General features: G+C 54.7%; 5 protein-coding genes across 7 annotated transcripts; all 5 read left to right on the top strand.

The window, feature by feature from the left end:
- Positions 1 to 14,662: 14,662 nt before the first annotated feature.
- On the top strand, positions 14,663 to 67,335 carry PPARGC1B (PPARG coactivator 1 beta). Of its 2 annotated transcripts, XR_014185248.1 has the most exons (13): positions 14,663 to 14,791; positions 50,488 to 50,661; positions 52,378 to 52,590; positions 54,437 to 54,553; positions 55,293 to 56,469; positions 57,042 to 57,078; positions 57,489 to 57,553; positions 57,982 to 58,744; positions 59,237 to 59,312; positions 60,198 to 60,319; positions 60,583 to 60,737; positions 62,579 to 62,871; positions 64,306 to 67,335. XR_014185248.1 is itself a non-coding variant. In XM_082063736.1 (12 exons), the coding sequence occupies exons 1-12, from the start codon at positions 14,708 to 14,710 to the stop codon at positions 62,680 to 62,682; spliced, it is 3,087 nt and encodes a 1,028-aa protein (XP_081919862.1). In that variant the 5' UTR covers positions 14,663 to 14,707; the 3' UTR covers positions 62,683 to 67,335. The 2 variants fall into 2 exon arrangements, 1 of the variants encoding a protein (XP_081919862.1); XM_082063736.1 differs by having other exon boundaries at positions 62,579 to 67,335.
- A 1,927-nt stretch (positions 67,336 to 69,262) lies between these two features.
- LOC309445346 (E3 ubiquitin/ISG15 ligase TRIM25-like) lies at positions 69,263 to 75,365 on the top strand. The gene is made up of 6 exons (XM_082064028.1): positions 69,263 to 69,916; positions 70,540 to 70,635; positions 71,676 to 71,909; positions 72,004 to 72,026; positions 72,849 to 72,991; positions 74,273 to 75,365. The coding sequence occupies exons 1-6, from the start codon at positions 69,287 to 69,289 to the stop codon at positions 74,773 to 74,775; spliced, it is 1,629 nt and encodes a 542-aa protein (XP_081920154.1). The 5' UTR covers positions 69,263 to 69,286; the 3' UTR covers positions 74,776 to 75,365.
- Positions 75,366 to 76,382: 1,017 nt separating this feature from the next.
- LOC309445097 (E3 ubiquitin/ISG15 ligase TRIM25-like) lies at positions 76,383 to 84,054 on the top strand. The gene is made up of 8 exons (XM_082063556.1): positions 76,383 to 77,061; positions 79,391 to 79,486; positions 80,552 to 80,785; positions 80,909 to 80,931; positions 82,083 to 82,219; positions 82,657 to 82,687; positions 82,903 to 82,952; positions 83,612 to 84,054. Exons 1-8 carry the CDS (start codon positions 76,456 to 76,458, stop codon positions 83,719 to 83,721), a joined length of 1,287 nt encoding a protein of 428 aa, XP_081919682.1. The 5' UTR covers positions 76,383 to 76,455; the 3' UTR covers positions 83,722 to 84,054.
- A 4,360-nt stretch (positions 84,055 to 88,414) lies between these two features.
- On the top strand, positions 88,415 to 102,742 carry SLC26A2 (solute carrier family 26 member 2). Of its 2 annotated transcripts, XM_082063847.1 has the most exons (4): positions 88,415 to 88,456; positions 90,613 to 90,718; positions 93,400 to 94,053; positions 96,244 to 102,742. In XM_082063847.1, exons 3-4 carry the CDS (start codon positions 93,421 to 93,423, stop codon positions 97,747 to 97,749), a joined length of 2,139 nt encoding a protein of 712 aa, XP_081919973.1. In that variant the 5' UTR covers positions 88,415 to 88,456; positions 90,613 to 90,718; positions 93,400 to 93,420; the 3' UTR covers positions 97,750 to 102,742. The 2 variants fall into 2 exon arrangements, with proteins under 2 accessions (XP_081919973.1, XP_081919972.1); XM_082063846.1 differs by lacking the exon at positions 90,613 to 90,718 and having other exon boundaries at positions 88,423 to 88,456.
- A 379-nt stretch (positions 102,743 to 103,121) lies between these two features.
- LOC309445285 (sulfate transporter-like) lies at positions 103,122 to 111,365 on the top strand (the record flags this gene model as incomplete). The annotated part of the gene is made up of 5 exons (XM_082063915.1): positions 103,122 to 103,286; positions 106,954 to 107,030; positions 107,817 to 108,447; positions 109,234 to 110,817; positions 111,270 to 111,365. 5 exons carry the CDS (start codon positions 103,122 to 103,124, stop codon positions 111,273 to 111,275), a joined length of 2,463 nt encoding a protein of 820 aa, XP_081920041.1. The 3' UTR covers positions 111,276 to 111,365.
- Positions 111,366 to 113,404: the final 2,039 nt, after the last annotated feature.

The following is a 113,404-nucleotide window of genomic DNA, read 5'->3' as shown; positions in this document are numbered from 1 at the left end:
GGGTGCATCATGCTGGATGGGGATAAATCTCTGCCACAGGGCTCTGCAGACCTTCTTCCTTCCCAGCATCAGATATCCTGGGGTGCAGCGGTCACCTTGAGTCTGAGTCCTGCCCTGGGGCTGCGCTGCTGCCAAAGCCCTGCCCTTTCCCGGGAAGGGCTGGCAGGGAGGTGCCCATCAGATACAGCCCGCAAGGAGACAGGGCTGCACCAGCAGTGCCAGGAGACACGTCAGACCCTTGCTGGGGCGGCACGGGGCTCCCACCTCGGCAGGGACAGAGGGGCAGCCTGGCCCCCCCTTGCCAGAGGGTGACTAATTGCTCCTGAACCACCTGGATGTGCACAGACACTGTTCTCCAGTCTTAATAACAACAATCAATCATCCAGGTCCTGCTGTGGGCAGGGGGTGTGGAAGGCTTTCCAGGGCTGGGGAGCCAGCAGGGCTGGGGAGGGGGCTGTGGTGCCAGTGGGGGGAACAGTCCTGGAGGGGACATGGAGGTGGCTTTCCTCCCGCGCTGCCCCTGGGAGGGCAATCCATGCCCAGGTGCACCCTGCATGGGGATGTGCCAGCTCCTCCGTGTTACCACCATGCTGGTGTGCCTGGTTCTATGCAAACTGTGATTTTGGGGGGAAGATGGGGCCAGCTGGGAGCCCAGGCTGTGCATGGGGCACAAAGTGCTCCCTGTCCTGGAGGGTCCCACAGATTCCAGTGCTAAAGGGCTGGACACGAGTGCCAGGGAACTGCTGAGTGGCGCCCAGGAAAAAGATGTATGTCTGGGATTTCTGCAGGGATTGAGATACTTTGCCCCAGGGAAATGGTGCCATGTTTTTCCAGCCACCGATAAAGTTAAACCCTTGATCTGGTTAAAGGTTTAGCCCACAAGGCAAGCCTGGGTAGGACAGCAATGCTGTTGGCGCTGCTGACTTGGTGATACTTGCCCAGGCAGAGGGAGTTCAGCTGCCCTCCCGCCTGCGGCTCAGTCCCACTGTCAGAGCGCATCCTGCAGCCAGACCCCGCGTCCCGGGCCGTGTCCAGGTCCTGCGTGGGGCATGGAGCTGGAGCACCCCCAGGCACTGCGCTGGGGCCAGGCAGGCAGATGGCACACACATGGGACGGGACTGTCCCACCAGGAGCTGCTCTTTCTCCGATGTAATCGTATAGCCTGCAACCCCTGCCAACTGCCAAAGGTGCCAAAGGGCACAGCTCTGGCCCATGCCACCAGCCAGGGGGAGGCTTCATGCCGCTGGGAAGCCAGCCTGGCCCTGACGTGACATGAGTCAGCTGGAGTGGCCGGGCAGCACTCCCCACCGTGAACAGCCCAGCCTGCTTGTCAGCCCCTCACCTCATGCCCCTGCCCGCCATGCCCCGGGGGTCCCTGGGCTCAGAGCCCCCAAGCTGGCAGTCCTGAGATGCACCTTCTCCCCTGGGGCTCCCTTGGCCACGTGGGGCTTCATCCACCTGGCAGCAAAAGGCAACTCCTGCAGGTTTGTCCTGTCCCCAAGGTCACTCTGCTGGCTGGAGAGCACCCTGGGGCTTTCCGGAGGAATTAAGGAGGGAGCATGGTGGAGAGGGGGTGCAGAGCACCCTCCTGCCTTCCAGCTGGCTCCTGTGACAGCCATTCTCTCTGCCCAGCCTGGCAAAGGGGACACACACCCGTGGCCACAGCTCTCCTCCTGCGGCCCCATGCCTGCATCCTCGGGGGAGATGCACCCAGTTGTCATGGCAGCACTTGGGACTGCACAGGCTTCCCAAACACATCCTTGCAAAGGCATCCCAACTAAAAACCTTGGACAGACCTCAGGCTGCTGGTCACCCCCAGGCTACAAAGGCAGCACCGCCTTGAGCCCCACAGGGGCTCTGGACTCCAGCTCTGCTCCCCTCAGCATGGGTGACCAGATGGGCACTGCCATTGTCCCCTGCCACGGCCAGAGCTCACAGTACCTCCAGCATCCACCAGCCATCTGCTCACGTTCCCCTTGTGAGCAAGCACAGCCCAAACAAGCTTTACCAAGTGACAAGCAACATCAATGGCAGCAAAGACTTGGACCTGACCTTGCAAAGGGGACAGACTGTAGCTCTGCTGCGAAGTGTGGACACACAACTGGCCCTACTCCTGAGCCAGAATGCTGCAGCCACAGCCCCCTCTCCCTGCAGCTCCGGGCCCTGGTACCCGTTGTTATACAGAGAGGGCTAACGGTGATGTTGGGTCCCAGACAGCCTGGCCTTGTGGTCTGCAAGCACCACGGCTCAGTGTTCTCAGCCGGCTCCTGGCTCAGCTGGCTGCTCTCCACAGGCACAGCCCCACCAGGGCACTGCTCTGGTGCTGTGGAGACCCCCAAGGCAGCTTTTCATTAGAGCAAAGTCAGTCAGTGCAGGTGGGAGGTGGGGATGGAGAAGCTCAGGTGAGCATGGGAGGGAAGTGCCACTGGCTGCAGGCAGGGAGCGGGCAGAGGAGTCTGCCGTGCCACCGGGGCATAGCACATTCCTCTTCTGCCACCAATTCAGCAGCCAACCATTTCAAAGCCATCTCCTCGCATCAGTCATTGGAGGCAGAAAGGCTGCCTAATTCCCACCTCACCTCCCTGCTGCCCGGAGCCATCCCATCTGCTAGAGAAAACCAGGTGCTGGGAGCAGCCGGGCGAGCGGCTCTCTAACCCTGCAGCATTCCCGAGCCCTCCTTCATTAGTATTCCTCCTCTCCCAGCCTGCACAGCCTGTTCCCAACACCCTCAGTGTTAATTGAATTACTTCCCCCAGAACTGCCGCGGCTTCGGGGACTCGAACATCTGCAGACGCCACGGGCAGCCTGTGCCGCGCTGGCTCAGCCGGTCCCCGCGCTCCCCGCGCTCCTCGTGCTCCCTGCGGGATGAGCCAGCGGCGGGGAAGGAAACAGATCTGGCAGTGGCGAGTCCGGGTTGGTGTGAAGGTGCGAATGGCCCCATTGCAAAGACTCACAGAACGAAGGGAACGGAGTCAGAGCATAAATCAGAACCCCGCAGTAAGGTCTGCAAGCGTTCAGAAGGTTGTGCAGGGCTGGGAAATGTCCTGCTGCTGCTAAACCTGCCGTTGGGCAGCAGTCCACAGAGCCGCCAGTCCAAGGCTGTTGCTGCATCTCTACCTGATGAAGGTGATTTGAGAGTCTAAAATTTGCCTCCTTTGGGCTGCACCCAACTATAGCTGCAAGCTGCAGACACGAACCCCCTTTGTGTTCCCAGCCCGCATCCTGGCTGGGATTTACCTAAAAGAGCCCCAGGGAGGAACGGCTGGGTGGGGATGTGGGGGGAGAGGGAGGAAGGCTGCCTGGTGTTTGTTTTTACTAATGAAGCCCCGTAATCAAATAGTTTCAATTTTAATTGTAAAGCTAGCAGGCAGATTTCTGTCTCCAGATGGGACGTGATAGGAATAGTTGAAGGCTGGGCATGTTCTGCCGCGCACCTTAATACCTGGAGCAAGGCCGACAGGAGCAGCGCCAGGGAGGCTCCTGCCCTGCCCTGGGACAGCCGGGTCCCCGTGCGATACAAGGACCACATGAACCCCCTGGCACCATCACAAAAAAAAAAGAAGGAATGAAGACAGGTCAGCCCTAAAGCTTCTCCTTCTTTGACTCAGGAAAGCTAAGCCTGGGGAAGATGTGCTGCCACCAAACCCGGGTCTGAGGGGAGGCAGGAGCCGTTTCCACTGCTTTCATCTCCTGGCTCTGTCAGGATACGTGAAATCTATTTGTGGCTTCCACTTACCATCTCATTTTTTGGGTGCTTGGACTTCGGGAAAAAAGAAAAGACACTGGATCGTTTTCTATTTATTTGGAAGAGCTGAGATGTCAGCCCTCCAGCTGCACAGAGCTCTGCTCATGTGTCTGAGGGGCTCGATGAACTCGGGAGCAAATGATGGGGGAAAAGAGAAAACTCCTTTCCCAAAGAACATGTGCATTCTGCCCAGCTTCTTGTTTAGGCTGGGGGGGAGCTGGGTGCAGTGAAATTGGTATTGCCCTCCTAATCTAAACCAGCTAATTCAGGTTAAACACGTCTGTATGCTTCTTGTGATGGAGAAACGCAGCAGGAGGGGCTGGATTGCGCTGGAACTGATCAAAACCCCAGGCTGGGGACAGGCGGTCAGGTCCCTGCTTCCAGCTGGAGGTGCCGGGGAAGGAAAAGCACTCCTCTCCTCCCCATCCCAGAGGTTTATTTCTCCCAGAGCAGGACAAGGTCGGAGGGCCAGGGTGGTGCAGCGTGATCCGGATAGGTCACGCCAAGTGTAAAATACCTATTGCTCCTGTTAGTGTTATTGCCATAGCCATAATGGGGCAGAGCCCAGCTCTTATCAGGGATGGCTGCTTCTGCTTTCACCTCCCAGAGCTGCTGCCCGCCCCGTGCCCGTGGTCCTGCTCCAGTGCGACGGCATTTCTGGAATCCCATGGAAGGGATCCAGGCTGGGGGACGCCGGGCACTGAGCAGCCACCAGCATCCCTGCAGCTGGGCCTTTCTGCTCTTATCTGCTCTCCCTTTCTATGCTTGAGTCATCAGAGACAAGAGCATCAAACCAGAAATAAAGTTGTTAACTTGCTAAGCAAATAACAGAGGAAAATCCTCACTTTATTTTTTTGGAAATCAGAGCCCTGGCTCCTCAGGGCTTCAGGCAACATCTTCCCTTCTCCAGCCTTCCCGTGGCCAGGTCTGTTCCAGCCCCATGCACATCCTGGGGGCAAGGAGAGGAGGGAGACGGGCATTCGCCCCGAGGGGCTCAGCTTGGCCCACAGCAGCCATGGCACTTGCCATCGATATGGCTCATATCGATAAGACCCCCGAGCCAGGCTGGGGGAGCCCTGTGCCTGGTGCACTCCCTGGCTGATGGTCTTCAGCTCCACAGCGCGGTGGCTTGGGTGTGCTGGGCACATCCAGCGGGGATGACTCGTCCCTCTCCTGCTGTCGTGACACCCATCTCTGCCATCAGTGTGTCACTCTGCCCAGGGCCAAGAGCATCCCTGGCACCTCCTGCCTCCCGCGCAGCTGCAGCACACACATCCCCACCCCAGCCCATCTGTGCCGATCCATGCTCTCCTTCCTCTTTTTTCTTTTTTTTTCCATCGGTTACAAATGGGAATTCAATTGAGGCCACTAAACTCATTCGCGCTCACAGCCGTAATGGGATTGCAGGCAGCATTTCACCACCAGCTCTTCGCAGCAGCTGCCTGTCTCCGGCTGGAAAACCGCAGCGTGCTCGCTTTTGCTGCCGGTGCCCGGCGTGCTGCTGCCGGCTCCTGCCTGCTCCCTGCCTGCTCTTGCCTGCTCCCTGCCCGCTCCTGCCTGCTCCCTGCCTGCTCCTGCCTGCTCCTGCCGGGCCCTTGTGCCGGCAGCCACTGCAGGAAAACAGGGCTGGGTTAACCCAACCAGACCAAAACACATGCGAGCTTCTTCCTCATGTGAACGTGTGAGGGGCTGAAAGGCACCGCTTGACTCCTGCTCGAGGTCCTGCGGCTATGCCTGGCCCAAAGCCCCATTGTCCTGGTGGGCTCAAACGCCCAAGTGAGGAGCAGCCCCAAACTACCGTCCCCCCAGGGCTGGCTGCTTATTTTTATCAGGCGGGAGGAGGGATGTTGGTTGCAGGTGAAATTGCTGGATGACCCAGTCCCCTAGCACTCAGGGAAAAAGCTCCCAGAAGTGCCTATGGACAGCAAAGGAGGGCGGGTGTGAGCGTGCTGGGAGGGAACAGCTGCTGGGAATTTAAATGACGGCCTGTGAATGCTGGTTTTGTTTGGTCCCAGCCACGCTGCACTCTGCTCCGGCCAGGCAGCATTCAAACACAGCCGCTCACAGGGCTCGCGCCTGCAAATAAAGCCAGTCTGGAAAACCCCGGGAGAAACGGAGCTTGAGAGGAGAACTGGCACAGCACCCTGGCCAGCCCTGCCAAAAACCAGCAGAGCCCAGGGCAGGGGTGCAGGAGCCTCTGGTGAAACGTTATTCCCATCTGCCAGATGGAGAGCGATGGAAGGAGCAGCGATGCTCAGGAAGCGAGCGAGGCGCGTTTTGTGCCCGCTGCCTGTTCACCCCGCAACGTGACACTGACATGGGGATGGGGAGCAGAGGCAAACTTCTCCAGGGACAACCTTGGGGTGAAGCTCTTGGCTTGGCCATCAGCCTGGGATGTGAAACGCTGCCCCCGAGCAAATGGAGAAGCTGCTGGTCACCATGGTTTATAGTCCTGGCCACACACCGAATCGATGCACACTGCCAGATTCTTATGGGGAGCAGTTGAGGGATCTGGGGCTGTTCAGCCTGGAGAAAAGGAGACTGAGGGGAGACCTTATCACTGTCTGCAACCACCTGAAAGGAGCTTGGAGCATGGAGGGGGTTGGTCTCTTTTCCCAAGTAGCGAGTGATAAAATGAGGAAATGGCCTCAAGTTGCACCAGGGAGGGTTTAGATTGGATATCAGGAAAAAATTATTCATGGAAAGGGTTGCCAGGCATTGGAACAGGCTGCCCAGGGCAGTGCTGGAGTCACCATCCCTGGAGGGGTTTAAAAGGCGTTTAGACAAGGTTCTTAGGGACAGGGTTTAGTGCTAGTTAGGTTATGGTTGGACTTGATGATCCTGAGGGTCTCTTTCAACTGAAATGATTCTCTGCTTCGCACCCTGAAAGTCTAGTTCTGTATGGATGAACAGCATTTCTTATTACTGTTGCTAATGTGGTATCAGCACTTTGCAACACAGATATTTTAATACACACTGTTCTTTTAATGAAGGGGCTTAACAAACCGATTTACTTCATGACATTTGTATATGTCATATTTGCTCATTCGTTCATGCAATACATGAAATGAAAGTTTCTAAACATTTAGAAAATAACAAGTACATGGAAGAAGCGCGCCTGTGTATTTTTTTTTTTTAATAAAAGAATAAAACAGCAGGCTCTGCTTTTCCTGGCAGAGTCTGTCTGTGGGCACACGGTGCCCAGTGTTTCCTCCTCTGCCCGTGGGGCAACGTGGTCTGGACGGGGGGCACAGCCGGGCCCGTCCCCGCTCCTGGGGGTGCTGACAGTTGTGACAACCGCTGCATTTTTATTTTTATCATCCCCACAATGTCGCTGTTTAGATCAGCTTTTATTAAAAAGAAATAATGCCTTTAAAATGAAGCTGACACCGGGGGCATCAAACTGTGACAAAGGCCAGGATGGTTAATGTGATTTTTCCAGAAAAAAGCTGTAGCGGTTCTCCCATGTCAAGGGCTCTGTTGAGGAGTGTGGGAAGGACAAAGGTGCCCTCTCAGCCCCTTCACAGCTCTGTATCCGTCCCTCCGTCGGCCACTATCCCTCACACCCGCCTCCAGCACAACACCTGCCTGAGCCCAGCTGGGTGATGAACAGGGCTCGGCATTAGGGTATTTAAATGGGACATGGGCAAGTGGTGTATGGGGTCCCTGTGGATTCGGCAATGTCGTACATCCATTGCCTCACCACGCTGCGCAGCCAGAGTGGCCCATGCCAGGCACATCTGTATCACATGTGGAGCCTTCCCCTGTGTCGCAGCCTCCGGGTGAAGCTGAGCCAACCTCCAGTACCCCGGGAAAACCGCTAAAGGCTGTGCAGGGTCAGGCTGACCCCCTGGGCAGATCCAGCCTGCTCGGGCCTCCCGGGAGGGCGCACCCCATCCACCCCAGCACAGACCCCTTTGCTGCACAGAACACTGGTGCAACAGTACAGCTGCCTCCGCTTGTGGCCATAGGGACTGGGCTGCGGCTGCTGCCCTGCTGGAACAACCCCCATTGCAAAACCCCTGTACCAAACAAGGCTGGAGGGCTCGCTTGGAGCTTGTCCAAGAAGCGCTCAAGGCCGAAGCTTTCCCCCGCTTCCTGCTCACAGCGACCAGAGGCAAAAACAACGAGCAAAGTCTCAGGCAAACATTTTGGGAATGAAAAAATCTCACTCTGTGAGTGCGGTATGGTTTAACAGTTTGATGGGGGATGCCACACACTCATTGTACAGATCAGGAAACAGAGACACTGCCCTGCGGAGCTTGCAGTTATCTGCTCCACCAGAGAAGGGCGAAGGCACTGCCGCACATTGCTTTGTTCCTTGTATCCTGGTCCTTTTCCTACCTTTCTAGGATGGCCAATTTTCCAAACTCTGCTTTATCCCATCCCTGCAGCTTCCTTTCTAGTGTTACCAGCATCACTAATAATAATAATAGCTCTGAATTCTCCTCACCTGGAGCTTGTTCGGTGGCAACGGGCGCTGTGCAGCCTCGTCGCATCTTTCTGCGTCTCCATTCAGTTTGCAGCTGTGCATGTGCCCTTAAATACATAAAATGTGTGGGCAATCACACAACACTCCCTCTTCCCCCAGTTGTGCAATTCGGCATGCGATATCCCACCCCCCAGCTCTTTGCTCATGGGAACATCACACTGGTCCCTGAGGGAGGCGGAGTAGCCAGGTGGCTGTATTCCTTACCTCTCCGAGGAGCTGGGAGCGTGGAGAGGGCTGGAAATAGCCCTGGCTGACACAGATACCTGTGCAAAACAGCAGGGGCCTGCACTTGCCTTGGTAATTGCACACTGCACGGCGATGAGTCACCCGCAGCCCCGCTCCGGCAGGCAGCAGCGGCCTCCCTGCCTTCTGCCGCGCCGTGCCCGCAGCCTTCGCCACGCTCAACTCGGTGCCGTGCGCCTGGGAAAGTGCCGCACCCCCACCCTGGGAAGGGGGGGCCCAAAGCACACGGAGTGAGCAGCAAAGATAGCAGGGAAGGGATGGGAATCAGAGCATCTTGCAGCTCTTTAAGCTCTCGAGATGCTTTCAAGTGCCAGGAAGACTGTGTGAGCTGTGATTTTGCTGCATTATTTCTGTTGCTCGCCATCACTGCATGGGGAGCTCCTGTGTGCAGAATAACTGCTTGCAGTAAGCAGGCATTGGTGCACCGCCTGGTCTGGGGGGGGACAGCCCCTGGCTGATATCGCCTGCCTGGGACCACCCTCAGCACTTCCCAGAGCCTCTGAGATGGGCCCCCCTTATCTCGGCCACTGGTACAACTGTAACCGAAGCAGCCAGAGCGGGAAGCCACGTGCTTGTTCACCCCAAGCTCCTCGGCCATGGCAAGAAGCCTCCACCAGCACAGCTCTCCATCCTCACCCTCCTCCCCACGGCAGGGGGCTTGAGAGATGTCTCTCTGCAGCAATTGCACTGTCAGGAGGAGATTAATAAATAATTAGCCAGCAAACTTCCACCAGGGAGCTTTGTTTCTTCTCCTCCGGTGGTGCCGCCTATTCAGAGAGTGAAAACCAGGGGAGAGCGGCTATCTCCGGGGCAGGGGGGCTAGAGGAGGTGACATTTACCCCAGCAGGCTGGCAGCTCCCTGAACTCCTCTGCAGCTGACTTCACATATCAAAGGGATGCAGGAAGGAGGAGGAGGAATGGGTGAAATCAATGAGAACCTATTTGGCGGGATAAAAGAGTGTGGTTTTATTTATAGTGCTGGCTGGAGCTGAAGTGTCTCCTGCCCAGGAACATGGTGCCGAGGTGCTGAGGAAGAGCAGAGCAGGACAGGGAGATCCATCAGTGCCTGCTGCCCCAGCACTCTGGCCCACAGCCCCACGGAGCCCATGGCCCCATCTCCACTGCTCCCCAAAGGGCTGTGCACAGCTCTGCATGTTGGGCTGGCAAAGGGAGCAGGAGGAGATGCCTGCAGAGGGGTTTCTGCTCTAATACCAGTGCAGGAGTTAACTGTGAGCAAGGCAACTCACGTTTGTTCTCCCCCAGGCCCAGCCACCAGCTCTTTGCCCGTCCATCGCAGCAGCTGCGGGGTCTTTGCAGGGCGCTCGCTCCTCTCGCATGGACGGCTGGTTGCCGTGTTGTGCTCAGATGAGAGCTGGTGAGGAGAGCAGGGGTGCTGCGGGATGGGAGCCTGGGGACAGCCCAGGTCAGCCTGGCTGGCGATCACCCTGGGCTGGGAGCCACGAGGTGGGGAGATGCCCACGGACACCCCTGCCAGCAATGGCCACTTGAAGAACAGCAAGTTCTCGCTCGTCAGTGCTGGGGACCCGAAGCAGCTCCTTTTTCTGCTCATCTCCTTGGCCAGCTCTGCTGGTGCTGGGAGATCAGGACCTGCTCGGGTTATCATGGCACATCTCCAGGAGGAGGCAATTAAACAGAAACAGGAAGAGAAAGCAGGGATGCCAGGACCAGACTCTGAGCAGATCCCAGGGAGAGGCAGGAGGAGTCACCCTGCGTGAGGCCAGTGTCACCAAAGGAGGACGAGGTCAGTCTGGGTCTCGGTCAGCCTTCCCCCTGCCCCTCACTCCTCCTGGAGCAGAGCAGAGGAGCGGCTGCCAGCAGGATGATGGGGATGGAGGAGACACCTGGGCTCTGGTGCTGTGCTGCTGGGCAGGGGACGGAGGCCACGAACGGCCACCGGGAGTTTCTTCCCCCACATACAGTGAGGTGTGGGGTGAGCTGAGCACCAGGGGCAGAAGGGGCTGGCTGGCCCCACTGCGGCGGAGCAGCCTGGGGAGGAGGACAGGCTGCTGCAGCTGCTGAGAGTGTGATGCTTCCGCAGACAAATGAGTCACTGAAAACGCCATAAGGAGTCAATGGGCATCGTGGTCTCCTGGCTCAGCCCACACAGCTGGTGGGCAGCAGGAGCCATCGCGCAGGAGCCTCCTCTACCCTCCGCTGCACAGCCTGGCCTCTGCTGCTTGCTCTGGGAAAGTCCTGTTTGTTTTAGTAGCTCATCCACAACCTCCTCTTACTTCTTTACCACCACATTTCTCTCTTCATAGGTTTCCTCTGCGATAACTGCCTGGGTTTAGCTCCACGGCAGGCACAAGGCTGCAGTTTTGGAGAGAAGCAGGCTGCAGAAACAGGCAGGATGGGGCCCTGTCCAACATCACCCTGCTCGTGTGCATCCCCCCAGCCTGTGGCAGAGAGCACATCACACCGAGAGTTGCCACCCAAGCTCATGGGGACCAAGGGCCATATCAGGGGTGCATTTCCAGAGGTTCACGCCTTGCTGACCATTAAACGTCGTGGATCCCTCATGCCATGAACCAAGGAGGAAAAGGTGGGGGCTCCCAGGTGAACACGGCTGATTGGGAACCAGCGGACACAGAAAGCGTGGAGGGAAAGCGATGCTGGGTCCCTGCACATGGTGACTTCAGGTGAAGGACAAGGCTGAGCTGGGTGCTGAGCTTGTGGAAGGGAGCCAAGCAGAGAAACTCAGTGAAACCCAGGGACGCGGCACTGCTAATCACTGCTGCCCTGTGGGGAGCGGGGCCTCACGAATGGAGATTGCCTTAGAGGAGGACACCAGGAGAGCCTCGGAGGCACCTTCCCCTTTGGCTGCCCTCAACCTACCCAAGCGCCAGCTCAGAGCCCCCTTCCCCTGGGTCCCCAGCCGGAGTGGCTGCCACACAAATTCCCCCTGGGACCGCATTTAATTTTGGTGCCCAGGAGAGAGTGCCACAGCACGGGGGGCTGGCGAGGACCCACCAGAAGCTGGGGATGTCGCAACGCGGAGAAGCCTCATTTGCCGCTGTTTCTCGCCGCCCGCGCTTCCCCGTCCTTACAACATTTTCCCATCCACAAACAGGGGCAGCTGCAACATGAAACCTAAGGCGGGAGTTTGCAGAGCGCGGGGTGTCTCCTGCCCAGCTGCCGCTCATTGGCTCCAGCCCCTGTCCCACATATGTCCTTTGGTAGGCTAAGGGTACCTTCAAACCCTGTCCCCTTCTGACTGCTGGCCTAATGACATTACTTGTTCCCTGCTGTTTTGAAAGGGCATTTGCAGATTTTCCTGTTACATTTTACCTCGGTAATCGTATCCCCAGCCCCTCTGGGTTTAGCCCCGCGTTGCTGTGCCCAGCTGCAGTGCCGCAGGGTGCTCTGGCTCAGCTGGGGCCGCAGACCGGGGTGGGCTTGGGGGGCTCGTTTCTGCCCAGCTGCAGCTCAGACCTCTTTGAGTACATACATACAAGGTACGCTCTATCAGCTCTCCTGCTTGCAAAGCTCACGTTCTGGTTGAAGAGGAAAACCGTGAGCACTTCATGAAACTGCACGGTCACTCTGTGCGCAGACAGGGAAGGGTTCACGCACACGAGGAATATAACATCCTGTTCACACCACTGCACTGGGGTACCATGGATCAAATGCCCTCTTCACCCGCTGTGGGTATTTCTGAGGCTGCCATGTGACTGACTCCTGAGAAGGTGGAGACAATACCAGGTGAAACATCTTGTCCTCCTTCGCCTCTCTCCTGGTGCTTTCGAAGCCCTTTCTAGGAGTGTTATTTGAAACAATCCCCCCAGCAGCTCCAGGGCGCAGGGAAGTGGTGTGAACTCTGTTCTGTAGGTGCAAAAACCAAAAGGCATAGAAAAATGCTTGCGCTATGCAGAAGTCCAGAGCAGTCAGCAGCAAAAGTTGGAGCATGTTAACAGCGACTTGTAGCCACATGAGCAACTGTACTTCATCCTCCGGGATCCCACCGAAACCCCGAAGTAGCGACAAGTCCAGCACTCTGAGATGCCCCTGTTCTGCTCCATCTCTGCTGCTGTCTGACCCCCTCTCAGGACAAGGGCAGCCTGACCCCGATGTCCCATCCAGTTTTGCCTGCTTGGCTGAAAGAAGCCCTAACCCGTCTCTGTCCAGAGGAGAAATGGAGCAGCACAGGCTGGGCTCTGCTTTTCTCGTTCTCCTCGGTGCTGCCGAGATCCTGGCCGAGCCCACCATGTGGATCACTGCACCCCACGGCCCATGAGCTGTGCTACTCGAGGACTGTAAAGGGCTTGTCTTCTTGGGTTAGAAAGCAAGGAGAAAGGAACTCTGCTTGCACACACCAGATGGGAAAAGGTATTTCTGAAACACATGGCTATGCACAGCTTGATTTTAGAGTGTTTCACAAGTACTTCCCATGAATAGTTACTTCCTATCTGAGCACAACTGGTTTAAAGGAAATCACGAGATACTCAAACAAGAACCTCGCCTTTTGTGCAGCAAATTCCTCCCAAAGGACTGCTTTGACAGTGAGGCCCTCCAGTCCTGCTTCTTCCTCTGACAGGGCAAACATCCCTCCTGTTCTCAGCGCACCTCCTGTCTCCACAGATAGCAGAGCTTGCATCTTCTGCAAAGTGGAGACTAGGGGGAGAATGCATTCCAGGTCACTGGCCAGCAGGATCAACTGGGGATTCAAGCCTTGGTCTGCAGGAAATTGCACGTGCCCCAGAGCAAGGAAGTTTCCTTGGCCGGGGCCGCGCTGGGCCTGCCGGGAGCCGCATCCCCGCAGCCGCCTTTCTGCGCCCAGAGCTCCCACCCACGGGAACAGAAGTTTCATCGCTGGCAGATCAGCTTGAAAAGCACCTTGGGTGACTGTTTCAGCACTTCATAAGGGTAATTAGTAATAAAGTGCTGCGGCAATGAGGAAGAGTTGGCAGCAGCTTTGTCCCAGCCCAGCTCCCACCAGCCATATGATATTACACACGCTGGGTGCTGACATGTTTTGATGCAAGGCTTGGGATCATCAGGGAAAATCCAGTGTTGCTACATTGCATGGTGTTCATGGCATGTACTGAACCAAAGCGGGACTGGAGGGTATTAAAGAGTGGCTAGAAACAGCTCTCCCTTTGAAACAATAGCAAGGCAAGAACACAGATAGGCAACAAGCCTTTCCTACCAGAGGAAAGAGCACCTTCTATTCACCCATTGGAGCCCAACACCTACATCGCTCCATATTGCTTTGCTTCATCAGCCATTTACACTGATCCACCTGAGGGCATTTGAGAATCTGGAGCCATTAAGCTGCAGGTGTTGCCACTTGGTTGGTTGTGTATCAGCTAATTCAGGCTGCAGTGCCAAACCATGCTCTTTCCCATGTAATTGCTACAGGTAAGTAAACAGCACATTCATGAGATTTTTGGTCCTGTCATTAATTATTTCTGAAATGGCTTTTAGCATACACCTCAAAACCTGAGACAGAAAAATGATGTGCATGACATCAAGATGCTCGCAGCAACAGTGGGATGAGCACTGAGATGCAAACGAGAGAAACCTGCAGGTCTTTTCCTTCTTGTTGCTCTTTGCTCTCAGCCACCTGGCCCCACTCCAGTGCAGACCCACCGAGCCTGGAAGTGACCACACTGCGCTCAGGGTTTGTGTATCTCAGGGTGGGGTGATCTAGGGACTGTTGAGCAGTGCCCGCTGGTGCTGGGTACCCCCACTTGTAAGGGCTGGGCTCTTAAGATGTACACAGCAGTGCTTAAAGTGGGTGCATGTCCTGCAGGAAGGTGCTTGTGCCCCATGTGTGGCTGCAAGCCCCATGGTGCACTCTGCAAGCATGGAAGCGTCCCCGGTCAAGCCTGGATGTGACCCTCTGCTCAACACGAGCCCTCAGGGTTTATGTATCTCAACACGGGGTGATCTGGGGACTGTTGAGCAGTGCACTGTGACGCTGGCAGCACCCCGGGGTGCCCCCACTTCTAAGGGCGGGCACTTCTAAGCTGCGCACAGCAGTGCTTAAAGTGGGTGCGTGTCCCGCGCGTGGCCGCAAGCCCCACGGGGCACTCCCCCCCGCGGCCGCCCCCTCCCGCCCCCGTCCCTCCTCCGCCGCCCTCCCCGGCTCCGCAGCCGGCGGGCGGGGGCTGCGGGCGGCTCCGCCCCGCCGGCCGCCCGGCTCCCCGCCGCCGCCGCGCCTGCTGCATGCTCGGTGCCGCCTCAGCCCCAGCCGGAGGTGGAAGATGGCGGAGCCGGGGCCGGATTGCAGCTCTCTGCTCGATGAGGATCTTTCCTCCTTCGTCTTCAGTTACCTCGCTGACAGCCAGGTAGGGCAGGCGGTGCAGGGGCTCTGCTGTCCGGCTCCGCAGCGCGGTGCAACTTGCCGGGGGGAAGGCGGCAGACTCCCCGCTTCCCGGGCACATGGAGGGGAAAAGCTGGTTCCCGCATCCCCGCTCTGGGGGAAGTGCGGGGGCCGGCTCTTACCCCAGGTGCCCGGAGGATCTGCGGGGGTCCCGTTTGCTCCACGGATGCGCAGAGGGGGAAATAAGGGGCGGGGGGAGGCGCAGAACGCGGCCGCCCCCGCAGCTCCCTCCGTGCCCGTGGCCTCGGGGCGGCCCTGGCGCGGCAGCCGCCCCGCAGCCCCGCCGGCGCTTTCAGCACCATTCGCACGTGGACTCCCGCGTCCCCCCCCCGCGCGGGGAATTTGGGAGGGAGGGGGACAAGTTGATGGGTCGATCGGTTTTGGCACCCCCCCCCCACACCCCTTTGCAACAGCCCCCCCGCTGCAGAGGTGGGGAGGGGGACGCCGCGGTGCGGGGGGGCGCTCCGCAGGGGGCTGCGCGGTAGGGGCTGATAAGAGCCGGGCTGTGGGATGAGTCATGCCGAGCGTCAGTTACACGCATACGGGCTGGGATCTTGGGGGATGGCGGTTTGGGAACGGGGCGGGTGACAGGGAGAGGGGTCTCGGTGCTGCGAGTCAGCGGCTCCAAAATGTGGATGGGCTCGCTTTTGGACTGAGCTGGGTATTAAAATCAGATTAAGGCTCCTTGGCAGCTCCCGCACAATCACGAGAGCGAGCCGTGCTGGCTATAGGGCTTGCATGCTTTTCCATTTTGGGGGGTGGAAGACTGGCGCTATACAATAAGCCGGGCAGTAGCAAGAGCCGTGACTGATCTGGAGCACAACCGCGCATTTTGCAGTTGGATTGATGAGACTGGTGCAAGTGGGAAGAGTTTTCTGTAGTTATATATCATCCCTCCAGCCCTTCACTTTCATAACAACAGATTACAAAATAGCTTCGATTGTGAAGCTAGCACATTCATCCCAACCCTTGCTCTCTCACCTGATTGCAAACAGCGGGACCGTGTGTGTGAGGAACGGGACGGGGACTAATCCTGCTGTTTGGGTTCAAAACAAATAAGATCTCAAGGCTTGGTAAATCAGATTTGCTCCTGGTACATGTGCCAGACAGAACCAGGCAGGTCTTGCCACCAGCTAGATTGATGTGGTCCGGCGCCTCTCCTCTCATGCACCAGCTCCAGAGCCGCCCGCTTGGCACGGGACCCGGAGCTCGCTGGGGGCAGAGCCGGGGGGAGGTGGCGTCTTTGGTTGTTAACGAAGAGCTGCTGACAGGTTGATTACAGCAGAAGGGTCAGGAAGGGTGAGAAGTAGGCCGAGAAGATTTTGTAAGCGGTTTGTGTTTTCTGATTTGGATGGATTTATTAATGCTGAGGGAACCGTCGGCTAGAGAAGAGGCAGCTGGGTGTATGGGATGGCATCCCTGGGAAGTGGCAGAAAGGCTGCGGCTCTCACCAGACCTGCTGCTCCCCGGGCAGGTGAAAGTTCCTGGCTCCTCTTCCTGCAATAACCTGCCTGTTCTCCACATGCTTAACACGAAATGAAGAGCTCATGTGATTGCAGCACACATCGCAAGGCTCCTTTCGTTTTGCTTTTTCTGTCAGCATTTGACATGCCAATTTAGGAATCTTGTTTCAAAAAGGGACTACTTAGGGGGAAAGAAAAACCCTGAGAATTGTCATCCTTCTGTGGTGCAAAACCACCATGTTGTGAATATCCCCTGCAAAATTTGGGACTGCAGAATGGCCTGTGATTAAATGAGACCATTTTTATGGCATCTCTTAAAGTATGGTTTGCTGTGCCTGAGCTCTCTTTTTGTCTCGTTCTCCCCTATGTGCACTATACTGGAGGGAGCGGTATAGGTATGGGCACACAGTGCTAGTTTGACGTCTGCAGGGTGCATAACGTGGAGAGCAGCAAAGGGAGAGGGAGAGCAGCCTGCTGCTGTGCAGCCTGTGTTTGCTCTCCCGCCCGCGCCTGCTTCTGATAATTGCATTTCCTCTCCGTCCCGCGCGCACAGTGGGGTTAAAGGCTGGGGAAAAAAGAAAAGAAGAAAAAAATAAAGGAAAGAAAAAAATCCCCCCCTCCCCAGCTATGATTTGCATGGATTTGCTTAAGAAAAGCCTGAAGTTGTAAGCATGTGTTGTGCTTGTACCTTAACCTCTGATGAAAGTGCAGGGAGGGCTCCAGCCGGGGCTGCTGTCACATGCCTGCGCTGTAACGGAGCGGGGGGCGGGCCCGGGCGGCCGCTGGCGTCCCTCCCCATTACTACTGTACGAGCCTCTGCTTACAACCGGGTTACTGACTCCTCAATGAAGCCCGAACGCTGCTTCCGCAAAGTCCCCAGCGCTCCAGCACAAGATCAGATTATCCTGCGAGGCTACAATGTCAGGAGGCCACGAGATCATGAATATTAGCTGTTTCCTTCGTGGAAATCTTGAGGAACTCTGACTCCCCTCCTCTCTTCCCCACGCTCCTCCCCAGTCCTTGCTTTTGCAGTAGGTTTTGCAGTTGGGTGCGTGCGGGTGCCAGGGGATTCCTTCCTCTGCAGGGGATGAATCCGCAGAAGGGCTCACCGGGAGATGCACGGTGAAGGTTTGACGTGGTATTTGTGTCAGATGGGCTCTCGGGGACATGCATGGTGAAGGTTTGACATGGTATTTGTATCAGTCCCTTAATTATATGGGCTTCTGCTGAAGATGCCTGCTAACCTCTATTTAAATATCGAGGCCAGCGGTGGTTCACGTGGTACCTGCATTGCTACAGAAAGAAAATCAGGGTTTTTCACTTGATGTCTGCCCTTCTCCTGACAACTCCTTTTCCCTTTTTGAAAACAAAAAAGTGATTTGGTTTTGCTGAGATTCAAAACATGTCATTTCTGGGCCCGCTTGATCTGTTTTGTGCCACTTTTTGTCACTCGGAGCCATAAAGCTGTTTGGAGCTGGTTCGTCTGCTGGTAGCAGGCGCTGGGAAGTGCCAGCCCAGCGGCTCTGCCACGAGCACCGCGGAGCGGCCGGCAGCGCTCAGCATCCTCGCAAGAGGCAGAGACAGTTCGATCTTACAGCTTCCATTTGTTTAAGAACTCCAAACAGAGTGCAGCAGGGGAAAAAAAACCCAAACCAACAGGCTGCTTCTCAGAGAGATGCTTAAAGATCACATGAACTGAAATACAATATTCTCTCTTTAACTTCTCAGCTTCCTGCTAACAGCTTAATCCATTGATGAGCGCGGGAGGCACAGTGAAGCCCCGGGTGGAAAAGCAGTCCATCAGGATTGTTACTGCTGATAGTGACGTAGGGATGCATCCCGAATTTCTGACAGTCCTCGCTGAGCAGACTGATATTCTTCTTTTTACGCAGCTTTTCTCTCAAAGATTTTTGGGTGGTCGGGATGACTGAGGCAGCCCAGAGGCCCGTGCACAGTGTGTCTGCAGCCTGGCTGAGTTGCGGCAGCTTGGGTTGAAGGGCCACTGCGTTGCGGGGGCTGGAGACCCCCTCGCTGTCTGCGGGTGGCACTGGGAGGCTGTGGCATGGTGGCATTTAGCAGAGGCCGTGCCGGTGCGTTTGCAAGGCGGGTGGTGGCGGTTGCTGAGGATGCCGGCAGCTGCAGCGGTGGCTGCGGGAGATGGCGAGTGTGGCGCCACTCGGAGCCAGGAGAGCAGCTGCGGGGGAAAGGAGGGCGAGCCTGAAATCCGCCCCCTCGGGGAGCCCCTCCACACTCCTGCCTGCCGGCACCCCCGGCTTTGGAGCAGATCCCCGGGTGCTCCCCACCCTGGCAGGGCTCCAGCGCTGCCCGTGCCGTGGGCTTTCCTCCCCGCACATCCCTGCTCCAGTCTCGTGCCATAATGGAAAGGCACCTCTCCAACAGGTGAATAATTAAGGTCTCAACCTAGTGCCTCCAGCAAAGGGAGCTTTGTGAAGGAGATAGATCTCTCTCCCACATTAACCTTTCCAATGTCAAAAGCCTGTTTGTACTTAGAAACTCCACTTGCTCTGGCATTTCAGTGTTGTCGGTTGTCCAACGAACGATGCCCTGGGGATGCTCTTCCTGCCCCAAACCCCTTCTTGGCTTTGAGGAATGGGTCCTGCAGTGCCTGGCACGGCGCTGGGGCTGGGGCTGCAGCGGCTGGTTCATGGCGGGCGGTTTGCTGTGCTGCCAGTGTGCTGAGCCCGCCAGGCTCAGAGATTCCCCATGGTGGGCTTGGGGTGCAGCTCGTGGCAGAGCACGGGAGCCCTGTGTCCGTGTTGCCAGCAGGCAGAGTGCCAGCAACGGCATGCTCTCCCTTGGCCAGCATGTGCCGGCACCCACGGGGGACGTCACCCATCCAGCCGGTGCGGAGGCTGCGCGGGGACAGCCCGTGCCTTCGCTGCCCAGTGCCTGCAGGGCAAACGCCACCAAAGCCACCGCTTCTGCCTGCCGATGGCCTTGGGGATGGTGTCCCCGGCGTGAGGGGCACCATCCCTGCAGGGCACGCTCAGCACAGGTGCCATGTGGGGCTCTCTGGCACAGGGGGGGCCCTGGCTCTGCTGGGATAGCGCTGTCCCCAGAGACGAGGCTGCTCTGGGACGCGCATGTTGTACTCCTTTGCCATCACCAAGGAGCCGGGGCGAGAAGAGCCAGGGACACGAGGTGCTGGCAGGGCCTCGGTCGGCAAACGCCTTTGCGGGAGGAATCGGCTTTGGGCTCCCGTGGCAGAGCCCTGCTCCATGGCAACCCTGCGCGGGCTTAGATTTCTCGTGACTGCTTGGCAGCCTGAAGCGATTTAGCAGCGGGGGAACTTTGTACATGCCGGAGCCACCGCTGCCAGCGCGGCTGTGCCGGGATGACCGTCATGGTCCCGGCCACGTGGCATTCCTCGTCCTTGGGGGGGCACGGGCTGGGGCAGCCCCCTGCCCGCACCCCAAGAGCAGGCAGTGGGCTCCCCTGCCCACGTGCTGTGCTGGGGAGGGTAAGTTCTCACCACCTGCCCGCTGCCTGGCCAACCACGCTCTGTGAGCACCTGGAAGGGGATGTTTTAAGCGGCCTCTGCTTGTAGGAATGAGCCAGAGACTAAAGGTTGAGGTTAATGGGGCGGGTGGTCAGGTGAGGTACTGACCTACTTCCAGGGGCAGCCGCACCATAGGCACGGGGTGATCGTCCAGCCAATGTGTTTCCCTTCCCTTATCACTTGGCTGTTCTGCTTTTCAGCACTTTTCCTGAGCTCTGGCTATTTATTTATTTATTTATTTACTGCTTTTTTTCATAATGGGAGCTTCCAAGAAACGCTGAAGGACTTTGCACAGATCTGGCTGCGCTTGGGGTCTGATCAGCCCTCTCCTTCCCGTGCTCTGTCTCGCTGCACCTCGCCAGGGTCAAGCTGCTGTGAATTGCTACGTTACATAGGTTCGTTTCATAATTAAGACAGGGAAATAAAAAAGCTGGAGATCTTCTTTGGCCCTGTAAGAGCTGGAAACCTCCTGGGGAGACGTCGCCCATGTGGCAAGTCTGGTATCTGCTGGTTAGGGGTGTGGAGACTGTGGCAGCCCTGGGGGGTAACCTTTGATCCCACTGGGGATTTAGGGAAAATGCTTTGCTTACCTTGCACCCCTGCCGCCCCCAGGCCAAGCTGGCAGCTGCTGGGTGCCTACCAAGTGCCCCCCATACCATCACCTTTGTTGGGGGAGCACGATGAGGGTCCTGCTGGAGTATCACAGGAGCTTTTTATACCTGCCTGTGCGTACCCACCATTCCCATGCACCCTGCTCGCCCAGGCAGCCCAGTGTTTGCGCTCACAGCTGGGAGCAGGAGGCTCTGCCCTTGGCGAGCGGGAGCCGGTGTGATGGGGGCCGAGACAGAGAGACCCTGGTGCGCCAGGGGGGCTGATGTGACACTTTTCCCCTCCCCTGGGACAGAGCGGCACATGCTTTATATGGATGTTTTTGTGCTGAGGTGGCAGAGAATAAAACGAGTGCCTGGAGCTCTTGCTGTGGTTGCAGGGCAGCCTATCTTCACGGAGATGCATTTTCTGAATTCCTCCTCTGCACCGCTCCTGCGCCCTGCGGTCGCTGCCTGCAGCGGCAGGGAGCACGCCGGCCGGAACAGCCCCGTGTTCCTGTTCCAGTTTGCAGAGAGTTCATCGCCACTGTCGCTTCTGCTTCCCCAGCCTTTGTTTGGGGAGGCTGCGGGACCCCATCTGACCCCAGTGTATGGGGCGGCGGGAGAGGGGTGTGGGAGGTGTCATCCTTTCCCCCCGCCAAACGCTGCCTTCCCCACCTAGTCCCTGAGGAGCCCTCATTTCCTAATTTTCATGCGCATCAAGAGCAAGGAAATCCTGTGGTGGGGGGAGCTGAAGGGGAGCGGGCAGAGCATCCTGGCGCAGGCGGGGGTGCTGGGGCTGCGCTGAGCCGGGGCAGCGTGCTGGGCTGCGCCTCGTGCGCGGAAGGAAGCCCAGCTGCCTCTAATCCTGTTTCTTCTCCTCCCTCCTGCCTGCATGAGGGGGAACTGCAGGTTTTGCTGCATGCAAGTGACAGCTGGGGACCTGGTTGTCCTGCCGCGAGGGGACCCGCAGCCCGAGCAGCCACAGCTGTCCCCCAGCCACAGCAGCATTCTGGCTGAGCCCTTTCTTGCTTTCTTTTTAGCCAGAGTGCCTGGGTAGGAGTTACATTATTATTTTTTTTAAATGAAGAAAGTGCAAATGTAGCTGTGGGGTGTTATGGGAAGCGTCCCAGCAGGACACCACCATGACCCTTCGCACGCACACGAGACCGATGGGGCTGAGCTCCAGTCAGCCCCGCAGCAGCCGCGCTGGCTTAGTGGCTGGTTGCCACCGGGGTAGATGGTTGTGCGTGCGCTGGAATAACGGCAAGGAACTGGAGGTTCCCTTGAAGTCTGGAGCAGGGACAGGCTCTGGCGCGTCCGTGCCCAGCCCTGGGTGCGCACCGCGTGCCCGCAGCGGCGGCGCAGCCGCGCTCCCTCGGCTCCACGCGTTTTGCGGGCAGGACGGCGGCTCCGGCTGCTCGTGGTCGGCGCTGGCGGAGGGCAGGGCAGGACACCGGTGCTGCGCCGCGGTTCGTGCCCGGCGAGCACGTCGTCCCCTTTCCTGGCACACAGAGGTTGCTCACCTGGCGCCCAGCACGGTGGGACCGAACTTTGCTCCAGCTCAAGTCCCTCTCTCCTGATTTCCCGGGACTTGCGGTGTGAATGTTTGCACCTTCCATGGCCCTTGGCTTCAAGCTAATTAAACTTTGCATTGCTGTCGGCTCCCTTTAAAGCGCGGCTGCTTAGCTGCTTTCCTTTCCCCCTGCCCCGGGGCCTGTGTGAGGTGTGTGTGGCTCAGAGCCACCTTCCAGCATCTTAATGACAGGAGGATTTTTACACCTCTTAAACAGTAGAAACCCCAGAGCTTTGCATAGCTGGAGATTTAAACCAAGCAGCATCGTGTCTCCTTAAGAGCCAGCTTGCACACGACCTAGCTGTGCTAATACTGAAGAGAAAAAATTGCAGATGTTTTTCTTAAAAAGGAAGTTTCTGCCTCTGTGTGGGCCCCACCAGGAGACTGACACATGTGGGGTTTGGGTGCTGAAACCCATTTCCCAGGTAACAGAGCTCAGACCTATGAGAACTGTGTGGTTTTCCCAGGCTGAAAGGTTGGATGGTATTTGAGCTTTTTTTTTTTTTTCCTTACTTTATATTTTCTTGTTGCCATGTCCTTTTAGGAAGGAGTAACTATGTCTATTTATATATATTTTGAAAACGAAAGCACGTGGTACATGTCCCCAGAAAGCCCCACAGTGCATGTTGTCACCCAGCTCTGGTGGGGACGCTGCTGGTGACCAGTGACCAGCATCCCCAGCACCCTGCACCAAGCTGGGAGCAGGGGCAGCCCCCGCCCCGCAGCCCCCGCCCCGCAGCCCCGGGGTTGTTTGGGACGTGCTCAGGCACTTCTATCTCTGCTTCCTTCTGGCACCAGAGGCTTTGGGATGTGGAAGTGGATGCAGGAGGAAGGAAACCGGCAGCTGAGCAGGGAGGGGTGTCACGGGGACTGTCAGGATGGGGAGGGCTGGAGCTGCTCGGTGTATTTACTTCAGTTGACTCCTGGCTGTGCTATCGGTTGTGCTGCCTGCAGGGATGGATTCTCCATTGCTGTGTTAGTGCATCAGAAGCTCCTGATGCCTTTCTTCCCATTGGTGTCTGAGGGCTTGACTGCTGCCCGGAGGAGCTGGAAGCCCACCACACATGCGGCCGAGTCGAAAATAAAGGCAGATTATCGGGAGGAGACTGTCCTTGTCTCTGCTGCTCACTTATGGCAGCGCAAGGACCTGGAAACACAGCTTTCAAGTTTCTCTCTGTATTTATGTAACCCAAACTAACTATTTTTTGGAAAGAGCCACTCTGTCGCATTTAGATGTCTAAATATAGCAGCTGCTCTGGAGGGAGGATTAGCCTGCGAGTGCCCTGGTGGGTATGGGACCTTTGTGGATGGATGTCAGGGGGAATTTAAACCTCTTTCGGTCAAGCCGGGAGGGTTATTCCCCTGCCATTACAGGGTGGGCTTGCAGCTACCCTGGGGCTGCGGGGAGCTCGTGGCAGTGACTGGTGGGGCAACAGGAACCTGCTGAGATGTGAACTGCAGGGTTTTTTTCTAAATGTCTCTGTGCCTTTTGAGGCCAGAGCCCATCTATGCCCAAACACGCTGTTTGGTAACGTGCCATCGCCTCCCCTTGGAGGAGGGAGCTGTGCTGGAGCACAGGAGCAGAGCTGAGCTACAGAGTGAAACCGCAGGGTCCTGCCCTGCCAAAGGGTCTCGTGGGGATGTGGCACCTCGGGGATCATTCAGGGCTGCTGGAGCAGAGCCAGTGGTGCGACACGGGCTGGGAAAGGCAAGGGATGGCGAAGGTCCTGCTGCTCAAGAGGTGTACACGGCACTGCAGGCGTCAAAGGCCTTTGAGCTCTTTTAGTGAAAGACATGGGAATGACCCTTTGAAATGCTGAGCTGAGGGATGCCCCGCTAGTGCCATTTCCCCCGCCAGGGACACGCACTCTCCTCCCTGGCGGGCACTGGGACCCATGCGCGTGGCTGAGATGTCGGCAGCAGCAGCATCCGGGCATCGTGCGCATCCCGTGGACCCGCTTCTGCACACGCACAAGACCCCTCGTTGCGTTTGGAGTGAGCACGAGAGCCGGGTTTGCTGGCCGGTCTGCGCACCTCGCTAGCTTGCCCACATGGCACGGTGAGGTTCCCTTGTGCCGCCTGGGATCAGCAAGGCTTGCGCGTTGCACCAGATTTTGATGGAAACCAAGTATCTCAGAGGTGCACAGGGTGGCCTTTGCTTTTGTTTCTTGATGTCTCTGACTGCCCTGTAATGAGGATGCTGTGGGTCCCTTCCGAGGAAGCGGGGAGCTGCTGTTTGTGTCTGTCTGTGCCAGTGTCCCGGGGACTCGGGGTGAGGAGCGCACGGTGTGCTGCTCGAGCCTCTGCAGCGCTGCCGTGTGCCCCCTCTGCTCCTCCGCGCTTTGCAGCACTGACAGCGAGAGCCTGACCGCCCAGCGCTGCTGCAGGGGCTCCCTCATCTGTCTGCTGATTCGGGCCCTGATGGAGACATGTGGGAGGATTCCTGCTGTTTGATGTGGGAAAGCAGAGGGTCTCTCAGCTATTTGAGCCTTCATCCCTGTGTTTTTCTTGTTGCTTCCCCTGCACACCATGGCTGGGGGATGCAGGCGTGTGTGACCACCTCCCTGTCTCTCTGCTGCCCATCCCTGTCCCTCGCCATGCTCAGAGCTCTGCAGCCTCCTGCCAGTGCTCAGTTGCTGTGCAGGGTCCTCTGCCACCTCTGCCATCCCACCAGGGCAGGAGCACCCATGGGGAAGCATCAGTGAAGGACCCTGCTGTTTTGGTGATGCCCTCCTGCGGTCTGTGTTATTTGGCTGTAGCAAGGTGGAGGTGAAATAGAGAAGGTAAAAGCTGCGCATTGAAATGGGAGGAGGCGGTGCTGGAGATCTGGAGATGCGGTCAGAGGGCTTGCAGCATCCCCAGGATCCCCGAGCCGCTCCAGCAGATGGCTGCAGCCCTCCTGCCCTGCTCTAAGGAATACAAATGTGCAGTAGATACGGTTACCCAGCCCCGAGAGCAGTGTTAGCTTTCATCTAGATCGATATCCCTGCCTGCCTGCGTCTCAGGAAGCACTCAGCTGGCAACCAAAGCCCAGCTGGGAGGAGACACCCGCCAAGGCTCTGCTGCCTGCTCCAAACCTGCCTGTCTGTCTGTCCATCTGCCTTGGCACAGAGGCAGAGCCAGCACCAACCGCAGCGCCGTCGCTGTGCTGTCGGGCTCCGTCATGCGTGAAATGTAATAAATAGGGCCGTAAGCCTTTTACGAAGTCTATTTCCACTCTTGGATCCGGGATTTAATGCATGGCTGCTTAGAGAGGCTGAGGATTTCAGGGGTCAGCAAGGCTAATTGCACTGCTGGAATAAAAGTGTGCACGGCAGGATCCGGTGGGAGGGGGTGCCGGGGGTCCCAGCCGCGCTGCCGCAGCCCCGCGCTCCGCGCCAGCAGCCTGGAAAGCAGCGGCCACACGCGGTGGCCTGACAAGGGACATGGTCCCTCAGGAGCGCTCCTCGGCGGGGCGCCGGTGCCTTTTGGGGCTGGGGGGATTGTACCAGTGGGGGTCATAAGCTGCAGGTGTTTGGTTCCCTGCTGCTCTGCGCTGTCCCTGGGCATCCGACTGAGCGTGTCTGGCTGGAGCGCTGGATCTTAGGTTACCTGGGAGCCAGGGAAAGCCTCTGTTGGGGCTGAGGGCTGGTGAGGGTAAGGGCTGTCGTGGTGCAGGCTGGTACTGCTGGGCTTGGCTGGCCCCGGTGCCAGCTCATCCCCAGCCTGCAGTGTCTCCTTGGGCTGTAGAGAGGAGCTGAGCACCGCGAGCCGGGGTGTGAATGGATGTGTGCGCTCCGAGGTGGTGCCGCTGGGGAGACAGCCCCACCAGCAGTGGGAAAGCAGCACCAGGGCGAGAGCCGGGGACACAAATGGGGCTGGGTGCTCTGGTGATGGGTGCTCTGGTGATGGGTGCTCTGCTGTTGGGTGCTCTGCTGTTGGGTGCTCTGGTGCTGGGTGCGCACCCAGCCAGCGCGGGGCTGGGGCTGAGACCTGGACTGCGCTTTGTGGAGGTGTCAGAGAGGGACCGATGGGATGGGCAGGCTCCACTTCACAGGGACAACTGGCAGCCAGCACATGCCCCGTAACACAAGGAGGACCCAGATGCCCTGAAGCTCCCCGGGCTTCACCCTGTGCCAGCCGGCTGCGCAGGGCTGTGCCGCCGGCCGCGGCAGACGGAGGATGCCAGCTCCGCTCAGTTACTTTCCTGGCTGAGCCCGTCATCTCCATCTCGCGCCGAGTGCTGAAGTCGTCATGGAAACCAGCGCGGTGGCAGCCTCGCCAGCAGCTCCCACATGGGATGCTCGGTCTGCGCGCCCGGCCGGCACTGGTGTGCTATGGTGGTGGCGGGTGGCCGGCACTGGTGTGCCACGATGGTGGCGGGTGGCCGGCACTGGTGTGCCACGATGGTGGCGGGTGGCCGGCGCTGCTGTGCCACGATGGTGGCGGGTGGCTGGCACTGGTGTGCCGCGGTGGTGGCGGGTGGCCGGCGCTGCTGTGCTATGGTGGTGGCGGGTGGCCGGCGCTGCTGTGCTATGGTGGTGGCGAGTGGCTGTCACTGCTGTGCTATGGTAGTGGCGGGTGGCCAGCACTGCTGTGCCGCGGTGGTGGCGGGTGGCCAGCACTGGTGTGCTATGGTGGTGGCGGGTGGCCGGCTCAGTTGGCCGCTTGTTGCTGGTCTCATTCCTCGAGGGCATCGTTCCGCTGCTGGGCTCCAGCGAGGTGAGTGCGCGGGCGCTTCCCTGGCGTTGTAGCAGGGCCCAATCCATTAGCGTTCACCAATCCCAGAGAGAGCCTTGCAGAAAGCAAAAACGGAAAAGAAAAAGCGCTATAGTATTGCTATTAATAGTACCTGCTCACAAAGTTGTCTTCAGCAGCGCTGCTCCCACCTTTGTCCATAATGGCCGTTGCATGGGCCTGATTCTTCTCCTTGCTGCCCAAGTGGCTTTGAGGTAACCTCAACCTCCCGGGGTGCTGCACTGCTCGCCAACGCTTCATTCGGTGGTGGAAAGAGGAGATCTGCAAACCTTTCTCTGCAGTGGGAAATGGAGTGGGATTCTTTTTCCAGGGTTATTTTTTCTCTGGTGACCATAGCTCTGAACTCTGCTTGCCTCCTGCCTCTCCTCCCACGTCGCTCCCCTCCAGCGGGGCTGTGTCATGCCGGAGGCTTTCTCCCTGGAGCATCGCTGCTGGAAGTCCACGCTGGTGCTGGGATTTTGCTTGATCAGTAGAGGAGGCAGTGCCTGAACTTGACTACCGGGATGGAGTATTTTCCACTTGTATTTTAGTGGGTGTTTTCTTAGGTTTTTCAAGCCATGGTCCTCCCTTCCCAGCATTTTCCATCTTCAGAGCTCATGCAGACTCCTGGGAGGGTGCGGGGCTTTGAAAGGGCTTTGAGGATTCGTGGGTTCAGCCCGCTGCTTTGAGGCAGCACCTCCTACCCTGCCAGGGAAAGGCCTATTTCTCCTCTTCTTGAACTCGGCAGTCACAGAGTTCCTCAGGTTCCTGGGCTAATCTGTTCCTGCCTTTAATGAGCTGCCTCATTAAAGTGTTTTTCCCTAATAACCAACCCTCCAGGCTGGGTGAGAAGTTGGTGATGTTGGACTGTAGACAGCTGGAGACTTGCAGGCTGCAAAGGGCTTTTCCAGCTGCTCGCGGGGGTGCAGGATGAACACCAGCCCTCTCGTCCTGCATGGTGCTGGTGCGGCTGCGGAGGGGGCAGCCACCCAAAACACCCCAAACCATGCCTCACCAGGGCTTCAGCGCCGCATTTACCACACCCCCAAACTGCGGCAGTGCGGCTGAGGGCGGCGGGTTGCACTGGGGAACACATCTGCCCTTGGGGTGCAGCTCACTGGGGATACTGGGACTGAACTGCCCAGTTGCAGGTTCTTCCTGCACAAAGTCCTTACCCAGCGATGTGCTGCCCTGGGGCTGCTCAGTGTCACCCTGCGTGCTGCTGAGCGGGCACACCTGTGCGCCTTGGGCTGCCCACCCAGCCTTAATGACAGGTCCTGAGCTTGTTGCCTGGGTGCACGGGAGCTGGGGCAGCTGGTTTCAATGAAAAGAAATGGAAATCTCCCTCCTGGGGGCCTGCTCTGTATGGAGGAGTACGCACACAGCTTGCAGCCATCGCCTCCTGTGAGCATCCCTTCTGTGGACATCGGTCCCACCTGGTCCCCCCGCAGCCTCCATGGCAGCTGCCCTGGCTGAGCAGGGCATGGGGCTGGGGGCTCTCAGGGGGGATAGCTGAAAATAAGAGAATTCAGCAATGAATCTGGCAACATGGCAGCGTTTCATGTCTACCACAGCCCGAGCTGAGCCAGCCCCCGTCTCCAGGCTGTGGTTTTTAGGGTGGCAATGATGCAAGGCAGGAAGGTGCCTGGTACTGGCGCTGCTGAGGCTGCTCCATTTATATATAGCTGACCCACTTGCTGAGCGGGGGCTGCCGGCCCCTCCTGGTGCTGTGCCTGGGGGTGCGTGCACCGGGGCTGCGAGGGGCTACACGGGCCTGGGACCATGGGGCTGGGGGTGCCGGGGCTGCAGTTGTCTGCAGCCGTCGGGAAGTCACCTGCAGCCTGGTCTATAGAAGGACTGCAGGACTGCAGCCTGCGACCCTGGGAGCGCAACCTGTCTGCTTCACCAGCGCGCTGCCCGCCAGGACATCAGCTTTGCCAGGGAACGAAGGAAGGACGGAAGAGCTGCAGGTGCCCCAGCAGGGGCAGGAGCAGGCAGCGCTGCTGTCGGAGGGGCCAGCCTGCGGCTCGCCCAGCCGTGCCTGAGCTGCGGCAGGATTCCAGGACAGTGCTCAAGCCCCCATCTGAAGAGGCAGCTCAGCATCCCGTGGGCTTATCCTGCCTCCCAGCCATCCCCTCTCCTCCAGCCAGTGCTGGGGGTTTGGGTGCCGGAGCAGCCGCGTTGCTGCTCGCCTCGGGTCCGTGCACGGGGCATGCACGTGCATGCACCGCTCAGGCAGGAGCTGTGGCACCCGTGCCACTCCACGGCAGGACGCCAGCGCTGGCGCAGGGAGGCAGGTGCCATGAGACATGGGGACGTGGCAGAGGGTGGCACAGGAGCCTGGCAGGGTGGCCATGGAGAGACCACGGGACTCAACCCCATTAACCCTGCAGCAAGGTCAGGGCGCCTGGCCAGGGTGCTTTCCTGAAAAGAGCTGCTATCCACACGTGGTTGCCTCTGATGGACTAGAGGGGACATGGTGTTCTTATCCGATGGCCTCCTGGGGTCCCTTTGGCTGGGTGTTTCCAGAGCTGTTGTGGTTGGCGCACCTGGAGAAAGGCAAGTCCCCAAGGTAGGTCACAGCAAAACACTTGCTGCGGAAAGGGAAATTAATTATAGGTGTTTTGCTGCGCTCCAAGCAACTGCAAAGGCTGATGTTTCTCCTGTTGGCTGATAAACTAATTGTAATGACAAAGCCTCAACAAAAGCAACGCAGTTAAATGCTTTCTTAATTAATAATTCTCAATAATTACTTGACGTCAATGAGCAATAAACATTTTGGAGAAAGGAAGTTGCCATTAAGTGGCTGATCCCTTCGCTCCTCCAGTCGCTGCGCGTGGTTCCTGCAGCTCTGATGAATCCCACAGAAAAGTGCAGGGAAGGCCCAGCCCAATGTTTTTAAAGGAAAACAGTAAGCAGGAAAAACGTGATAATCCACGTGTGTGTCCACAGGGAGGAGGGAAGCTGAGCAAACACTCCCTGCCGAGCAGCTAGCGAGGGATGGCGGTGCCGACGGGCAGGCGCCCAGCGGGGAGGCACCCATGGGTGCCCCTTTCCTGCCCCTGCGGTGCTGCTGAGCCGCGGTGGGGTGCTGAGGGGAGACCTTATCACTGTCTGCAACTACCTGAAAGGAGGTTGGAGCATGGAGGGGGTTGGTCTCTTTTCCCAAGTAGCAAGTGATAGGACAACAGGAAATGGCCTCATGTTGTGCCAGGGGAGGTTTAGATTGGATATCAGGAAAAAATTCTTTGCGGAAAGGGCTGTGGGGCATTGGAACAGGCTGCCCAGGGCAGTGCTGGAGTCACCATCCCTGGAGGGGTTTAAAAGGTGTTTAGACGAGGTTCTTAGGGACATGGGTTAGTGCCAGAGTGAGGTTATGGTTGGACTCGATGATCCTGAGGGACGCTTCCAACTGAAATGATTCTGTGATTCTATGTGGGCTGCTGGGGACAGCATGAAGGGCAGGGCACCTTCCTGGGGAGCCCATGGTCAAGGGGTCTCTGAGGGTCCGTTTAGCATCCTGCATCCATGGAGGGTCACCTCCCTCCTGCAGGCACCCACTGTGTGCCTCCTCCTCCTCCTCCTCCTCATTCTCCTCCTTCTCCTCCCCATGGCCGGAGAGCAGCATCTCCTGGTCCCAGGCCTGACAGCATCACCAGCTGCATGTGACCGGGTGGGAGTTGGGGGGACCACGGTCCATCTGCTGTTAAGTGGAGCCTCTGGAAACCTGGCATTAGTCCTCACTGCGGTGCTCCAGGCTGCAGCACAGCGCCGGGAGGGTTAATGTTGTCATCCTCCTCCTCCTCCTCCTCTCAGCTCCACAGCCATCTTAAAACTGATGGAGCCGGAGCTGTGCAGTCCCCGTTCCCATTCCTTTTACAGTATGGGCCGGCGGGCTGGCCAGGGAGCCCAGCCGGCTCCTCATCCGCCCGACTCCTTTCCTTCTTTGGATGTCCTCCGTGCTGGCTGCCCGGGCACTGCCACCCTCCCACGGGACGTGTGCCCCGTGAGGGGCAATGGCCGGGGCGAGGGGCTGCCCGGGGCTGGGGGTGGCAGCCGTGGGGTGCAGTTTTTGCAGATGTTTCTCTGGGACGATGCTGGGTGTCTGCCAGGGTGGATGCCAGACGGCTCCCAGGCACGGTTAGCACTTAGCGAGCCCTTTATAGCTGCAAATCCCTTGGCAGGCGTTAGCAAAATCCTCCTGCGGGGAAAGGTGGGAGCGGGTCACTGTCATTAGCTGGAGGGTGAGGAGGGGAAACTGAGGCACGGCCAGGGGACGCGAGCAGTTTAGGATGAAGGAGCCCGTTGCAGAACATCCCAGCAGGGAAGGGGACAGGGCTTCTTCCTGCTGGACAGCAGCAGAGTCTCACCTGGCACATGTCACCATCCAAAATAAGCTGTGGTCCTGGGGGGTCAAAAGTAGCAATGCCACAGGAGGCCCCACCAGCCTGGAGACCTGCAGGCAGGGAGGGCAGAGCCACGGGCAGGGAGGGCAGAGCCGCGGGCAGACGGGCTCTGCTCCTTTCTGAGCTCTTCCCCCATCTGCCACCACTCACATCTGGACTTGAGAGTCCCGGGAGTGTTTGCTGGCGGCCGTGGGAGAGTTGCTGGAGTATGCGCTGCTGCTGTGCTGATGGACAGACAGACGCAGCCACATCCATCAGTCGGGACGGCAGCAGCGCGTGCTCCTGGCTCTGCATTCCCAGCGCTCTGTGGCCTGTTACCCAAATACCAGCTACTGCACAAGGGTTTATGCCCCTCGCAAGCCTGGGGAAACCAGGGGAAAGGCCTCTGGGGCGGAGGGGGGAGGCAGAAGCAGAGCGTCCGTGTGTCCCCTCTGCTGCTTCAGCAGATGTCAGCACAGGGAGGAGGAGATCGTCCAGAGGTCACCTTTGGGTTTTTTGGGGGTTGCTGTAAGTTTTCGTGCATAGGATGGTCTATGAGCAGAGAACAGAGTGCAAAGGGGGTTGTAGCCCCCAAAGGCACCGGGAGCTTTCTCGTGCTCCCGCCTTGTGAGCCCAGACATTCCCCAAAAGAAGGACTGCTGCTGTCTGTAGGGTCTGGCTGAGGGACTGGCCAGCTCACCTCGAGCATGGAGATGTGGTGAGGACTGGACTGCTTCAGTCTTCCCCAAGCTCCAAAGACACGAAACTCGGTTGGAAGATGTTGAGATTTGAGAGGCAAGGGTCAAAATATGTCCCCCATCTCTGGTCCCAAGTGAGGACTGAATGGGAATTTCAAGACTGGGCACATCCCATTGTATCCAGGGTTGGGCTGGGGGATGTTCTTAGGCGTGGAGCTCCCATGGGCTTGCAGAGCCCCAGCTCCTCCCCGCTATGCTGCTGCAGGTCCCCATGGGCCACTGGCAGCAGGAATCCCCTGCAGCCCCCATAGCAGGGGTGACACTCCATGGGGGCCTGGGATCCATTGGTTGGATGGTGACATTTTCAGCTGCCCTGCACAAGCCCCGTGCCTTGTGCTACCCGGTCCCACGTGGGGACAGCAGCCCAGGGTGTGACTGTGCACTTGTGCCTGGGAGGCTGTGGCTGTTTCTGCAGCCACCCAGCTCAGCTTCCAGCCGGTAGCGGAGATGCTGAGGAACAGGGGGAGTCACCTCTGGCCCTGCCCTGGGGATGCTTGGGGTGCCTGTGTCACACCTTCCCTGTGCCAGCGATGGAAGGGTGTGCGATGGAAGGGTGTGCGATGGGCAGGTGTGCAGTGGGAGGGTGTGCAATGGGTGGGTGTGTGGTGGGAGGGTGTGTGATGGATGGGTGTGCAGTGGGAGGGTGTGCAATGTGTGGCTGTGCAGTGGGAAGGTGTGCAGTGGGAGGGTGTGCAATGTGTGGCTGTGCAGTGGGAGGGTATGCGATGGGTGGGTGTGCGATGGGAAGGTGTGCAGCAGAAGTGCCACCCAACTCCAGCAGCTCCCCAGTGCCCACGTCACTGGTGGCACAGGCACAGCAGCCACCACGCTGCCTTTGCCACCAGCACATGATCCGATTCACGCAGAGTGCGCGCTGCCAGCCCTCAGCAGACCCCCCCACCCCGCGACACCCTTGGGGGGTCTGAGTGCCGGGTGCGTGGGGTGCAGGGCTGGCACTCCCGTGAGTGCCATCCCACTTTTCAGCAAGGTTGATTAATGGATTAACCCCTTCCCTCCCGCTGCTTCCCAGCGTCTCGCTTGTCCTGTGCGGTGCTGTGGGGGAAAGGCCAGGCGGACTGGGGAGCTGGAGGGCTGTTTGCTTTGGCCAATGCTGCGGTCATGGGGCAGGAGCTGTGGCCATGGCTGGTGGTGCTGGCAGCAGGGTGACCTGGCCACCCGGGGAGCAGGTGTCCCAGCGTGAACCCGCCGTCTGGGAGCGCCGGCAGCAGGAGGCAGGATGCTTGGAGTTCCCGTCCTGCTTGGCCCCGTCTCAATGGGACTCGATGCCAAGAGCGGAGGGGATGGGGGGACGGCTGCCGCGAGCAGCCAGCAGCGCCTTGGCCCAGCCTGGCTTCCCAGCTGCGTGGGGGTAGGGGCTGGCTTGCAGCACATCCCCGTTTTATACCCATTGTTCCTAGATGTGGTGATGGAGGCAGCAAGCACACAGCCTGAGGCTGGATGGCACCAAGCGGAGTGCAGCTCCCTGCCCTTCCTTCCTCCTTCATGGGGCCCCTGCGCCGGTGTCACCAGACAGCGGCAGGAAGGGTCCCAGGAGCTTGCTCTGCCCTCCAGCCCTGCACCTCCTGGGACAGCTCTGATGGGGCTGTAGGCTGGAGTCAGTGCTGGGGATTTAGCAGAAGCACCTTTGGGGTCCCGCTGAGCTCCACCCCTCAAATGCTCCCCCGTGGGAGCTCAGGAGAAGGGGTCACACAGCCTGGGAGGCTGCCCGGGCAGCGCGGGGTGGGCTGCCAGCGGGACGGTGCCGTGGGGTGGCAGCTCACAGCCACGGGCGAGTGTGGGCAGCAGCCAGCGGCGTTTTACAGCATCCCGGGCTGCACCCCTCTTGCTCCCACCCGTGCATTGGCCCCGTGGCAGCTGCCTTCACACCACATCCCAGCGCTGAGCCTGGGGGATTTCGTGCCCTTCCAGGCATGTGAGATACAATCTCCATCCTCTCCTGCCTGCCCTGGTCACCAACCCATTCCCCCCCAGTACTGCATTTCCCATTGGTGAACCAGGTGTCTCAGGAAAACCTTGACAGGTGTCGCAGAGGCTTCACACCCCCAGCAAATTTTGGGACGTGTCTCCTTCCCTCTAGGATGTGCAACAGAGGGACAAATCCTGGTGTGACCCAAGTGTTTGGCAAAAACGATCTCTCTCCTGTAGCCCCAGGGAGACAGTAAGTGCAGGCGGGTCGGGCGCTGGCATGCATGGCTGGTTTGGGTGAGGAGCCGTGCCCGCGTTCCGTCGGCAGGGAGGCCACCGGGACGCTGCGCATCCTCCTCCGGGCGGGCTGGGTACCAGCGCTGCTCTCGCCAGGAGCAGGGGGAGTCCCTTCCCACCAGGCAGGACCTGCTCATGCCAGCACATCTCTAAACCCCTCCGGGATGCAGGGTGGGGGATCTGGACCCCACAGCGTTTCACCAGCAAACCAACCCCCTTTCTCAGGAGACGCCCGGGGAGAAGGCTTATGCTTTATTTTATACTTTGCATCCTGTTTAAGCCAATGTGAGCTTCTGCACTGGACGTGTAGAGGCAGTCCCTAGCTGCAGGCAAGCGGGAGCATCAGTGCAGCCCCCCGGCCCCTCTTGCACCAAATGCAGCAGCTGGCAGGGTAATAAATTAGGAGTCTATATTTAGATGCAGCATCTGGGAAAGCATCACGACGTTGCCAGTGGGTTTTACTATTCAGCGCAGGCAGGTTTCCCTGCTCCTCCAGCTTGATGCCACCTTTGCAGAAAAGCTGGTCAAGGACATTCAGCACCAGCTGGAAAAACACCCCAAACAGAAAAACTGACACCTGCAACAAGATCTTGGCACCCGCTGCAGGATGGGTAGAGCAGAGCATCCCAGGGAGCCTTGGAAGGAGCTGGCTTGGGGCCCGTTTAGTTTGGCAAAGGCCTTATTTTGTTGCACAGAAGTTGTAGTAAAGAAACATGTTGCGGGGATGGAGCCATCTCTTGTGCCACCCCAGCCCGTTGCCAGCTCCTCTCCCAGTACTGCTGCTGGTGCAGCTGGGCTGGTGTCACTCTCCTCCATGCCTTGGGCTGGCTGATTCCTCTTCCTTTTCCAATGAGTGGTACAAAGGCTGGATCACAGTCCCAGCCGGGCTCCCTGGGTGGGACGCCGTCCATGGCAGGAGCGCCGCAGCCCTGGTGCAGCGGGCAGCCGGCTGCATCCCGCATCATCCTGCGTTTCAGGACAGCAGCAGCAATCGCCCGCGGAGCTGCTAATCCACACGGTGCCTAAAGCTGCGGCAGCTGCCCGGCTGCACCACTGGAGCTGCTGGGAGCAGCCAGGGGCGTTCGGGAACATTTCCCTGCTGTCTCAATCAGCAACATGAGAAGTTCTCTGTGATCCATGTTGAAATTTAAGGAGAGGCCGAAGTATTGTGCAAAGGGGGAAGAGCCGAGCTGCAGGTTTCCTGCTGGCCCAGGGTGTGAGGTTGGTACCGGCTTGGGAAGGATGAGGTTTGCATGAAGATGCCAGGTCTTTGGATCTGCTTTTTCCCCCATTTTGCAATATATTGGAGGCTGGAAGAGATGCGCTCTGTGTGCTAGCTCCTCTCCCCTCCTAGCTTGGGGACAGTTTCTCCAGGCAAAGCCAAACACTGAGCCATTGCCTTGAGGCATGAGCGTGGCTGAGCCAGCCGGTGACTGAGTGGCCAGCTCTGCCAGAGGGCTTCTTTGTGGCTCACAGCGCCTTGGCTGTTTTTTCCTGCACCCTTCCAAATTTTGATCACAGCAGATCACAGGGAACAGTTCAATTGGCTTCCTGCGTCCCACCAGGGATGCAGGCAGGGTGGGGAATGCCAGCGTGGCCACAGCGCTGGGCAAAACTCACCAGCAATGGGGCAAGCGGCCCCTTCCCCACCTCTGCTGCACCCGGGGCTTGCACAGCGGAGCGCAATGTGTGTCGTGTGGGTGTGAGCTGTGCAGGGACAACCTTTCCCCTGGTTGCCCGTGGTGCGTGCTGTGCATCAGCAGTACCGGGACACTTGAGGACACATCAAGGACTGTGAAACCCGCTGACAGGGCTGGTTCACAGCTGCACTGGAGGATAACAGCATGCCATGCTGGGGGATGGTGAGACCCCACGCCTGCTCCCCCCTCCCAGGGCACCCTGGGCAGGGAGAGCCCCTTGTTCACAGCAGGCACGGCGTGTTCAGCGTGGGGACGGAGGCGCCGGCGGGAGCCTGGGCAGCTGCCTGCGGGGGACTGGCAGCTGTTTTGGGAGGAGGAGGAGGAGGAAGGCACCTGACTGCCAGGCAGCAGTCCAACTAGTTGAAAAAGCTCCCATTGTGGTTTACATAACCAAGCACGGCTCGGCTGGGTCTGGGGACGCGTGGCTCCACCCGGTCGCCCACACTTGGAAACCGCACTGGCAGAGGAGCGCCGGGTGGAGAGGCCAAGGGGTTTGCTTGCCGTGGCACCGGGCAGCCGTGCTGCCGGGGCTCCGAGCTGCACGGGAGGCTCGTTTCCCCCCAGCATGCGAAGCCAGCGGCACCCACGTGCTCAGCCTGCGGCCCCGGGCAGGGTCCCTGCGGGGCTCCCCACTGGTGCCAAGCCCAGCGTGGCCGCGGGCTGTGCTGCCCTCCCTGCTGGACCCATCAAGCTCCCTCCAAGGTGACACTGGCTGCTCTGCCCAAGGACACCTGGCCACAGTCCCACGTGGCAGCCGCTGGCACGGGGAGCGGAGGCGGCCAAGTGGGACGGATGGGCTCCGTGGAGCAGCGAGGTAGACGGGATGAAAGCACGGCACAGGGGCAGCAGGGCTGCTGAGCTGCTGCCAGGTGCTGGGGCCATTCAAAGTGTGTGAAGGTGGAGCACCAAGCAGGCGCCTCAATGCCTGCAGGACCTGCATGGGGATTTCGGCAGCGTGGGAGGCGGCGCTGCCGGGGCAGAGGTGGCTGCCGGCACACCGGAGGGGACCCTCAGTTCTGATGCTCCCCACCCGGAGGCGGTTGCTGGGTCACACCAGTTCCTGGGCTGTTGGATCCAGATTTCAGGTCTGAATTTCAGGCCAGCCTGCCCCAGGGTCTCTGGCTTTAGGTTGATCCCTGGATTAGCTGGGGTCAAAAATAGGGGGGGCACAAGGCTTGGGAGCAGGCAAGCTCAGGGCAGGTCTGTGAGGGAGCTGGTGCAGGACATGCAGTGGGTAGAACGGTCTGATTTAAGCATAGCAAGTCATGTTTGTGGGCTTCACCCTCACTGGTTTAGGAGGAGAGGGGTCCCAGCACCCAGCGGGGAGCAGCCAGACCCCCCTGGCAGGCAGCTCCCACACACCCCACCGGAGCCTGTGGGGCTGGGGTTTTGGGGAGGGGAAAGGTGTGGTCCCTCACGGGGGAGAATTTGGAATAGCGTGAAGCTTTGTGCATGTGGATGGTTGCCCAGGTTTGCATGTGCTCCTGAAGGAGCTTTTTGCCCTCAGAGGGATTTTTCTATCTGGGGATCTTGGAGCAGTTTCTTTCCGGGGTGAGTCAATTGTTTGCAGGGGAGGGAGAGGGGAGCGCCCAGTCCCTGTGCGGACAAAAGCTTGGAGGAGCAGCCGGGTTGGCAGCACCGGCTCCCAGAAATGCTCCCTGCAGAGCCAAGAAGCAGGGACAGAGCCCCAGCCCCGGGTCCCCAGGGGCAGGTGGCGTGGTTGGGACACCCACTGCATCCCAGGACACCGGCAGCGCTGCGGTGCTGACCCAGGCACAGCAAAGCCTTGTGCTGGTTGTTGTAGTGCTGGGAAATCCCCAGGCCAAACTGGTTGTGCTGGTGAAAGTGCAGTGGGCGCCGGGATGGCAGCCTCCGCCATCCACCTTGTGAGCTGTGTACGCAGCCCGTGCTCACAGGACCTGCTGTAGCCTGCTCTCATTTCACCTTCCTGTGCCTCAGTTTCCCCACTGTAATAATCGGAATAGTGTCAGCACTGGTGATGCCCACCTGGAAAACACCCAGCTGTTCATCATCCCCCTTCCCCACCGTGGTTCTAGATGGTTTAAGTCACTGAAGGGGCGATGTGGCCATGCCAGCTCTCTGCAGTTTCGGGGTGCTGGGGCTGGCACAGCCCTGCCTGGGAGAGCCCAGGATGCGGCAGCAGCTGCTGTGTGCCCGGGCTCCCCTGCTCCCCCCGCCGGCTGCCCCGGGGAGCACGGGCAGGGTCGTGCCGGACCAGCGCCAAGTGGTGACCACATCTCCTCCGTCCAGGACACCGCCAGGCGCTGTGCAGAAGATGGGCAGTGATGTAATCAGGGAGATGCAGTGTCTGGCTGATGAGCCCAGCTGCAGGGGGGAGAAGAGGGAGCCCCCGGTTCAGGAGAACAGGTTGGGGGACCCCTCTCCATGTTCTCACAGGGGACCTTGGTGATGGGGAGCAGTGGGGTGGCACGGCCACACCATGGGGTGCCAGGGCCTTGTGCGGGGCAGCAGGCAGGAGCTGACAGGCAGCGCTGCCCGTTCCGCGCAGCGGGGAGCAGCGAGGGGCGGCCGGCAGCACCTGCATGGCAGGGAGGGCTGGGCAGGGCTGGCGCTTCCACCCCCGCTGCGCTGCGGGCCTGGGCACGCACGGACCCGCCTGGCAGGGGGTACAGACACAGCTGAGCCTTTTTGCCCTTTGCACAGTGGTTTTCATCCTTGGAGACCTTGTGCCTCCAGCTGAGAACTCTGTTTTTCACATGGGAGCCCGGCACAGCAGGGGCTCCCCAAGGCGCCCCGGCAGGAGGAAGGGTCCACTGAGCGTGGGTCGGGTTTGGTGACAGCGCCCTGACCCCCTGCAGGGCACGGTGCAGCGCTGGAGTGTGCCTGTGGCAGCAGAGCATCCAGGCTGGACCTGCTGGAGGTCAGGCTAATGCGAGAAGATCCTCCTCGCGCCTTCTTAACCCCAGCTTGAACCCTCCCCGTCTCCCGCCTTGTCCTGATTAGCGCTAAGATGGAGCTCTGCTGTCGGCGGCGCAGGCAGCACCCAGCGGTGCGGGGCACCATGCTGTGTTCCCTGACCAGGGAGGCAGCGGCAGCCTAAATGCCCCTCTGAATTTCGGTATGAAACCTGCAGGCAGGCAGGAGAGATGCTTTCCTCCATCGCCTGCCTGAACAGTCCCTGCTCTGCCAATGGTGAGGTCTGGAAAGGTGCCTGTGGCTGGGGTGGTGACGAGCATCCTGCAGATGACGGCCACAGAGCTGGCAGAGGGATGACACTGGGCTGTGGTGTCCGGCAGTCGCCAGGTTTTCTCCACCTGCCGCTCAGCTGTGTGTGTAAAGGGGCAGGATTCAGGCTGGCCTGAGCCTCAGCTCTCATTTCACGGCTGTGGATCTGCTGAGATGAAGCGCCAGAACGTGCTGGGAATCGCAGCCACACCGCCGAGCGCGGCAAAGCCAGGGCTGTGTGCCGAGACGCTGCCTCCTGCTAGCTGCCACCCAGAAGGCCCTGTGTTTGGTGTCCCGAGCCAGGGGAGCTGGATATTTTAGTACTGACAGTTCACCCTGAGTTGGCCTCCCTTCCCCTCTCATTTCACAGCCTCAAAACAGCAACCCCAGAGCTGACAGCACCACGGGGCGAGAGGCTCCAGTGCAACTGAGAGCCTGCCCTGCCAGCAGGCTCACTCCCCGCCACCTTCCCATGCACCCCTAAGCCTCCCAGCTTCCCCGCGTTGCCTGTGCCAGCCCCCGGGAGCCGGTCAGGAGCTCCTGGACCACGGGCTGCAGCCGTGGCTGCTGGCAAAGCCCAGGGCAGCTTTCCGAGCACAGCGGCGAGGATGGCGCTGGGGCTGCGGCTGCGGGCAGGGAGCGCAGCTGCGGCGGGGCTCACCGGGGCGGCGCTGGAGCGGGAACACAACATGGTGGTGTCCACCTCACTCTGTCAGCTCCGTCAGCCCATGGGCTGGTGACCAAACCTCCCAAGGGGCCGGTAGCCAAAGCAGGGCAAGGGCTGCTCCTCCTCTGGTCCCCGCAGCCACCCTGAGCCCAGGGGAGCAGCCTTGCTGGCGTCCCTCTGCCCACGGCTGTCACACGGCTGCCAGGACACCAGAACAGCAAGGTCTGAAAATAATCACCTGCTCATATCTTCCTTTCAAAAGGAAGAAGTTGCCATTGTGGGGAATTTTTGTGACCAGTGGAGCTGGCTAACAGTCAGCTCCTTGGTGAGTCAGGCGCTTGCCTCCCTGTGCTGCCAGCCCGGCTGGGGCTTGGGAGCACTCCAGCTCCTGGAGCTCCCCAGACTGTTTTGGGGGGCCACAGCATTTCCTGCCACGTCCAGCTGCGGGTCTGCCAGGGGAACAGCCTGTCCTGCTGCACACCCTCTGTGCGGTGCCCCTGGAGGCTGCAGGGCTTGTGCCGCCTCTTGCTCCGTCCTTCTTGCCCTGGGCGGGCTGTGCTGCCTGGCTGGGGAGATGGGACCCTGGCAGGTTACTCCTCACCTGCCAGCCCTGGCACACGTCTTCCCCGTCATGCTGAAACCTCCGTGTGGCTGTTGCTGTCAGGGTTCAGCAGCCAGAGCTGCTCTGCTCCCAGCTGACATTTCAGTTCCCGCTGCACTTTTGTACCCAGCTCAGCACATGCCGGTTGCTGCCTGCTGGTCCTGCCATTGGTTTTGGGGCAGATAAAAAGGAATTTCTTAGAAAACACCACCAGGGTTCAGGACGGTGCCTGTGCCCTGCCTGGCTGATGCCATCGAGCCGTTCCAGCCCAGCAGCAGCACCCATGGGTGCCTGGGGCACCAGCACCTGCGTGTTTGGGGGTGCTGCTCTCTGCTGTGCGGGCGGTGGGCAGCGTTTGTCGGGCTGGCTGCTGGCAGGGCTGGCATGGGGCACTGCTGTTTGGCTGTGGGGACGCAGGATGAAGCCGACACACTTCTCTTGCGATGGGAGTCACTGTTGTCAGCATGCTGTGTGTGCCCGAGCGTGCTGGCACTGCCCGCACAGCCCCCTGGCCAGCAGACCGTGTCCTGGGGACATGGCAGCAGTGGCAGCCGGCATGGCACAGCGCTTGGCAGCAGCGACAGCCGTCAGGTGCTGTTTCCATTAGCCAGCGTTGAGAGAGGAGCGTCCCTCTTCGGGAACGGCGTGTTCCCCACTGTGTCTACCTGCTGCTGCCCCCTCTCCTTGCACAGGGCAAAACAACCACCGGTTCTCCTTTTGTGCCTTTGCCGGGTGCTGCAGGGAGGTGCTTTGTGCTCCGTGCGGGGCGCTGGGGCTGCGGGGTCTCCCTGGCTCTGCCGTGGCGCCAGCGGGTCCTGCAGCCCTGGGCTGGCTGGTCCCGGAGCTCAGCCAGAGATAAAGTAGACTCTGTAATTTGGAGCCCAAATAAACGGCTGACAAGTGTAGTAGGAACATGCAGCTCCGTAACCTGTGATATACTTTGCTGCTGCCCTTCTTTCTAATCCCGACACACCTTTGTTTAAAGTATTCCAGCAGAGTGTTGTTTATTCAGGGCATTATTACCAGTATCTCAGGCTCCTTTCTTCTATCCTGTGACTCAAGGATAGTTTAGTGCAATTTCTTCCATCTTTCCTCAGTATCAAAGATATCCTGGCAAGTTCATGTTTATTGTTTGCAGTTAATGTTTAATATTTCCTATTACTGGCATCTCACGGTTGACCTTAATTATACCCTTCCAATGTAAGACAAAAGTCGGCGAGCAAGCCCATGTTCAGGCTCGGGCTGTGGCTCACAGCCTGGCACGGAGCACCCTGGTCCTGCCGGTGCCGCGGGGCCGGGTGCCGGGTGCTGCCCGCGCCCCCCGTGCCCGCTCCGCACCTCACGGCTGTGCCGGGGGGCAGCTGCTCCGCGGGGGGGTGTGGGTGTCCGGCGTGAGGCCGCCGCAGCTCCCACGTGCCGCGGCGATGCAGACACGCAGTTGTCTCTGAGCAGCTCCAGTGCAAGAAAGGATCAGCCTGCTATTTGTTTTGTCCGGGCTTTAAATGCTAGTGCTCGTTTTTCCTCTTGCTGGCTGGGCTGAGTTGTTAAAACAGATGAATGGAAATTAAAACAGGTTAAACAGAGCGCAGAGGGCGATATACCCTGCTCGCAGCAGGGCAGCGAGGTGTTGCGCACCCCTGTGCAGACCCGCAGCCTGGGAGCTCCCTGTGCTCCTTTTCCCCAGAACTGGGGAGCTGGATGACGGAGCAGCAGCACATCCCTGTCTCTGCTCTCTGTGCCTGGCTCTGCCGTGTCACATCGCCGTGTGTGCGGGCAGGGTCCCCTCCGCCTTCGCTGCCTCCCGAGGAGGGACCGCTCGCCCTCCGCTTTGGGGCTCCTGGGCTGTAAATATCAGGGGGTGGCAAGGGACGGCCGGGCCAAGGCACAACCCGACACCGCCTCTCTCTCATTCACAGTGACATTTTGTCAAATGCCAGTGGGGAGAGGGGTTGCTTATCTGCTGGCACACACTCTAGTGACCTTCACAGCTCTGGCCAGGTGCCTCCTTGCTGTATTTACACTTATTTATAGCTCTCTCCTCCATCCCCACCTCTGCCCTCCTCCCTGGCACTGGCGGGGGGCTGCCCACCCCACACAGGTCCTTTGGGGCTGGGAGGGCTGGGAGGCAGCAGTGTGACCTTGGGGACGACAAGGGGCTGGCAGCGCCCAGCTTCACCCCCCGGGGTGCTGGTGGCCTGACCATGGGGACAGCAAGGTGCTTCTGGGGGGCGGCCGGGGCTGGGCTTGGCCCTGATGTGAGTCACGGTGTCTGCGTGCCCCCCCACCCCTCGGGAGGGTGCTGGGAGTCTGCGGGCACCCACCCCTGCCTGCCCAAGGCGGGTCCCAGCTGCCTGGAGCAGGCAGGGGGGAGCAGCCGTGCCCCTGCCACACCAGCCCACCCGCTGCGCCTGCCCGGGCAGAGCTCATCCCCGTGAAGCACCCGCGCGGTGCCCGTCTCCGTGCGTGGCTGTAATCCCCGTTTCAAGCAGTCTGTAATTACGGATTTCCCCGATAAGCCCGAGCAGCTCTCTCCAAAACCCCTGCCCAAGGATTTTCTTTCCTTTTTAGAGACAAGCTTGGGGTGAGGGCGAGGAGGGGGAAACTCCGCGGGCGCCGGGAGCCGGCGCTGCCCGTGCCACAGAGCGAGCGCTGGCAGAGCCGGCGCTTCGTGTTCTCGGCATTTCTCACCTTCTGCTGGTTTGGGTCCCAGCCTAAATGCTACCGGCTAATTTGGGGCTCTGTCTCCAGCGTGTGTGGATGTATATTTATCCCTTAATGCTTTGGGGAGGCACTCGGCTGTGGGGAGGGAGGAGGCTCCGTGCGGGGCTGAGTCACCACTTGAGCTCCTGGGCGAGATGTGCTCCCTTCTTCTGGCTCGTTCCTTCGGCCCCTCCAAGCAGCTGCCGCTTTCCTTCCTTTTTTCCCTACAGCAAAGTGGCATGTGAGTGACAAGGCAATTGCAAAGCATCCTGGGGCCCTGTACACGAGCAGCAATGCAAATCCATCCTCCCAGGCTCAAACAGGATTAAGTTCCCGCGAAGGCGCCGTGCCCGCCCAGCGGCGCTTTCATGCCGGCAGCCTTCAGAAGCTGAAACTTTTGCAGCCTCGCTAAGCATGAGCACAATGCTTGTGCCATCACCTGGTGCGCTCGGAGCCTCGCGGCAAAACACTTGGCCACAACTTCAAGGGGCTGGAACCAGGGCTATTGCAGATAAGGAAAATTTCTACCTGTGCTGTTGTCGGGGGTGTGTCAGAGGAGAGGACCTGTAGGTCTCTTTGTCACAGTCACTGCTCCATCCCCAGCCCCTCTGAGCCAGTTAAGCACCGCAGGCAACAGCCGGCTGAGCCGCCTTGCTTGCCCTGGTTGAGGTTGCTGTTGCTGCGGTTCCTCCGAGGTGGTGTCTGGAGGTGGCATCGCCCCTTTGCTTCTTTCCCAGGCGTGCCACAGAGAGGGCAAAACCCCAAAGGATTAGCATTTGCCCCAAGGCTGCTGAACTGGGGGTGACAGGTGCCTGTTTGGGGCTGGCAGGCAGGATCCTGCTGGCTGTGTGCCCGTGGGGCTGAGCTCCCCCGGGAGCCAACAGCCTGGCCCAGCCCCACCGACTGGGGTTCAAACTGAGGAGCCCGAGTTGACACTGAAAAAGAGGAAAACATTTCTTGTCACGTTAATCCAGTATTTGAGTTAGAATTGGGCTTGGAGAGGAACCTCGTGTCGCTGCAGAGATCAGACTTCACATGCTTCCACACCAGGAGAAAGACCTGAAAATGAAGTTCTCCAGGGGAAGTGTCCCACTGGCTGTCCCCATGATGTCAGGAGCCAGCATGGAGCTGTGCTCAGTGGAGCATCCTTGGATGTGGCATGTCCTCCCCCAGCTGCAGGTCCAGCCCAGGACGTGCCGGAGCTGCTGGGGACACCAGAGGCGGTTGCCTGCATCAGCCACCCTTGTGATGGGGCAGGGAGATGGAGCTAGGGACTTGAACATAAGACCTGTGGGGAGAGGCTGAGGGAGCTGGGCTTGTTTAGTCTGGAGAAGAGGAGGCTCAGAGGTGACCTCATCACTCTCTATAACTACCTGAAGGGCAGTTCTAGCCAGGTGGGGATTGGTCTCTTCTCCCAGGCATCAGCAATAGGACAAGGGGGCATGGGCTTAAACTCTGCCAGGGGAAATTTAGGCTGGATATTAGAAAGAAATTCTTTACAGAGAGGGTGGTCAGGCATTGGAATGGCTGCCCAGGGAGGTGGTGGACTCGCCGTCCCTGGAGGTTTTTAAACTGAGATTGTACATGGCACTTAGTGCCATGATCTAGTAAACAGACTAGAGTTGGACCAAGGGTTGGACTCGATGATCTCTGAGGTCTTTTCCAACCCAGTCGATTCTATGAATCTACGATTCTATCCCCCACACCAGGTCCTCATCCCGCTCCGCTTTGCCACTGCTCCAGTATGGCAAAGATCGGTGGCTCTGCAAAGGGCCCGGGAGCTGGAGCAGCAGGTGCCCAGGTGGGTGCAGTCGCCAGGGCCCCCGGGAGCTCTTCCATTCACAGCCCCCACACACAGAGGGGTGCTGGCCAAAGGGCCACCAGCAGCTCTCAGAGTGATTTGCTCCCATGGGGCTTCCAGGAGGAGGCATTGCACAGGCTGGGGGGAGCTGCCCCTCATCATGAGGAAGAGGCCCCGCTGGTACTTGTAGAAAAGTTGAGGTGCGGCCGAGGTTCCCCGGGACAGGAGAGTTGGCGAGGTGACCGCTGGATGTCCCTGACTGCCGGTTTGGAGACTGTCCCGGTGCTTTCTCCCCATCGCCAGCTCTGCCATGGTGCGCTGGGCAGTGGGGCTGGCAGCAGCGGCGCGGAGCCCTCCTGCTCTCCGGGCTGCTCCGGCATGCGCGGCACGGCTGTGCCAGAGCCGCCAGCTTCGGCAGGGGCACAACACGAGCACAACCCCTCGGCGTGACGGTCCCTGCCAGCCTCCCGGGGCAACCCCTGCTCCCGCGTTCTAAGTTATAAACCCCTTGCAGCAGGGAAGGGCTCTCTGAGCTCAGTGGTACATTAATAAAAACGGTAATGCCTTTCTGTCCTGCCAACGAGCAAAGCCTCTGCAGAAATGAAGCTCCTTGCAACATGCACGCGAGTGTCAGCTGCCTCTTCATCCTGTAATTGTGATTGCATTTCTGCTAGAGGGGAGGTCAGAGTTGGTTCCTGGTGTAAAGCAAGCTGAGGAGGATGTCTCTGAACGGAGGCCGTTCCCCCAGGTACCCTCCACCTTGTAGCTTTGGCTTTCAGGTGCGGCTGCCTGTGTGGTGCTGCTGCCGGGTGCTCCTGCTGCCCGAGGGGACGGCGACGGCTCCTGCTCCCCCGAAGGATGGATTTATGTGGTACAGGGGCATCCACCGAGCTGCCTGGGCATCCCCCTTCCCTGCAGCAGGGATTCATCAGATGTGTTGCAAAGAGCTGACGGCAGCTTTCTGGTCGTGGCCACGCTGCAGTGCGCACAGGCCAGGTGTCTGGGCTGGAGGATGCCTCCAAATTTTTGAGCATGTCTCCATGGGTGTTTGCTGGCTGCACACCAAGAACCCATGGCTGATCTTCCTACAAACTCCCGAGTAAAATTAGAACAAAAGTTCAGTCCTCTCCCAAGGCAGCAGGAAATGCAAAGGGTGGGAAAAGGGAAAGTCTGAGCAGATGAGGTCCAGTGCCCACAGGCAGCCTGTCCATCGGCACTGCCACCCCGTGCCCGGGGGGGAATGGGTCCCACACACCCCTCCAGCCAGCCCAGAGGGGCTCAGCTTGCAGCGCTCGGTGCCGGGATAGCGGTGCTTGAAGTGATGGATTCCCTCCAGAGATTCGAGTCCTCAGTGACTGGACTTGGTTAAGTGACCCTTTCTTGCAGAGGGGGCTGGATGGAGCCACAGCTTCATGCTGGGATGCGCTGCCGGGTGCCCATGTGGGTGTCCAAATGGAGCAAAGACTCTCCCCACTTTTTCTGAGGAGGAGGGGGACGGATGCAGGCAGAGCTGGGTTTTCAGGCACTCCTGACCTGTGTCAGCCAGGAACCCGGGAGCACTGGCTGCCTCGGGAGGGCTGCGGGCAGCGCGCGCTGCCGGGCACTCCTGCCGCCGCCGTGCCCGCAGGGGGCAGCTCAGCAGCGTTAGGTTGCAGGAGTTTATTTTTACCCAGCCCCGTTGCCAATGGGGACGTGTCACATCTGTGGAGTTGATCAAAAGGCGTCCCAAGCGCTGGTGTCAGCTGCTCCTTGTGATCTCAGCACCAGGATCTTTTCCCTTGTGGCATATCAAAAGGAGCAGGAGAATTTGACTGCTTTGCTATTTTTAATTGAACGCACACAGAGAGACACGCACGTATATATGTATGTATGGCTTTTCTAAAAATAAAAGCCTTTGCCTGTGTTCCCATGGGAAGATGTGGGGAGAAGGGGGAGCCAAAGTTGTTGCAAGACGTTTTCTGGAGCAGGCCTGAGAGCAATGTCGGGAAAGCAGGGACAAGCCACAGCAGGTAAGGGACACATCTGAAAGGCCAAAGGACATCTGACCCCAAAGCAGCCCAGGATGCCCCTTAGCAGAGAGGACAGAAGAGCTGGGGGAAAGGTGACATCTGTGTCCCGTGGAGCCAACAAGGATGAGGATGGGGACCCTTGAACCGTTACATGCACCTGGGGAGCAAAGGTTTTTGCGGGGCAGGCTTGAAGATCCCCAGCCTTGGGGGCCCCATGAGGAGTATCCGGATCCCAGAACCACTCCAGGATTGTACAGATGTTTTTCTGTGCCCGATATACTTGGCGGCACCATGCTCGTGGCTGGCTGCCTGGTACACCTCCCTCCTGGAGGGAGGATGCTGGGGAGAGCATCCCCTGCTGCAGGGGCAGCTCCCCGGTGCCCATGGGGTTTGCTGGCACCGGCAGGTTTGGGGCCGTCCTCCAAACCTCTTGCCCTTTCCTTGCCAGCCCTGGGAGGGAATGGGGCAAAAAGTAGGTGAGAAATGCTAAATGGGAGCGGGAGGGTGTGTGCACACAGGAGCGTTCTGGTGCACAGGCTGCTCGGCCTATGGGAACACAATCAATAACCCCACATTATTCTGATTAAAAAAAAAAAAAGAAGAGAGAAGAGAGAAATAGTGTCTTTTCCATTCCTGCAACTAAGTTTGAAATCTCTTTTCCTTCTTAGAATCATAGAGTTGTGTCAGTTGGAAAAGACCCTCAGGATCATCGAGTCCAACTATAACCTCACTCTGGCACTGAACCATGTCCCTAAGAACCTCGTCTAAACACCTTTTAAACCCCTCCAGGGATGGTGACTCCAGCACTGCCCTGGGCAGCCTGTTCCAATGCCCCACAGCCCTTTCCAGGAAGAATTTTTTCCTAATATCCAATCTAAACCTCCCCTGGTGCAACTTGAGGCTGTTTCCTCTTGTCCTATCACTTGCTACTTGGGAGAAGAGACCTTGTTGAGCATTGGAAAAATCCCTTCCAGGGCACATCAGGAGGGGAGGCCCCCACGTTCTCCTGCCCCTGTGCAGCCTCTCTCGCATGCTCAGATGTTTGCCTGCTCCAAAATGCATTTGCTTTGTAAATAAACTTGCTTCCCTCATCGCCAGGAAACTCCCCCCGGGCAGCCAATACTGGGAAGAGTCGCACCAGACCTTTCCCCTCCACTTTAACCTGGACATCGGTGGCAAAAACAAGTGTGGTGTGAGGGCTCAGTGCAGGCAGCGAATGGTGGTGCAGGCAGCGAATGGTGGTGCAGGCAGCGGTGGTGCAGGCAGCAAATGGCGGTGCAGGCAATGGTGGTGCAGGCAGTAGCGGTGCCGGCAGTGGTGACGCAGGCAGCGGTGGCGCAGGCAGCGGTGGTGCCGGCAGTGGTGGTGCCAGCAGTGGTGATGCAGGCAGTGGTGACGCAGGCAGCGGTGGTGCAGGCAGCGGTGGTGCCAGCAGTGGTGATGCAGGCAGTGGTGGTGCTGGCAGTGGTGACGCAGGCAGTGGTGATGCAGGCAGCGGTGGTGCCGGCAGTGGTGATGCAGGCAGCAAATGGTGGTGCAGGCAGTGGTGGTGCTGGCAGTGGTGATGCAGGCAGCGGTGGTGCAGGCAGTAGTGATGCAGGCAGCGGTGGTGCAGACAGTGGTGGTGCCGGCAGGGCCGTGCCCATGCCAGCCCTCTCTCCCTCTGCTGTGGGATGCAGCTGTGGGGCTTTGTGGCCGGGCAGTGACTGGGAGCCAGGCAGCAATGGGGCAGGTCCTGGCTGCTGTCTGGGGCTAAATGGACATTTTTTAGCACGGTTCCTAGAGCTCACGTCGTCCGGTGTGCACCTGGACATCAATTCTTTTTCATGCATGTACAGTGCAGGGACCAGTGTCTCTATTGCCTTGGTTGCCTTGGGACATGCAGGATGTGCAGCTGCACCAGAGGGACTGTCCCCGAGCAGCTCAGTGCCGTGTGGCAGGGATGGGGACAGGGTGCGGAGCAGCCGTGCTGACCGGGCGTGGGGCCACCCACCGGAGCCTGGCGCGGCGCACTGCTATCTCATGTGTGCCCAAGTCTCTCTTATCACTGATCTCCAGGGCAGCTGGATAACCCTGGATGTCACCCTTAGGGCACCAAAGGCTGGAATGGCCCCATTTTCACACAGTATCACAGTACGTTTGGGTTTGGAAGGGACCTCAAAAGATCATCTAGTCCAATCCCCCCATGGAGCAGGAACGCCCAGGTGAGGTCACACAGGAACATGTCCAGGCGGGTTTTGAATGTCTGCAGAGAAGGAGACTCCACAACCCCCCTGGGCAGCCTGGGCCAGGCTCTGCCACCCTTACTGAGAAGAAGTTTTTTCTCAAATTTAAGTGGAACCTCTTGTGTTCCAGCTTGATCCCATTACCCCTTGTCCTATCATTGTCTGCCACCGAGAAGAGCCTGGCTCCGTCCTCATGGCACTCACCCTTTATATATTTATAAACATTAATAAGGTCACCCCTCAGTCTCCTCTTCCCCAAACTAAAGAGCCCCAGCTCCCTCAGCCTTTCTTCATAAGGGAGGTGCTCCACTCCCTTAATCATCTTCGTTGCCCTACGCTGGACCCTCTCCAGCAGTTCCCTGTCCTGCTGGAACTGAGGGGCCACAACTGGACACAATATTCCAGATGTGGTCTCACCAGGGTGGAGTAGAGGGGAAGGAGAACCTCTCTCGATCTACTGACCACCCCCCTTCTAATACAGCCCAGGATGCCACTGGCCTTCCTGGCCACAAGGGCACAGTGCTGGCTCATGGTCATCCTGTTGTCCACCAGGACCCCCAGGTCCCTTTCCCCTACACTGCTCTCTAATATGTAATTTCCCAACCTATACTGGAACCTGGGGTTGTTCCTGCCCAGATGCAGGACTCTACACTTTCCCTTGTTGAATTTCATTAGGTTATTTTCCCCTAAGAGCACCAGCAGCTGCTTTGCCAAGGTCCAGGCAATGCTGTGGCTTGAGCTCCTGCTCGCCAGAGGAGACGAGGCTCTTTCCACGCAGATGCTGCTGTTTCAACACCTGCCAGGGTGCAAGAGGGAGGGTTGGGTGGACAGTCGCAGAACGGCTGTCAGTGACCAGCAGTGCCAGTGCCAGGCTGTGTAACTGCCTTGCAAGGTGCACCGTGAAGAGGGGCCCCCTGTGTAGCTGCTCCCCCATGAACCACTTGCCGAAGCTTATTCAAAAGAAGGTCTGAGCAATGGGCTGGAGTGGAGGCAACAGGCAACGAACAGCACACGGGGAGAGCAGCTGTCTCTGCAGGGGATGCTGCTGCCTGGTGCTGCCGCCCCTCTGGTGTTGGGGAATGGCTCAAAGATGACGGACATGGATCCATGGAACAGTTGTATGATCAGAGCTTGTTCTGATAAGTTAGCGGCTTGACATGAGTTAGGAGCTAGGCAGAACTAGGCCTCAGCAGAAACTGCTGATCACAAGAGAAATGGCAAGGACACGGTGACCTTGACAAGTATCACAAACAACTTTTGAGGACGTGAAAGCTGTAGAAACATGGAACTTGCATAGCTAGCTAACCGCAAGTAAGAGGATCATGCAAATGTAACCATTAGAACCTAAGCCAATTAGTAGATGACAAGTATACATAATTACTGTAACCTGTATAAATCTGCGTTGTTGAAGGCAATAAAGTGAACAATGCTCCATCGCTCACATTGAGCCGCCTCGGCTTGTTCCTCCGCCGCTCGCGCTCTGGCGTGGCAGCGGGCTCACCCCCTTTCTCCTCTCTCCCCAGTACGAGGTGTCTGGCGAGGAGCACCTCTACTCTGACTTCCCTGAGATCGATTTGTCCCAGCTGGACGCCAGTGACTTGGACTCCGCCGGCTACTTCAACGAGCTGCAGTGGTGCGGGGAGCACTCGGAGACCGACTCCAGCCAGTACAGCACCGACGACTCCGAGCTCTTCCAGGTACCCCCGTCCTCCCGGCACGGGGACCCAAGGGTGCCGGCGGGGGGAGGAAGGAGGGGACACACACTACTATTAATAGCTCCTCCCCAGCTGATAAGCGTTCCATTAATTTGCGTGCAGCTCTAAATGGAGCACAAAGAGTAAAGCTAATGAGGAGGTGGACAAGCAGAGGAGGCTGCTGAGCCAACCCTATTGTCATGTATTATCAGAAGGGAATTACAGCTGGTGCGTGTCCCGTTTGATTCTCAGGCTGGCAGGGTGTGCCGGGGTGGCAGCATGGGGGTCTCAGGGCTGTGGCGTGGGGCAGATACATTCAATTCCCAGGAGCAGAAAGCAGCCCCTTCTCCCAGCTCTCCAGCTCTGGCATCCTCCCCGTGTCTGGGGCTGGGTCCCTCTGGCAGGGGGCAGCTGGTTTCTCTCCTCTCCTTTGCGCTGGGATGTCCCTGTCGCTCTGATGGCACCCGGGACCATGCGGTGCAAAGCAGTGCCAAGGCAGAGGGTGCTCCCAGGCACAGGCAGCGCTGGTCCTTGTCCCTCAGCACAGAGAAGCTGAGCACCCTGCAGAGCTGTGGCCCCAGGGAGCACAGCGCAGGCGGGTTGGAGTTGGGGGGCTGCTGATTCTGCCTGGGGACAGGGCGCACAACAGGCTGGGCAGCCCGCTCGCCTTTCCCAAAGCTCATGCTGCACCCTGGATGTGCCCTGTCCAGGGGGCTGGGGTCTCTGTGCCCTCCCGAGCAGCCCCCAGGCCCTTATCTGCTCGGACAAGGAGGCTGCAACTCACTGGTGCCTGTTAGTTACAACTGTGGGTTACTTTTGGGGAGGGAAGAGGATTTGTATTTAAACAAGGGGGGAAAAAAAAAAGCCCCAATATTTTCTAACCTGGCCATAATAACAACCCTTTGGCTTTTATGCTGTGCTGATGCTGTGCTTGAAAATGGTCCAGTCCAGCTGAGGGACCTTCATCACGAGATGCATATTTTCCGCTGAACTTCCTGGGGAAAAGATAAACAGAACAGAAATGCAAAAGACAGGCCCATTAGGAGCAGCGGAGTATGATGAAATGTATCCCACTGAACTTGTATGCACAGCGGTCTCATGCCAATAACAGGAGGAAAAAGAAACGGAGCCAAAAATGGAGCATCCTGCTGCCTTTCCCTGGAGCCTGCTCTAGTAACTGCGAGCAAGGTTGGGGCATGGAGCAAAAGATGCTTAATTTTCAGACAAGATGAGGGGAGCACTGTGTGCAGTCCCCAGTCCTCCTTGTGAGCCTGAATTTACCCCTGTGCTAATTTTATAGCTGTTGGCACTCTGCTTCTTGTTGGGCATGGTTTACATTAAGAATCAGAGGACCAAAAAGAAGGAACTTCTGGCTTGCTCCGGCCATTTCTGGGCTTCTCCATTTGGGCAAGGAGCATTTTAATCACAGATCCTTTATCTGCTGCCTCATGGCATGGTGGAGGTGACTACGGGGAGAGAGATGTTCTGATTTATTATTTTCCTGCTGGGCGTGCAGGGGGAGAGACTGATGCTCCTTTTCCAGTTGGGTCTCATCCTGATCCCATCCTGGTGCTCCGCCAGGGTGGGCGATCTCCCAGGTCCCCTGCGGGGTCACCGAGAAGTGTGGGTGCTGCTGTGGCACTGCCAGCCCCTGCCCAACATCGCCTGGTCCCTCTGCCCGGCCTAACTCCCCCTCTCTTCTCTGCCCGCTCCTTTCAGATAATAGACAGCGAGAACGAAGCGCTGCTGGCAGCCCTCACCGAGACATTGGATGATATACAGGGAGATGACACGGGCCTGGCTGCCTTCCGAACTATGGAAGAGGGGGACACGCTCAACCATGCCTACACCTCGCCTGCCCCCTCCCCCAAACCCACCGCCCCGGTCACGGGGGGGCCGCCCCCGGCCCCCGAGTTTGATGAGCTGTCTCTAGTAAGAACCCACTTCCTACTGTTTAAGGTGGATTTGGATGAGCCCCTGATAAGCCGGCTGCATGGGTATGATAGGAAGCAAAGGTCTGAATTTTTTCATTCTAGGCTTAAAACTCTATTTAACCGTCAATACCAAAGCATATACTTGTATTGTATACGTATACATGTTCTGCATCATTGCTGTCACCTCCATCACCATCCTCACGGGATCAAGCTGTGTGTAAACAAATATATATATATATATGTATATATATATATATATATGAAGGGGGTGGGGGTGGGTGTCAAAGGGGTGGTGGCTGCTTTGGTGAGACCCACAGCTGCTTTTAATCAGGTCTCCCTGATTTTTAATCAGGGTCTCCCCAGCACACCCCAGCCCCGTGCCCATGGGCCATGGTGGCTGCTCCTGCCGGCTCTGCCGGGGCCGAGCTCCCCGCTGCTCTCGCAGGAGGGACAGAGGGGACTTGGCCAGAGGGTCAGACAGCCCATGCCCTCAGCTTTCAGCAGGAGGGTTTCACCCCAACATGCTTTCCACCACAACCCCCTTAGGGGCTGTGTGGCCTCCAGTCCCTACAGATTTGGTGACTGGAGCATCCCTCTCGGTTCCCTGCACTGTCAGGGCTCCAACCCCTGGCCCCCGGACTGCAAACCACCGCCACCCCCAGGCGGTGTCCTGGGACAGGGACACCCAGCCAGCTCCCTCCAGGGGCTCATGGGCTTCCCCAGGGACCCCCAGCCTGGCCCCCGGGTCTCCCCAAAAGCCGGGGCTGTGGTGGGGAGGAGTGACATCCAGTGGTGAGAACATGCATTTCCACCACCCGCGCCCTGCGCAGGGTGTATATATCACACACAATCTGTATGTGTATATATAGGATGTATACGTTGCACGGGTAGGGGGGAGAGGGTGCTGGTTGCTTCCACCAACAGGAGCTGCACGCCTAAAGCTGTGGGCACCCCGGGTGATGTTTCCCGGCAGCCCCTGACCTGGGCACCCCCTATTTCTATCAGCCCCTGAGACTCCCTGTGCCCTCCCCGGGGCTCTGTGCCTGTCGGCCAGCCCGGGACCCCCAGATCTGTCTCCCCGTGCAGTTCCCTGGCGCCTACGCAGTCGTCTTGCTGTCGAGCTGTGTTGCCTTCGGTTGTTAGCGTGACATGGGTGGAATCTGAAATGCTGTTGCTGGGTGTGGGTTTGCTTTATTTTTCCCCCAACCAAAACCAGTTTTGAGTAGCAGAAAAGTGTTATGCTGACATTGCCATCAGGAGCGGTGGCACTGCGAGTGACCCAGGGAGAACCCCACTCCCACTGCACGTGGGCTCGACAGAGCGTGTTGGGGAAGATCCTCAACAGGTCCCACAGGGGCTTGTATCTGCAAAACGCTTTGCAAGCTCATTAATGAATCGAGGACCTCTCTGGATGCTTTGGCTAAACGAGCCTTGCACGGGGACTGAGTGAGCAGCCCAAAGCTCTTACTCGTGCCCGTGTGAAGTCTCTGTCATCTGAGGTCAGAATTGATGGTGTGAGAAACTGGGATGCCACAACAGCTCCTGTGTGTCTGACGGGAGCGGGGGTGCCCCTGGGAAGTCAATTCCCTCGTGTCCCCACCACCCCGACCTGCTGGGGGGCCCTTGGGGACAGGGGTGAATGGTGTGGAGATGGCCCTGACCCCTTTGGGGGGCCCCCGTAGCCATGGGGAGGTGGGAAACGCCTCCCTGCCTTTTCATTTTTCCTCCCCCATTTTTGGGTGGGCTGCTCAGCAGTGGGTGTGCTGAGGGGCTGTGAACCTGCTGGCACTTTCTCTTGCCCTTGCTGTGATGCCGACTCCTTTTCTCGCCGCTTCTCTTTGCAGCTGAAGAAGTTGCTCCTCTCTCCATCGCATGTGCCCCCGAGCTGCGAGGCTCAGCGGGACGGGAGCGCCCGGCGCCCGGGGACCCCTAAGTCCCGACCCCCACGGCCCTGCACAAAGGTACTTCCTCGGCGGGCAGAGCTCGAGCCCACACTGTGCCCACCTCTCAGGAGCCGTCCTAGAGAACATCACCGAAGGACAGTGTCAGGGAGCGTGGGCAGCCGCCGAGCTGGGCCAGGGGCTGGGGACAAGCAGGGACCGTCACCGCTGGCACAGCAGCCCGGCATTCCCATCCCTGTCTGCACGGTGGGTGCAGTCCAGGGTCAGCAAAACCTTCAGGCTGAAAAACATCTCGATCTCATTTGGACCCAGTGCGGTCAGGCCTGTCCCCGCTTCCCTGAGCGCTGGTTTGTGAAAGCCCCGTGTGCTCCCCGGCCGCCCCCTCCCCGCTGACTCACAGCCCGAGCCGGGAGCCGCCGGCCGGGCAGAGCCGACCCCGGCACTTAAGCTAATCTGAAATCCAGCACAAGTTGCCATCAAAGATATTTCTACTTGGCTAATGGTAATTGTACGGTGCATTAGGCCCAGCAAATTAGATTGCGTGGGAAGAGCAGCAAATTCCTCCTGGGGAAAAGGAGCATCGTTGTGTGCCGGCTGCTGGAGGGGCAGCAGTGGGGCGGCCAGCCCTGGGGTGTGGGGCTGACCCCCGGCAGGGCGGGATGCTGGTGGCACGGGACTAGGGGGTTCGAGGCTGCAGGGTGGCTCTGCCAGCCCAGGGGGGTTCCCCCCCATGCTGGTACCTGCAGCAGATCGTGGCTGCGGAGCTCAGGTCTGACTTTCTCCTCTCTCGTCTCCTAAGGTGGAGGGTCCCCGGGACAGGAGGGCGAGTGTCCCGCAGACTCAGAGCCGCAGCTGCACCGAGCTGCACCGGCACCTCACCTCTGCCGTCCCCTGCGCGCAGACCAAAGCCCCCCAAGACCCCGAGGAGTGCCCCAGCAGCCACCTCCACCCACCCCCGGGTGACTGCGCCTATCACGAGGATGACAGCGACTCCAGTGAGGACTCGCTGAGCCTCGGCGACTCGGTGACCCCCCCCTCCTCGGCAGAGGACGGCTCCGGCAGCCAGTTCTCCTGCGAGGGGGAGATGCACTCGGTGGTGGAGCTCATCCGCTACATGCACACCTACTGCCTGCCGCCGCGGAAGCTGCCCGCCCGCGACGCTGCCAGCGCCAAACCCCAGCCCTGCAGCAGCCCCTTCAAGAGAGCCAAGCCGGACTGCCCCACACAGCCGGGCCCCCCCAGCGGCACCCAGAGCCGGCTGGGCTGTGCCCTGCAAGCGGGTGGGGGCTGCAAGAAACCTGGAGCATCCTTCTCCATCCTGAAGGAGCTGCTGGCGCGGGACCTGCTGTGCGACGTGAGCAAGCCATACCGCCTGGGCAAGCCTGTGTATGCTGCCCTGGCCCGACCACCTGGCTCCTGCTCCCCAGTGCCACCGGCCCAGGATGGGGAGGACGCCAGCGGGACCTGCACATCCAGAGCAAAAGCGGTGCTGGAGGAGGGGGAGCTGCGCCAGAGCCCTGGGGCCGCGGTGGAAGCACCGCGGGAGCTGGGCGGTCTCGAGGACAATGCTGGGAAGCATGTGGGCTCCCCGGGCACAGCCATGGCAAAGATGGCCCGCAAGCAGGAGAACACCATTTACGCTGTCCGCCGGTCCAAGAGACTCAACCCTGAGCTCGGTCACTGGCTCCCCTTCCTTGATGAGCCACCTCCTGAATCCTCCAGCTCCCGGGAGGCAGGGGACAGCCACGGCCCCGGGGACACCCTGTCCTGCCGGGAGCCCACTCCGTGCCCGGCGCTGGAGGGCTTCTCCGCTGAAGACCCTGCAGCTGAAGTGGAGGTGGGGGGCATGGAGGAGGGGGACGGCAGGAGCTCGGCACCACCGGTGGAGCCCCAGCCCCTCTCCCTGGGGTCCCCGGGCGACGGCGAGGTGGGCGATGGGGCTGAGAGCCGGCGCTGTGCCCTCCTGGAGCAAGCAGGTGAGGGGGCCGGGGCTGTCACCCTGCTCGCCCTCCCGGTGCGCCCGTGCTGTCCGTGCTGTCCCTGCCGCGGGTGAGCGCTGCTGGCCAGGTGCCTGGCACCCGGCTGGCAAAGCTGTGAGCAGCCCCAAGAACAGCCGAGCCCTGACTCGTGTTGGCTGGCTGTGGGGTCCCATGCATGGGGAGTCGGGGCTCTGCTCCGGTTTTGGGGTGCTGTTTCAATCCCTGGGGGCCTTCTGCCTCAGTTTCTCCATCCTTATAACAAGATGAAGGAGTCGGTGTAGTACAAACCCAGCAGGGACCAGGCTGTCCCATCCTGCTGATGTCCTCTTCCCCATGGGCTCACGCTGTGCCAGGGCACCGGGGTTCAGCTGCACCGCTGCCCAAAAATCACAGCTATCCGCAAGCACTTTGTGAGCACAAATGGCTCAACCCTGGCAGCACTAGTCCTCCCGCAGGCAGGCAAAGCCCCCGGCCCCGCGCCAGGGTGGGCAGAGGGGCCCCCGCGAGCACCACGGGCGCTGGAGAGGGCAGAGCTCCCTGGTAACCCTGCTTCTCTCCCTGCCTTTCAGAAACACCCAGGTGTCTCACGCTGTCCTTGGCACAAACGTAAGTGCGCACGGGGCCGGATGAACCACGCTGGGGCTGGGCGGGCGCCCCGCTGTGTGTGGCTGGGCAGGCGTCTGCAGCGAGCGCGCAGAGCTGCTGTTGCGGAGCAGCGCGAGCCGGGCGCGGGGCTGCGGGAGCTGAGCCCTCGCTCGGTGCCGGGAACTCGGTGAGCCCTGCGCCAAGGGGAAGGCGCTTCTGCGCGCCAGGGCAACGCGCCCCAGAGCTCCGGCTGGGATGGGGAGGGGACGCTGCTCGCCCCGCTGCCCCTCGCGCCCGGCCGCGGGGTTGCTGTCAGGCACTGGCCGTGGTGGGAGGGCTCACTTGTGGCCAGTGTTTTCTCAGCTCGCTTTTGGTTTTATGGGACTGTGGTTCACCTAAATGCTTTCTCCTTATTTTCTGCTCTTCTCCAGTGACCCAGCCTTTGGGAAGAGAAGCTTTGAGCCAATGCTGACTGTGGAGCTGTGCGGGACGGCAGGTAGGACAGGCTTTTAATTTTTTAATTTTGCAAAAATCCTCCCTGGGAAGGGGAAAATTTCCCCTAAATTCAGCCTGGAGTTGCTGGCTCCAGCCGAGTGGGTATGTTCATCTCCTGGACTGGGAGCCCTGCCTTGCACTGAAAATGCAGGTGACTTCCCGCACACTGCCGCTGCATCCAAGGGCTGCAGAGCGCTTGGGGAGCACATGCTTGGGATGGGAGGGCTGGTCAGAGGGCCCCTGTGTGAGCCAAGAGGGACAGGAGAGTCCTCTGGTCCATTCTGGGATTGGGCGTCCTTCTTTTTCCCCAAGTGCCACTGGATGGGTGAGGCTGCGGGTGCCAGGCAGCCTTCTTTGCAACGCTGGGGTGGGACAGAGCAGGACGGTGTGGGCAGAGCTGACTCCTGCCCTTTGTTTGGGGGGGTTCAGGTCTCACACCGCCCACTACCCCTCCATACAAGCCCACCGAGGAGGACCTGTACAAGCCAGACATCCCCCAGGAGCCGGGGAAGGAGGATGGGACGGCCCCTGGCCCCGGGGGCACAGGCGATGTCGCAGCCTCCCAGAAAGCCCCCAAGAAGCACCCCGAGAGGACAGAGCTCTTCGCCCACCTGAGCCGAGCCGCCGGGCGCCCCGCGCTCCCCGAGCAGCAGGGCCTGCTCAAGCGGCCCTTCTCCCGCTCCTTCGGGGACCACGACTACTGCCAGGTGCTGAAGCCCGAGGTTGCCCTGCAGAGGAAGGTGCTCAAGTCGTGGGAGCCCCCGGGCCAGGTGGAGACAGAGCACAAGAGGAGGGTCCCGGCCGCCCACTACCAGGGGCTGGAGCTCGGCAGCAAGGAGGCGGGCGGCCAGATGCTGTGGAAGGATGGCATCAAGCAGCTGAGAGACCAGGAGATCAGAGCCAGCTTAACGAAGCACTTTGGCTTTCTGGACAGTGCTCTCGATGATGAGGACATGGTCTTCTGCAAGACCCCAGAGTACGACACCGTCTTTGAAGATAGCTGCAGTGAGAGCGGTTCCCCTGAGGAGGAGGAGGAGGATGAGGAGGAAGAGGAGGAGCACGGCGACACCAAGCTGTGCCTGCGGAGAAACCCCCTTTCCAGAACCAGTTTGCATTACTGTTCCTGGAGCAGGTCCAGCTCGGGGTCTTCGTGCTGCCGGTCCCGATCACCTGCAAGCAGACGGACCTTCAGGTACAGGGGGGCGGCCGGGGGGCACTTGGGAACGTTCCTGGCCCCTGCGGTTTTGCCCAGGTGTGTGGCAGCCCAGGCTGTCTCTGCTCTTCTGGCCCAAGTAATAAAGAGGCTGATTAATGGAAGAAAAAGCATTGGTACTATGTGTTTGGTACTACATCAGCAGCTGCTGCAAACATCAGCCATGGCCAGAGAAAGCAGCACTGGGGCGAAGCAGCCAGGGGTTTCCATGGCCCTGGGAGCGATGGGGCATGGGCAGGGGCCGTGCCTGGGAAGGGGGGAGTGTTGGCTGGGACTCCCCTTTTGCATCTCTCAGAAGGGACTTTCCAGTGTCCTTTCCAGTGTTTCCAGACGCCCATCTCGCTGCCGCCGGTGCTCCGCAGTGCCTGCTGGCTGCTGCAGGCGCCACGAGCCTCAGCGTCTCTGACGTTTGAAGCTTTGTCCCCGGATGGCCCCCACCCCACAGCTGATGTCCTCTCCCTCGCTTCCCAGGTGTGAGAACGGCGAGCAGTGTCAGGGCAGGAGCGGGCAGCGGGGCCAGCTGGAGAAGAGACGAGAAAAGGCCATCGTAAGTGAGCAGGGACCCTGCGCTGGGACAGAGCGATCCCCAGCCCTCAGTTCATCTTCCACTCTGGAAAACCAGCAGTGGAGCCTGTTAGCCCTGGCTTTAGCATCCCTTGGTGCAAGGCTGGTGTTAAACAAGGACACGGGGGCGGAGAGTGGAGAAGGGGGAGAGAAAAACCTAAGATGAAGCAGAAGCCACCAGCAATTGGTGATACACACAGTTCTTGGCGCAGAAGCGCCCGGAGCATCCTGTGCCGGTGCTCCCACGCGTGTGGCACTGACAGGGCGGTCTGGGGAATCCCTGAAGCTGCTCAGCCCTGGGGGATGCAGCGTCCTGCACCGGGAGCCCTGCGTGTGCCCACGGGTGGGAGGTGGGGGCGGTGGGCAGGTGGGGAGATAGCTGTTGGTCCTCTCTGTTGTTGCACGCACACACATATGCTTACACACGCCTCTGGCGTCTTTTTTCTGCAGTGCAATTGAATTTTGCCCTCAGCGATTCTTGGGAATATTTCCTGGCATCTTTGCCAGGAGAAGCTGGAAAAGCTGCAGGGATGCAGGAGAAATTCAAATGAGAATGTGACGGGGGTGGCTGCTTCAGCCTGGCTGTAGCCCTGTCCTGAGGGACATGGATGTGGCTGTCCTGCAGCAGCGGTGTCCTGGCGTGACACCCACGAGCTGGCTGGAGCAGAGGCAGCCAGACCCCGGCGATTCTGGGCTGTGCCCGCAGTGGCATCATCCTGCTGCAACCTGATGCCCGGCGCTGGCTCCTTGGGGCTCCTTGGCAGCCCTGCATTTCCAACCCCGCATTTCCAGCCATGCATTTCCAGCGCCCACCAGCAGCACACAGGTCTGGGCTCCCGGAGCCTGAACCCTTTGCTTGCTTTGCCAGGGGGAAGGCCGGGTGGTGTACATCAGAAACCTCTCCAGCAGCATGAGCTCCAGTGAACTGAAGAAACGCTTCGAAGTGTTTGGTGAAATTGTGGAGTGTCAGGTCCTGTCCAGGACTAACAGGTGAGTACAGAGCGAGCTGTGGTCTGGGGGTCCAGCGGCTACAGGTACCCCCTCTGCCATGGCGGTGCTTTGGGCAAGGAGATGCTGTGTGTCCCAAGTCTGAGGACACAGGGAGGGGTGACAGGGTGGAGGGACAGCGGGATGGAGGGACAGCAGGATGGAGGGACAGCAGGGTGGAGGGACAGGGATGCAGTGCTGGGCAGAGCCACATCAGAGGGGCTGCAGGGCCCATCGCATCTTCAATTCTTTCTCTGGTTGCTCAGGGGAGATAAATACGGCTTCATCACCTACCGGTATTCAGAGCATGCCGCCTTATCTCTGAAGAACGGCACCTCGCTAAGGAAGAGGAACGAGCCTTCTTTCCAGCTCAGTTCTGGTGGCCTCGGGCACTTCTTCTGGACCAGATACACTGACTTGGGTAAGAAAGCAGGAGCTGCTTTTTCTGAGGTGTGGTGCATATCAGCACAGACCCATCATGGCACGCTGCACTTCTGAACCCTTGTCATGGAAGGATCATAAATCTCTTTAGAGCCTGCAGGGCAAGACCACCGGCTCTCCTGTAGCTCATGTTGCTCATTTACCTCAGTTGGATGGCTGGGAAAAGCGGGGGGAGGTTTAGATTGGATATTAGGAAAAAATTCTTCCCTGAGAGGGCTGTGGGGCATTGGAACAGGCTGCCCAGGGCAGTGCTGGAGTCACCATCCCTGCAGGGGTTTAAAAGGCGTTTAGACGAGGTTCTTAGGGCCATGGTTTAGTGCCAGAGTGAGGTTATGGTTGGACTCGATGATCCTGAGGGTCTCTTCCAGCTGAAATGATGCTGTGATTCTGTGATTCTATGGTATGAGGACCCCCCGTGTGTTCGCTGCAAAATGTAGCATCACACCCCCGGGATGCTGAATCTCAGCTCACCACAGCCCATCCTCTCTCTGCTGCATTTCTACACAGTGCTGGACAATTTCCAGCAGAAAAGTCCCTTCTTGGTTGTTAGAGAAAGCAGTCAGCAACACCTCATTAGCCCAAGAGGTGATCTGGGTGGTTTGCTTCTCTGCAGGACAGATTCACCACACTGCACAAGCACTTCTGAGCCAAAACGGCAGCACTGAAATGTGCTGCGGTCACATTCACCCTGTCTGTGCCGTATGGGCTTCTGCAGGACCTCCTGCCGCACTCAGCTGAGGGACAGGAGCGAAACCCTGTGCTGGTCCTGCAAGAGAAATGTGCCCCAGGCTTCGCTCCCCCTCGCTGCTGTGATCTTCAGGCGTTCCAAGAGCATTTATTTCCATACCCTCTGTGAGGGGTGAAGTGGCTCTGCTATCTCACTTCACGCATAAGAGACTGAGGCCCAGAAAACAAAGCCTTAAGTCTTGACTTATCTCTAGCTGCCCAGTCTGACACAGGTACTGCCCGATCTTTTGGCACCTTACAATATCTCGTCTGCTCAGAGCAGTAATCTCTCTGACTTTGGTTGTGGGCACAAGTAGCTGTTGTTGATCTAAATAAATCCCAGATCCTCTCATTTTGGGCATGGAGAAGATGGGAAAGAGGTAGCACCGTGTGGTGAAGATGCTGGCCTGAGGCTGTGCAGAGCTGCGGGGGGGGCCAGAGCTGCCCCCTGCACAGGGAGCCCCCTCAGTGCTGCTCACCGGCAGGTTCCCGCAGGCCAGTGGTCACCCCCTTATTGCCCAGCCCGGCTCGTTCCTCAGATCCTGCTCGCCCTGGTACAGGGTGGGATGGGGAGCCCACAGACACAGGTGAAATGCAGCTATGCCGTTTGTGGCTCATTCACAAATACACACCCAAAAGGCTTAAAGCTGCTAAGTTAGGCGGCCTTATTCCTGGCATTTGCTGAATTGCCCAGGCTTTGCGGGGGCACCGTTTGTTGGGGTTCTGATGGAGGGCTGGGGAGCGCTGCAGACGCTCCCCCCTCCCCGACACAGCCCCCATGGGACGGCCCTGTGTCAGTGCCCCCGAATTCGGCTGCATCAGATTTTTGCACATGTGGGAAGGGGGGTCTGTGGTGTGGGACCTGCCGGGCACCGCAACAGCCCCTCTGCCCTACGGCTCCTTTGCAGTGTGGGAGAGGCAGCGCTGTCCCCGCTCCCTTTCGCCATCACCACCTTGTCCAGGCCGGCTTTGCAGTGACGGGATGCAGCCTGCCCATAGCAGGGGAGCGAGCAGAGACCTGTCCGTGCCTCAGTTTCCCTCCCTGCTCCTTCCCCGCTCCCTGACCCGGCTGCCTTGTGTCCCTGCCGTTCCCAGATTGCAGCGCGGAGGAGTCCTCCCCAGCTCCGGTGAAAAGCAAGTACGAGACCATGGATTTCGACAGCTTGCTGCAGGAGGCCCAGCTAAGCCTGCATCGGTAACAGCCTTAACCTTGGAGGAATACCTCAATACCTCAGTCAAGGCACTTCCAATATGTTTACGTTTTCAAAGAAATTATTCAGTCTACGGAAAGCGAGAGAGAGCGAGAGAGCGCGAGAGCACGCACGCACGAGAGAGAGACTGCTGTCCCTTCCGATCGATGTTTACATTGAACAAAGCTGCTTCTGTCTGTGAGTCCCCATGGTCTTGATGTCTCACTGCCACACGTTAGTCCCCCCGCTTCTGACTGGTTGTTTTAGGGTGAGCCTAGAAGCCCCTGGCCCCCTCTCCGCCCTCCCTGCCCGCCCCCCTTGCTCCCGCCATGGAGTTGCAGCTGTGTTCACCATAACATTTTTTTGTCCTTAGTGTGTGACGATGAAATTGTTAATTGTGAATAGAATCAGGATTATAAACTAATTTTTAATAGAAGAGAAAAAAAAAGTATATACTTAAAAAAATGTATTTATGGCTCAGATGTACTGTAATTCAGATTTATTGTACCGCTTCCTTGATTTTGAACTATGCACTGTAATGAGGCACTTGCCACTGAGCAAATGGGGGGTCAGAGCAGAGTCATGGAGCCGCATCCGCCCGTCAGCCGCGGAGGCACCTGCCTCCCCCGCCGCAAACCGAGGTGCTCAGCGGTTGCATCGGGGTCGTCCCCTTTGCTGTCAAAGCCATTCTTCTTGCTCATGTGGCCCGAGCCCCCCGTCCCCCAGCCCAGATGCTGGTTGCTGATGGAGCCAGCGGGCGGTGGGGCACGCCAGCCCCATGCGGTGCTCCCCGCGGGGCCAGGCAGATTCGCAGGCACGAGGGAGGGGGGTGGTGGAAGGACGCACTGCCCGGGGGCTGCGGGACCTGCCAGCCATCGCTGCTCCAGCCCCGTGTCACCTTTGGAGCCAGGAGAGAGGGGCCGCGCTCCTGCCGGCACAGCCTGGGGGCTGATGCCTCTGGGTCTGTTGGAGGGAGGTGGCTCCGCTGTGGCTCCTCGGGTGTCTGGGGGCCCAGCCAGGCTGAGCAGCTTGCTCCCCGCGTGCTTCCACAAAGCAACGGGGTGAGGAGACCCATCTGTGATCCGCGCCTGGCAGCCAGCCCCAAATCCAGAGGGGCGGGAGAGCTGCACCCAGTGCCCCCTCACCAAATCCCCTACCCATGCTCTGCCTGGTACCTGATAAGCCATAGATTTCCCCAGCACCCGTTGACGCCCCGGAGCCGTCCCCTGTGGCACACTCACCCGCTCTCCCAGGGCCCTCGGGGCTGCTCAGCGGTGCTGCATTTAAGGCATGCTCGAGCAGCACCCCTGAGATTTGCTTGCAAACTTGCTCTCCCGCTCCAGGTGAGGTGGGAGGGGAGAGCCCACCGCCCGCTGGAGCACGCCCCGCCGCCCACCGGCCAGCAGCACCGCTTTCCCAGGGAGCGGGAATCTTGCTTCTCCTCAAGCCATTGTCTCCATGCATATGTTTTCAGACCCAGAGACCACTAGGGATTCAGCCATCCTATGTAGATAGAATATTATAGCCTTAACTCTGCCAATAGATAGATTAGAGTCTCCTGGGATCTCCTCTCCACGTGACTTAAGGGTTTTATTCTCATTCCCCTGACAGGGGTACAATTTCATCTTGCAGGGAGTATGACCAAAGCCTCCACAATTGCACGAGATGTGATGCCAAGAGCCTGAGCCCTGACGAGGTGGCCCTTGGCTCCACGTGCGCAGCTGGTCCCTGGTGGGAGCAGGAATTGCCAGCAGTGCCGATGCCAGCACAGTTATTGGTGATTGTTCCCCGCTTTCGGGGAAGCCGTGATTCCGATGACAACCAGCCCGGCAGCACGAGGGCCGGCAGGTCGCTGGGGAGTTTGAGCCGCGGGTCCCCAACCTGCCGCCGGTGACAGTCGCTGTCAGGGAACAGTCCTTGTGCCGTTTCAGTCTCACAGCAAGGCCCAGCGTCTCTCCTGCCACAAAGTCCCCACATCTCATCCCACCTTAGCAAACACGAGTTGCTCTGGCCGAGACTGAGCATCTGCTATTGGCAATTGCCTCATTGTAGCTTTGCCTTTTTCTGTCCTAGTATTTCCTCACAACGATGATGTTTACATGTGATTGCTATAGAGCTTATGTAGAATGTATATAGTGACACATTTAGGGTGGGTAGTACTGTTCTGTGGTGTGCTGATGTTTTTCAGAAAACGATCAATCCAAAAAAGAACAAAAAAAAAAAAAAGAAAAAAAGCAAAGTAAGTGTAATTCTTCCATCTCCCGCTCAGCCGGGGGCACCGAGCCCCGCTGGGGATGCATCAGGCATGGTGGAGGGGAAGGGTGAGCGCAGAGCTGGGGACCCTCTCCTGGGGGATCACTCAGTCGCCTCCCAAGCGTTGCTATCAGTGTACCCAGATATAATCTGCACGTTGTTTTCCTGTGCCCCAGGTCAGCCCGCAGCCCCTGCCCAGCTTCTGGGTATCGCAGGGAGGCCGGTGCTGGGGAAGGGGGGGGCTCGTCCTGCGCGGAGCCCACCAGCACTGCACCCGGAGGGTAGGAAGAGATGCAATAAGTGGTCTTAGTGGTGCCTGAAGCCTATAAGTGGGGTTGGGGTGGGGTTTTTTTTTTGTTTTGGGGATTTTGTGTTTGTTGTGGGTTTTTTTTTCCCCCCATTAAATTGGGATGGTTTGTTTTCCCTGACTCCCCCGAGAAACCCCTCCACAACTTCTGCAGTGTGCGCAGGGGTGTACAACGCACAGAGGTCCAGCGGGGCGGCCCAGAGCTCTGCTGGCTTTAGGATCCCTCACACAGCGTTTGTGGTGAAGAATAAGTTTCCACTTGATTTTTTTTTTTTTGTATTTTAAATCTAAAAGTGTCTTTAGCTCACAGTGCTCAAATCTGCAAGGGGGCGGGAAGGAGAGGGCTCGGGCACAAGGGGCAGGTGAGAGGCCTGTGACTTGGATGCTAACGGGGAACGGGGGCGGCAGCAAAGCAACGCACAGCCCATGGCACTGCAGCGGGTGCAGCTTGGAGCTGGGCACCCCAAAAAGGGAACCATTGCACCCCAGCCCCCGTGGCAGCCCCAGGAACCCGCGAGCGCCAGGGCGGTAGGAGCGCCACTGCAAAGAGACGCTGGGAGCAAAAGGGTATATTGTGGTAGGCAATAAGTAAGGAGGAGATTTATTTTTTTAAAGAAATATATAACTATAGAGTCCCCCCGGTAGTTTCCCGCGGGTACTGTGGGGAAGCGCTGAATGTGAAGAGTTTTGTGATAAAATGCCCCTTCGGGTTTTTTTGCACAGATTTGCCCCAGAAAAGCCGGTTGTTCAGGGTCGGCTCCCGGGTTTCTGGCTGGAATCCAGCAGGTCCCTGGGAAGGAGCGAATGTTTCCGAGTGTCTGGGCCGAATGCAGAGGACAATCCCGAGCTTTAGGTTCGATGATGCCCCAAAGAAAAGGTTCATCCCGATTCCTCCTCGGCGCTGCTGGCTGGGCTGCGCATCCTCTTTGACGCAGCGGCAGCTCAGTCACCGCGCTAACGGTTTTGAGTGTCTGATTTCAGCACTGGTCCATGCAAACGTGCAACTCGCAATTGAAGACCAGCACTATTTCTTTTCATTTTGGTTTGTTTCTTTTCCTCTCTTTTTGGGGGTATGCTGAATACTGATACACCGTTCTTCGCAGCTGAGCCCTCACACCCTTTCCTGTTCTAAGCGTCGCAGGCCACCCCCGACAATCTCAAGCAATACAGAGCCAAACGCAGCCTTCGGGTTTCATTAAATGCAGCCTTCGGGTTTCATTCCTCTTCCCTCGCCCCCCCTGGGGCTGGGGGTGGTGGCGGCAGCCGGGCCCCAGCGCCCGCATTAATCCTGCCCTGGGGAGGGAGAGTGTGTATGCACGTGAGAAAGAGAGCGGAAGATTAAATCGATGCATTTCTTGAGAAAGGTGTAAGAATTTCACCTAAGAAGGGGCACTTCTGCTTTGTTATTTATAACAAATAAAAAAGCTAAATTCTTTTTCTTTTTTTCTTTTTTTTTTTTTTTTTTTTAAGTAAAAGGACACTGCTAATAATTCTTAGGGGCCAATTCTGCCTCCCTTCCTCACGCCGAGTAAGTACTACTTAACTCTGCAATTTTCTACTTGCAGAGTAAGTACAAGTAGCAGAATTGATCCCTCTGTGATTAAGAATCAAGTTTTTAGTCTGTCTGTTCGTTTTGGGTTTTTTTAATTGGTAGCGGTTTTTTATATTTCACTTAATTTTTTCCCCAGTTCCGTTCCGTTGTGTCCTTATTTATGTAATATACTTTAACCTTAAAAGACGGCATGGGTTCTCATGCCTTTCCTTTATTATTATTGTTATTATTTTTAAAGAAGAGATTTATTTCTAGTGTGATTTAACTGTCTACCTTCTAAAACGAGAGAACGTTTTCTTGTATTTTTACATTGTCAGATTATATAGTTTCATAGATAATTTAACCAAATCACTCAATGTATTATCTATATCTATCCGGTGGGTATAAAAGTTCTATTTTAAATTGTGTAAATACTTCAGAACTGGCTTCTTTTTCCAGACTCCTCTACTGCGGAGTTACTTGTTTACATCAAAAAGACTGTAGAATCTCTACGCTCATGTACTGTAAATAGTGAAGTGATCTGCCTATAAATAAACAATAACATATATACTATAAAGTGGAAAGAAAAACAACATGTCTGCGCCGCTAATGCTGTCATTTATTAGTGCAAACCTGCTCCGGGAGGTGTTTTCCTCTGCTGCATCTGCCTGGCCGGCAGCGCGATGCCGGGGGGCAGCAGAGCCCCCAACTCGCTCACACCAACGCTGCCGGGATGCGGCTCCTGCAGGGGAATATCCCTGTGTATCGGGATTTTAAGTTCAGTTTAAGCCGTGCAGGAAGAGCCTGGGTCTGTAGTCTGGACTTTGGGAGTGGTGCTGCAAGACCCATTACAGACGGAACCCCCTGGGCCCGGGTGGGAGGTTAAAAATGAAGCGGGGCAAACACCTCAGATTTGCTTGAGTGGGAGTAAAAGAGCAAAGGGCTGGATTGCAAGCAAAAATGTGGAAAAGACTTCAGACGGTGATGCAGCGACTGTGTGGCTCAGAGGGCACCGGACAGCCCGCGGTTACCAGGAGAGCCGGCACGCGGCTGGGTGGCCGGGCCGCTGCTCCCCAGTGCGGCGTTATCCCTGTGCCAAGCACTCTGTGCCTTGTGGGAGGGGAAAATATGTCAATAATGGGCTTCTGTGAGTCCTGTTGCTGACCTTGGCCAGCTGGCACCTGGCAGCGTGGGAGCAGGCACAGCGGGGGCTGCGGGGGCAGTGTCTGTGTCTGCCAGCTCAGACCACGGCTGCTCACTGGGGTTCCCACGGCCAAAGGGCCACGGAAAAGGGAGGCAGGGGGATGGCAGGACAGTGTCTGCAAATGCCATGCCAGGCTCTTGCTCCTGACCAGCACGTTAACACCTCTTGTCTGGATTTATTTCACCGCCTGGTGAGCTGTCCTGGGCTGCCTTGTAGAGTTTCAGCTCCCACCCGCACCCTGGGCAGTGGCATCCAACACTAAATCCCACATATGCATCTGACCGCTCTCAGCATTTATCAGTCCCAGCTCATTGTCCAGGTCCATCCAGGTGTCTTTGTAGAGATGGACAGGATTTATCTCTTTGCTCCCCACCAGGCACCTCACCTTCCCAGGTTTTGCAGCTCCCCCCTTAATGCACCTGCAGCTCCTGCCCCTGTGCTTGCTGTGCCTCTTTAAACGCCGGCGGGGAAGCTTTCTCCAGGTGCTGCTGCTTTTGGGTCCTGCAGTCTCTCTTCCCTCTTTCTCTCCCCCTCAGTCCTTGGCCAGCTGTGTTCTAATTTTTCACATGCCGCCTCTGCCCCCAAATACCTTTGCAAACTCAGACTCCTTGTGCTTCTCAGCAGCTTCCTGCAGGTAAGAAGGAGGTGTCCTCTCCCCACCAGCTTTTCTAGTATTAACCTCGCTCTCCGAAGTCCCTACCATCCTGCTCAGAGGGAGCATTTCGAGCTCCTGATGTCTGCAGGCTCTTGCAGCCTGTGAATCACGCCGAGTAGACCCCTGGATGGCCAGGGCAACAGCAGCAAATCTGCCCGGCAGTGGCTGCCGTGGGTGAGGTGCTGGGCGGGGGGCAGCCGGCTTTGCTCTTTTCCTCCTGCTTTCTTTGCATTCAAATTATGGGCGAAAGCAAAAACCAGGGCAGTGCAGGAGCGGGGAAAGGGACCGGTGGATGCAGGGACAGGCTTGAAGGATGGCCAGATGTTATCTCGAGAAGCATCCACAAGAGGACTGGGGTGAAGCCCACGTTACCCAGGGCGCAGACAGAACGCAGCAGCTCCGCGCCCCCGTCTCAGCCCGGCTGGGCCGTTCGCCCCTCGCAGCCGAGCTGCCGCTGTGGCCGCGGGTCCGTGCGGCCGGGGCGGGCGGAGGGGAGGGCCGAGCGGCCCGGGCAGGGGGAGGAGGCAGCAGCTCCTGCCCGCCGAGCCGCGCCTTGGCTTTCGGTTTCTATTCCCCGCGGCGCGGCCCCGTTCGCAGCCCGGCCCCGTTCGCAGCCCGGCCCCGTTCGCAGCCCGGCCCCGTTCGCAGCCCGCCCCGGGCGCCATGACCCGCCCGAGCGCTCTGGCCGGGCTGGCGGAGGAGCTGACCTGTGCCATCTGCCTGGCCATTTACAGCACCCCCGTGTCCCTGAGCTGCGGCCACAGCTTCTGCAAGCTGTGCGTCCAGCAGTTCCGCCAGCTCCACCCGCAGCGCCCGTTCCGCTGCCCGCTGTGCCACTCCCCGGCGGACCCCGCCGCGGAGCTGCAGCCCAACGTCCAGCTCCGCAGCATCGTGGAGAAGTTCCTGGATGCTCCCACGCAGGAGAAGGAGGAAAACGGTGAAGTGGAAAGTCAAGATGAGGACGAAAGTTCGGGCCCGGAAGATGGGGTGATTCTTTGCGATTCGTGCCTCCAGGAGCCCCGGCCAGCCGTGAAGACCTGCTTGACCTGCGAGGCTTCCCTGTGCCAAGCCCACCTGAGCAAGCACAGAGCAAAGAGCCACCTGAAAGACCATGTCCTGGTAGAGCCCTGTGACACCCAGGTTTTGGCAGAGAGAAGGTGCCGCCAGCACAGCAAACTGCTGGAGTGCTACTGCAAGACGGACTCGGTCTGCATCTGCGTGATGTGCTGTGTCACCAGCTCCCACAAGAACCACGAGATCATCCCTTTGGAGGAGGCATTTGGCCAAGTGCAGGTAAGAGGCTGCCAGGACAGGGGTCTGGGCACGGGTGGCACTAGGAGAACCACGGGGGTCTGTGACGCAGCTGCCTGCAGCACAGGGGTGAAACATCTCCCAAGCTTCAGACCTGCAGACTCAGGATGGGGCTACATCTTCCTCTTGGGACCTTGGGCTTTTATTACTAGTTTTGCCCCGGATTCCCTCTGGGCTTGCCCCTCATGATGTGAAACAAGATGTTCTAAACACTTTCTTCCCAGACTGGTGGGACTGAGTGCTTGTGGCTAGGCCTTTAGTCCTCAGTCCACTTTTAAGCTGGAGTGTCCGCCTGAGCTGCGTTTCTGCAAAGCCAAGGAATGACAGAGTAACAGAGAGGAAGCTGTCAGCACTGAAAGTAGCTTTATGTGTGGCTATTGCCCAAGGACAGTTTTCAGTTTCAAAATGTCTTTCCTGTGCTTGCAGTTGTGGTATTTGTTCAGGGATCAATCAATCTTTCAGTAAACCTTTGTGTGTTGATTTGTCCTGAGAGCCTGCAGTGAACAAATTTTTGCAGGTCTAGTTTAACCCATTTCCATGAAATTGCTGATCTGATGCACATATGTGGGTCCTATCCTGATACCTCCCTTCGGTTCTTTTGATAGAAAGCTTTTCCTGAAACCCTGAAAGCACTGCAAAAGCGTGAAGCTGAGCTGAATCAAAGCATAACAAACCTGCTGAAGCAAGAGGACGAAGTAGAGGTTTGTTCCAAAGTCCCATATCACGTTGGGGATGGTTGTGTGCTGTTAGCTGATGAGATAAGGTTTTCTTTTGCCCCTCCCCACATTATGGATTCCAAAGCTATTTTAGTTCCTGGGTGGTTTCTCAGATACTTTGTGGTTTCTTCTTTGAGGGTGGATGATGAACAACTTTCTTATCAGGGAAGTACAGTTTTCATTTCCAAAGGAACTTGGAGCTTGAAAGTTGCTGTTGAGTCCATGTGTCCTGATTGGTGCGTGGGGGGTTTTGTTGTGTTTTCCCCCCTCCCCAACCTTTACTCAATTTGCAGACTCTAAAATACTTACGGAAAAGGCGTAGACCATGTTATAGTGATTTTATTTCTTTTGACAACAAGAAATGCCTTCAGATTAGCTTGTGGTTCTAGGAGGTTGGTAGGCATGAGGTTGCCCCGAAGTGTCTGTTTTTCACTCCAAGCATGCAAATGCCCATCTAAAAGCTCTGGGGGGGCAGGGAATTTAACGCAGGTCTCCAAATCCTAGCTCATTCTGCTCGGGCAGAATTGGCACTTGCCTTTGTCCCCCAGTAAAGTGATGGGACTGGAAGTCCTGGCACTGCGCAAAGGAATTTTCCCTTCTGTTCTGAAGACAAAACTGCACCTGTTGGCACCGTCCTGCATCCCAACAGAGAAGCTTGGGGGAGGAAGGAAGCACACAAACTGTTTTTCCTCACCATCCTTAAAAGAAACAAAAGCAATGGGCCTATAGGAAAATACCGGTATAGAATAAGGAAATACATGAATAGCGGAAAGTTTTCAGCAAGCATCCTGCACGAAGCACTGCTTTGTCATCTTGCTCTTGTCGGGTGCCACAGGGAAGGCAGCCTATGTGGCTTGGCCTTTCTGCTGCCCGTGGGACACCTTGGTTTGCTGTCATATGGAGAGGCACAAAGTTAGTAGTTACTTCTTTCAGCCCAGAAGAGACCAGGCTCTTTTCTGAGTGAGAGTTAGCATGGAGAATGTAAGATTCAGTCCCTAACGGTGTTGCAAGTGTTTTCTTAACAGGCTGAGGAGAGCCTGCGGAGGAATCAGCTGGAGAGCCTCTTTGAAGAGATGCAGCTGGAGCTAGACAACACAAAAGCAGAGGTCCTGACCGCTCTCAGGCAAAACGAGGAGCAACAGCTTTCTAAGATTCGGACGCAGATACAAAAACACCAAGAGGAGAAGGATGCAGCCAGCCGTGACATACAGGAGCTGAATGTTCTGAAACATCAGAAAGACATGCTTCTTTTTACCAAGGTACCCACCAGCATCTCCCTTCTGGAGATACTCAGCTCTTGGGCTAGCCTTTCCCCTCACTATGCTAATTCTATGTTCAAAATATCTTTTACAGGCTTTCGAAGCAATTCGCACCAGGTAAGTGCTTCCCGAGGTGGTCGAATCTTGCGTTACACGCTGCTCGGGGTGCCGGAGGGTCCTGCGGTGCAGGGGACCGCACGCTGACCGCACACGGACCGCACGCTGACCCCGCTTCCCGCGCACTGCGAGCAGCCCCGCGCTATTCACAGCGGTCTCGTGTGGCTCTTCATATACCACATGGCTGATTTTTCTATACCCTCCGCACCTGTTCTCAAAACCCATTCTGAGGGCAATTCCTGAATCTTCAGGTCCCTGGTGAGCACACAAAGGATGGCTGAGCTTAGATATCCTGAGTTGTCCCCCAGTTCGCGTTGCCTTCAGCTTGCAAGAAGCAAATGCTGTAGGAGGCGAAACATGCAGTTAAGCCACGAGCCTACAAAGTTCGTGGCTTTTCCCTGGCCCAGCGCTGCGTGCACACAGGCTCCCCCAGCCCCGCGTGTTGGGTGCGGGGGTTGTCCCTTGGCTGTGACAACGCAGCACTTCTCATTTGCTGTCCCAGCATCTGCCCCGACACCTCGTTACCTGCTGCTGCAGGGACGCGAGGACTGCGACAGCAGACGTGACGCTGGGGCCCGTCCTGGCTAACGCTGGGGCTGAGGTGGCTCAGACAAGGTCCTCCGGGCACAGATATTGTCCATGGAGTGAATGTCATCCTAATGATGTTGAAGAGATTTGGGGTTCTGGGAAAAGATGGGTCAGAGGGGGAGTCCCTGGCAAAGCTGCAGAGGGAGGGGTGGGGAGCGCAGGATGCGGTTGTTGGCTCGGTGATGGTTTTCTGGTGACTTGCTGCTCTCCTGATGTCTTTCTGCACATGTTAAGGAAACGCAACGCAGTTCCGACGACAGCTGGTGTAACACTGCCAACGCCACCCATTATTTTGGATGAATTAACAACAGACATTACTCTAAGGCTTTTCCAGCAATTCCTCTCAGACACGAAGGCCTTATTTAAAGAACAACCTGGTAAGTGACCATTTCACTGGGTGACAAGCAAGACAGAGAAACTAATAAAACGTATTTAAGAAAGGACTGTAATAAGACACCAGGTACACCAAATACCTCTAGAAGAAGTGATAACTAGCATTGTACGGTTATTTTCACATATGTGTACATAAAAGGGTGCTTGCCCTGGGCTTCAGTGCTTTGGGACATGCCTTGGATAGACTTTGTTAAAATGGGCCCTGGGTAAAGAGGTGCTCATGTCCCAGGAGTTGTCTGGGAGGATTAAGAGAATAGCAACACCTATCTGTAGGATCACTTTGATTCAAAGCATGGGGAAAGCTGAGAACTCGTCACAGCAGCAGCACATAGAGGTTGTCTGATGATGTAAATAATCTACTCTTCCCATGTAAATAATTCCACTCTTTTGTAGTGTTTTCTAAGATCAACATACAGTCCTGGTGCTGTGTATGGTGGGATGCTTGTCCAACTGAACCAAAAAGATCAGGGTTCCCTTGTTCTTGCACGCTTGATGATGCTCGAGCCCTGGATGGCAAGACGCACCCTGTGCTCGTGGCCACTCGCCAGCTCAGCCCCTGTAAACGTAGTCCAGACCTATTCGGGCTAGAAAGCCCCAGATCCGAGTTCTCCTAATTTTCCATGCCATCCAAGCAATTTTGGTTAGTTGCCCATGTCACTGCTGCTGTTTCAGTTTCTGGAAGGAGCAACTCCAAGAGCAGAAAATGTCACAATATTGAAGTGCATTAAGTGCAAGAGAAGGTCTGAATAAAATCATTCTGCACGTTCCGGAGTGTATAATTATCTGCTTGTGACTGGCCATGCCAGGAACTTTTGAGACTTCTAGAAAATAACCAGATGATCCTGAGGAAATACACCTTTATAAAAAGGCTCTGCTACTGTTCACATGTTTAATCTGGAAGGTTTTTAAAAATGCCTAATGAAGCTCTGCAGGGCAACGACAGAAAACTAAAATCTAAGAGTTGCTGTAGCTGGAAACATAAAGCAAAAAGACTTTAGAATAGTGAAAGAGCAGCATTTCTTAAAATGTGATATCAAGCCCCTTTAGAATTACCTAGGAGGAACCAAGAGAGGTGCAGAAGGTGTTTCACTTAACATGTGCTTGTAATGACTTGGTTGGGTTGGATTTGAGTTGGATGGCTTGGATAGGATGACTGGGATGGCATGGATTGGGAAATCCAGCTTTCAGCAATGGACTTATATGCAAATCTGCACAATTATCTGTTAATCGTAATGTGGTTTTTTTGTGTGTGTGTGTTTCTATAGTTTGTGAACATCTGACTGTTTCAGTAAGACAACTAAACGGATTTAATAGCAATACCACCAGAGTCTGTGCACCCCCACCCCCATGCAGCCCTTTTAGCTCTGCATATGCCTTTCCAAATAACCAGAGGGCCAGCGAACAAGTGAAGAGCAACCAGAGCTTCTCAGGGGGCCGTCACTTCTGGGAGGTGGACACCAGCAATGCAGCTGGCTGGAAGCTTGGAATTGTTCAGCAGTCCGTTGAGTGCTGCCTGCAAACGTTTGGGGATCGCCTCCGTGTGTTCAAAGGCCAAACAATGATTGCAGACAAGGGCTGTCCTGTGGCCCTCAAAGTGGTCAGGGTAGAGCTAGACTGCAGAAGGAATACGCTGTCATTTTACAATGCTTCTGTCAAGGATGGAGATCCTGCTGAGAGCCTCAGGCTTATAGAAACACTAAGCATCCCTTCAAGCTATCCTGCCTATGCTATATTCTCCACATCTGGTGGCTATCTGCAGCTCCTGTAGTGATGTGAGGACAAGGTGCTGGTTTGTAATTCCAGGCCTAGGTACCAGGACTGTGCGGAAGCTGTGCTAAGCTGGCGCATCAGAAATTGGGTTTTGGGCTGCTGTGATGGTTCATCAGTCTGAGGGCAAGGCCTCTGTGGGGCATCTCGCAGCACACTGCTGCTTGCTGCAAGAGCTCCTTCTTTGTTCTGTTAATCACGATAGAAAGACTGTTAAGATGTGCTTTTTTTCATCGACTGTATCAGATGCTGTGCAGGTTATTCAAGTAATTTAGTTTGCAAAACTCAATGGCAATTTAGTTTATAAAAAAGGTGACTATCTTTGCTCTAATGCATAGGCTTTTACCTCTGCTCTCCTCCAGCTGTTACGCACAACCTAAGCCATCCATTGCAGAAGCAAAGCTGGCCTAGGAGGCGAGTAGAGACATGGCAATAATACACCTGGTTTCCCTTGTTCTCTGCTCTGTCCTCTCCTGTGAGCTCTCTGATAGATCACTTACCTACTTCTTCCCTCAATTTTGATTTTCTCCTCACCTATGCAAAAATGTCACAGCAAAAGAAGTAATAAAGAAGAAAACTCCTGTGCCTTTAGTCTGTGCCTGGATTATTTCAGCCTTATGGTTGTCCAAACGCCTTGGAGAGGAAGAGATTAAGTTCCCGCCTGCTGCCTGTGGTTCTTCTGCCTTCAGACAGAGCCAGGGTATTTGTAGAGTCACAGAATCATTTTGGTTGGAAAAGACCCTCGAGATCATTGAGCCTGGCGGTTAGCCTAACACTGTCACTAAACCATGTCCCTAAGAACCTCATCTGTGCATCTTCTAAGCCCCTCCAGGGATGGTGACTCCACCACTGGGCAACTTGTTCCAATGCCTGACAATTGCATGAAGAAATCCAGGGAGGAGTTCTTCACCCCGGCAGGGACAGCGAAGGACTTTGAGGGACACTACAGTTTTGCATATGCTAAAAGAAATCTTTGTTCAGTCTTAGAACTGGCTGTGTCTTGTCTTCTGTATTTTTATTCACCAAAATGATACGGAAAACCACACAGGTAGAGATGGGACTCCCAAACATATCTGCAGCAGCCACTGCTCTGCCTGGTCTGGGGTGCTATGGGGGCAAAGCGAGGTAAGCATGGCTCATGACGTGGTGCGGGGATGGACCTGTCCTAGCATGGCTTTCCAAGAGCCTTTCCCGGTCCCCGCTTCCCTGTCAGCTGCCCGCAGGTAGGACACCAGCCTCCACAAGCCCCACTAGAACCTTTTCCTAGGTTCTCCCTATTTTACCTATAATTGTTGTGGAGAAGAACCAGACAAAGCAGCAGAACTCCTGGCTTACCCTTGCCAGGTCCACGCTCTTCTCACCCAGGGTTTACCTTTCCTTCGCAGCCCCTGGCGTGGGACGGAGGGTTCCCTGGGGGGGCAGGGGCTGCGGCAGCGTCGGCCGCCCCGTGCCCTGCGCTGCGGGCTCGCAGGGCTGTGCTGGAGGCTGAGGGCAGATGTGCACAGCAGCACTGCAGCCCTGAAGAGCTGTTTGTGGGTGGAGCCCGGGACGGGGAGCGTGTCACGGGGCAGAGAGGAAGGACTTGCAGCCTTTGGGCTGGGTTTACAACCCAGGCACAACGCCAAGGGTGTCTTTTCGGTTTCGTTCCTCGCTGACTGACTAAGACGCCGTTTTTGCAGCCATGGCAGAAGAATTCGGAGGGGGTGCCAGCCTGGAGGCTGAACTCAGCTGTCCCATCTGCCTGTCGCTGTACAGGAACCCAGTGTCGCTGAGATGCGGTCACAGCTTCTGCGAGGAATGCATCCAGAAGACACTTAGTGCCCAGCAGCAATTCAAGGCCCCTTACTCCTGCCCCATGTGCAAGGTCCAGCTGGATCCCACCCTGGAGCTGCAGAAGAATTTCCAGCTGTGCAACATTGTGAAGATATTTCTGCCCACCGCTTCCGAAGGCCAACAGAATGAGGGCTCTGCAGAGGGGAAGAAGGACGTGGTTCCCTGTGACTACTGCCTGGATCAGCCCCAGCCGGCGGTGAAAACCTGCCTGAGCTGCGATGTGTCTTTGTGCCAGGCCCATCTGAACAAACACAACGCCAAGGCTTCCCATCAGGACCACGTCCTGGTGGAGGCGGGCGGCGGGGCGGCCGAGAGGAGGTGCCCGGAGCACGGGAGGCTGCTGGAGTGCTTCTGCCAGGCCGAGGGGCAGCTCATCTGCGTGCTCTGCTCCATCGCCGGCCGCCACAAGGGCCACAGCATCGTCACCCTGAAGGAGGCACACAGCAAACAGCTGGTAAGGGGCTCTGTCTCCCCACAGCCCTTGCAGGGTTTGCTCCAAGCTCCTGACCCGGAGGAGGCTGCAGGAGGGGTGGTGCGGCTTTTGGGAGGAATGGGGCTGGGGGGTGAGGGCAGGCGGGCAGCAGCTCCGGGGGTTTCATGTCCGCCCCAGCAAGGACTGGAGCTTTGTGCTGGAATTTGCTTTTCATTTGCCCCTTTGTGTTGTGGAATCAGCCAGGCAGGCTAAGCAGAGGGAGAAGAGCAGAGAAGGGTGTTTGGGGTGACCGAGACGAGGGCGGGTAAACCCGCAGCGGGTGCTGAGCTGCAGGGCCCCCTGCCCACGCCACCAAGGACGTGCCCATCCCGCGCAGCCCCGGGCACTGCAAACTGCTGCTGACAAGTGTTTAAGAAATATTCCCGCAGGGGTTAAGAAGTCTCGTCCTCCTGTAGGAAACAATTATTTTGCGAATATAATAGGCCCAGGCAGGATCTCTTGGCAAAGCATATTTTAATAACGATTTTGCAAGACCGGGTGTTCTACCTAAAGGCAGGCACACCTAATATGGCAAAAAGCCCCTGCTTATATCTCCCCAAAATCCTGGCCGCAATTTCCCTCCCCTGTTCGCCATTGGTTGGGTACTGCAGGGTTTACAGACCATCCTGATCGACAATACCCTTCCCCTATCAATCTATTTAAGATGTGGATTCCTGGTACTTTGGCTACACTTCCCCCTAAATTAACTTATCAATACAGTTATCAGTATGTATACAGGTGTCAGTACATATTCCGGGAAGAGACTGTGTATTACATTAAGAATTCATAGTCCGATGTCTCTCGGTCCTTCCCCCCTGCTGGGGTCAGGTGCTGGGTCCTCAGTTATGTAAAACCAACAGTTCTTTGTTAAATGTTCCTTACACTCCACAGAGCCCCGGGGCCCCCACCACTGCTCAGCTTTGGGTTGGGAAACAGGTTTCCCCACTCAAGACCATTCCCTCTGGCTCCCTCTGCACTCGGCCCTAAATTTTGCTGAGCCAGCATCCCAGCAGGCACAGAGGTGTGGGGCCTTTAAATCCCCTGCTGTCCCTGAAATGCTCCAGAATCAGCTGAGATGGAGAGGATAAAATGCATTTGCTATGCTCACTCACTGCCTTGCGTTTGGAATTTCTGGGGTCAGTTTAGAGCCCAAGCAAAACCCCCCGGTGCACCGGTAGGAAACACCTGGCTCGCCCTGGGCCTCGGGACAGGTCACAACCTCCTCGGGAATCAGCATCCTTTGCAGTTATATGTATGGCAAACGAACTTCCTCCCCCGAGTTACACAGAACAAATTCAGCGATGCCAAAGAGAAGGGAGTTGTGTAGGACAGCAGCCATTTCTTTCATCCCTGGAGCGGGTAGAGCAGCAACGCTGCCCTGTCTGTGGAGCAGTGTCTCCATGGGTAAGCTGAGATCGCAGCTGTGTATTCCTCTTGTGGTTTGGGTCGTTTTTAACTCCCCAGGATAGCCAAGGAAATCAGAAATGCAGCTGTTTAGGAGGAATGATAAAAAGGGTTTGATGCAAAGAACCTCAGCCAAACTTGATTATTCGTTTTTTAATTTTTCAAAAATTAAAACTTTTCAGCTGTGACAACCATCTCATGGAAAACATAAGCTTTCTGGCTTCATTTTTATTAAAGAAATGGGAATCTGGCGGCTGTGTCTGCTGTGGCCATTCAGGGCTGCTCAAGGTGTGAAAACGCTGCTGGAAGCAGCCAGGAGCAACCAGAACCTTGCAGAGACTGTCCAATGTCTGCGGTTTAATGTCCCCTCTGAAATGCGCTATTGTGCAGTGTAGCAGCACTTAATGAGCAAGGCATCTGTCAAAATAAACAGCTCGGTGAGTAAGTACCGCTGCTTCACCGATCTTCAGAAACGATGGCTGCTTCTTACCTAATCCCAGATCCCACAGTTGCTGACAGATGTGAAAACGTAAGGATTTGGATCACATTAGGCGCATGTGAATATTCTGGCAGGAACAGAGCTTTAATGGATAAAGTGAGATTTTTTTACTTAAAGTGACATTTACTTATTCAAAGGGTAAGTTGTTTATTAACTTACCACATACGAAGTTACACATAAATAAAAATTACACATCAGCTTGAAAGATTTGAGATGCTGTCAGTGCTGCCGTTATGCCCTGTCTGTATGAGGAGGCGAGGGACTGCGGTTTATCATGGGGCTCGCTGGTGGAAGCGGACGGGTAGAAGGTGCCTGTGCCATGTCACCAGCTCCACAAGCCGATAGTCTGGTTTAAAGCTACCCGTGCTGCTTCCCTGCTACGAACTTCAGCCCTGTCTTTCCTTCTAGGATGAACTCTCGGCCACCATGACACAGCTGCAGGAAGATAAAAATGATTTAACTGCTGCCCTGAAAGAGCTTCAGAAAAGTGAGAATCAGGTCAAGGTTGGTACCCAGTTCGTCACTAATTCAGAGCATCTTTCCTCCACAGTTTCCCAGAAATAAGTGACAGCAACCTAAGGGTTAGGCTTAGGTTAGGATTAGGGTGAGGTTTAGGGTTATGGTTAAACTTAAGTTAGGGTTAGGGTCAGGGTTATGGTAAGGGTCAGGGTTAGGTTAGGGTTAGGGTTAGGATTCGGGTTATTTGGGGGTTAGAGTTAGCGTTAGGGTTAGGGTTAGGCTTAGGTTAGGGCTAGGGTGAGGTTTAGGGTTATGGTTAAACTTAAGTTAGGGTTAGGGTTAGGGTTAGGACTAGGATTCGGGTTGTTTTAGGGTTAGACCTAGCGTTAGGGTTAGGCTTGGGTTAGGGTGAGGTTTAGGGTTATGGTTAAACTTAAGTTAGGGTTAGGGTCAGGGTTATGGTCAGGGTCAGGTGTAGGTTAGGGTTAGGATTAGGGTTGTTTTAGGGTTAGAGTTAGGGTTAGTGTTAGGCTTAGGTTAGGGTAAGGGTGAGGTTTAGGGTTATGGTTAAACTTAGGTTATGGTCAGGGTTAGGTTAGGGTTAGGGTTGGTGTAGGGTTAGAGTTAGGTTTGTGTTAGAAGCAAATGAATAGTGATACAGTCCAAAGTAGGGAAAACAGTGGTGTCAGAAACCAGAGCGTCCCAGCGCAGCTCCAGGGGAAGAACCAGCTGCGAGACTCCCCCATTTATTGTGGCTGCACAGACCAGGTTGCAGGACTGGCGGACCACAGATTGTACATGGCATTACCTATTTTTAAAGCTTTTTATCTGTTAAATGAAAGAAAAACAATTTGAGTCTACAAGTGGGATTTTCAGTGTGTACTGATACAGTTCTCACATTGCCAGCTGGTATTTCTCTGATTTTGTTACTATATTGGGATTAATTTTCATAACACTGTTTAAACAGATATTCGAAGCACATGTTTATTGTCCGTTTCCTTTGGAGGCCAGTGCGAAGGATAGATACAATCCTAATTAACAAACAAGAGACACTAAGCTGAAGTGTTGAGTTCCTGAGCCAGTGCAGCATTTTCTTATCTGTTCATTTAGACCAATACAAGAACAGTGACTTCTCAGCTGCAAAAGCTGTTTGAAGAGATGAAGACAGCGATGATTCAGAAAGAGAAGAATATCCTGAGTGACATTCAATCCATTGAGAAAAAACAACTGGCAGACATTACCGAATTGAAGAAGAAAATGGAAGAGAGGAGTGATGAGGCTGTGAAGCATCTTTGGTCTTTGCAGAAGATGAGAGCGGAACCAGATATTTTCCTCTTCTTCAAAGTAAGCAGCGGTATTCCGCTTTTCTTCATGAATATGGCCCATTTCTCAGCCAGCCAGCTGCTCTTTCTGGAAATCACACTAACAATTTTTTCCCTTTTTTTGTTTTTTTAATCCTGGTTGTAGGAATTTAAAGTGGCCAAGGACAGGTATGTTCCACCTGAAAACACCTGTTTCCTTCTTTGAAAGAATATGGTGTTCGTAGCTGGGATCAAACCCCACTGCCCGTGCCCCTGGGAGCCGGCACCCTACACCGCAAAGCTGCTCCCGTCCCAGCCGAGCCCATCACACAGTTAACAACGGAGAGACCTCTGCCTGCTGTTCCAGTGGTCCCTTTAGGATTCAGTTTCCTTGGCAGCTCCACGGTTGCCGGATTCTGATGAAAACCACTGGCTTTTATTACCAGAGAAATATTTTTAGAGATGGAGCCCACGGGGGTTCGTTTTACAGCAACGCTCTTGGGTGCGTATTGGTGACCCTCAGGCAGGTAAGTCCCAGTGAGCAGCCTTTGCCTGCAGAGGTAGCTGGCTCATTTCCCACCCGATTTTGCTGCTTCTTGCGGACAAGCTTAATAGCTAGACAGATTTATTATCCCTTCTCTTGCAGCTGATACATTTACTGTATAACTTACAACGTATTAATTGACGTCTGGGCATCAGCAGTAATGCAGTGGTGCAAAACCACTGCAATAGTAAGTTGCAGATCCGCAGGAGAATTTGCTGCAGCACTAAAATTGTCAGGTGCATGAAGGAGCAGCTCAAACATGGACCTGTCGTCTCTGTAACTTGTGCAAATCAAAGCTGACTTTGAACTTGGGTTGTAAGGATAACTTTGAATCACTGTGTACCTGGGGTTACACTGGCAGCAGAACAGTCCATTATTCACAGCCATGCCACAAGTCAAATCCAGCCTGTAGGATCCAAGTCGTTTTCCAGAAGCCTGGACACTATTTAATATGTTTGGCATTTTCTTTTGATCATGACAGCAGTTGTGCTGGAACAGCAACAGCCCGCCTGCAGTAGGACAAAGCACTGTTTGCACAAGGGTACTACCAAAATGCCTCCTCCTTTCTCATTTTCAGCATTTTAAAGTGCCCATCCAGGTTTGGTAAGCAAGAGGCATTGCCAAGTAAACAACAATAGATAACAGTTGCAACTCAGCCTTTTTAGAGAGCTGTTTACCTGATGCTTCACATTGCCAAAGCACACTCCTCTTCGTCGAGTCCTCCCTTAGTGAAGGAGTTTGTTAACTTTCTAACGACAAACGGTTTTCCTTGGTGAAATGATTCCCTGCACCCTAGGGTTGCGAGTCGGGATTTCAGCGTCGACAGGATGAATGTGGTGGCGGTGCAGCTGTACGACACCTGGATCAACAAGTACCGACAGCAGATGCAGAACTTTATGAGTGAGCTGGACGAGCAGCTGCAAAGCATTAAGTGTGAGTGACCTGTCCCCAGCGGCAAACAGCGAGCCCTGCGGCTCAGCGAGCCGCGCTGCTGGCCACCGAGCGCTGGCTCCTTCGTACGGGGCGAGTGCGAGGCCGCGAGGGGCTGATGGGGGTCTGGATGGGATCTTGGGGCTGTTGGGGAGGGGAGGGTGGAGGGGGCAGAAAGACCATATCTGGGGATAACAAGGAAAAGGTCTGTTCCCAGGCGGCTAACGCCAGCGTCTCCTCTCTCTGGTGGGGTTTCCTCCTCCCACCCACCTCCTGAGTCTTTGGGTGCTCAGTTACACTTTTGAGAAACATCCTTTTCACTTGCCCACCCCAATCCCCACCTAGTTCATCCCTGACCGTGAGATCCAGGGCCACAGTACCAAGTCCCAGGCTTGAACGTATTGCCACCTTTGTAAAACAATCTTCTCCATCTTTCTTAGATGAGCTCACCAACCAAATACGGAGGAGCAGGTAAGTCCTTTTCTTCGTGTACAAGTGTTCCCTGCAAATTTCTCCAACTGTTGTTCATTTAAGGACTGTGTGTCCTGTCCTCCTCTGCTTCAGTCTCAAACCCATTCTTCATCTCAAAAGAGGGGGTCAGAGCTATTCATGTCTCTTACTTTGTTATTAACACGATGTGACTTGTGTTTTACGAGGAACTAACACTCAGCATTGTTTCTTTACAGTGGGGCTTCACATACTGGTACCTCTTCAAACACTGGTACCCCTTCAAACTGTAAGTGTTCCATGATCCTAGTTACTCCTCGGGACTCTGGCTGTGAGTCTTGCAGTTTGCAAACATGTTTTTCTTAACTCATAAATTGCAAATTAAACCCTGCTTTCTTCACCACTTTTTAATTTTGGGAGGGGAAAAGATATTCTCTTCTGACAAGTGTTTCGCAGGGACAGGTTAACGGTACCAGTTTGCTTTGGAAGGGATGTGTTTGAGAACAGCTGGTCACTGAGGGGGTTGAGGACAATGGAGCCTTGCCCTAAATACAACCATATTTGTTTTACCAGACATATTCGAAAAAACAGCAAAAAATGTTTTCTTTTTTCATTAATTCATGGTTGGAGAGCACAAGAGGCGTTCAGTGCAAGTAAACAATTAAACGAAGTTTTAATTACACAGCACAACTTAACAATACAGTTGCTTTCACTTAATTCAAGCCTCGAATCTAGAGGTATGTTTTTAAATCAGTGTACATGGCCATTTATTTGTCTTGTGAACGCAGTCCCCTACAGACATATTAACATCGATGTTCTGTACAGAACCTGTTACTCAAAACAGGGGAAGGCGGAGAAATACTTTTTCTGATGCGATGCAAAGCTCTACTTGGAAACAGGTTGTCAAATGTCATTAGCAGAGCAATCAAATATTATTTCTCATTACAGCAAGTGGAGTGTTTACAGGAGCGTTTACATATGGATCCGTGGCAGAGCCCCTGTCAGGCACAGCGTACTTCGGATTTGGTGCAAGTAAATCAACCTTCTGGTTCCCATAGGTGCAGGAGTAAGGGAACGATGAAAACAAGAAGTCAGAACTGAGATGGAAAGAATAAGTTGAATATTGACAAAAATGTCCTCTAATACTGGGGACCTGCCACGTTTCTGGACTTCCGCTGTATTCCTGCTATTAAAAGCAATTCTGTAGCATATGAAAGCTTAAAAAAAGAAGTTCTGAGAATTAACACGAGCATAAGAAAACTTCCAACTGCTGCTTGCTTCCAAACTGCGGCGTATGTAATCTCACGGTACTAATGATACTTGTGCACTATTAATTCTGGTGACTGTGTTGTCACTATGTGGCTGGGTAACCAAATAAATGGCTATAGACAGAGATAAGCAAGGCTGTCTGATTTTGTACCGTCCCCAGGAATTCGTTGTCGAGGGCACCGTGGGTGGCTGCAGCACAGAGCTCTTCAGGACCATGCCACACATTTGGATTATCACATTTAACACAAGTAGTCCTTGTAGCAAAGAATTAATTATCTTCGTGTGAAATGAGCTCAGTCAGCCTCCAGGCCACGTTTAAACAGCTCTCCTATGGAGCACTCATAGAGCCATGCGAAATACTGCGGTCCACAGTGTCCAAAGACACTTCACTGGCCACATCTCCACCTGTACAGATGTTCTTTGGCCACCAGGCACATGCTGTGCATCCCAGATGTGGCTGTTACGGCACATGGCAACGCCACGGAGGGACACGGCGGTCACCGCCGCTCTGTGCTGCTGCCGCCCGCTCCGGGCCCAGCTGTGGTTCGCATTGAACATGTAAGTTCACAACCTCGGTGTTTCTCCTCCAAACGATAAAAATATTCTACTGCAAACTAGGGTTGCCAACATAAACATTTTTTAAGAAAAAAACCCTAAAGTTCCAAGTGCTTCTATATACATTAGGTTCCACGACTACGACTCTATTCTGTGTGGGAAACTGCAGCGGTTCTGTGGAATGCTTGACAGAAAATATGGGAGTAGAGATCAGCCTTGAAGATATTAAGATTTACCCTTGAGAAGGATGGGAGTAAAGGAGTATCCGGAGGTATGGAGTTGTACCCATGAGAGAGGAGAGATGTACCCGTGAGAGAGAAGGGGATAGAAGAATGACATGGATGATAGAAAAATTAACCAATGAGGTGTTAGTGCTGTAACTTGTAACCAATAGTGAAAAGACACATGAACTGGTAGAATTGTATAAAAATGCACTTGTAGCAATAAATGGCACCCTATTACTTTCATCTTGAAGGAAACTGGTCCATGTCGTTTGTCCATCTCAACTGTGACAATTCTGTCACTTGTGATAATTAACATATATCTAATTGCAGGGATTAAAAACAATAAACTCAGCAAAATCCATCTCAGATTTAGAGTAACGCCTCCCTTCATGCTTTAAATGCCAAGCTGTAATGGATCCGCAGCCCTTGCTCTGCTGCGCACATCAGTTGTCAGCATAGCAGAAAGTGTGTGGCCAAATTTTGGGTGCTCAGCAGTAGCTCAAGGTGACTTTGCAAATATTCGCTGCTGCTCGAAGCCAGTGAGACATGACGGGCAGCTCTCAAATGAGGCAAAAGAAACGAGCTTGTCCTTTGGCACTTTTATTACCTGGGCCTCTCTTGGGCTGCTGGGCAGTTATGGTTTTCGCCCCACGCGAAGGGGCCGTGACCCGTCAAGGCGCTTCAGCGCGGCTGCTGCCGACAGCGAGTTCCCGCAGTGCTGCGCATCACTGCGGACAGCCAGAGATTTACACCAGCACGGTGTTTTAAATCGCTCCCCCCCCCATCTCAGAGCACATCCCACATTGACTACGCTTAGGAAACGCCAGCAGCGCTGTAGCCTGTTCCGAAATGCCAGTGCGGCGTTTCCTTGGCGAAACCCGCGTTACAAACGTGGATTCCCGGTGCCTCCGGCCACGGGCTGCCGTGGGAGAGCCGCGACAGCGCTGTCCCCATCGCTAGCACAGCGAAAGGACACCTGGCAGCAGGGTGCTGAGCAATTCCTGTCCCCACCAGCACCCTTCTGGGTACAGAATCATAGAATCATTTCAGTGGGAAGGGACCTGTGGAGGGGTTTTGATAGATAAAGATCTGTTGCTGAATTAGTCAGGCTCAAAGGAATCTCAAGGCCGCTTCGAGAAGCTGAGAACAGAATCTGCTGTGAGAAAGAGGGGCATTCCACAATCAGTGGGGTCCTGGCGTGGCGTGAATCATCGGACGTATCATCACTGAGACTCCAGCGCATGGACAGCCCATGATACTCATTTAGCGAATCCATGCTTGGAGCGTGGACGCGTGATTAGAATATAGTTGCATATATAAGGAGGCTTGTTTCTGTAATGGCTTTAGCGTGATTCACATTGAATCGAATTGTTTGCTGAGTCCTTTATCGCTCCAACAGGGACCCTCGGGATCATCAAGCCCAACCATGACCTAACTCTAGCGCCATACGCAGCCACCTCCTTGCCTGCAGGCAATTCTCGTTTTTTAAACACCGTTTCTGACAGTCTTGGAGAAGCCCCGATGACATTTTCTTTCCCCAGGGAGGATGAGGCACTGACTTCAGCCTTTCTCCAGGGCCAGCGCCACCTCCCGAATCTCTGAGCCCCTGGCAGAAATGTCTGTGACCTTTTCAGAGAAGGATCCTCCCAGCAACCTCCTCCGCAGCCACCACCTCACAGTCCCGTTCACAGAAGGCTTTCAGAGCCTTCTAACCCACAGCACCACGTATTAACGCACTGTTAGTTTTTGACTCTACGAGACGCTGACCGTGGCATCCACTGAGAGTGTAGCAATTCTGCACGCATATTTGTACAGAACACTCTATCTTGACAGCAACACATGGATAGAGCTTATTTCTTTTCGATACCTTATTTTGATTATGTACAGACTCCGATTCCTTGCATCTTTCCTTATTTATTACGCTTCTTTCCCCTCCATCCACATCATTTTTACTTGGAATTTTTCTCATCCTTGATGGAAAACTTTAGAGGGGAGGAGAGTGAAGTAGCTGATTTTATTACTCTTTTTTTTCCTTTTGCTAAGCATTGCGTGAGGTGGCTGAATTTATAATCAAATACATTAAATCGGATGCATTTCAAAAGCTAGGACAGGGTGCGGGGGCCGTACGAGGGCTGCCCGGGTGTATGTGGAACAAAACGGAGCGTTTTGCGGATGGCAAACGCCGTTTGTGCGTCAGCATCCCCCAGCTCACCCTTCCTTGGCAGGAGATTCTGGAGCATGAGCAGCACGTTTCTCCAGGGCCAAAGTTTCCCTTAGCACAAAAGTACATTAACCATAAAACTTAATGTACCTGGAGAAGAGGAAAGCAGTTGGAAGTAAAATGGTTTACTTATCTTAAATATTTACTTGGATTTTTTCCCCCCTACTTTTTAGAAAATAAGTGTACAGTAAAAAAGAAAAACAAAACCTAATAATAGCAGTGATTCAGAAAAAAATACTAATTTTTTAAATATAATGTTCTTTATCTGCACTCCAAGAAGATACCATGTCCCTGCTTCTTCCATGAAGACATAATGTATTTGGTGATCCGAGTTGTTCCACAGCCAATGCCTCTAGAACGACAATGAAAATGCTTTAACACCTGTTGCTTGGTTTTGTGGTTTCTTGTCAGGTTTCTGCAGAGTCCCTACAGAAAAGGTTCTTTTGGATGGTTTTGTCATAGATGTCACTCCCCTCAGGGATTCGCTCTGGTAGTCTTGGAGTCACCACACGCATGAAACCCAATTAAAACTCCTGTGGAAGTCCCTAAGAGGGCTCGGAAGGCAAAGCCACTGATGCTTTTGACGGTGGGTAACGAGGGGAAAGGGAGACAGAGTTTCTTTCCCTTCCTTTGCAACTTCCATGTTGTAGTTACCACGACATGTAGTTAAACCCTTGTGGAGAGGGTAAACGTTTACCGTTGGAAGTATTCTGTCTTTCTGCAGCAGGATTTATAGGATTTGCCTAACACCAAAAGACACGAGCACGGATTCTGCAAGCCCAAAGCCGGTCTGGCCTTCTCCGATGGGAACCCAGCTCAGGGTTCCACCCAAAATGCAAATATTAGGCAATGTTCAACCTCAGAGACTATCAAATCATCAAAGATCCTCTGTCCTTCCCAGGCGGAAGCGGCTCCTCGGCAGATCTGGACACTGGAAAAAACACCACTGAGGAATCTTAGAAGATTATTTTTAATGAACAGTAGTGGTGCCCCAAAGCAACATCAGGCCGTTTTCTCTCAAAAATTGGTACCGTTTCCCTATGACAGCCATGGGAAGTTGAAGGTCACTGTATCACAAGTTAGCCACGCATAATTAATCTTTCAACTTAAAAGCGTGAGTGTGACTTAATTAACAGAAACACGGATTCTTCACTAGAGTTCCTCTGGTTTGTTTTTTTGCTGCAGGGTGGAACTTTTCCAGGGGTAAGGAGAAGGATCAGTGAGTCGCTCTCTGCACCAGGTTTTTTCAGGCCGCTCGTAATTCACAACACACTTGGAATTAATTAGCAAATAATTAATTAATTAGAAAGTAATTGGCGCGTTCGGGTGGAGGGGCCGGCGCTCGCCGCGCTTGCTCCGGGCCCTTCCGCGGCCTCTGGGCGGGGAGGCGGGCGGGACGGAGCGAGGGGGCCGGGCCGGCGCTGCCGAGGCGCCGGGAGCCGCTGCAGCCGGTCGGTCTGTCCGTCCGTCCGTCCGTCCCTCCTGTCCGCCCCAGGTCTGCGTGGAGCCGCCGGCGGCCCCGCGGTGAGTGGGCGCGGTGGGACGGGGCGGACGGGCGGGTCCCGGGGCGGGGGAAGGGGCGAGCGGGGCTGTGGGGGGGCGGTGGGGTCTGCTGGGCTCGGCTCCTGCTGGCACCCCGGCTCGTAAAATAGCGGGAGGCAGAAAATGAGCGGCGGGGTTGGGGTGTCTGCCCCCCGCGGGGCTGCGTGCGAAGGAAGCGGTGAGATCGAGAGGATGAAACTGAATGTTGTATTGAAAGCGTTACGACTTCCCTCCTACTGTCCTGGAAACTTACACGTTGGTTGGTTTCCGAAGCGATAGACGCGCTCTCGGCAAAAAAACCTCGCGGTTTCAGGAGCATAAAAAGTGCGTGGATTTCTTTGTGCTGTGTGTTGTTCTTGGAGATTTTATTAAAACAAAAAAATAAAAATGAAACACTCCCTGAAGCCAATGCCAGCCCTGTGCGTGGCGTTCCGTCCGGAGCTGGGCGGGTCTCCTGCCCAGCCCTCTCCCGGCCACACGCACCCGCGGCCGCTGCTCCCCGCCCGGGCACCGGGGCCGGCAGCGGGGTTGGGGTTCGGCCGCCATTGCCCACGGAAGCGCCCGTGGGGCAGAATCCTCCTCCCGGCCTCGCTGCAGCTCTCCGCAGAATCCCGGAGTGTCAGGGGTTGAAGGGCCCTGGAAAGCTCATCCAGTGCAATCCCCCCATGGAGCAGGAACACCCAGATGAGGTTCCACAGGAAGGTGTCCAGGTGGGTTGGAATGTCTGCAGAGAAGGAGACTCCACAACCCCCTGGGCAGCCTGGGCCAGGCTCTGCCACCCTCACCAGGAACAAGTTTCTTCTCATCTCTTAGTGGAACCTCCTGTGTTCCAGTTTGCACCCATTGCCCCTTGTCCTGTCCCTGGTTGTCACCAGAAGAGCCTGGCTCCATCCTCCTGACACTCTCCATATTGATCCCCATGAATGAGTCCCCCCTCAGTCTCCTCTTGTCCAGCTCCAGAGCCCCAGCTCCCTCAGCCTTTCCTCACACGGGAGATGCTCCACTCCCTGCAGCATCTTGGTGGCTGCGCTGGACTCTCTCCAGCAGTTCCCTGTCCTGCTGGAACTGAGGGGCCACAACTGGACACAATGTTCCAGGTGTGGTCTCCCCAGGGCAGAGCAGAGGGGCAGGAGAACCTCTCTGACCTACTGACCACCCCCTTCTAACCCACCCCAGGTACCATTGGCTTCCTGGCCACAAGGGCCCAGTGCTGGCTCATGGTCACCCTGCTGTCCCCAGGCCCCTCAGTGTGTTACCGAGCTGGCTAACGGTGGGGGTGGGAGCTGCCTGAGCCCAGTTTGCAGCTTCACCGCTGCTGCCACGCAGGAAAACTTAACGTTTGAAGTAGGAAAAGGGTGAATATTTCACGCCAGCAATGTTTTATTGTCTGGCCTTGCAGGTTTTCCCACTTGAGTTAACGGCTGGTGGTTATTGTGCCAAGAATAAGGTGGCTCTATTCCTAAATGTGTTGCATGTTGCTGTATGGATTTCAGTGTTCATATGATTTTTAAGTCTCTTGTTGAAATCAGTGTTTGTGGCCTGAATGTTTTGGCAGAGGATGTTAAGGAATTTGTCAAAAACCTGACTCTTTTTTTCTGAGTTACGTGAAGTGTTCCAGCACCTATCTCGGTGTTATCGTGGCAGTAGTGAATTTCCTTATTGCTCCAGAACTGTTAAGAGATTACGTGGAAAAGGCTGTTGTCCAGCAAGAGTAAAGACAAAGAATTAGTTATTTGTTATTTGCTTTCCTTCTATACTCTGAGTGAGACTGTGCAAGGACCCAGAGGTAGATGCCCAATCCTGGTTCAGTTTGTGTGGAACTTGAATTTCTGATTCACCTGCTGCTTCTTTACTTCTCTTCAAAAGTCGTTCATCTCTCTTTATATAATGTGTTTATGCGTTAGTATTTAAGTGCGTATAGCAAGTGGGTACACAAGGGTGGGTGGTGATTGCATACGGTGACGACTCGTGCATGTGAAATTTAGAGAAATAACCTGAAAAACTGAGATCGGTGTGATAGAAAGAATACTACCTGTTTAGTTTCTACTCTTAAGTGCTCATGTCTTTAGTTTAAGCTTGTAATAAGTTATTCCAGCGGGTGAGTGAGCTCCACAATCCATTATTCTCTTACTGTTAAGGTGACAGAAATGGAGCTGGAGCCGGCACAGCCCTGTGCATCAGGTGGTGTTTCCCATAGACAGGTGCTGGGAAGGTGCTGATTCACCTCTGCCGTGCCATGGATCGGTGCGAAAGGCCCAGAAGGGATCCAGAAGTAGTCTGTAAAGTCATCAGATCTCAAGAATGCAGCACCTCCACATATCTTTTATTTTATGGCAGTCACTTGATAACACAGAGATACTGGAAATTTCCTCAGTTCTGGGTTATAGTCTCTTTCTTTGTGTCTTAAGTAAAGCTTTGTGGCAATCAGACACCCCTGAAGATCTTAGGCCAAAAGGAGCTGATGAAAGCAAATTCTAGACATACAAATCTGTTGCGTGTCAATAGCAGCTTTCAAAACAAAAAGGCACAGTAGCTCCTTTTCCAAGTTAGCTACACAGGGTGCCCTTGAGTATACTGAACCAAAGGGTGTTTTCTTTTCAAAGAAGAAAATCCAGTTTTACTAGGCAGACTTGGGCTCAACGGCTACAAAAGTAATACAGAGCGTTGCTTTCAGGCAGAAAACGGTGAAACCGCTGCTGGAAATGGTGTCATTTCCTGGTGTCCTGACGCGGTGAGAGGCAGGGGCTGTGTGATCAAAGGCCCTTTTCACGCCGCGTGGGGAAAGCTGTGGAGCAGGTCAGCACAAAGACCCAGTGTCTGCTCAGAGCTTGGGAGCCAAAAGGATTTTCACTTAAAACATTTCTGTATTGTCTACACAGGACTAAAAAAACCCGGGTGTCATTTACCATGCAGATGATTTATGGCGCTGCGCAGGACTAAACTGGGTCTGGGTTTTGTGTTGGTGTTCCGGACACACAGAGAAGCTCCCGGGTTAGTGAACTGTCTGCAGGTCCGGGATGAGGGAGAGAGGAACTGGAAGGATTTTAATTACTGAAATATTTACTAAAATCTCAGAAAACAAACTCAGTCAAGTACATAAAAAGCAGCATAGGGCGAGTCCTTCCCCCAGCTTTTACAGCATTGAATTGCCTAGCTTTGGATGAAGAGCTTTTTGATTTGTAACTCTGTCCTTGTGAAACTGCTTGAGCAAATACAACTACAGAATGTGCCTATGCAGAGTGCTGTGGACACATGCTTTTTGCATGCTATATTTGCTTCGTTCTCACTGTGTAGTGTTTGCCTTCTTTTTTTAGCGCTATAGATAAACCTGAGCAGCCTTTGCGGTGCTGTCCGGGTGGGTGAGGTTGGATATCTGGAAGGGTGGGGATGGGTTCTTCTCCAGTCGTGATCACTGTGTGATCTTGAGTGAGTGACTTCTTGCAGTGCACCTTTCTTTATAAATATCCTAATTCTTCATACAGTTCTTCTGAGCCTGGAATTAATCTAAACACAATAAAGATCCTGAACTGGAAGGCCTTAGCTAAGGGAAGTTCATCATTATAAGGTGTATCTAGCTATGCAATACAATAACTTCTCATGGCCAGGGGATTGTAGGATAGATGCTTGGAACAATCAAACATACAAGCATACAAAACGGAAACTTTCTTCTCTTTCCTTCCAGTGTACTAAGTGATTGACTTATATAACGAGCAAAAATGAAGACAAAGAAATACATTTGAAAATTTACCCCTAAAAATATATAAGTACTAAAGTTCTGGGTGGACTAATCTTTGGATGCAGAACTCTTGGTTCTCCAGTTGTCAGGACCAAAAGAAGGGCAGAGATACCAGGACTTGTGTTCAAACTATACAATTTTTCACTTAGGTCTCTCCTAACCCAGCAGTGCGTTAAAGCTTCATTTTTCCTTTTGTGAGGTGACTTTCCCTAAGCAGCTCCTCTGCCCGTGCTCCGAACAGCAGCCGAACGAGGCACGTTCTCCTCAGGTTTTTTAGGGCTATTTTCATCTTTCTGGTGTGCAGACCTCATGTGTGGTCCAGGTAAGTTGAATACAGAGTGGGAGGTGTGGGCATGTGGAACAGAGCAGGAGCTGGAGAAAAGCATCGACGCTTTGCTACCTGCCGGGTGGGGGGAGCCAGAGGTAGGTATTAATTAATAAGGCATCTCACATGGAGTATGAGACCTGGCAATGAGATTCAGTCTGCATGGGACAGAGCCTAGGTTGTCTAAGTCGTGGTAATAGGAAGGCACACAGTGTCCATCTTGTGCAGAAAATCCATCCCTGTGGACGCCACTGTTGGCAGTTTTGGAGCCAGGGAGGTCTCTGTTCCGAACACGGTAGCCATCTGTGCCAAAGGGAGCTGTGTTCGCTGAGCTGGAAGGATGCAGCAGCTCACCCACCAAAGAGACGCTCGCTGTCTCTGGGTAAACACCTTTTGGGTTAAGCATGAATGCCCGCCTCTGGTATTTTCTGTTGGCCAGCTGTCAGCATCTGCCCTGTGCGTTCAGATAGACCCCCGCTGTGGTGTGAGGTGGAAGAGCTGGGTTGCTTGGCTTGAATTGCTTTCTAATCGCGAGGCTGTTGTAGAAATCTGAGTGTTTTTATCTGGAAAGAGAAGCCAGTCTAAAAGTACAGTAGCGTAGCTGCTTCTATTCTTGTGTGGGTTCTTTTGCTATGGTTGGGATCAGTTACTCAGGCTGTTTTAGGACGGTTCATCTCTGAGAGGTGATTCATTGCTTAACAGGGATATAATGGAAAGGATTTTTACAAGTTGGCTTGGCAATAGCTTTCTCTGTGCTGAACTTTTAGCCCATTGTTTTAATAAAGACTTTATTTAATCTATTAAAGAGCCTCATGTAGTACATTCCTTTATGATTTAACGCAAATGGTGGTTCTTTGTTTTTAGGGAGTCCTTGAGGTGGCAGCAATGGCAGAATTCAACAATGTCCGTTCAGTGACTGAAATGCCAGAAGGAGATGATGCTAAATGCAGTTTCCATCACAGAATGTTCTTGGAGCCCCAAGAGAAGAAGAGGAGCATGAAGGCTCTGGTGGTGAAGCAAGCAAAGAAAACTTGCAGCTGCACTCCAGCCAAAGCTAAAGACTATATTCTCAGTTTCTTTCCCATCTTGCAGTGGCTTCCTAAATACAAACTAAGAGAGTACCTACTGGGAGACATCATGTCTGGTGTGATTGTGGGGGTCTTACTCGTCCCACAGTCAATTGCCTATTCTCTCTTGGCTGGACAGGAGCCTATTTATGGTCTTTATACATCGTTTTTTGCTGGCATTATTTATTTCATATTTGGGACCTCCCGCCACATCTCAGTTGGCATCTTCGGTGTGATTTGCCTCATGGTGGGACAAGTGGTGGATCGTGAAATACAGAGAGCTGGCTACGACCTAGAGCCAGCTGTGCCCAGCATCCTCACGGACACAGCCGAGCACGTCAACGCCACCATTCCGCCTGGGAATCACACCTCGCAGCAGCTGCTCTGTGATAAAAGCTGCTATGCGATTACAGTGGGAGCCACCATGACCTTCATAGCTGGAGTTTATCAGGTAAGAGCAGGTGGACAAGCAGGCGTTCTGTGGAAAAAAGCTTTAATTCTTCTGGAGGTGATGGTCCACGTGAGCAGCCTGCTGGGCTTGCACGTGTCTTCGATCCGCATCCCGGGGAGGGCTGGACAGCTCTGGTTACTGTGGTGCAGGAAACTCCTCTGTGTCCTTTCCTGGTTTTCAGTAGCGTTTTGTGCTTGTGTTGCCACTCTGGGGACCATAAGGACTTGCACATAACCACCTGCTGCTCCTGTGCAATCTGCTTTGGCCTCCATTTCCTTGGGCCAAAATGTGGTGTGTCAGCTTTTCATTCCAGACTTGAGTCGTTTGCCTTTTCTCAAAAAATGATCCGGACAGTAAAAGTACATCTGGTTTTCTTTTATTTGTCACTGTGCTTGTAAAACTTGGCTGTTTGCCCATTCAAAGCCAAAACAATGCTGTTATATGAAAAAGATACTACTAAGATGATAAAATGTTTGAAATAAAACTTTTAATTATTACCGTATTAAAATATATTGCTCAACGATATTTTACCACTCTGTCTCTACTGACTTCCTAGAATTCACTGCTGGCTGAAATTAAAGCAGGTACCTTTGTTTTTAGAGTGTCACGCATTAACCAGAGTGGGTTTAGTTTTAACGCTGCCGCAGAGCTGTGGTGTTTCAGTTTGTGAGTTCACGTTAATTTGTTCCTACAGTGGCCTGCGGGGTGATGGTCAATCAAACTGTAGAGTAGAAAAGGAAATGTACCCGTGATGCTCTAAACCACTGGTTTTAGACACAACCTGGGACTTTGTCTTGCACTGCAATTTAGTGTTGAGTAACTTCAGAACCATTCTGGGGCTCTTGAGATACACTGGATTTTGTGTTTCATCACCATAGGATGGATGTAGTTTTGGAGCTGTGAATTATGCTTAATGTTCTTTGCAAGTACAAGTGCAATTAAGTAACTTTATATGAAGGAGTCAGATTACTTAATCTTAAATACTTCTGAATGTTAGGCCTATTCCACTTGCTGTCTCTCTGCCCATTAACCAATAGGTCTTCACAGCCTCAAATATATATTTAATTGGAAGCTCCAACCAAAATCGCATTATTTGTATCAGAAACTTTACAATCAAATGGCAGAACGCAAGCCTGCTCGCACCAGTTGCCTACAGCATAACTACGTAAGACAATGCTGCTAATGTTTTACAGCCAGAAAATTCATCTGAATTAACTGGATTCCCGAGGCTGTGCGGGAGCGTTTTGTAGAGCTTGGCTCTGAGCCCATGTCCAGTCAGTCCAGGTCTCAAACCTGCCTTCTCTTCAGTAATGCTTCCTGCTTCTTGTGAAGTTCCCAGCTAGGACTCTAGCTTGCTTTATTTTGCCTTAATTACCTAACAAGCTCTATCAAATTGGCGCTACTTGAAGTTTAATACCTGTAAGTTCTGGCCTGCAGGTAACAGTGTAGACAGCCCTTTTGTCCGGCGTGGGGAGTTTAAAGGTTTCTAGCAAACTGCTTTGAGAAGGTCTGTGCTCCATTTGGCATGAAGGTTGATGAGGGGACATTTATGCACGTGTGGGCTGGGTATCCATAAGACTAGTGATTCCCATGAGAAAGCACTGAGGATTTGTCCGTTCAACTAGCATTAATAAAAATTAATGAAAAGGCACTTAAATTTCCCTCTCTCTATGTAATCTGCATCACAAGAGATGGCAGCTCCTGTATTATCTGAATCAGATGCACCGAACTTTATGCAGTGCGAAGGACAGCTGGTCTGCCGGAAGCCGTGATTTTACTGCAGGTTGTGAGCTCAAGTGTAAGACAAAGAAAACCAAAAACGTTTTGGATCCCTGCAAAGTTCAGAGGCTGTAAGAACTTGAGAAAGCAATAGCAGAAGTAGCCAGCATTTCAGATGCTTTTTCCCCTGGGTTTCTTTGCCTGCTGAGGTAACCAGAAGTTAAAACTGAACCAATGAGCAAATGATAAATGCAGATTCAGGGTGTGAAGGCCTTCAAAAAAGCCTTCTCTGTGTTAGAAATGCACTTAGTTCATGTGTGAACCAGGACCGGCTGGATGCTGGAGACTGTTTTCCTTATCCTCCAGGGCTGTGCACAATGGTTTTGAGTCCCTCCTCCCTCCATAGCCCCGCAGTGGTGACATGTGTCAGATTTGCATCCTAACCTGTTGTGTGTCGTTGCTTCCTTCCAGGTGGCCATGGGTTTCTTTCAAGTGGGCTTTGTCTCGGTGTACCTCTCTGACTCATTGCTGAGTGGATTTGTCACAGGTGCCTCCTTCACCATCCTGACCTCGCAAGCCAAGTATCTCCTGGGCATAGACATTCCTCGGAGCAGCGGCGTTGGCTCCCTCATCACCACCTGGATAAACATCTTCAAAAACATACACAAGACCAACTTCTGTGATCTCATCACCAGCTTCTTGTGCTTTCTTGTACTTATCCCAACCAAAGAGCTGAATGAACACTTTAAATCCAGGCTCAAGGCTCCAATACCAGTTGAACTCGTCGTGATTGTGGCAGCTACTCTGGCATCTCACTTTGGGAAGCTCAGAGAGACTTATGGCTCGAGTGTTGCCGGGCACATCCCGACTGGGTTTCTGCCACCCCGCCCTCCAGACTGGAGCCTGATTCCTAACGTGGCTTTGGATGCTGTCCCCATAGCTGTTATTGGCTTTGCCATCACCGTCTCCCTCTCGGAGATGTTTGCCAAGAAGCATGGTTACTCTGTGAAGGCCAACCAGGAAATGTACGCCATTGGCTTCTGCAACATCATTCCCTCTTTCTTCCATTGCTTCACAACTAGTGCAGCTCTTGCCAAGACTCTTGTGAAAGAGTCCACAGGCTGTAGGACACAGATGTCTGGCATGGTCACTAGTTTGGTAATCCTGTTAGTCCTCCTTGTGATTGCACCTTTATTTTACTCCCTTCAGAAATGCGTCCTTGCTGTCATAACCATTGTAAACCTCAGAGGAGCCCTGCGGAAGTTCAAGGACTTGCCAAAAATGTGGCATTTGAGCCGAGTGGACACCGTGATCTGGTTGGTTACTATGGCGGCCTCAGCACTCATCAGCACCGAGATCGGCCTCTTGGTTGGCGTTTGCTTCTCTATGCTCTGCGTCATTTTCCGGACTCAGAGGCCGGAGGCGCCGCTGCTTGGCTGGGTGGCAGAGTCCGAGACATATGAATCCCTGTCTGCTTACAAGAACTTGCAGACCAAGCCGGGAATCGTGGTGTTCCGTTTCGAAGCGCCCCTCTACTACATCAACAAAGAGTGCTTTAAATCCACCCTCTACAAGCAAACCGGGGTCAACCCAGTTTGGGTGAAGGCAGCAAAGAAGAAAGCAGCAAAAAGAATGCTTAGAGATAAAGAGGTGGATTCTGGTGGCAATCAGACCAGCATCTCCGTGGATTTTGTCTCTGAACCTCTTGGGTTTCACACAATAGTGATCGACTGTTGTGCGGTACAGTTTCTGGACACGGCAGGAATACGCACGCTCAAAGAGGTCTGCAAGGACTACAGGGACATCGGTGTGCAGGTGCTGCTGGCCCAGTGCAATCCCTCGGTGAGGAGCTCCCTGATCCGAGGAGAATTCTTCCAGGAGGGGGAGGACCCCCTGCTCTTCCACAGCGTGCACCAGGCCGTGGACTTTGCGCTGGGTGCGCAGGGGCACAATGGGACCAGCGCTTCCAAGAACTAGTGGTGGGAAGGCAGCAAGCTGGAGCGAAGTCTGGCGAAAAAATGGCTGTGGGTCTGTATGTCCGTGCGATATACCTGCACTCAGCGGAAAGAGGCAGGGTTGTTAACACCTGGCTACTGCGCAGTCTGTTTTGATGCTTTAAGTCTGGTCTGCCTGCTATAGTGATTCAATAGGTGGTGCTGAATGAAGATGATTTTTAACTTGGTTACGTCCAATCTGTGAATCTAAGAGTTTTCATATGGTGGTTCATCTCATTTCTCTTCTCTCCTGAACTTTCCATGTCTCAGTTCCCCTCTGAGTTTTGATCACCAGCATTGAAGTCTTTATTGCACCCCTGTCTCTATGGATGGGGCAGGATTTTGAATAATGAGGGGCAGCTCATTTCTTGTCTCTCGTTCTGGCATTGCCTTTCCGTGTTACCACACCTTTGTATTTTCTAAGAAATAACTGACGAGGACTGGTTGCTTTGGTCTTTACTGTGGAGTCATTGGTTGGTGATTCCTGTAACCACCCTAAATTTGAGACAGATAGATAAATAAAATCCAAGCATGCATGAGAAGGTGTTAATGAGTAGCTTCTGACCAGCTGCCACCTGCAGAGGCCTTGGGCTTGTCTCCTGAGAGCCCAATGCAGCCAGGCAGTGAGGGCATGCTTGTCTCCTACCCTGTTTCTCTGAAAATAAGACAGGGTCTTACATTATTTTTTTTGCTCCAAAAGATACGTTAGGGCATATTTTCAGGGGGTGTCTTATTTTTCCATGAATAACAATCTACATTTATTCTTGAACAAAAAAAATCAACTTTTATTCAAGTATAGTCACGTCATCACGTTCTGGAACATCATCATAACTCTCCAAACCCTGAATTCCATCATTAATTTCTTGTGACTCTGTTTCCTTTTTCCAGGTACGACAATCTACATTGTTCTGGGTCTCGTGTTGTCTCTTGAGTGCAATTCTTTTGGGAGTGTCTTATTTTCTTGGTGTGGGGTGTATCTGTCCTGCTGCATTCTATTGCCTATTCATTTTACTTTTTTACATGTATAGCTGCCTGGACACTATTTTAATTGATTTTTTTTTTTTAAATGAACTGTAACTAGGGCTTATTTTTGGAGTAGGGCTTATATTTTGAGCATCCTCAAAAATCCTGAAAAATGCTAGGCCTTATTTTTGGAGTAGGTCTTATTTTGAGGGGGAAAAAGGCCATCTACATGGGCATATACATGCCGAGAAAGTTTCCCTCTTTAGCTCGAATTTTTTTGGCATGATTTTTATTCAGAGCTGACAGTTTAGAAGTCTGATTCATGCTTATGGTCAATCATTCATTTTCCTAATATTTAGGAGCTCTTTAGGATTGTGGACATTAGAGATGGAAACATCTCCCATTCTTGAGTTTCGACAGAAAACGGTCCCTCGTAGCCAGTTTTATGTGCCAGGCGGACAGAATCACCAGCACCAAAATGAAAAGGGCCAGTAGATTATCCAACGTCTGCCCCAATTTGTCCATGTCGCACAGAATTCATGTGTAAATCCAGGTTTTATTGAGCTCAGACCCTTTACACACGCTCTGTCATGGACTTGATGTAATGGGGATGGACAGGCCAAGAAATCCAGGCATCGCAAAAGGCGTCAGGGATTCTTTGAACGTTATTTGACCATATGAGTGTAAATTAAACTTTGTACTTCTAAGTTATGCAGAATGGTGAAGAGTGCCTGTTCTTCATGCTAAAATACAAGCAGTAGGTTCTCTTAAACCAACAAAATCCAATTATGAAGGCAGAATTGAGACATGTTTTTACTGAGTACCAGCTATATGTAGCATTTAGGACCTCCTTGGAAGATGGTGGCTTCTCCCAGGGGAGTTTACACTCTGAATTGCAGGTTCCTTGCAGATTTTAGAAGGGAAAAGCTGTTGTATAAAGGCAATACTCTCATCTTTAATTGTTCAAAAATCATGAGCTAGGAGTCAAAAGGAATAGAATACAAAAGGAATACAAATACAATATGAATGGTGAAGCGTTCTCTAACTAGAAACAGATTTTTGAGTTTAGGATTGGTGGGTTATTTCTGAGCTAGGACCAGTGGCTGTTCCCTTCATCTGTGACAGCTGAAATGGCACATATGGGTTCACTCTGGGAGCTGGGACCTCAGGGACGAGGTGTCAGAAAGGACCGGGGAACCTTTGTATGTTAACTGAACTTACTGCACTTTTTAGGACGTTGTAGCATCAACTAGAAATGCCGGGGGAGGCTGTAGGATGTGTTCAAAAGTAGCGTGTACCTGAGATCTGTGCTTTGTTTTTCTAGAACTGCATTGTTAAGGAAACAGGTTTCCCAAGTGTCAGCGAGAAAATGTGGAAGCTTCTGCAGGACTGAACACAAATATTGTTCTTTCTCGGCCTTACGGCGTGTTTGTCAGAGAAGAATCCCAAACGGCTACTGCTGATCATGGGTTTTTCCCGCAGGAACCTCCTGAGTGAACTTTTTACTGTGGGCTAAGAATCCTGTATGCGGTTTGGGTAATTAGAATTGCCAATTTGGTATTGCTAGAGTGGATTAGCCTAAGCCATATAAAAGCGGTGAGTGGCATTAACAGCTATGCAGGGAGTGCAAGCAGGATGGAAACGATGTTATAATGCCTCATCGTACCTGTTTTGCATTGTGTTCCCATTCAGAGCCCCGGGTGGGTGTGGAGAGGGATCTGGGTGCCACAAAAGCAGCTCTAGAACCGTTACCAGAAGGCATCTCTAGAACCTTAAACAAAAGCCTTAATACCATTTTTAAACACTTCTGCCTTTGCCGGGGAGGGAAGAATAGCAACGTTACTTCTGAGAAGTACGCGCTTCCCACAGCGAGTGGGATGTGGATTTGTAGCTCTTGGGTGTTTGTTTACATAAAAGCACAATAAAACAGCCATAAATTGATTTTTTTGATGAATTAATGTAGATTACAGCTGAGAGATATGCCGAAGTGGTTTATGTTTAGCTAGAGCACGTCGTATTTGGCCTCAGTGCTGTTTGTGCAGCCACAACGGGCAATACAGCCTCCAAATTCCATTTCAAGCAAAATACAAAGAAACCATGTTAAAATGCAACAGCAAAAGCAGCCAGCCAACCAAAAGAACAACTTTTAACATTCTTACTTAAGATAACATCCAGAGGTCATAGTATTAATAAATCTATATTAATGCACGCAGCACTGGTTAAAAAGGGAACAGAAATAAATGCAATTTGCCAGAGAGTTCAATATAATAGAGAGTCCTTTGGAGTTAACCAAAGATTAGAGCTTATAATAGCTGGAATTTCTTAAAGCAGTGGGTTTTCAGCAATTTTTCCTTAGTCTGGGAGTGACTTTTTAACAGAGACATGAATCCAATTGAAGCTGAGTGGCAGGAACTGTGTTTTGCTTGAAAATGTTTATGGACCCTGTGGAACTAATCCAATTTCACATTTAGGAATCAGGGACCACTGCTTGAAAACTATTGCCCCAAAGAATTTGTTTTATAAAGGAATTTCATGTGTGTAGGTGTATGTGTACATATATATACACCTTTTGCTGCTGTATGATGGATGCAGCAGATATATATATGTATATATCTCCAGTTAGGCTTTTGTGATACTCCTGTTTCTGTCCTCACAGCTTAATGTATAATCCATAGGAATCTCAGAACGATTGTTTTTGGGTTTATCCATCTGTCTAGAACAGGAATGTCCATCCCAGGCGCACCCTTCAGTACCTGGGGCCAGACTGGAAGATGGTATAAATCAGTTGATCTCCATTCCCAAATGTACTAATCAGCAATTAGCAGTCTAAATGAAGAATTAGGAGATCATTAGCACATTCATTAATGACAACAACACAGCATTATGGAAATTAACACTCGTGGTCTCAGCTGTACTAGAGACTCCTGGAAATGTCAGGCTCTGTTTTCCGTTTACTGCTGCTATAGGTAGCAGTGGCAGTTCCTCCTAATGTGGCCGTTGCACTAATAAATGTTTCACTTGTGTGAATGCTTTGATATGGAAACAGTCTTCAGGCCACTTCATAAAACAAGATAAGGTACTGCAGTGGGGCGTGTGGTGCTTATTTTGGATTTATAATGGCATCGCCTACCTTAGTCTTGCATGATTCATTGATCCTGATTTCCTTGTAAACTCCTCTCTAGTTCACTGGGAGACTCGCATCCACCTTCTTGGCGGCTCTCTCTGTGTTTTGCTGTAAGACATTGCATGGGATTGACTGTAAACAGAAGACTCGTTGCCTTTGTATGTTGCTGTTATGTGTGACCTGCTGCCCAATGTTCACGCCTGATCTTTTGATGAGGCTAAAGTCCCTGAACAGAGGGTGAAATAACCCCAGCCCTGTGGGGAGCACCGCTGTGCGTGTTCCCCACAAGCCTTGGCCCGGTGTTGGGCTGTGCCAGGGTCTGTGTAGCTGCAGAAGTGACGGTGCCACCTGGGAATGCCACCTGGGGCTGTGGTGACACTGGTACGCAGCCATGTGCCTTTCTCCAGGAATATAATAATAACCCAGGCCCCAGTTCCTGCTCGGTGCTGCCGCGTGAGTCGCTGTCCTGAACTACATATCTAAGGGATTTCTGTTCTCGTGCTCATTTATTTTTATCTAATTTTAGTCTTAAATCCACCCAAGACTCTCCCAGCCAGGACAGCACAGCTTCACGGCCGCTGTGCTCCGTCCCCCTCGGGCTGCAGTGCTGAACAGAAAGGTGCTTTCTCTCGGGGGAGAACTCAGCTGTCCCTTCATCTCCACTCGCTTGTGCTGAGCGACACTGGAACCCGCAGCCGGCGGGTCTGTGGTGAGGGGCTGCAGGTGGGAGAGCAGCCCGCGCCGCACCGGGGCTTTCAGCTGCACCCGCAGCCGTGTGCCCAGGTCAGCGCTGAGCTCTGCCTGCGCCAGGTCCTGGATCTGGGACTCGCCTGGTGGGTCCAAGTCTTTCTATAGCCAAACCTCCCCGAGAAGAGCAGTGACCCTGTGCAGTTCCCGAGCCTGTCACCCGTGGGCTGCACTAACCAGCTGTTCCACACCTCCCTGCTGTCACCTCCAGCGCTGACGGTGCGAGGAGCTTTTCAGGGGGTTGAAGTCACATCCCCCACGCGTCTCCATCCCAGAAGCGGTGCAGGAGCACTCTTCAGGCAAACAGTTTGTTTCAGGGCATTATCCTGTTTTTCCGGGTTTGTGTTGTTTTGGGTTTTTTCCATACGCTTTGGAAAGGTGATTGAATGATTGAAGTGATTTACATTTAATTTTTCTTTTAACGGGCATGGCTAAGCTAATGAAGCTGTGATGCAGATAGCAGCCGTCTGCTGCTCGTGCCGTACAAGGTGCTTTGTGTCTGTGCTGAGTCGCAGCGTAGGATGCCGTTGTGTGACTTCAATGCCGATGTACCTGTCCACGCCAGAAGGGCTTTGCACTTCTACTATGCTGGCATAGATGAAAGCAGCGATGACTTTAGTGCGGACTTTGCGCTGTGGATGACCTTGCTGAGTCCCAAGAGTTACATGCACTTGGTTATTGTGTTTGTGAGCCTTTGTGGGCTCAGCTGCTAGTGTGAAAACCTGCCTGATCTTTGCTATTTCAGAAAAGTTCCACCTGAAATGGAAGTAACTGAGTCTTGCTTTTTATTTTGAGATTATAACAATGCTAAAAGTGATGCCTCTGGTTAGGCAAAATGGCAAATATTTAATAGAAATATTTAGGTCATATTATGATTAATATGTTTATATTTTATTTTCTAGAGATTGTGTAAGCCAGGGCATGTTGCTGTTCTCTAAAGTGCAAATACACAAGATATTACGGCATTGGATAGAGATTCACATCTCCATTGAGTAACTTCCCTGCCAAAACTATTTGAATTCCAGCTCTCTGTGCAGCTCCCAAATGACCTCAGGACTCCACAGGAACATGGGAAGCAAAAGGTTTTGCTGGACTTGGGTCCAAGTTTATCTATTTTTTCACTTGAGGAGGCAAATTTTATGTATATTTGAAATGCAGTTGAAACATGGTTAAAGAGAGGTAAAGCCTCGCTTTAGCTGGTAAGCACATTCATCACCCCCTTGAGTCCCTGACCATCATCTCTGGTACCTCGGGATGTTCTGCGGCATGACTTTTGATATTTTTTAAAAAATTCAGAATAATTTTAGATGCTTGTGACATAATGCTTTTCAGAATAAACAAAATGGCAAACTTTGCCTGGAGCAGCTTTTACAAGTTGTCCAATCAGTTTCACCAAACGAGACCTCAGGAGTGGAACAGATCACACCGGTCGACTGACCTTAAGCAGTTTACAAAATAATTTATTTGAATGAGATGTGGCAAAGTTGCGTAGTTATGTATAAAAGATCACCTTGCTTTTTACTGTGGCTATTCTGTGCGGTGACAATAAGGTCTGCATGTCCCCAAGCTGGGCGGTGGGATCCAGGGTGCCGGGCAGCCACTCTCTCCGTGGTGTCGGTCTGTCCCGGTGGGTGTTTGGTGACACGGACCTGCATGGTGCCTGGTGTGGGGAGGGTGTGTTGCCACCAGGGACCCCCGTGCTCCCCAACCCGCTGCACGGTGAGGGTCGTGTTTCCTCAGCCTTCTTGTGACGTCCTGTGATGGGCTCTGGGTGCAGCCTGTGCGTCTCGTTGACTCTCCTTCACACTTGTCTCTGATTTGCATTAATTGCCCTTTTTAAATGCTTATGTGCCTTATTGTAGAAGATTTGCTAGCACTAGAGTTTTCTATCAAATACGGTAAAATCGTTGGGATTTCTTTATCACCATTAAAATATATTTATGGATTTTCTGTTGTCGGGTGCTTGCTTGCTACCTTAGATGCTGCAGCTATGAATTCTAAGAAGAAAAGCCGCAGGTGTTTGAGCAGCGAGCCCCAGTCCCCAATGGGTGTCCCCTGTCCCTGCTGGGTGCGTGTTGTCCCCATGGGGTGTGCACTGTCCCCCGCACCATCTGCTGCGGTTGCAGGCTGGCGTGGCAGCTCCTGCCCACATAAACCAGGGCGCCTGGTTTGTCTCCTGAGGAGGAAGAGGCGATAAGCGATGTGATGATGACGATGAGCCGGTGAGCAGCACCCTCCTGTGGGCCAGGTCTGTATTTGTGAGGTGCAAGAAATGTCAGGTTTGGTGCTACCTGGACTTTACAATATGTGTAGTTACAAAGCCTGGTATTACATATTCAGCCTTAAAAAAATTACTGCAATGTATTTCAGTGCTATTTAGCATAACGGATTATGACTTGGTTGGGTCATGGCCAGGAAGAGTCAGAGCAAAATTAGAGCAGCTGTAGCTGCAGCTCTGGGCGGTTACTGCAAGAATTATCTCTGCATACGTGTCCTCGAGTTGCACAAAATGTTTTCTGGATCCAGCATGGCTCAGCTTTTCCCTGAGGATGCCTTTTACCTTAGGTGACCTCAGTGCACATGCTGTGATTTTCGTGCTGGTGCCAGCAGAGTGGTAGGAGCACTCAGTTATGGAGAATCCCGGCAGGAGCTTTCTGCTCTCTTGGAAAAGCACAGGACAGGCATTGCCTTCAGCTGTGTGACTCTGAGCCCTGCTGATGCAGAGCTAAGGGGCTTCAACCAGCAGCACCCTTTGCCTGTCTCTGCCTTCCCTGTAATTCTCACCATACACGCTCCTGTCCCAGACAAGACCCCCAGCCCCTGGCTCACAGCCCCGTGCAGGCGTTCCCGGGGAGCAGCCCATGCAGAGCCCGCCCAGCACCTGGTGCACAGCCGGTAAAACAGAAAAACCCAAAGGCGGATTGTGCTGAGCTGGGTTTTAGCCCAGCCTGGCCAGCTCTTCAGTGATCAACTCGCCAGTTCTCCAGCGAGGGAATTTGAAGATGAAAGCATCATACAGAAAATGGAAATTTGGGTCATTTGCTAAGGAAGAAGATGGAAAAGGAAAATGAATGAGTAGAGACAACGTCAGACAGGCCAGGACACAAGATAAGCCACAACTAGGAAGGATTATGAAGCAAATGAAGGAATTGTGTTTTAAGGACAAGAGGAATGACAAGGCTGGGGAAAGATTGAGTCTGTTACTGAAAGAAGGGGAAGGGAAAGCAGAGCAATCAACAGATGTACCTGAAAATACAAGAGCTGTGGAGGAATGGCAGAGAAAAAAAGACTTCATATAAATAGATAAATATATTGAGCAGCTGGCTCCCCTTTCCCTGCTGCCAGAGAGCACTGATGTTTATTTACTCCTAATTACCGAGCTACAGACCTCCACTGATGAGATAAATGTAACTCAGGATGCTCATCTTCCAATCTTCCCCTCTCCTTCCCTCCAGGTGTCTCCACAGTGTCTCAATCAAAGGCTGGTGAAAATGTCATCTCTCCGTACCCCACATCACCTCTCTGAGCACCGTGGGCTCTCAGCCCCCTGCCCGCGCTCAGAACAGGGTGTCAGGACGGTGCTGCCTGAGTGCCGGGTGTTTGTCCTGCTCCAGGCGGCAATGGCACACCCAGCAAAGTCTTAGAGACCAGAGCAGTGGAAAAGTGGTGGAAAAGAAGAAGTGGAGACTGAGGTGAGCAGAGTGTGTGTGGAGAGGCCTCAGGCTGTTACCGTGGCTCACAGGGGCAGAACAGTCACAGCTGGTATTGATGAGGCTATTTCAATTCAGGATGATGAGGCATTGCCTTCTGTTCCTGGCCACTAATGCAATTGTTCACCTTTAACCACGAAAGAAATGTGGTGCTGCACTTTACCAAGTTGTGCTTGCTTCTGCAAAGCAAAATCCCTTCTTATTTGTGCGGTGGTCTCCAGAAGGCACGTGCACGATGCGGGTTGTGCAGGTTTGCAGGACGTGCTCTCTCAGTTCAGGGCAGGCTGGGCAATAGCACACACAGGAGACTTTTTGCATCGTTCCCCTTGTTTAGCAAACACACGTCCAGATACCAGCAATACTGTTATCTGAGAGGAGCACTTCTTTGAACGCCTTCAATCATTCTTAGTGGCCAGAACAAGTTTTCATCAAAAATACTCGCCCAGAACGATGTTTGTTTTCAAAACACAGCTCTGTTTGGCTGGGGCACCTTCACCGGCTGGGGCGAGATAAAAGGGCTGATGCTTGGCTGGGTAGCGCAGGTCTGTTCCCAAGGGAAGGAGCACACGGACCAGAAGGAAGGCAAAGGAAACAGGTTTGTGGTTGTGAGCCTCGCGTTTTCTCTGTTCATTTATTGCTGCAGGGGGAGGAGATGGGTCTGTCCACAGCGGAGAAGCTCCAGGCAGTGAGAACACCCGGTGTGTGGCCCCGCAGGCGGAGGTAGGAGGTTTGGGTTGGGACTAGTGATGCGAAATGAAGCCCTAGGGCAGGGGAACGGGGTTTCTCAGCATCCCAGTTCAACTTCCAAACTGCGGCCGCTCTGGGTCTCCTCTCAGGAGAATCTTTCTCTGCATGTTGCTCAGTTTGACAAACAGCGTGTTTGTTGCAGCTGCTTTTTGGCTGGAAAAACTTGGAGTAGCACTGGAAAGTGTCTCCGTTACTTAATCAGAAACAGTAAGACTGTTTCATTCTGCAGATAGGAGCCCCTGTGACGGGCCTGTTTGATGCAACCAGCAATGTAATTTAAAATGTTAAGGGAATTTTGCATATTACCTTCCTTACCCATGTGTCACGTTGCTAAAGCATCGCTTGGAATCTCTCAACATTTTCAAAGTAGTTTTTGCTGAAGTGGAGGTGTCATCAAGAAGCACAGGGTTCCTGAAAATGTTTTAGTTTCTATGAAATAATAGTTTCTGATCGTAACACGTTGTGCTGTCCTGTTTCAAAACAAGGGGTATGTCGGGACGGAGCACAGCGCTGTCCCTGGCGTGGGCATCCATGCCGGTGTGGCTGCAGTTTAAACCATTTAAACCATGTGGTTAATCAGGTCTGCAAATGAAAACAAACAAATCAACCACCACCGCAGGAAGGTGCTTTTCTGTTTGATTTGTCTGAGGTTGTTTCCCTTTATTTGTTTATCCATGCAATCTCCCTGAGCCCCAGAGCTGAACAAAGCACAATGTACATAACTGCAATAGCTCACGACTGCCTGCTCTCCTGCTTTAGCTCTCCTGGGACCATGGAGGACACGTCAAGCCACAAGTCAGGACAGAGCAAAGATGGACAGAGCTCCCCAACACCAGAAGAGGGTCCTGCCAATTTTATACATGTCCAATTGGAGGAGTATGAGCCCGCAGACTTCAGCACCAAGGATCTCATCCTAAAGAAAGCCGGAGAGGTCTGTACGTGCAGTCGGCAAACCCTCATCACCTTCTTCTGTCGGCTGTTCCCAGTGCTGGACTGGCTTCCCCGTTACAACGTCAAGGCGCAGTTGTTTGGGGATGTGGTGTCTGGGCTCCTGGTGGGGGTAGTTGCCATCCCTCAGTCCATCTCCTACTCCCTCTTAGCCAACCAGGATCCCATCTATGGAATCTACACCAGCTTCTTCTGCAATATCATCTACGTCGCTATGGCCACGTCGCGCCATAACTACGTGGGCCCCTTTGGTGTCCTGTGCCTGATGATCGGGCAGTCTGTGGACCGGCACCTCCGGCTCGCAGGGTACAGTGACAGCAGTGCTGGCTCTTCGCTGGGGGGCAACTCCACCTCTGTCAGCAATGGGACAGGTCTCTGTGACAGGAGCTGCTACGCCATCACTGTGGCTCTTTCCTTAAGCTTCCTGGTCGGCCTTTACCAGGTACAAATGTTTGCTGTTGTGCTGTTTTCTCCCTGTCCTTTCCCTTGTAGGAATTTCTCTGAGCTAAAGACCCCCAAGGTCCAGTCTTGGTTCAGATTTACAAGTTGTGAGAAACCTTTGCTGACATGACTAGACCCTGACACCCTTGAATCAAATTTAGTTGATTTAGAAAGCCCCAAACATGGTTGAATGTGGGGTTTTGTTTCCCCCACGTGACAGGCCAGGTCCTCAGATGTGTCTGAAACATCCCTTAGGATCAGACACAGCAAGGGAGGGGACAGAACCTTCCCACCAGCCCCTCCTGGAGGGCTGGCTCCTGGTGCGGGTGGGAGCAGCAAGAACATCCCTCAGGGACCCCCATCAGCAGGGGCTCCTGAGGTTGTGCTCCCTGGCACCAAACAGCTTCAGGCTCCTTCACTGGAACAACCAAAATTCAGTGCCTGGCACCGGTTTTCTGGCACCGAGCGGTACCCGGAGCTGCTGCGACGTGGCTGCTGCCTGGAGTGTCAGTATTAGTGATGCACCCTTATTGCTGGTAAGGAGACAGAGGCAGGGACCTTGTAGGCGTCTTTCTCTGGCATCTTTAGCCACAGATGAATATTATAGGTAGGTCTCTTTAGCTTCCCATACTGCAGATTATCTACTGCAGACAAAGTCCTCTGCCACACTGAATGCCCAGCAGACAAACAGCCAGAGCTGCTGAAGAAGCAAAGTGATATAAATTGGCAGCTACCTCTCCCAGCCCTTCTTAATCAATGCTAAAAGTGTGGCTGCCTTGCTTTCCAGATCCTGCTGGGGATTTTGCAGCTGGGCTTTGTGGCCGTCTACCTGTCAGAGCCTCTCCTCAGCGGCTTTGTGGCCGGCTCCAGCCTCACCATCATCACCTCCCAGATGAAGTATCTCCTGGGACTGAAAATACCTCGTCACGAGGGGGTGGGGTCCTTCATCCTGACGTGGGTTGACCTTTTCAGATACATCCAGGGCACCAACATCTGTGACCTGGTCACCAGCCTGGTTGCTTTGGCCATCATAGTGCCTGTCAAAGAGATCAATGACCGCTATAAGGAGAAGATGAAGGCCCCATTTCCCATAGAGCTGCTGGTGGTCATTGTAGCCACAGTGATATCTCACTACTTTAACTTTGAAGAGCGATACAAGTCTGCTGTTTGTGGGCATATCCCCACTGGCTTCAGTAAACCCACTCTACCAGATATAAACCTGTTTTCCAGCCTGGCAGTTGATGCTCTGCCTATTGCTGTTATTGGCTTCGCCATGACCATCTCCTTGGCGGAAATCTTCGGCAAAAAGCACGGCTACACTGTCCGTGCCAACCAAGAGATGATTGCCATTGGCATGTGCAACCTGGTCCCTTCTTTCTTCTACTGCTTTGCCAGCTCTGCAGCGCTGACCAAGACTCTGCTGAAGGAGTCTACGGGGACCCAGACCCAAGTCTCTGGCCTGGTCACCTCCCTGGTGCTGCTGCTGGTGCTGCTGTGGGTCGCCCCGCTCTTCTACTCGCTGCAGACCTCCATCCTGGGGGTGGTCACCATCGTCAACTTGCGGGGGGGCCTGAGGAGGTTCCATGACACCCCCCGCATGTGGCAGCTCAGCAAGCTGGACACGGCGGTGTGGTGGACGACCATGCTGTCCTCCACGCTGATCACCACAGAGATCGGTCTCCTGGTGGGCGTCTGCTTCGCTCTGCTCTGCGTTATCTTCCGCACGCAGAGGCCCAGGGCCGCGCTCCTGGGCAAGGTCAGCAACACGGAAATCTATGAGGACCAGTCCGCTTACAAGCAGCTCAGCAGTATTGCCAACATCAAGATCTTCCGCTTTGAGTCATCTCTCTACTATGCCAACAAGGACTATTTCAAGACTGTTCTTTACCAGAAAACTGGGGTAAATCCTGTCCTGCTGGCTGCTAAGCACCAAATGGTGGGGGCCCGGGCAAATGCAGACACAGGCAACAACAAGAGCTTTTTTGGCACCAGGTTTGACTGCCTGAAACCTGCCAAAAAAAGGACTGAGAAGCCTCCAGCCGATGCCTCTCCTCCCTCCATAGATATGCACACCTTAATCCTTGACTGTGGGGCAATGCAGTTCATAGACACTGTGGGTCTCTCGGTGCTGAAGGAGATACAGCATGACTACAAGGAGATTGGTGTCCAGGTGCTCCTGGCCAACTGCAACCCTTCCATCCGCCACCAGCTCCGGGAGGGAGGGTGGGCTGGCAGGACAGACAGCGGTGGGCAGCTGGCGTTCCACAGCGTCCATGATGCCGTCCGGTTTGCTGAACAGTGGTACCATGAGCAGCAGGACAGCAAGGAGAAAAAGGATGCTCTCCTGGACCCCGAAGACCTGGACTTCCAGGTGTCTTTGTAGACCTGTGTGAGGGATGGTTTCTAATGGGGATGGGCTTGGGACGCAATTGAAAGCAGTTGTGATCTTTGTGCAGACAGAGAATGCAAAAAAGACTTTGATGGCATGGGGTGAAAGGGTTGGGGAGGGTGTGAATTTCAGGAGAGAATTCCAACAGGCACATAACAACAGCAAAGCATTTTCCGTGTGGATTTCAGGAGAGAATGCCAACAGGCAAATAACAACAGCAAAGCATTTTCCTTAAAAACAAAGAAGTTTCAGAAAACAGGGCTGGAGGGGCCTCAGCTCTGGGGCAGACGTGGGGACATGTCCCTTCTGCTGGGCTGGGACTGGCAGCATCTGGCTGGTTCTGCTCTGCATCCCGGAGCTGAGTCCTTGCTCTGCAGCATTGCCAAGTACCAGAATGACTTTTCCATCTACAAAAAACACCCTCTGTGTTGCAGATTTAATATGTGACTATTCCACTGGCTTCACCCAAGAAACGCGGCACCAAGGATATCCCCCTGAAGGGAGCTCTGGCTTTAACAGCTGCTCGGGAGACTGCTGTAAATAAAATGTATGCAAAAGAAAACCTGGCTGTGCGCAGGGAAATGTCTACTTGTGGTCAAGAGACTAGTTCAAATGGATTAAAGAGCACAGTGTGCCCAGCTGTTTGCAGGTCCGTGGAACAAGGTGAAGTGTCAGGTGAAGCTGGATTGACTGAAGAGGCCAGAGCAAGGCTTGCAGGGCTGGGTGGACGGGTGTGCATGGCACCCCATGGCTGCAGCCACCAGCTTCTGTCCCCTGAGCTCCTCACCAGCCATCACAGCGTGAGGCAACTCCCCAGGGAGGTTGCATCAGCCATGGAGCAATGAATAAAGGGCAGTTTGGTGTCTGAGCAGGAGAGAATCAGCAAGTCAGTAGAGAATAAAGGCCTTGTTACCTGCAAGGATTATGACCTTCCTTCCCCTTTGGAATAGCATTGCTATAATTTTCTTTATAAGACAGTTTATGGGGAAAATTAGATTGGTTTACTTAGACTTTAGATGTTTTTATGATCTCAGTGGGGTCATAAAGCCACAGCAGGAAATAAAACCAGTGCTGATAATTCCTGGGCACAGCCTGGTGTGAGGTAGTGCAGATGAGATCACTGCCAGAGCAGCGGTTCCCACAGCCCTCTGAATGTGAAACAGCTGTTTAATTGAGCAGGTCCCATTCAGAGCTCTGAAAATGCCAAAGAGATAGCGGGCAGTTTTTATAGGATGCCTTCCCTTGGAAAGGAGAACAGAGGTGGCAAACTCCTTCCATTTCCAGTCCAGCCCAGAGCAGGCTGCTCACCCAGATCTCCCTGCCCATCGGCTCCAGCATCACCTTCCCGTCCACAGGTCAAACCTCTGGGTGACCCAGCGTTCTTCTGTTCCCCACACGTCGCCAAGGTAGCTCAAGGATAATTGCTATTTTTATATCAGTTCCTATTAAGAGGCCCTGGGTTGTAAATGACACAGAGGAGAGATGAGGAAGGACAAATGGCACAGTCCAAGGTCAGTTTATAACCAGTGTCACGCGAGATCAGGCTGGCCCCTTGCTGCCTACATCTCCTGGTGGAAGCAGATGTGGGTGGGAAGGGACTGCAACTGTGGGCCAGTTCCCAGTGACAAAAGGGCTCCTGGTGAGGGCACAGGGCACTTATCTGCCCCAGCACCCAACTGCAACAGCCCAAGTCCCCCCGTTTGCCTTGACATCTCCATTGGGGCTGACCCACCGCATCTCCCACCCAAGCGGACCTGCTGCTGTGTCCCCCAGAGCATCTCGTGTGCTGTTCCTCTAAAGCTTCGCCAGGGGCTGGGAAATGTCACGCAGCCGAAAACAAACGTTATCCCTCCTTGTAAGCAAGTCACCTGTTATTCTCCTTCTCTCTCCCCCCTGCCTTGCTGTGGATCTATAAATACTCCAGAGTGTGACAAATAGAGGATTGCTGCTAAGGCTTCGTCAGCTGCAGTTGGAGCTGACTGTGCAACTGTTAATTATGCCTCGGTAGCAACTGGACAGGTTTAAATCCTTTTGAAGCTTTGAAATGCTCCCTCTGGGGAGGTTTAAGGCATAAAGGTTGTTGCAGCTGATGGGCGTTTGCTTCCTTTTCTAGAAAGCAGACGAGATTGCTGCAGGGAGGGCTGTTCTTATTTCCATTGCCTGTTCCTGGAAACACACTCTGTATAATGGCAAGAAGCTGCTTCTGCAGACCTCTAACTGCAATAAAGCAGTTAGCGTGCTGCCGGCACATGCATAAAATTCACACATGCAAGCTTTCCCTAGCAGACAAAACTGTTAGAAAGGGAAAACATTGAGCTGCAGGCGATGGCAACGCGTTTCCTGGGGAGTTAGGGCCAGCGTTAATGCCTCACTGGAGATAACCCGGTGACAGAGGAATCACCAGACAGTGGCTTGGGCAGACATCGCTCAAGACCTCAGCTGGGGACACCGCGATGCCGTCCCGAAGCGCTGGGGCTGCGCTGGCCTGGGGGGTGTCTGGGTTTGGCAACAAGCATCTCCCGAGGGCCCAGGTAGATGAGGGGTGCTCATGGTGCGGGTCCACCCAGCC

This window comes from Streptopelia decaocto (genome assembly GCF_964273445.1).
Source record: "Streptopelia decaocto genome assembly, chromosome: 12".
In the NCBI taxonomy this organism is placed as follows: Eukaryota; Metazoa; Chordata; class Aves; order Columbiformes; family Columbidae; genus Streptopelia; species Streptopelia decaocto.
The sequence above is the reverse complement of the archived record's forward strand: the minus strand, read 5'-3'. Positions and strand labels throughout refer to the sequence as shown.

Coding starts and splice junctions, on each gene's coding strand:
- PPARGC1B (XM_082063736.1), top strand. CDS start 14,708: ATGGCGGAGCCGGGGCCGGATTGCAGCTCTCTGCTCGATGAGGATCTT. Junction 54,554..55,292: donor CCCCACGGCCCTGCACAAAG/GTACTTCCTCGG, acceptor TCGTCTCCTAAG/GTGGAGGGTCCCCGGGACAG. Junction 56,470..57,041: donor TGCCCTCCTGGAGCAAGCAG/GTGAGGGGGCCG, acceptor CCTGCCTTTCAG/AAACACCCAGGTGTCTCACG.
- LOC309445346 (XM_082064028.1), top strand. CDS start 69,287: ATGACCCGCCCGAGCGCTCTGGCCGGGCTGGCGGAGGAGCTGACCTGT. Junction 69,917..70,539: donor AGGCATTTGGCCAAGTGCAG/GTAAGAGGCTGC, acceptor TTCTTTTGATAG/AAAGCTTTTCCTGAAACCCT. Junction 72,992..74,272: donor CTTATTTAAAGAACAACCTG/GTAAGTGACCAT, acceptor GTGTTTCTATAG/TTTGTGAACATCTGACTGTT.
- LOC309445097 (XM_082063556.1), top strand. CDS start 76,456: ATGGCAGAAGAATTCGGAGGGGGTGCCAGCCTGGAGGCTGAACTCAGC. Junction 80,932..82,082: donor TTTAAAGTGGCCAAGGACAG/GTATGTTCCACC, acceptor CCTGCACCCTAG/GGTTGCGAGTCGGGATTTCA. Junction 82,688..82,902: donor AACCAAATACGGAGGAGCAG/GTAAGTCCTTTT, acceptor GTTTCTTTACAG/TGGGGCTTCACATACTGGTA.
- SLC26A2 (XM_082063847.1), top strand. CDS start 93,421: ATGGCAGAATTCAACAATGTCCGTTCAGTGACTGAAATGCCAGAAGGA. Junction 94,054..96,243: donor TCATAGCTGGAGTTTATCAG/GTAAGAGCAGGT, acceptor GCTTCCTTCCAG/GTGGCCATGGGTTTCTTTCA.